The 144,179-nt window shown below is 39.5% G+C and overlaps 4 protein-coding genes across 5 annotated transcripts; 3 read left to right on the forward strand and 1 right to left on the reverse strand.

Moving 5' to 3' along the window:
- Positions 1 to 19,547: 19,547 nt before the first annotated feature.
- Positions 19,548 to 26,311, forward strand: Ccng1 (cyclin G1). Its single transcript, XM_051180935.1, has 6 exons — positions 19,548 to 19,795; positions 20,691 to 20,951; positions 22,404 to 22,657; positions 23,145 to 23,223; positions 23,304 to 23,402; positions 23,612 to 26,311. Exons 2-6 carry the CDS (start codon positions 20,691 to 20,693, stop codon positions 23,801 to 23,803), a joined length of 885 nt encoding a protein of 294 aa, XP_051036892.1. The 5' UTR covers positions 19,548 to 19,795; the 3' UTR covers positions 23,804 to 26,311.
- Positions 26,312 to 33,722: 7,411 nt separating this feature from the next.
- Positions 33,723 to 40,521, reverse strand: Nudcd2 (NudC domain containing 2). The gene is made up of 4 exons (XM_051180936.1): positions 40,168 to 40,521; positions 38,496 to 38,544; positions 38,114 to 38,265; positions 33,723 to 34,579 (listed from the first exon to the last, which is right to left on the reverse strand). The coding sequence occupies exons 1-4, from the start codon at positions 40,354 to 40,356 to the stop codon at positions 34,496 to 34,498; spliced, it is 474 nt and encodes a 157-aa protein (XP_051036893.1). The 5' UTR covers positions 40,357 to 40,521; the 3' UTR covers positions 33,723 to 34,495.
- Positions 40,522 to 40,919: 398 nt separating this feature from the next.
- On the forward strand, positions 40,920 to 69,633 carry Hmmr (hyaluronan mediated motility receptor). The gene is made up of 18 exons (XM_051180937.1): positions 40,920 to 41,007; positions 44,765 to 44,863; positions 45,437 to 45,516; positions 48,960 to 49,007; positions 50,434 to 50,622; positions 52,017 to 52,103; positions 52,194 to 52,294; positions 57,939 to 58,013; positions 58,446 to 58,621; positions 59,060 to 59,208; positions 60,669 to 60,883; positions 63,326 to 63,442; positions 64,819 to 64,965; positions 65,295 to 65,447; positions 65,539 to 65,638; positions 67,427 to 67,603; positions 68,666 to 68,828; positions 69,506 to 69,633. Exons 1-18 carry the CDS (start codon positions 40,962 to 40,964, stop codon positions 69,523 to 69,525), a joined length of 2,142 nt encoding a protein of 713 aa, XP_051036894.1. The 5' UTR covers positions 40,920 to 40,961; the 3' UTR covers positions 69,526 to 69,633.
- Positions 69,634 to 74,921: 5,288 nt separating this feature from the next.
- Positions 74,922 to 92,942, forward strand: Mat2b (methionine adenosyltransferase 2B). 2 transcript variants are annotated; one of them, XM_051180939.1, is made up of 7 exons: positions 74,922 to 75,012; positions 81,411 to 81,605; positions 83,635 to 83,749; positions 84,337 to 84,489; positions 86,713 to 86,906; positions 88,915 to 89,028; positions 92,036 to 92,942. In XM_051180939.1, the coding sequence occupies exons 1-7, from the start codon at positions 74,983 to 74,985 to the stop codon at positions 92,204 to 92,206; spliced, it is 972 nt and encodes a 323-aa protein (XP_051036896.1). In that variant the 5' UTR covers positions 74,922 to 74,982; the 3' UTR covers positions 92,207 to 92,942. The 2 variants fall into 2 exon arrangements, with proteins under 2 accessions (XP_051036896.1, XP_051036895.1); XM_051180938.1 differs by lacking the exon at positions 74,922 to 75,012 and adding an exon at positions 77,053 to 77,240.
- Positions 92,943 to 144,179: the final 51,237 nt, after the last annotated feature.

Consider the following 144,179-nt stretch of genomic DNA (forward strand, 5'->3'; position numbering starts at 1 on the left):
GGAAGAAAAGAATCTCTCTAATGAGCCATCTATTATAATGTCTATTTGAATAATTGAATAGCCCCACTTAAGCTGGGTGATTTGTCAGGGAAACTGATCCCCACGTGTGAAAATCTCCATTCCTTCCTGAAAGTTATAAACACAGTACCTCAGTCTTTTGGCACTACAGTATCTATCACTTGAGGAAGGGGAATTTATGGCTATTAAAATTGGATTTTCTTACAGTGTGTCAGCTGGGAGTTTCCAGACCAAGTCTCAGCAAGTGTGGCTGTCTGGTAAGGGTCAGAGTGGCTCTCTGCTCCCAAGGAGGAATTTTGTGACTGCTTCATCGCATGGTAGAAGGTGGGAAAGGCACAAGAGCCCAACTTGATTCAAGCCTTTCATGAAGACCTTAATCCCAGTCAGGAGGGAGAAGCCCTGGTAACCTAACCATTGCTTGATGGCCCCACATCTTTCCACCATAATGACCGTTAGGTTTTAACATCTGAATTTTGGAAAGGATGTGTTCAAGCCATAGCACAGGGAAGAATCAAAAGGCCCATCAGAATTCTGTGGGGATTCTTCTGTGCTCTGATTCTCTCTCTGTCTCTCTCTGTCTATCTCTGTGTGCACATGTATCTGGCTCTTTCTGTGTGTCTCTGTATCTGTCTGGCTGGCTCTGGCTCTCTCTCCCTCTCTTAGAGGCATCATTACCACATCACCTCACCAAACATGTATTGAGTCATGTGCCAGGCACTTCAAAGGATCTTTCAACAGATACATTGAAAAAAAAATAAGAGCTCCAGTCTTTTGAAAATTTTTTAGGCCAAACTGTGACATCCACTTACTGCATTCATTACCCACAGAGTCTCCTGATGCAGGTTCCATCATTTTTTCCATTTGTGAGTTGAGATAACTGAGCTTCAGGTAAGACAAGTAATTTAGTGATTTACCCAGCATCACAGCTATAATGACGGAACTGCTGCTACTCCTAATAGTTCACACCTATTAAGTATCTACTGTATACCTATGAACATGTGAAACACCTCATATAGTTTCCTATGAACTCTTATAATTCCTTATAATTCTCATTATGCAAAGAAGAAGAAGAAGAAGAAGAAGAAGAAGAAGAAGAAGAAGAAGAAGAAGAAGAAGAAGAAGAAGAAGAAGAAGACACCTTTAATCCAGCACTCTGGAAGCAGAAGTAGGCAGATATCAGTGAGTTTTAGGTCAGCCTCGTCTACATAGCAAGTTCCAGGACAGCCAGAACTAAATAGAGGTACCCTGGGTCCAAAGCAAAGAGGTTAACCACTAACTCTAACTGTGACAGTAGGATATTATGATGGTAACATGTTGATCTTCCTAGCCAGGAGGCACTAAATGAAAAGAATATTCCAGAGCCAGTTTTGATAACTTCTTTCAAACTTCTTTCATAACTTTTTATCCCAATATACAAAATGTACTCAGAGGTTCCAAAATCAGCTGAAAAGAAGCCTCCATTCAAGGGCAACTGTGTAGTTTGCCACCCCATGTTCAAGAAAGTGGCTACTAATGATGTATCACATAGTAATACCTCTCAGCTCTTATTTCATGAAACACTATGATCACAGAAATTGAAGCCATTTGCTCTTGTCTCAAATACTGAACTAGGGATGCCACACTGTGGCTAGCTAGTCACTTTTTATGGATAAAAGTTGAAAGGAAAATCTGTATAGTACAAGCACTTTGGAGTACATCAGAGGTTGGCAGAGAACAAACAATTGACGTACCTGTCCAGGTACAAATTTAGGGAGAATCGGAAAGCTTCCTTTGCCCCACTCTGGTTCTTCACAGCACTGTTAGGGATCATATATTTGCACGCAATCTGCTATTTTGCTCACCATGATGACTGCACTGCTTTTTTTCTTGATCTGACATCACATGCTCATACTTTTGCTTACCCTACCACCTGCTGGCGGTTAAGAGAAACTTCCCTGATGCTATTCCAGTTCTTCATGGGCATACAATATTTAATACATTCAATTGTCATAAGCAGTGACGAGGGTAACAGATGTGCAATCCCTGGCTCAGAAGCTGGAATTAACTGGTACTCAGTACATGAGGCTTCCATCCCCTGGTACAGGAGTGTCTCTGAAGTGTTTTCTTTACGTGGCTCAGCCTTTCACTCAACTGTTTCTATAATCTAAGAAGATCAAATGCTCTATATATTATCATTCAAACTGGATTTTTCTCCCAATGGGAAGCTGTGTCAGTATGATGCCAAGATGGTATCATACTATTCAGAAACATGCATAAGAAAGAGCAGCCAAATATTATTTTGCATGTGAGACTGACTTCACAATCCATGGCATATACCCTGTGGCTTCATTTACCAATTGGATACACACAGTCCAGACCCAACATAAATTCTTTTACTAGACTCATTGCATAAATCAGAATTCTGCCTTTCTGAGAAATAGCAGCCCAGTCAACAGGACATTTTGAATGTCAGAGGTTCCCATGTGACCTTATAGACTGCCCACCCACTTCTGCTCCCTTCAGCTGAGTTTTAGATTTGCTAAGAGAATACATATAATTATACAGTACAGTAAAATACTTACAATTAACAAAAGTGAATACAAGAGAAAGAGAATGCATTGTTTCTATAATAAATTAAATTATTTGGGTAAAACTCAATAAAAAAGCAATAGAAAACAAAAAATACAAGGCATAAACTGAAGGACAAATCCCATCATTCCAAATTTATGAGGGAATTGTTTTAATACAAAAATAGTATTTGTACAAAATAGAAAGTGATGCATGCTATAAGAAAATCATAACTAAATCATTGTGCAGTTTAGAGAAATAAAAATTTAATTCTAAGTCCTATTAGTCAATAATGATCAATACAAATCAATGGCATTAATACTAAACCTAAAAAAAAATTGATGGAATATATTATGTTGAAATGTACAGATGAGTTATTTTGAAGCCTTGCGTCGGATTCCTGTCTTTAAAACCTTGGATGTGAAGATGGCTGTAATTTACTGGGATGTTAATAAAACCAGTGCATATGAGGATTTAGTGTGTACAGTCTGTTGGCAAGTTAGGCAAACAGGAGCTCCAGACTCAAGTTTGCCATCCAGATGAGTGCTTGTGAACTCCTTTACTAAGCCTGGCACTTGATATCTCTCAGTGTAAAATGAGAAGTGTCGACAGCTGTATTAGAATGGGGTTGTAAGGACTAGACAGAAAAAGATTTATGTAAAGGCCTGTGCATGGTCAACTAGCTTCTCTGGCTTGAATCCATGCCCCTAAGGGTTTAATTACAGCTCTGGCTTTCTCAGTGAACAAAAAACTTTGAGAGTCAAAATTAACGGAGAACTCTCCTAAAACAAAATATTGTAAAAACGGATTAGCAATGAACTCCATAGAAAGGTAAGAGCTAGAATTTTTTCCAAAGCTTAGACCTTTTTTTTTATTATTTTTATTTAATTTTATATAACAAAGTCCAATTAAATGAAAACAAACATTTATACACAATATTTGGGAATTTGGGCGTCGTTCTTTCCAAACTACTTCCTGCTGGTAAGGGGCGCTGTCTTGGGGGATTCGAAGAAGATTCAGATATCCTAGCTATAGTCTGCAGGGCTGTTTTGTCCAGCTGTTTGGCCTAAATTCGGGTGATGCGAATTTCCCCTGGAAGTGGCGTTATGCTGCCATCTAGTGGTCATTTAGAACCTTCCAAAAGAGAGCCCTCATCTAGTAGCTGATAGAAACAGAAACAGACACCCACAACTAAACATTGAGCCGAACTGGAATCCAGATGCAGAGAGGGAGGACAAGACCAGGCTGCAGAAACACATAGAGACAGCTGTCCTGAACAAGGAGGAGCTAGTGGGTCCCCAGACTGATAGCTGGGAATCCAGCATGGGACTGACTCAGACCCCCTGATTACGGGTCTCAGCTAGAAGGCCTGAGCAGTCCAAGGGACCTCATGCAGTGGAACCAGGATGTATTCCTGGTGCACAAAAGGACTTTGCGGGCATATCCCCCGTGGAGAGATACTCCCTTAACCTAGAGACAGGAGAGAAGTCCTAGTCCATACTCCAAATGACCTGACAGATTTAGATGACTCCTACATCTACATATGGAGTTGGGGGGAATGGGAGAGTAGGGGGGAGGCATGAGAGGGTGAGAAAGAGAGAAAGAGGGAGGGAGAGGGAACTGGGATCGATATGTAAAATAAAAATAAATAAATGAATAAAAAAAAACATTTCAATTGGCAACAAAGTACCAACTTCCTCAGTCATAATGACAGAGCAAGTAGCTTCCTATACTCTGTCAAATACTGCTGTCAGCTAGCTATGGTGTTGAAAGTAGTCTGGCTAGTTCACAATGTTGTTTGGTGAAAAGCTATACTCCAAAGTCATTCCATGAGGATTTGCATGTTGGTGTGATTTCATTTAGATCCTATTTCAGTTTCATCCTGGTTGAGTCTGTCTTTAAAGTAATCTCTCTCAAACTTTTATGTACATCAAAATATTCTGGAAAGATTTCTAGGGCTTCCGACCCTGGGCTCTGTGGCTGTGCTTTTATGAAATGTAAGATTCTAATGGGTCCAGGGTGATAGGATGATTTCCAGTCCACATCCCAATTCTGAGTACCAGTGTTATCGCTTCACAGGCCTCAGGACCTAATTCAAAGATTTGTCATGATTTAGTCCTTCCTCACGTTCACTCCAACTCTGGGAAATCCTGCTCTTTGTATTCAGAGTGTTCTTGCTAGCACATTCGTTCTCAAGTCTGGTCTCTTTGCACTGAGACCAATACAGAAAACTACAACCAATCAAAATGAGGAGTTGCAGAATCCAGTATCAGTAGATACATCTACACAACACTAGGAAAGAGGGCGTGGGAAGATTGGCTGGAGTGGGGGGGGGATGTTTTTTTGTTTTTTATTTTTTCAAGACATAGTTTCTCTGTAGCTTTGCAGCCTGTCGTAGAACTCACTCTATAGACTAGACTGGCATGGAACTCACTGAGATCTGCCTGCTGCTGCCTACTAACTGCTGGTTTAAAGGCATGTACCACCACTGCCAGGCTTTAGTTTTGTTTTTTGTTTTTGTTTGTTTGTTTGGATTCTTTTTGAGACAAGGTCTCTCTATGGAATCCTGCCTGTCCTAGAACTTGCTATGTAGGCCAGACTGGCCTTGAACTCAGAAATCTGCCTACTTCTGTCTTCTGAGTGCAAGGTTTAAAGGTCTATGCCACCATGCCCAGAAAAATTTTAAGGGCTGTTGAACAGAGAGTTTACTATGAAATTGCTTCCCAATAATATCAGAAGCTACACCCTGAAAGACTCACCAACATAACTATCCAAATATGACCTGAACAAAGAAAACACCAATATACATGCCAAAGTGAACTAGGAAAGCAAAAGAAGTTTCAACCCTACAACAAACAACTGTAGGCAATTAAGAGATGCTAAGAGTGGGAAAAAGAGTCTTTACAAGGAAGAGCACACTGGTTATTGAATACCAAGTGGTCAAAACTGCAAGCATACATACGAGTAACACTATACAGACCGAGCAAGCCATATGCCATTAATGAAAAACGAGAGGATATGAATTTGAAAAGAAAGCATGGAGGAGTATACTGGAGGCCTTGAGGGAAGGGAGGGAAAGGGAAGAGAAGGGAAGGGAAGGGAGAGATTATGTAACTATAGTATAATCTTTAAAAAAAGAAAGCAATTTAAAAATAACAAAGCAGAGAATGATAAAGACATCTAAGATTAGCTTCTGGTTTCCATGTGTGAATACACAGGTGAGCATGCCTGCATACATGTGTACACACACACTCACACCACACAGAAAGAAACAAAAAAATAATAAAATCAGATAAAACATAAATGATAAGTAGATAGATACATACAGGTAGCTAGATACATAGACAGATGATAGGAAGATAGATAGATAGATAGATAGATAGATAGATAGATAGATAGATGATAGACAAACAGATTTGTTGTTCAGGAGAATAACGAAAGAGAGTTTGTGGAATGGCTGGTTAACTGACACTGTTAGGATTTTCTTGCCTTTAACATACAGCTCATGAAAGGACACAGGAGATAAAAACAGACAGTAATATTACAAAGAACAACACAAAGCACCACACCTAATTTCTAAAGCCAGAATAACAACTATCTCATAACCCAATATTCATATATTGGTCCTGTCCAGTCAGTTTCAGAGTTTTAGTGCCAGATTGGGGTTTGCATAAAAACACAAAATGTGTCCATTTCTAGAGCTCTAGGAATGATATTGAAAGCGTCTCTTTCTCCTTCTCCCACACCCACCCCAGTCCTGAAATGCTTTCTCAATAGGTGTGTATTTAATGAGGAAAATTCAAATGCCAATCACTCAGCCAAAGTCCAAACCCAGCATGAAAGCCACTGCCAATAGTCTTGGCACTCAACGGCAACAGAATCATTCTCTGTGGACTCATGTGTGACTTTTAAATCCATTTCTTTGGTCTTCCTTGACACGTTACTATTTTTAACATTCATCTTTTTCCTATTTTTAGTCACCATTTTTAGGAAGTCTTCAGAATAATGGGTTTCTTTGTCATTTTCTCACATGTATAGCATTATACTTTGTTCATATTTACCCCTGAATCACCTTCCCTTGTCCAATTTACTCTCCTGAAATGTCCTCTTCTCTACCCAAATATGTGTGTGTATGTGTATCACACATGAGTTATTCAAGGCTCTGAAACAACCTAATTATAATGTTAGTAAAGATGAGACAAAGATATCTGAAACATTCATCTCTCAAATTGTCTCATCTTTTTCTTTTTTTTCTCTCATACATATATCCCAATCCCAGTTTTTCCTTCCTCTGCTCTTCCCATCCACCTTGCCTCTGCCCAAGATCAACTCCTCCTCCATTTCCCTCCAAAAATAATAATAATATAAAAAGCTGCCCTCCCAGGGATATCAAACATGGCATAACAAGTTACAATAAAGCTAGGCACAAAGCTTTCATATCAAGGATGGACAAAGCAACACAGTAAGGGAGAAAGGGTCCCATGAGCAAGCCAAAGAGTTAGAAACACTCCCTAGTACACTCCCCATTAGCAGTCCCACAAGAACAAACTACACAATTATAAAATGTATGCAGAGGACCCAGCTCAGGTCCATACAGGATCTGTGATTGTGACTTTAGTCTCTTTGAGCCCCTATGAGTCCTACTTACTTGATACTGTGGGCCCATGTTCTCATGGTGTCCTACACCCTTCTGGATCCTACACTCATTTCTCCCCCTGGCTCTGTCTAGTGTTTGGCTGTGGGTCTCTGCCTCTTCTCCCATCAGCTGTTGAATGACGTCCCTATGATGACAATTGGGTTTAACTAACATTATAATTAGGTTGTTTCAGAACTTTTAAAGACTCCACATTGGGGCTGGAGAGATGGCTCAGAAGTTAAGAACACTGGCTGGTCTTCCAGAGGTCCTGAGTTCAATTCCCAGCAATCACATGTGACTCACAACCCTCTGTAATGAGATGTGATGCTCTCTTCTGGTCTGCAGGAGTACATGCAAACAGAACAAATAAATCTTAAAGAGAGAGAGAGTCCACACCGACGATACCATGGCCACTTGGAAATGTTTCTATACAAATTTAAGCAGCAATTGCAAAAAGTTATTAGAGCATCCCCTTCATATCTTGATGTTTGTGAATTTGAAAATACGCATGTATGTGTGTATGTTCATGTATACTTTGCAAAGTCCTGCATAGAAAACTTGTGTCAATGTTTTCATACAGAACTAGTCCGTGTGTGTTTGCCAGCCTCGCACTTGACCATTATTGAATGAGCTGTGTAAATAATTCTCCCACAGGTGCCTGGAATACCCACCACTTTGACATTCATTTCTTTGGAATTCACTGTGTCCTTTCTAAAAATCCATATATTACCATTGAGGTGTGTGGCAGATTGTGTGTTTTCTAATCCCTGCAGTATTCATGAGTCTCACATTCTATTCCAGAACCTTGTCACTCACTTCCAGGAGTGGGGCCACCTTCCCTTCCCCTTGAACTAGGCTGTGTCTCACTGACTCATGAGTAGAGAACACAGGACCATATGTTATGTTTAAGACTAGCTCATAGAACACTGTAGCTTCTGGCTGGTTCTATACAACCCTTGACATGTCAGTCTGAATGCTGGACCTTGTAAACCAGCCACTATGCTGTGAGGAAGCCACATAGCCACAGGGAAAGGTCACAGGTAACTAAGTACTCTGGGCCATGTGACAGTTCCACAGAATCGGTGGCACACAGTGAGTGGTTGAGTGAACTTTCCGAGGATTGTAACAATAATAATTAAAGAAGAGGTCATGAATTTTGAGTAGAGTGGGGCAGATATGGGAGGAATGGGATGGAGGGAGGAGAGCTGGAAATTTTGTAATACCTTACTCAAGTAGGAAATTCTCACAAATGTCTAATTTTAATTTTAAAAAAGAAGGGAGAACTACAATCAAAGCAAGAAGAGATTGGCATTTGTGTCAGTGGGATATGGAGTAAAGAAGATCTGCACTGCCAGGTCTAGTGGGCATCATTCTTTCTGTTGAGAGGCTAGATAGATAGAACAGAGTGGGAGGGAGAGAAGGAAGAACTAAAGGAAGGAGGGGAAGAAGAGGGAACAAGGAGGGAGGGAGAAGGAAAGCGCGGCTAAGGGGACTGGAGTGATGCTTTCAGAGTTAAGAGCATTTGCTGCTCTTTGAAAGAACCTGAGGTTCCCAGAACCCACAAACAGCTGCCTGTCAGTCCAGCCTCAGGAGATCCATCTTATGGACTCCACAGGCATCTGTACACACATACCTATATACATGATCCATGAAGTTGAAATAATCTCATGAACCAAGTCATGGAGGAAGAAATCCCAGTTGACATCATGTGATGAGAAGAAATAGGATTGTGAAAATTTTAAATGTTCATCCAAAGTTGTAATCCAAGAGCCAAGTGACCCTGAAGAAATCATTGCACATCTGTAGTCTTACTGTCTTCTCCCCACTGAATATGAATTTCAGTCTGTTATCATTAGAATTGTGGGCTTCAAAATTTGTGTGTTGAAGCCCTTATTCTCTAATGTGGAGGAAATCTTCCTCATAAATCAGTAGGGTGTTTTTCTAGCATGCATGTGTAATTCCAAGCCCACATAGACCATGCATCTGATGTGTACCTATAAAACAGATACATGTAATTTCAATTTTTTTAAAAAAAATTGAGAGGAAGAGGGAGAGAGGAAAGGTGTGAAAGGAAAGGAGGGTGGGTGGATTCTTTATGTATTCATAGGACATTGATCTCCTCTTGCCCTTAAATATAAAAGCTCCTTTTATTGACTGTGGAGTCCAGGCTTACACCATATAACCCTTGGTTCCCCAGTTCTCAGTATGATCATGGACAGAAGTGATACTTACGGTATTTATGGAAAGCACACTTGGGTGAGGGGAAGCAACGTCAGAAAGGCACACATGTCCAGAGTCATTCAATTCCTTTCAGTTTTGAACTTTTGAACTCATTCTCAAGAGAGTGGAAGACAGGCAACTCTGCACTGGGTAGGGGTGTTCTCTCTCTCTCTCTCTCTCCTTCCCTCCTTCCCTCCCTCTCCCTCTCTTTGTTGTTATTATTGATTTTAGGTTTTGATTTGGTATTTAAAGATGGATTGGTGCCCAGATTAGCGATGTAGTCCAGATTAAACTCATTCTTGCACTCCTTCTGCCTCAGCCTCCACAATGGCAGTGCAGTTTTGCACGACTCCTACTGGTTATATCTTTCTACATATTACCCTTTCTTGGGAGAAAGATGGCTAAAGTAATACAGATTATGTAAATGTCTTCTTTTTAAAAAAGATGTACTGTCAATCAGACTTCAGAGAAGGCTCAGTGGTAGAACACTTGCTGGTCTTGCAAAGAACCTGAGTTCAGTAGCCAGCACCCAGGACTCACAGACACCTGCAATTCCAGTTCCAGAGAATCTGACACCCTCTTCTAGTCTCCAGGGGCATCTGGACACACGTGCACATTCCCACACTTCTGCGCGCGTGCGCACACACACACACACACACACACACACACACACATACAATTAAGAACAAAATATTTTAAAACACTACAAAACGTACAGTGAATTAGAGAGAAGCTTGTACTAAACATCTTTTCATTTATTCAATGAATCAAGGTTAAGAGTGTAAGAAAAAGAGGGTAATTACTACCTGATTAGAAAAATATGTTCTGAGTTGAAACACTACCAAGTTCTGCCACTTGATACAATAAAAAGTGTTAATTGAGGGCAGAAGAATTTTTGTGTAGTCATACAGGCTTATATAAACTTCATTTTATTTATATAACTTACTATAGTCACCATGTTGTACATTACATTAGATTCCCAGAATAGTAGAGTGTGGTTGCCAGGGGCTAGAGTGTATGTGAAATGGGAGATGCTGTGGTCACAGACACAAACTTTCAATTATAAGGTGAAAACTCTGAAATGTCTATGCCTTGTGTAAGGCAGGAATTAATGTAGCCTGCACCTGCTGCACTGCATGGTAGTGAAAGGCAGATCCGAGACTCTGTGTTCCGATGAGAATTCTGGGCTTGTTTTGACACATACAAGATGTCCTTATGAATTTCCCCCATTCAAAAGGAAAATTCAGAACAGCAGCAATGATCTCACCCCAAAGGGGATCTTATCATACTCCTCAGCAGGAATCACACAATTAGGACTACTCCTGCTTTAAATGTTTTGTGTTAGGGAGCTGTGTGCTAAGGAATTCATGAACCAATTGGTCCTTAATATCTTACTGTGAAGTGGCCATCTAAAAACAGGGACAAGTCAGAGAGTGAGTTTAGTTGAACAGAAAAAAAAAAAAAATACATGACCAAGTCATGATTTTGAGGGTAGATTTCCTATGTGGATAAACAATGCTCTTTTGTCCATGAAGTTGAAATTATCTCATGAACCAAGTCATGGAGGAAGAAATCCCAGTTGTCATCATGTGATGAGAAGAAATAGGATTGTGAAATTTTAAATGTTCATCCAAAGTTGTAATCCAAGAGCCAAGTGACCCTGAAGAAATCATTGCACATCTGTAGTCTTACTGTCTTCTCCCCACTGAATATGAATTTCAGTCTGTTATCATTAGAATTGTGGGCTTCAAAATTTGTGTGTTGAAGCCCTTATTCTCTAATGTGGAGGAAATCTTCCTCATAAATCAGTAGGGTGTTTTTCTAGCATGCATGTGTAATTCCAAGCCCACATAGACCATGCATCTGATGTGTACCTATAAAACAGATCCAGTGGAGGTGGAAAGATCAGTAGCTAAAGGTCATCCTTGGCTATAGCTAGTTGAAGGCAATTCTGGACCATATGAAACCTTACCTCCAAAAGAAAGGGGGTGCTGAAGAGGTGAGTTTGTAGTTAAGAGCACAGTCTGCTCTTCCAAAGAACCTGAATTTGATTCCCAGCACTCGTGAGGAGGTTAACACAGACTGTAACTCTAGTTTCAGGGAACCTGACACTCTTCAGGCCTTTTCAGGGACTGTATGCAACTGGTACACAGTCATACATGCAAGGCAAAGCATGTACATAGTACACAGACATACATGTAAAGCAAGGTATGCACATGGTGTGCAGGCATACATGCAAGGCAAGTCAGCAATATACATAAATATAAATAAATAAATAATGTTAAAAGAAGGAGGAGGAAGAGGGTGCACAGAGATCATATGAAGACATGTATCAACTAAGAGGGACCTCGGAAGAATCATATTTACTGAACACTGTATCTCAACCCTTCAGCCTCAAGAAATAAACCTCTGTTTACAGTATCTGGTCTAAAGGATTTTAGGTTTGGTTATGACAGTCATAGCAAATGAACACACAATCTCAGCCCTAAAATTGCATCCAGTGTTCTAGAGATTTTGGATGGAAATACATATGTGGAAGGACTTTGCAAGCTTTAGATGTTACCAAAAATAGAAGACACACCCTTGGTGAGAGTCATCATACTTTCCTGTATATAAGGGCAGTCCTCCCCAACCCTTTCAAACCACCACACCACTGTCATGTTATGTAAGGTTAATGTTTTTAGAGTTCCCGTGTGAACAAGATAGCTAGTACTCATTTTTCTGTGCCTGGTTTATGTCACTTAGTATAATGACCTCCACTTCTACCCATGCTGTTACAAATCACAAGATTTAAACCTTTTGTGGATGGACTGTGTGTGTGTGTGTGTGTGTGTGTGTGTGTGTGTGTGTGTGTGTGTGTATTCACAGTGTTTCTTTATATACTCGTCCACCAGTGGACTGTTAGACTAGAGATTTCATTATTATACTGCAATTAACATGGACACACAGATGTGTCTTCAACATAGCATTTCACTTATTTTGGCTATAATATCATGCCATAGTTTAAAGTTCTCCATACTGCTCCCCAAAACTGATGTGCTAGTTTGCATCTCCTACTAAACATATGTAGGGTTTTTTCTTCAAATGAGATCCTCAGATTTATTTCCCTTTATATTTAGTTATGTGTACATGTATTGTGGGAGGTGGGTGCCGGTGGAGGGGAAGAGCAGATATGTGTACAAGTAAGTGCAGGTGCCCATAGTAGCCAGAAGGGGGCACTAGAGTAGAGTTATGACCTGACAGTGGTTTTAGAGGGAACTTGGATCCTCTAAGAATTTTAGAGGGAACTTGGATCCTCTAAGAATATGTAGAAGAATACATATTCTTAATGGATGGGGCTTCTCTTCAGACCCAAGTAAAACAATTTTAAATAAAAAAGCTACTTTGAATAATTTAAAATGGAATTTATAAATATAAAATAGTTACAGGAAACAACAATTAAAAAGCAATTAGTGGTATTTTTAGTGTCTATCTAAGTAAAATTATTTTGATTTTTACTTTATATGATGGAAGTTTTGCCTGCATGTACTCAGCAAGTCCCAGAGTTGTTGCCTTTCACTGCTTCAAGCTGTGATTGTGAGATCCAGACTTTCTGGAGCTGTCAGTTTCTGCTGCTGACTGGGACCAATGGGGTACCCTCTTCCTCAGAATACCAGTGGTTGGTAAGTGAGTGTAGAAGGGAAAATCCTAAGTTAGAGTAACATTCCCATTGCAATGTGTCTTCAAAATAAAACCAATCAGTGGGGCACAGTGACTGTGTCCTCCAACCTCGTACTAGGGAGACTAGGCAGGGGCTGTGAGTTTGAAGTCATCCTGGGTCATATAGGAGTCCAGTTTTGAAAAGAAAGCAGCAATAAGCAATGATGAAAGAACATACATGTCTGACTTTCTCAAAGAATAAGTAAATATATTTTTAAGCATCAAGGAAACAGACCATGTGGTAAATGCTATGTAGAGTTATGCATATTATGCTAAAGGGAAACGTGAGAAGCGGGGGGGGGGAGGAGGGGGAAGGGGGGACTCAGAAAGGAAACAGCTCGGGGGATGGGGGGGTCACTTCAAGGAGAAAATTAACACAGTATCTGATTCTGTAGTGAAAATAAAATATAGGAGCAAGACAGTAAAAGAAACCAATGAAAATATGAAGCATTCTGCAGGGAACTTGACTGTAAGGAATAAGGAAAAAGCCAGAGGGTGGACATGCAATGAGAGATAGTTTTCTTTTCAAAGATAAGCAAGACTTGTCTAGATAGTGTCAAGAAAGCCATTAGGAAAAAAGGAGGAGGAGGAGGAAGTAACTGCCACATCAATCAGAAGCTTCATCTAACACAAGGCAAAGGATGGATACAAGCTTACTTATGTTATTGTAAGCAGTAATGTGACAGAAGCTTCTAATCAAAACTCCCAAACTCAGGTAGAAGCAAGATGCTCAGAAGAACATCTTAGCGTATGTAAAACTTGGACGGTTGACCTGAAACAGAGTACCAGGTGATCCTACATTCAAAACAGCTGGACAAAGCAGCCTGACAGACTATAGCCAGAATTTCTGAATCTTCTTCGAATCCCCCATGACAATGCCCCTTACCAGCAGGAAGTAGTTTGGAAAGAACAACACCCAAATTCCCAAATAGTGTCTATAAATGTTTGTTTTCATTTAAATGGACTTGGATATATATATATCCAAGCAAACAAAACCAATTAGAGATTTCCCTATGGGTCAAGGTCAAGACAACATTTGGCATTCTGTCTTGGTTTCTTTTCCTTCCTTCCTTCCTTCCTTCCTTCCTTTCTTCTTGTTTCTTTTTTGCTGTTGTTCTTATTGTTGCTGTTATAAAATTACTCTGAAAAGGTAACTTAATGGAAACCAGGTTGGTTTTGGCTTACAAATAAAGGTTCAGCACAGAAGCAGCTGCTCACATGGCATCCACAAACAAGCAGCAGAGAGCAGTGCTCATCTGCTGAGGCTCAGCTCCCTCTCTCCACTTGCATAGTTCAGGGTCCCAGACAGGGAAAGGTACTACCTACAGTGTGTGTGACTTCACACTTCAGTCAACTCTATCAAGATAATAGCCCATAGGCAAGCCCAGAGATCCAACTTCCATGAAATTCTAGATTTTGGCAAGATGACAACTATCACTACCCATCACAGGAACCATCACTGTCAGACCTATTTGCTATAATTCCTGTTGTTCAAGGACATGTGTTCAGACTACAATAGACAATATGATTAAATCTTCCTGTTAGTGACTGGAGTCTTACACTGCATCACCATCATTTTTCTGACTTGCATTTAACTGTTCATTGAGAAACAACTAGGAGGCTGGGAATTAAATGTATCATTGGGGTGGGGGTGGTACATACCTTTAATGCCAGCATGGAGTGGGTGGGGGTGTTAAGAGGCAAGTAGATGTCTGTGAGTTTGAGGCCAGCTTGGTCTATATAACAGTTCTAGGACAGATGGAGATACATAATAGAGAGTAGAGAGCCTGTCTTGTGTGTGTGTGTGTGTGTGTGTGTGTGTGTGTGTGTATGCGCGCGTGCGCGCGGGCGTGTATGACTGAGACAAGTTAACATTCTAAAAGTCAGACATTTGAAAACTTCCTGATAAGAACTCATGATAAATATCCCAAACCCCATCCAGATGTTCTGCTAAGAACTGGGCCCACTCCTCCTGTTCCAAACCCTGCCCTCTCAGAAAGTCCACCATGAGTCAGCTCCTCCTCCAGAGCTACTCATGATTTCACCTCAGGGTATTTAAGACCCAGTCCCTAGACCCAAAACATTATTTCTCTCCTGCTTTCTTTTTCCCAAGTACCACCTGGGAGTTCCTTTGTTCAAATTAAACCTGTTCTTATCATTTTGGCTTGATTTGGCTTATTGTATCGTTGGAGAAACCCAGAGCTTGAGGTTCAAAATACTTATCAAATATAACATTCTTAAAAATAAAATTTTAATGACTGTCTTGTTTTCTTTCTTTTACAAGAGTAGATAATTGCTTGTTTTAAATTCTGCAGTTCTTTTTAAATTACTCAAATGAGGGTGTGATAGTTTCAATGTAATTGGCCCTCATAATCTCATAGGGAATGGTACTATTAGAGCTATGGCTTTGTTGAAGTGTGTCACTGTGGGTGCAAGCTTTGAGGTTTCCTATGCTCAGGATACTGCCCAGTGTCTCAGTCGACTTTCTGTTGCCTGAAAGATGTAGGATTCTCACCTGCTTAGCCAGTACAATGTCCTCCTGCACACCACCATGTTCTTCTCATGACGATAATGGAGTGGAGTGAAAGTGTAACCGAGCCACCCCAATGAAATGTTTTCCATATAAGAGTTGCCATGAGCCAGGCAGTGGTGGTGAATGCCTTTAATCCCAGTGTTTGCACAGCAGAGGCAGTCAGATCTATGTGAGTTTGAGGCCAGCATGGTCTACAGAGTGAGTTCCAGAAAAGGCTCCAAAGCTACACAGAAAAACCCTGGAGGGTGGAGGGGGAGTTGCCATGGTCATGGTGTCACTTCTCAGCAATAGAAACCTTGATTAAGACACAAGTTGGTACCAGGGACTGTGTCATTGCAGTGATAGGCCTGGCCATACTTTTGTTTGAAGTAATTTGGATTTGGGGAATTTGGGTCAGAAAAGCAGGGGAATGTATTAAATGCTGCTTACTGGGTCATACTAGTGGGTCAACACCACCATGGAAGACAGTGGTGTTGAGTGAGGTTTGATGAACTGTGGGGGGCTTGTTCAAGAGGTTACAGTGTGTTGCCTAGAGAACGTTCTTGGTGAAGTGGCTGCCTTTTGCCCTTGCCTGAAGAGTTTACCTGAAGCTAAAGTGAAGAACTTTGGATTAATTATGTTGGCAGAGGAAATCTCAAAACAGCCTAGTATAGAGTCTGTTGTGTGGTTATTAGTGTTAACTCTGGTGAAATTGTATAACGAAAAGGAGCAAACTGAGCAAGGAAAAATATTTGAGGAGAAAAAGAGCACAAGAGAGTGGAACGAAGTTAAATCCTATGTTCAAGTAAAGGGAGTGGTGACTTCAGGGAGAGATTCATCCAGCTAAATTTCCCACTTGTGGGAAGGAATTAAAGAAAAGCTTAGAGTAGTTTATGGTGATGCACACCTTTAGTCCTAGCACTCAGAAGGCAGAAGCTGTTGGATTTCAGAGTTTGAGGCCAGCCTGGTGTATAGAGCAAAAATCAAAGAATAGCCAAGGTTAGTTAGTGAAGAAAACTATGCAAAACAGAAAGCTGTCAAAGATTTAATTGAATGAGAGGGCCATGTTCAGCCCCAGCAAGCAGCAGAACCTGGCAGCTTCAGCCAAATTAAGGACAGAAGAAATGGGTTATAGAATCTGCTTCAGTGCCTAAAGAAAGTTGAGAGCATAGGCATGTGACAATGATGTCCCTGAATGGAGGCCTAGAGAGGCCATTTTGTAAAGCTGTGATATACTATATGTATATGAAATATTATATTTAAAAATTGCAACAGAGGGCTGGAAAGATGTGTCCAAAGTTAAGAGCACCCATGTTGGATAGCTCGACTCACCTGATCTCCACTTTCCCCACTGCACAAACCCACACATATATTCATAATTAAAAATGAAAACAGTGAGGTTTTTTAGTTGAAATAGAAAAAAATATGCAAAGAATGTCTATTAGATTTGATTTATATTTGTTTCTTCAATGCCAGTGAAATGTTTTTATGTAAACATTTGAATAAAGAGAAAAAACAGGATTCTTGAAGAAAATATTTTTTAACATATGATAACATATTGCCAAGAGTTCTCAATGGAAAATTTAAATGTAAGATGTAGAAAGTAGTAGATGAAGTTTAAAAATTTTTATTAGTGTTAACCAATTCTAGTAATCAGATCTCATTTCTAGGCTAGGCTGAAAAGGCTGACAGCAGAATAAACAGGACCAACTATTTACATACGGCATTTAAAAATAAACATAAGAAGAAAGGCTACCATTTACCACATGATTTCTATTATTTAATCCTCCTGGTTTTCTATGTTTAAGGTATTTTTTACTGTCTACTTCTGAAAACCCAAAATAAAGACTGGAGAGGTGGCTCATGGGTTAGAGCACTCATGGCCTTTGCAGATTTAAGTACCAGGAATTCAGGTGAATTAGGTTCTCAGCACCCATAGTGGGCAACTCCAGCTGCCTGAAACTTCAAATCCATTCCATACACACACACACACACACACACACACACACACACACACACAAGAGAGAGAGAGAGGGACAGAGAGAGAGACAGAGAGAGGTTTACAGAGAGATGCCCGAGTTTCTTTTCTGCCTGGTCCCACCGCCCTTCAGCCCCAAATAAACACATAAAAACTTATATTAATTAAAAACTGTTTGGCCAGTGGCTCAGCCTTCTTATTTGCTAGCGCTCTCTCCCTCTTTCTCTCTCTCTCTTCTCTCTCTCCTCTTTCTCTCTCTCTCATTAACCCATAACTATTAAACAATGTATTTCTACATGGTCTTATAGTCTTATTTTACTAGAGAATGCCCACATCCTACCTTCCTGTAACTAGTTTCCCAGGCTGCTTTTTTTTTTTTTTTTTTTTTTCTTGCTTCCCCTTCCCAGAATTCTCTTTGTCTGGTAGCCTGCCTATACTTTCTGCCTGGCTACTGGCCAGTCAGTGTTTTATTCATCAACCAATAAGAGAAACATATATACAGAAGACCATCCCTCACCAAGAAAGACATACTTTTTTTTTGTTTTGTTTTGTTTTTTTGTTTTTCAAGACAGGGTTTCTCTGTGGCTTTGGAGCCTGTCCTGGAACTAGCCCTTGTAGACCAGGCTGGTCTCGAACTCACAGATATCCTCTTGCCTCTGCCTCCTGAGTGCTGGGATTAAAGGAGCATGCCAGCAAAACCTGTGGAGAGGCATAATTTTTAAAAACAAAATAAAACTTTTTCTTTTTCTTTTTTCTTTTTTTTTTTTTTTTTTTTAAATGAAAGAAAAAGGTCCGGTGTGATTGTATACATCTTTAACCCCAGTACCACAGAAGCCTGGTCTACATATAAAGTTCCAGGACTGCCAGCACTATATAGAGGCCCTGTCTCAAAACAAAAACAAACCTACCTTGTATCTAGTTTATAATCTTTAGGGGTGGGCAGCTGGCTTGGCCTTGCCTTTTGTTATTTTCAGGAAAGCCACTGAAGTTCTGCACCCTGGGCTATCCCTAAGAGCTAACTGCCACACTTGCTCCTGAGGGCACGCCCTTCTAAACCAGGAAGAAAAAAGTGACAGTTATAATAATAAGTTATAAACAAGAGAGATAATTGTTTTCCCATTAACATGGCAGAGAAAAGGCTTGTTTATGGAGATTAAGTCCACAAGAACACAGAGAGTAATATTCCTTCACACCCTACTCTGGAGCCTGACAGCCCACTCCCTGCAGTTGAATTTTCCATGTACTGCTCTTGCTGTTGTCTGTGTTACACACTTTATTTTTGGCCTCTGGTGGTTGCATGAGGGCACTCTATCAAGTTTGTCATTTAAATTTGTTTTAAAAAACAAATCCTGGACCTTAGCAGAGGACCAAGAAACACTACATAGTCTAATCTCACTGTAATAGGTTTTACAAGAAGCAAAATAAGTAAAAAAAAAAAAAAAAAAAAAAAAAAATCAACTGATTTCCAAAACCCCAAAAGAACGCTCAGGAATGCAATAAACAGAGCAGTCTATCTACAGAGACGTCTATAGTCTCTTTTATCTGTAAAGACAATGAAAACAAGCCTTTTACTTCTTTTTAACTTGTCATTGTGTTTTTAGAAAGAAGGGGGCTGAACCACTACAGAACTGCTAAACTGCAGAGAACAAACAAACAAAAACCCTCCCATTAGATTCTGGAACGCTACCCAGGCCACTCTGGCTTCTAGCAGCCAGACCTGCCCGGGCAAGCCTTGGCACCTAGCGTTCAGTTCCGCAGCTCATGGCAGGACGGAAATGCTCCAATACGAACGAGAGACTGAGAGATCCGGGAGTGGCACCAAGGGGGCGGAGAATTGGAGTCTGGACAATGGCAAGTGTACGCTGATTGGCCGACCTTTCTCTGAAGCCATCCATCAAAAGGATCGCACCAATCAGCGGCTAAGATGCGCCCCCCGCGAGCCCCGGCCTGTCTCCCAGCTGCCGGGAGCAGCTCTTTCGCTGCGTGCTGACCCCCAGGAACGCCCGCTAACTCAGGGCGCTGCGGGACCCTCCACCCGGGACGCCCGCTCCTCCCCGGGCCTCTGCTCGCTTGCCCGCCCGTGAGTCCGTTCCCCTCGTCGGCCTCTCGGATCGGGGACGTAGGGCGAGCTGAGAGCAGGCCCGGGGAGGGTGGTGACCACCGCGGAGGAGCTGTGGCTGTCAAGGTGAGAGGGAACCTGGGTTGAAGCTCCTGGGGTGGGGTGGGGGTTTGCTGTGCAAGTCCGGGCTAGTCTGCCCCTGTAGAGGCGCAACCAGAGCGTTCGTCCTGGGATGTTCCTGTGTCATGCCTCCCAGTTCCAACTTGCACTCCTGAACTTAGTGGTTCCTCGCCAGGGCGACTCTCAGCTCTTCTGTCCTTAAATTAACAAGAGTCATCCTCTGTATCCAGGACTCAGCTTGTGACCAGGATGCAAGGGAAGTGCTTACACCAACCAGTGCGATTCTCAGCTTCTCCTAACTTTTTCTTTTGGTCTTTAAATGACGTTAAACTATTAAGCACCGCGCCACATTGAGTCATATTGTGTGTTATTCACATCCGTCCCAAGAAACAGATGTTGCTATCCTCATCTCACAGATGTAGAAATAACCTCATTATCCGTCATTAATTAAGCACCTATTTATGTGCTAAGCGGTTAGTATGACTCCATTTAACCCACACAATCAATGAGCTTAGGTAATGATCTTATTTCACAGATAAAGAACTAAGAACATCCACGTTGTTAATATATAATTCAGAGTATATATGTACTGTCATTTTGACTCTTTGGTTTGGGTGCCTTGAACGGCAGCATCTGTTTGTAGCGGCATTGAGTAAGTCTTTACTGAAGCTGGCAAAGTATTTCTTTTTTTTTTTTAAGCATAGTTCGTCCTGTTCAAATTCACAATTTAGAAATGTGATGAACTGGGAGAAGGTAAAAATTAACGCAGAGCCCTTTGCAATGTTTTAGACTTAGTGGAGGAGGGGAAATCATGCATTATAAAGCTCTTCTTGACACAATGCAAAGATGGACCGGCTGCAAGGGGCGCTCACAGTCTTTTCTGGGTTTGTTCTATATATAGATGATAGAGGTACTGACAACTGACTCTCAGAAACTGCTACACCAGCTGAACACCCTGTTGGAACAGGAGTCTAGATGTCAGCCAAAGGTCTGCGGCTTGAAACTAATTGAGTCTGCACATGACAATGGCCTCAGAATGACTGCAAGGCTCAGGGACTTTGAAGTAAAAGATCTACTTAGTCTAACTCAGTTCTTTGGCTTCGACACAGAGACGTTTTCCCTAGCTGTGAATTTACTGGACAGATTCTTGTCTAAAATGAAGGTATGTTCAAGCTATAATATCCCTTTTCAAATGTTGCTCAGCATGTGTTTAAGAGATCAAATTTTAGTGGGCTGGAGATGGCTCAGGATTAGAAGTGCTTGCTGGTCTTCCAGAGAACCCGAGTTCACTTCCAAGCACCCAGGTGGCAGTTGTGCTCTAATGCCTTCTGGCTTCCTCTAGCACCTGCCCAAATGTAGCAAACATCACACATATACACATGAATACACATTAAAATCAATACTAATAAAAAAAATAGCTGTCAAAAGAGCTGATATTCAAAAGCCATTTTCAAATGTGGCAATGCTTTCTCATAATCAAGAGTAGTAATACATCACTTACTAGCTGTATACAGAAGTAGAAAATTGTCTAACATCAAGCCATTAATTGTAGCACTCTAGTAGAAAATCTGGCTATACTTAGAAACCTTTCTTGAGCCAGCAAAATGGTTCACCAGGTACACATGCCTCAGATAATCACAGTGAAAAGTGGGAACTAACTCCCAAAAGGTTTTCTCTGACCATCACACATGTACCGTGGCACATACATGCCCTCACATCCTCTTCTCCTTACACACAGATGCGCACATGTGCACGCACACACACATACATGGTAATAATAAAATAATAAAAATTAAGGTCCTGACATAATGACTCGCACCTTTAGCCCTAGCACTTGGAAATCAGAGACAGGCAGATCTGTTAGTTTGAGGCCAGGGAGTTCTAAGCCAGCCAAAGCTACTCAATGAGACCGTTTCAAAAACTAAATTTATTTTTTAAAAAGTAGAAATATTTCTTAAAAAAAAAACTATATATATATATACACACATATATATATATGTATGTTTGCGTATGTACACTCATGGGTACATTCATGCTACATCCTATGTGGAGGTAAGGATCACTGCAGGAATTGGGTTCTGGGGACTGAACTCAAGTCATCAGACTTGGTGACTAGCATCCTTATCTACTGAGCCATCTCACTAGCCCTAATCAGAACCTTTCTTAATAGACTGTGTTTCCATTCATTTACACATGGTCATAGATGTAAAGATGTTTGTTAAAGTCAGAATGTTAGGTTGTGGTTAAGAATTAGGCTAATTCCTGTAGCCATTTGGCATTTCCAGCTTCAGTTTGCATGCTACAGAAAAGGAAATGTTTGTTGTCTGAAGGAAGATCATCTATAGTTATTCTCCGGTAACTGATAAACTACTTATATGGCTTTCAGAGTTTAACTGTTAAAACTGAAGCTGTCTTCCCTATCCACTAACTCACTGATTTCAAGTAGGATAAGTCAGACTGACAGGCATCTGTCCAAGTAGGGTAGATGTTATATCCATTGTAGCTATTTGTTGAAGATATACTTTCATAGTGGTGGCTCTGAGTCCTAGATTTCCCTTTCTGTTCTATTTATTGCCACATGGTAAAGACATACTCCTGTTGTTTGTGTTTGCAGGTACAGGCGAAGCATCTTGGGTGTGTTGGACTGAGCTGCTTTTATTTGGCTGTAAAATCAATAGAAGAGGAAAGGAATGTCCCATTGGCAACTGATTTGATCCGAATAAGCCAATATAGGTTTACAGTTTCGGACTTGATGAGAATGGAAAAGATTGTGTTGGAGAAAGTGTGTTGGAAAGTCAAAGCTACTACTGCCTTTCAATTTCTGCAAATTTATTACTCACTCATTCAAGAGAGCTTGCCATTTGAAAGGTATGTGAACTTTGGTTTGGAAATCAAAAGGATACTGTTTGGCTGTTGCATAAAGTTGGCATGTTCTTAGAATTCTTACCAAAATAAGAGTATGACACCTGTGATCCCTTGGACATTGTTGCTTAACAGACTTGAAAAGACAGTTGTCAACAGTTTACTGAAGGTTCCTTAAGATTAAAGGATATTTAAACTTTATAGAACCTAGGAACATCTAATGAAACTGTGAAAAGATGCAGAAATTTCAATTGAAATAAAATCTTATTTTTGGTATACTACTGTTCAGTTAATGATTTTTTTGTACCAGAATAATTTAAGACTCATGTTTTAAGAAGTTCCTATCACTGACAGAAGAAAAATTCCTTTTCTTCAAATAATTTCTGAGTGTATGAGTTTCATTTTTAAAACTGACTTTAATACACTTCTAAAACTGTCTGCCAACTAGATATAATACTGTCTACATAAACTCAATCCCATTTTCTTTTCAAAGGAGAAACTATCTTAATTTTGAAAGACTAGAAGCCCAACTTAAGGCATGCCACTGCAGGATCATATTTTCTAAGGCAAAGGTAAATATTTTATAAGATTAAGTGTAGTTACAGAGACCTATTTTTATGGTTGACGTTCACTTTATATTTCTCTTTTTCAGCCTTCTGTGTTGGCCTTGTCTATCATTGCTTTGGAGATCCAAGCATTAAAGTATGTAGAGTTAACAGAAGGAATCGAATGTATTCAAAAACATTCCAAGGTATGTCAAAGTTATAGCATCCATCCCCTTAGCTAGCTACAATAGAAATGTATCCACTGTACTCCTAAAGTAAAATAAGATACCATATATTGATTTGAAGCTTAAGTGGCTCTCCCCTGATTCTCTTTGGATGAGGAAACACATCAGTGGAATTATATTTATTACAATACATACAGTGGGGCTTTTAATAATTTTTTATTTATGTACAGATAAGTGGCAGAGATTTGACCTTCTGGCAAGAGCTGGTATCCAAGTGTTTAACTGAATATTCATCAAACAAGTGTTCCAAACCAAATGTTCAGAAGTTGAAATGGATTGTGTCTGGACGCACCGCACGGCAACTGAAGCATAGTTATTACAGAATAACTCACCTCCCAACAATTCCTGAAACGGTTTCCTAGTTGGTAAATCTAATTGTTATTCTCTGTGTACAGAAAATTTGCCAGTATGGTAATTTTCTCCTACAACTAAAGAATTGAAATACCATCTTCAATATAAATAGTATGGGATTGAAGTAGTAAAGGGAAAAGTGACTGTGTTGATCTAGTTAGTGAATACTGGACGATATTTCCTGTGGACAACGAACAGCAGTCTCCAGAGACAGGACTTAGCAAGTCTCTAAATATGTGTTAACACTTGCTTAGTCAAATTATTAGCTTAGGAAAGAGAATCCTCCAACCCGAAAACTTACAAGCAGTTAATGAGGCTGGACACTGGTGGCACATGTCTTTGATCCCAGCACTTGGGAGGCAGAGGCAGGCAGATCTCTGAGGTCAAGACCAACCTGATCTACAGAGCGTGTTCCAGGACAACTCGGACTGTTACACAGAGAAGCCCTGTCTCAAAAACAAAACAAAACAACAACAACAACAACAAAAAAAACCCAAAAAAACAAACAAAAAAGTAGTTGGTGAAATAGTATTTCTTTAAATTACATATTATATCACTGTAGCTTATTTAAAGTTACATAAACCCAAGCAGAAGAATGAAACAAAAAGTTTGACCCATATATGAACAAATTTAAATGTGCTGGTTGATTAAGAAAATGTAGTTTGCACATGGGTGATGTACTTTCAAAGTAATATAGGTGGAATGTAACAGGAAATTAATAAAAAAAAAAAAAACAAGAAAAAGAACAAAATAATATAGGACAAATAGTCCCCACGTTAGGTTTCTGGAAATTGTTTGGGTGTCTCAATTCTATATTTAGTACTTTATCTCTAAGCAGTTAGTCCATTACACAGTAATTATATACTTAAAATATATAAATGTGGTCCCTGATACATATGCACTTTGCCATCTAAATTTCTTAATCATAGAACTAAATGTTGCCAGGCGTTATGGTGCAGGTGGACCTCTATGAGTTCAAGGGCAGCCTGGTCTACACAGTGAGTTCCAGGACAGCCAGAGACCTACAATAGGGAAACCTTGCCTCAAAAACACCAAAATAAGAAAATAACTAACCTCTCCCACCCCCAAAAAAGTAAATTTTGCTGGGAAGATGGTTCAGCAGGTAAGGGTACTTGCCTCCAAGTCTTAACAACCTGACTTCTTTCCCTAGTACCCACATGATGGAAGGAGAAAGCCAACTCCCCCAAGTTCTTCTCTGACATGCATGTGCCTTACACCCTCCCTGTCCCTGCAAAAAATATATGATCATGCATCTTACATATCAGTGCACCTTTAGCAGCTTACAGTATGAAGGCAGATTTCTGTTAAACTGGGTCTGTTGTTTGCTTAGGCAGTAGGATTGCAGAAGCAACAAAAACTGTTCCTGAAGTCTTTCTCTGCCACTCTGACCGTTGAGTTTCCTGTGGTACAGGATTTAAGCTATGAAAACCTCAGCACATCACCACATTAGCAGAATGGTCTCAGTGTTGGGAAAACTGATTCCAGGCTTGGTAGAGCTACGCTTGATTTGAATTCCCCCATGAAACATTCAAATCAAGACTAAAGACATAAATGTGAAATAAAACTGTGAACCTTCATTGATCTAACTTCCTAGATTGGATCAATATATACTTAGGTGGTATTGAAAATGGTAAACTACTTAATTTAAATCTCAAAATTTAAATTACAAGGTTTACATCAAAACCAACACTTCACAAATGCACTTTTAAGGTATTATAAGGGGTAATTTAAGCAGTAAATGGTTTCTTGGCACCCATAACCAAGTAATTGCTAATTTAGAGATGGGATTTTTATTGCTATATGAGAATTCCACTTAAACTTGTGGGTGTTTTATATAAAGCAGACCTCACAAGTTTTGTAACTTTGTTACCTTTAATATTTCTTTTAGAGAATGGTTTTTATCCATAATAAAAAAAATTCTACAGAAGTGCTGCTTCAATCTAGTCCCATTTGAGAAAACATTAATAACTGGATGAATTATCACCCTGAAAACTTATTTATTGCATTAAACTTAGTTCAGGCTTGATAAAGCACTCCAGAAGTTTTTATAAAACTGTCACTGCTTCTAATGCATTTTGTTTTAAAAGAGAGTAATTTGCAGAACGTCTACTGTGTCTTAAGGGAAGTAAGGAGGCACCTGTATAAGACCACCAAGGTTGTGTTCAGATTCTCAGTGCTGACCTTGAATGTAAGATTTACACTGTTAAACTGTAGGCTGCTCCTTAGCGCAGTGTGCAGCCTGCATCCACCCAGAGTGGCTGTAACCATTTTGATAGGTAATGGATAATGACCAGTGAAAAATAAACCAAAGAACTAGAGTATTTTATCCTTAACCTTTGTAAACCATGTTTCATGAATAGCTTTTCAGTTCTTCCTAAAGGCTGATATGCTTCAATTTGGAAACCATGTTGATTTTGAGTGGACAGAAGTAATCTAATCAACTACCATTATGTTTTAAACTAAGGAATATACCTTTCAATAAAGTTATTGAAATGTAATCCTTCCCTGGGCATTTTTGTTTCTTTTGTAAGTATTTTGGCAATATCATTATAAAATAAGCTTTCTTTATATTGGATATTAATTTTACTAAAGTAAGATGCCCAGAAGCAGAGAGAAAACAGTGCAGATATTAAGCTGGGCATGGTAGCCCTGGGAAGGCTGAGACTGGTGGATCCTCCTCCTCCTTTCAAGACATGGTTTCTCTGTATAGCCTTGGAAGTCCTGGAACTCACTGTGTAGACCAGGTTGACCTTGAACTCAGAGATCCCCCTGCCTCTGCCTCCTGAGTGCTGGGATTAAAGATGTGTGCTGCCACTGCCTGACAAATCACTTTCTAATTTTTTATAAAACACCACAGGATAAATATGTTTGTTAAATGTACACTAAAAAGCTGTGTTTACCCATTATTGTTAATTGGGTTGTTGTTTATTTAGATACACCATTATGGGTATTATTCATCATAAAAATTTACTTTTCACACATCTGAGGTTTAGTACAAACCCTCTTACCTAATTAAATAAAACCAAGCAGTGTGGATGCCACGATGCTATTATGTTAACCTGATTGGATCAAGTGGTAATTATTGAAGAGATTCTATAATTTTGAACTCTGTATTTGAATTTTTTTTATTTTTGAGTTTCATACATGTATACAATAGTTTTTAATCACATTCCCATTACACTCTTTGCATCCCCTCTTCCTGGTAAAACCCCTCTTACTACTTCCTGTGTGTGTCACTGAGCTTAATTAGGTTTGCTCACCTGAGGATGTGTGAGAGGTTATTTATTGAACATGGGTAGCTTGTCAATGGATGCAACCCTGCATAGAACAACACTCTGTGCTGGCTAGTTTTCTGTCAGATTGATACTAGCTAGAGTCATTGTGAGGAAGTCTCTCCACTAGATTGCCCTGTGGGCAAGCCAAAGGTGCATTTTCTTGACTGATGCATAAGAGTTCGACACCCAGAAAGCTCTGAGCAAACCCTGAGGAGCAGGCCAGTAAGCAGCACTCCTCCTTGATCTTTGTGCCTGATCCTGCCTTGATGGACTGTGATGTGGAAGTGTAAGCCTTTTGCTTTTACAATTCTGCATATTCTGTCCCTAAATGTTGCAATCCACGTGAAATTGTATAATCCCCACAATTCAAACCATATTCTATGTACTATCATGGCAGAATAATATAGGACTTCCCCTCTTTTTTAATAACAAAGTAATTTTTCTCAAATGTGCCATTACAAAACAACCTAATGAACATACAAATGTGTCATGTCTTACACAGCGTTAACTGTGAAGCTTACAATTTTCCTACTCCAAAACCAAATGAAATATTTACATCACTTCAACACTTAGGAACAGTCAAAACTGGTAAAGACTCAATAAATATATCACTGCTTAAATAAACATGCAGCAATGAAATGAGAAATCCTCAACAAATGTAAAGCTAGACATTATTCTTGGAAATCCATGGTATTACTAGAAAAATTAGTGACGATATAAAGCTGAGTAGCACTGCATCCTAAAACAGCATGCAAATTTCCTCAGGTGAGTAAGGAACTTTCATCAAGACATACTACATCTTAGGTCCTAAGATTAAAAAAAAAAGAAAAAAAAAACAAAAACACTTAAAACACACAAAGTATGTTTGCAGTAGAAGCACGTAACAGGCAAAATTCTAAGAACTGAAAAATGAAACTGCAGACTTCCAAACAATTTGTGGTTCTAAGAATAAGCCTCAAAGTAGAAAGTATTTTAAACTGAGTGTGAATGAAGGAGCACTGTGTGTGGAATGTGCTAAATTAGTGCTCAGAAAGCACATTATAGTCACTGCACTATTGACTATGCTGGTCTGAAGAGCCAGTAACTTCTACTTTAAGAAACTGGGGTGCCGGGCAGAGGTGGCATATGCCTTTAATCCTAGCACTCGGGAGGCGAGGCAGGTCAATCCCTGAGTTTAAGACCAGCATGCTCTACAGAGCGAGTTTCAGGACAGCCTCCAAAGCCACAGAGAAACCCAGTCTTGAACTCCCCCCCCCCCCCAAAAAAGAAACTGGGATGGGAGGCTAAGTGAAATCTACGTGAGCAGAAAGAAGCAAGTTATGAAAAAGATGGGGTGTTAAAATTCAAAACAAATTAACACAGAGGAAAAATCAATACCAGAAACTGGTTCTTTAGAGCAATAGCTGATACTCTAGATTAACTCAGGTATTAGAAGAAAAGATACTGCTACAGACCCTGCAAGACATTAAAAGGTACCAAGTGATATGGCTCAGAGAGTAAAGGCACTTGCTGACAAGCATGGTGACCTGAGTTTGCTCCTCAGACCTTACATGGGTGGAAAAGAGAACACACTTCCCAAGTTGTTTTCTGACATCTACAAGTACTGAGAAACATGTCTGAATGCACACTCAAATGATTTTAAAAAAGGGGGCATAAAGAAGATACTCTCCATACACAGATTAAATTTGTTGTGGAATATTTGATCACACTGTGTGAAGATGTCTCCGTTTTCACTCACCTGCCTAAGGCACCTTCTGATTGTTTAATAAATAGCTGAAAGGCCAATAGCTACGCTGGAGAGGATAAGCATAACTTCAGGGAGGAAGAATCTGAGAGAAGGGGGATTCACTATCAAGATGCACAGAAAGTCGGACATTATGGTATAAAGAGGTAACAAGCCACGTGACAGAACATGGATTAATATAAATGGGTTAGCTTAAAGGTTTTGTTTTTTCAAGACAGGGTTTCTCTGTGTAGCTTTGGAGCCTATCCTCAACTAGCTCTTGTAGACCAGGCTGGTCTTGAACACACAGAGATTCATGTGCTTTTGCCTGCCAAGTGCTGAAATTAAAGACATGTGCTACCACTGCCTGGCATTAGTTTAAGTTTTTAAGAGATAGTTGGGAAACAAACAAGCCTAAGCTAAGGCCAAGCTTTCACACTTAATAAGAAGTCTCTGTGTCATTATTCGGGAGTTGGCAGTCCAAAGAAAGTCTGGCCACAGTCAGTTCTTGAAAGACAAAAACTACTTTAAGGGGCCCCAAAGACATGGCTCAGTGGGTGGTGGGTGGTTAAGAAAAAAATGCTCTTGCAGAAGATGTGGGTTCAGTTTCCAGCACCTACATGAAAGCTCACAACTATCTACAACTCGAGTTCCAGGGGATCCAACAATGGCCTCTGTGAACACTGCATACAAACATTCAGACAAAATACTCTATAAAAAAAAAAAAAAAAAAAAACTGCCAAAATTTAACTAAAATGAATTACATAATCTGAATAATTTGATAATTTAAAAACTGAATTTTTAAAACTTTAATGGAAAACTCATTAAGATTTTAAAAAGTTCACTTCAATAAAAGCTCTCTTCTAGACATAACTGTTTCACAGTTCACAGTTTTGTAAAGCCAGAATTAGCTATCAAGTCCAGACAAAGATCATGTATCAGAAGAAGAAAATTATCAGTATCACAATACACAGAAATCTGAATGAATGTAAATATATAAACTGACAGAGTTTGGGTGAAGGATTGTGACAAGCTCTTCAAAATTTGAAAATTAGTACAATTCATCACATTAATAAGCTAGAAAAGAAAATGATCAAATCAACCATTACAGAAACATATGGAAATAACCAACATACATTTTGTTTTGTTTTTCAAGACAGGGTTTCTCTGTGTACTGGCTGTCCTAGAACTCGATCTGATCCACCTGCCTCTGCCTCCCAAGTACTGGGATTAAAGATGTGCAGCACCATTCTAGAATTCAATACCTTTTCTTGAAGTTCAGCTAACTACAAATTAATAGTTGGGGACTTCAGCCTGATAAAAAAGAAAGGGTGGAAACCTTATGGATAGCATTCCATATTGAGATTAAAAGCAGCTGAGTTCATTATCCTAAGGCATAGCTAATATGGGGCTGGCCAATCTCTTCATTGTTTAGCCAGGATAATCAGGAAAGATGAAGGTGTTAATAGGTCTAATCTCAGCACTTGGATGGAGAGACAATAATCAGAAACTCAAGGACGTCTCAGCTACTAGTGAGTTCAGGATCAGCATGGAGTACATGAAAATTCTCTCTCCAAAGCAAACAGACCCCCCCCCCAAAAAAAAGTGTAAAATGAACTAATCTATACAGAAAACTCAAGGAATCAAAAACAAACAAACAAACAAAAAAAAAACCCATAGAAAAAACAAAATTAACATGGCCAAAGAATACAGAGTCAACCCAGATTATTTATTACTTAACAATAAGATAACCCTATTTTCAAATGGGCAAAAGATTTGAATAATTTCTTTTTGGAGCTTGCTCAGTATACCAGGCTGGCCTCAAACTCAGTGATCCACCTGTCCCTGCCTCCCGTGTGCTGGGATTAAAGGTGTGTGCCACCATTGCCCAACAAATAAACATTTCTTTAAGAATGACACACAAATGCTCAATAAACACAGAATGCTAGCTGTAACTTGCCTTCACAGAAATGTAAACCATAAAGATGATTCAGTGGTTAAAAGAACTTGTCACCAAGACTGGTGATCTAAATTTAATCTGAGGCCTACATGTCGAAAACAGGTAACTGACCTCCTTGTACTGTGTGTGACATGCAAGCCCTAAGCCCTCACTCACCCAACCCCACACACAATGAATGTATTTACAACATAAGTACCTACATAAAAATGTACACATAGCCACAGATACCAGTTACTATCACTAGAATGACTAGACTCAAACAGCCAGTTAAGACATGTAAACAACAATGTGGAGAAACTGGAATCCTAAACACCACAGGTAAATGTGCAGCTGCGTTGGGAAATAGCCTCAAAGTTCCTCAAATGAGTAAATGAAAGGATGTGTGGAGGACTGAAAGAAAATGCCCCCACAGGGAATGGTACCATTAGGAGGTGTGGCCTTGTTGGAGTAGATGCCATCTTACTGGAGGAAATATGTCGCTGTGGAGGTGGGCTTTGAAGTCTCACATATGCTTAAGCCACACTCAGTGTATCAGACCACTTCCTGTTGCCTATGGGTCAGGATAGAGCTCCTTCTCCAGCAGCATGTCCACCTACATGCAGCCATGTCCCATCATGATGAAAGTGAACAGAACCTCTGAACTGTAAGCCAGCCAATTAAATGTTCCCTTTCTAAGAGTTGCCATGGCTGTGGTGTCTCTTCACAGCAATAGAAACCTTAACACATAAGACAGCACATAACATAAACATTAGGATTACACTGCTGTGACGACAGAACATGACCAAAAGCAAGCGCTGATGCTGATGCAAGCTTACTGGCTTGCTCTTTATGGCTTGCTCAACCTGCTTTCTAATGACCCTAGGGCTGGGTCCTCCCCATTAATCAATGATTAAGAAAAAGCCCTAAAGACTTGCTGATAGCCAGTTCTTAAGAAGCCTTTTTCTCAATTAGTTTTCCCTCTTCTAAAATGACTTTAGCTCAAGTTAAAATCAAAGTGATCAGAACAGTAAGAAAAGACCTTTCACACATAAAAACCAGCTGCACAAACACTAATAGCAGCATTACTCAGCAGAGCCCAAATAGGAAAATACCTAAACATACATCTAATAAATGGACTAACAGTATGATAAGGCCATATAGGGGAAATAGTATGCCAACTCAAGAATACAAGGCTTTTATTTGGGACGTTGAAAATCCACTAAGCTGATGGTGGTGTACTCTGGGCATACTCAATTATATACTTAGTAAGGGTGAGCCTAGAGTATTTAAATTGTTTCAGCAAACACTTTTAAAAACTTGCATATGGTTTTGCTTATTTATTCTAGAAGAAATAAACCATAGAAAAGAGCTAAAAGCAGAGACAGTGGTTTCTAGAGTTGAAAGCTGATACTGTAACTACAAAAAAAAAAGAAAAAAAAATTTAGTACTCGGGTGACTGCATTATTTTAGGATAAATAGGACAGTGTTTTCAAATCTACACGAGTTAAAATTCACCAAATTATACACTGAAAAATGGTATTTTTACCTGTAAGTTTATTCAAAATATTATTTAAAATTATTACACCAAAGAGAACCAATTAAAGAAAACATCTTCGTCCCAAGATTTCATTCCTAAAGGTATTAAGGAACGTAAGTAAGCAAAAGGCAGACATCATAGGGTAGGCCAGCGACTAGAGGTCAGTGCTGGAGCTTGGGCACTGAAGAACACTTCTGCTCAGCATGGCCTCACACATGAAGGTTTGTGTGTAGAGATGACCTCCAGCAGGTCATTACATTAAAAGTGACGAGAACCGAGCTACTGAAGTAAATTCTAAATATGCCAAGAAAGAACTAAAATAAATCTCATGGGATATTTTAAACTCGTGGTTTCCAATATGCAGGCATAGGTTTAATGTATGCATGCTAAACATACATTAACAGTATCACACACCAGCATGCACACCTTGTTTAAAAACATTTATCCACTAAAGGGAACTGGATTCTTTGATTTTTGGACTGGAGCAAGTAGTGCCTAAGTCTGGTGAATAAGAAATTGCTCACATGACGATCGAAACATGTCAAAGGACACAGAAGCCACCAAGACTGCTTTACACTAGACAAATTATACAATTTTTAAACATCAAAGAAGTGAGAATACTTTTTACCCACTGCATAAAATAGTAAATAAATTCAAAGCCTTGTTAGAACATGAAAGGTATTTTAAAACTACTCTCCCACAAAACACCTAAAAATAAGTATTACAGTGAAGAAATCCAGCAGATACTACCTTACTCGATAACCTAAGATTCATCATCGGCAATAGGGTGAAATTCTTAATTCATGACAAGAGACAGTATTCAGGAATAATCCAAACAATGAACTCCATTCTGAAGAATTAACAGACAAAATTGTAGTGCAGAATTTAAGCCAGGCACAGGCACATACCCATAATCACAGTACCTGGGGGCTAAGGCTAAAGTGTCACCATGAGTTGGAGGTCAGGTTACCCAGAAAGATTCTATCACTGAAAAATGTCAAAGCAGTAAAAGCCAAACAAAAACAGGAATTTGTTCCAGACTGAAATGAACTGGACACCTCAGGTAGAGTAGCAAATCCTACTGCAGGGCTTCCATCCTTCCTTCCTTTTTTGTTGTTTTGTTTTTTTGAGACAGGGTTACTCTGTGTAGCTTTGGAATCTACCCTGGAACTCACTTGCTCTGTAGACCAGGCTGGCCTCAAACTCACAGAGATTCGCCTGCCTCTGCCTCCCCAGTCCTGGGATTAAAGATGTGCACCAACACCAACCGATATTGTTGGAATCAGTTCAATATAAACAGCATTAAGGTCCGAGGACTAAGCAGCAGTACCATGTCCACATTGATTTCCTACTTTAATAACTGCACTGTCAAGGAAAAAGACAAGCAAAACAAATAAACCATCATTACCACCACCAAAACAGTAAAAGACTGAGGTGACAGCATCATGTCAGTTTATTAAAAAATAACACAAGATTTTAAAACTGTTAATACTTCACACTTATAAGCTTCCTACACATTTCAGACTATGTTTTAAAGAATTAAAAGACATAAATAGGAGAAAAGCAATTTGCTCTAGGCAATCCTCTTTCTGACCGAATCATTAAACTTAAATGAAGCCACTGGTTTATACTCAGGAACCTAAATTTGCTTTCAGACACAAACAGGTTCACTGGTAGTGTTTTTCAATTTCTTGACATAATCACTTAGGCAGCAGAATCACATCAGTTACAGTTTTTCACTAATTCAAATTATCCAAAGATCATCTGAATACCCTTTTCCTTTCTTAGTTTGTCCAGCACTGTGCTTTCCTTGAATGGATAAAGGGGTGCATAATTCTTACTCAGAAGTTTACTGAACATTATTCTGTATCTTACCCCCCCAAAAAAAGAAATCCCTGAAGGCACTTTTTCATTTCATATGATTTGTACTCCAATGCTTTTGTAATAAAAATACAATTAAATATGAAATTAGTAAAGTAGCACATAAACTTAATGCAGAGAATAAAAGTTACCATCCATTCGTAGGATAGCTGCTGTACTTCCTATGTAAATCATATCTGAATGTAATCTTTTAGAACCATCTTGAAATACATTTGCAATATGTTAATTGTAGACATCCATATGTTTTCATCCTTCATATCGTTTGCTGCATTAAGTTGCCAGCACCTGCTGGGATCCACAAAACAGAACAAAACTAAAGAATAGCAGTCATTTCTCAAGGTTTGAGAAGTCTGGTCCACCCTTTGTGTAGTTCCCTGAGATTTCTGCTCCACTGAAGTCAAAACCAGGATTCTGAAAGACATAAAATAATAAAATTTAGAAGAAGCTGTTCACAATAGAAAAAAAAAAAAAAAGGTCAAAATAAGAACAGAAGAACAGGAAGAAAAGATACTAAACTTCACTGTAAATACCTAAGGGAAATGATAACTACGAGGCACCTTTCAACTTTCAGATCTGGAAATATTTACAAGAGTGTTATGTATATGACAATGCTAGTGACTAGACAGTGAAGCACATATTTCAATTCTGCTATTTGCATAAAAGATTTTAAAAGCTTTATTTCTGTGGGGCAGGGGGTATTATAGATTGAACACAGGGCTTCCTTCAAGCTATGCAATACTAAACACTAAACTATACCAATTTTAAATTTACATTTCTTCTTCTGAAACATGGTATTGCTATGTTACCCAGGCTGGCCTTGAACTTGTAGTTCTCTTGCCTCATCCTCCTAAGAAGCTGGAATTAAAGGTGAATGTCATCAAGCACAACTAATAGCCATCATTCATTCATTCATTCTTTCTATTTATCCATCTATTAATTATATTTCATCCATCCATTACATTACAATCCCAGTTCCCTCTCTCTCCTCTCCTTCCACTCCTCCAATCTCACATTCATTTCTCAAAGGCTTCCTTTGGAAGTCAACTAAGGCTGTTCCTTCACTTTGTTGAGGTAGGACCAAGACCCCCAATTTGGCCTAGGCTAAGCAAGGTATCTCTTCATAGAGAATGGGCTCCACAAAATCAGTTTATGTACTAGAGTTAGATCTTGGTCCTACTTCCAGTGACTTCATATACTGCCCAAGCCACACCATTGTCACCTGCATTTAGGGGGCCTAGTTCCATCCTAAACAGGTTACCCAGTTGTCAGTCTGGAGTCAATCATTTCTCACTAGCTCAGGTTAGCTGATTCTGTGCATTTCCCATCATGGTCTTGACTCCTTTGCTCATATTATCACTCCTCCCTCACTTCAATTGTACTCCAGTGGCTCAGCTAGTTGTAGATCTCTGCATCTGCTTCCATCTGTTTCTGAAAAAAGGTTCTAGCTTCTCTGGGTTGTGGATTGTAGTCTGGATATCTTTTGCTTTATGTCTGGTATCCACTTATGAGTGAGGACATACTATATATTTGTCTTTCTGAGACTGGATTACCTTACTCAGGACTGTATGTTTTTTTTTTTTTTTTTTTTAAGTTCTGTCCATTTGAAGCTTACTATAAGCCATGCAGAGTTCTAATAGCTATATGTATGTTAGGATAAAGATATACACTAAGTATTATGAAGTACTGCTTTAGACTTTTCTGGGGATTAAGTATTATGAAATACTGCTTTAGACTTTTCTGGGGAAAATTTCATTTGTTTAATGTACATTTATTGAGCACCCTACTACTTGGAACAAACCATTAAATTCACGTGGATTTCAAATATAAAGACCTCTATTGTAGACGTGCTTATACTGTAGCAGGAAAACACCAATAATAAATCATAAATACTGAACACACAACTCAGCAAGCTTGGTGTATGCAGAGACAGGCAGTAATCACTTTAGACTATACAAACTACATGATTTCTGTCATAAACACTTCACTATAAGAAACTGCTATACATGACATACTAATAAATGAACAAAGGTATGTCTCTGTAAAACTTTACCTGCATACCTGGGGCTGAATTTGCCCAGGCCATATTTTGCCAATCCCTGGCTTAGTATGTTAAAGCTTACAAATGTGACAAAAAAAGATAAACAGGAAGTATGGCAGGAGAAATAATTAAGAGAGAAAATTATAGACTTAAATGGGATAGTTAAAATGTGATGAGCTTAAAGCGACAGGACAATGAACATTCTAGTCAGAATCAGCAGAGGGCCGGCCATGCTGGTACACACTTTTAATCCGAATACCTAGGAGGCAGATCTCTGTTCAAGGCCAGACCTAGAAAGTGAAATATTGTCTCAAGAAAACAAATCTACAAGGAAGAAACAAAAACAAAACAAAAAGAGAGAGAGAGAGGTCTGTAAGAAGTAACTGATAAATTACCCCATGAAGAAAAGGAAGATCTTGAGAATATTCTGAAAAGAAAAACACATTGATCTGACTCCCACAATCAAAAGACATCTTCAATGGCTACTCCCAGATAACTGCTTGGGAAAGAGTCAAGAAGTAGTTAGCAATTTACTGAAGTAATCCAGACCAAGTACTAGCAGATCTGGCAGAGCAAAGCCGTAAAATTCTAGATTTAAGTGGAAGACAATGCTAATAGGACTTCCTAAGAGTTGTCAATAACCTGGTAGGGAGGAAGGCATGTGTGTGTGCACCTGTGTATTTGTGTAGGACTAAAGTTGGCATCGGGTATTTTCTTCAATTGTTCTCCAAATTCTAGGTAGTCTAGACAGACAGCTTGCTCCAGGGATGCTTTGTATCTGCCTCAGGAGTGCTGGATCAAAGACGGCCATCACACCTGCCCAGCTTTTGCATGGATTCTGGGGATCATCCAGAATGCTTGCATCTCAAGTGCCATATCTACTGTGCAATTCTGTGCAATTCAATACTGTGCAATTCAACAACTAATTTCTATTAATTAATAACAAAAAGAATAAATTTGGGAGTGAAATTAATTTGTTCACTTTGGACATGTACTTGACAGCTAAATGGAGCTGATCAATAAATAACTGGAAATGCAGGTTGAAAGTTTACAAGGAGAAGCTTAGGTTACAAACATACTTGGAAATAAGCATGATACAGATGGAAATTATCCCCTCAACTTTTAAAAGTCCAATGGTTAAGTAATTAAAAGTCCAGTGGTTAAGTAATCCCTCTCCCAAATATCTAATCTTGGAACATTGAAGCAGTTTCAGATATATATATATATATATATATATATATATATATATATATATATATATATGTGTATGTATGTATGTATGTATGTATATGTATATTTAATATACAAAAAAACAAGGATATTAAAAACAAAATCAAAGGAAAAGAGCTAAATAAATAGTTGTTATACATGCAAATGAGAGAAATAAAGCAGTTAAAAGGGATGAATTTTAGCCGTGTATATATACACAAGATTAGGGGAAGCGGCCGAAGATACACTATTAAAGGAAAAAACACCATAAAAATAAGCAAGGTATACAACGCCACCTTTGTTAAAAATTAAACAGGTGCCAGGTGTTGTTGGCGTATGCCTTTAATCCCAGCACTCAGGAGGCAGAGGCAGGTGGATCTCTGTGAGTTAGAGCTGAGGCCAGCCTGGTCTACAGAACTAGTTCCAGGACAGACTTTAAAACAATACACAGAAATCCTGTCTCAAAACGCAAAGACAAATAAACAAATAAATAAACAAACAGACAAAGAGGGTAATATACAAGAGTGAGGCAGAGGTTAGGGGGTGGGGGAATAACAATGAAGGGATTGCTCACCTTTTTACACTATGTACACTATAGTGGTCCAGTTTTTTAAGTGTATTATTCATGAATTATTGATGTATGTTCAGCAATCTGAAGTCTCACAGCATACTCATACTCATGCCAGCATCTGACTTACCTCTTTCTGGAATCGCTCTAATGTAAGTTTTCTCTGCATTTGGTCTTGCACCCAGGGATCAGCTGCATATTCAGATTCTAGAAGGGAAGTCCAACAGTTTGCAGCATCTCTCTTGGTCTTTGTCAGGACAATGCGGACCATTTTTCTATCCTCTAAGATAAAAATAAGAAATAAGTTACCAAAAAAAAAAAAAAAAAAAAAAAAAAAATTAGTTAATCCCTGTATTTTCTAAAGACTGTTAAAGTGTAATTCTGATATACAATTGTATCCAAGACATTTCTCCATTTTTCACAGCTATAAGGACAAGAAGATTTAAAACAAAGAAGAAACGATACCACAGTCTATAATTTTTAAAAGTTTCTGAGTCACAGATTATTCTTACCTAAAGTCCATGTTCCTTCATCAGCAATTGTAGAATCAAACAACTTTCCCTGGAAAATAAATAAAGGGTACTAATTTTATACATTTCCCATAATTAAGATTTGGCTCATTTCAAGCAAAGCCATATCTTAGACTAGTTCAGACAAATTGTAGGTGCTCAACCTTGAACTTCCTCCTATTGAGTGAAAGGGACTCAAGTTTACAACATTTGACATCTTTAGCATGCAGAACATAGGAACCTCTAAACACAACAAATGAAGACATACTACTCATTGCTGACAGAATGTGGAATTAATGTATAAAATGCTTTACCAATCAAAATGCACAAGACAGGGACTCCTGCTGAATGAAACTAGAAGAAATGTTCTATTTGATTTTTTTTTCTTGAGGCAGGGTCTCTACGTCATGAGTACTCAACTTGGGAGTCTCCCAGCCCCTTTACATTATGATTCATAACAGTAGCCAAACAAACGAAAACCCTGTATTTTATGAAGTAGCAACAAAAATAATTTTATGGTTGAGGGTCACCCCAACATGAGGGTTGTAGCCTTTGGGAAGAACCATTATACTATGCAGTCCTGGAACTCACCATGTAGACTTGACTGGCCTGACTTGAAGAAATACACCTGCCTCTAGCTCTCAAATGCTGGAATCCAAGGCACATACCACAATGCTTGCCTTAAAAATGCTATTTTTTTTTTTTTAAAGAAAATGTTATTAAAAGCCAGTTCAATCTTTTTTGAAAACCTGACACAAGAAAAAGCCAATTTCTTAAGTAGATATAATCACATATTAAGATCTGATGTCAAATTAGCTTTGACTAATTTTTCATTTCCTCCTGCCCAAGGTTAGAAAGCATGTTACCATGTCTCTCTTCACCAGTACAGAAGGCCATCCAACAAGCTATGCATCTAATCGAGGGGCATAAAATCTCAGATTGTTACGCAAAAAATTATTTTTTTCCAAAACAAGGTTTCCCTATGAAACTGCCAACCCTGGCTCTCCTGGAAATTACTTTGCAGACCAGATTGGCCTCGAACTCACAGAAATGTGGCTGCCTCTGCCTCTTGAGTGCTGAGATTAAAGGTATGCACTTTTGGAAATTCTTAAGAACAAAAAGTTATAGCCAGATTAAAAATATATTTGTGGAATCAAATATGAGAGGCACTATTTTCTTCACACACCTCTTCATTATATTAATGACCATCAACATGCAAGAAAATTGTAATCTTGAAAGCCAATCTGACATCATCTTCATCCATTACCCTATCCTTGTTTGCTATTTCCTGTATTTGCCTAAATATTATTAAGAATTCAGGAACCTTTTGTCTACAGTCTTTGGGACTCAGATCAGTGCTTCTGATCTAGTTAGCCTTCTGTCAGCAAAGGAACTCCAGGGGAATTACAAGAAACACGGATCCGTTTAGAAAAAGAAGGAAACGAAATCTTTACAGTACCATCCACGCTAGGTCTGCTCTGGGCGTGGGTGCTGCGATGAGAACCCCTTGCCAGGTCAAGTCACTGCTTTTTTTTTTTTTTTTCCTGCCAGCCAGGAACTGACCTTTCCACCCAGCAGTCATCCCTCTGAAACCATGAATTTTTAGCACTAGGGAGTACGAGGAAGCCAGAAGAAGGAACTCAGAAGGAACTCGGGACAAGCCCTGGCTTGCTACCTTGAGGATCTCGCGGCCACCCACGGACAGAGCCACATGCCGGCTCTGCAGGCCGCACTGGATGTCCTGCGCGCGCGTGCCCGGGGGCACCTGGACTTCAATGAACACCTCCTCCAGGGTCTGGTACCACTGGCCCCACGGCGTCCCGCACGGAACTACCCCGCTGCGTTCCTCGAACGGGGCGGACATTCTCCAGATGCCACGCACGGACAACGCTCGGGGCGAGCACTTCACACGCGAGATGCGACTCGAGTGTGTGCTCTCAGCGCCTTGGGGTCACTGCACATGCGCAAAAGTCCAAGCTGGCGTGTCCGAGCGTGCAAACGTTTCCCTTCCAGGGACCATTTAGGACACTCGCGAGACCTGGGGTGAAAGAACCGAAGCCCAGGAATGCTGACCACACAAGAACGATGACGAGCGGACAAAGCAGACAAGCGCTCGAGACCTCTTAACCAGTATGACGCCAGAATACGCACGCTCCTACGGGCTGCCTGTGAGGTGCGCTTGCGCGAGCTGGGAGTAAACCTGAGTAACTGCAGACGGGACTGGCTAGAGGCGGAGCGGCGGCGAACAGGAACTGTCTCTCATTGGCTATCAGCTTAAACTTACAGACCTTCCGATTGGACGTGGCACAAACCCAGTGCGCATGCTCCTCGGCCCACTCAGGATTCGTCAGCTCGGTTTAGGATTTCTGATTGGCTGACGCGGGAAGGTTGAGGTAAATTTGAATTCAGGCAAGCAGACAGTTGCTGAGGCGTTTGGTGGCCTTCGTGGATCCAGGTGTCTCTCACATAATGTCTTTTCCTAAGGCGCCCCTGAAAAGATTCAATGACCCTTCGGGTGCGTACGGGTACGGGAATGCGGTGGGGAGGGGACGCGCCCTCGACCCCTCCTTCCTCCGTCCGCGGGATACCGGATTAGGGTTGGGATGGTGTTTGTTTTCATTTCCTTTTGTTGTTTTGCAAAATGCATGCAGTAAACACTTGACAAGTGTTATAGGATGGTAGGGATGTGGCTCCTAGTAAAATCTACCCACACAGCGAGTTTTCTAGCGGGAAATTCTACCAATAAGCTATCAACGACATGCTGAAACTAATAGCTGGTTGAAGGGGGTTAGAACTGGCTAGTGTTAAGTACTTTCAAAAGAAAAATATTACTTTCGTTAGCATTTTTCTTTCTTGTTTTGACATTGCTTTCGGATATAAAAACACGGAGCTGGAGAAATCGGTTAAGTAATAACAGCTGCTCCAGAATTTCTTTTCCATTCTCTATAAACAATCTTGAAGTAATAATTCAATGTTTTAGTGACTAAACACTGGGACTTGGTGTGTCGATGACACAGTAAGTTGGGTATAGATGGCGGCAGTGTCCAAAAAGTTAAGATAAAGGAAATTTTTTTAATGTTTTTCACCATTAAGAAATAGGTGTTTCCAGGCCCTGTGGCCTGAGCTACATAGAAAGATTGGCAGTGATCCACCCATTCTAACAAATAAATAGACAGTTTTAAAGAAAAGAAAAAAGGCACTGAAATTTTTTTCAGTGTTATAAAACTAAATTGACAAAACTGGGGTGTGAACCAGGCTTCCCTTGATATACCCTGTGCCCTTAACCACTGTGGTGTATACCCACAATAACTAAGGAGTTTTAGATATGATTTGATCGATGCTAACTGTACAACTGTACCTATTGTTCTAGGGTCTGGAACTTATTCCCTTTAGCAGCCAAAAGAGCAAAGTACCAAAGTTGTACTCTTTACAAGTGAGAAAATTGAGGAAGTTTCTGACTGTAGTGAGCACCAAAGGCCATACTATATCCTCTGTAACATGCTATTTAAGTGTCACTACTACATCTGTGATTTCTATGAACACCACTCTATTCACAAGGTCAAGTGATTGATATTAATCCAGCTCAAGAGCCATACTATTTCCAAGGTATTAAAACAATTCAGGTTCTGCAGAGCAGGGCTGATTTTTCTGTTTTTGTTTTGAGACAGGTTTTCATGTAGTACAGGCTGGCCTTAAACTCCTGCTACCATCTCCCAAGTACTTGAAACGTACAGACCTGTACTACCCCACATGGCTTAGCTGCTGTTTGGTTTTAAGGAGTAGTTATTAAGGCTTATACTTTCAAGAATAACATTTATGAGATATGTAATACTTGTAAATTAGTGGCAGTTTCTTCAAACCCAAGTAATCTTCAAAACTAGGGGTTTTTTTTGCCCCCCACTTCAAGGAAACTTGAAGCATCCTGGGGAAAAGGAGGGAGTGTAACATTTTTATTCACTGTGCTCTCTATGTGTACTAAATGTTTGGCACAGAGTTTTCTGTAGCTTGTCAGACAAAGCTGGGTTGGAATCCTCATCTGGCCAATTAAAAAGTGTAGTCCATTCCTACACCCCAAACAAGTTTGTTTTCCGTACCTGTTAACACAGCCATTAGCTAAATATAGAACAGTAGACATGATGGATCTGCTTCCTGATTGCAAGCAGTTTTGTCTGCTGTGGAGATGGAATAAATAAATCCTTATGAAAGCATGGGAAGTTCTTTGGTAGGAAAGGTAGAAGATGCTATGAGGATTTTCTAGTCTGATTTTGAGACTCTGCAAAAGCTTGAATTGAGATTCAGAGAGTAAATGAGATTTGGCTGGAAAAAATTAGAGGTGGCCTTTGACTAACTAAATAACTAGAAAATGCAGAAGTTGAGAAGCTTGAAGGCTTTATTTAATGCAATTAAAAAAAACATACAGAAACCCATTATTTCATTAGCTGATTTGATTGTTTTAAGTTAGAAGATACCAACATGGGTAAGAAAAACATGAAAGAAAAATAATAATCGAACCAGCAATTGGAGCCACTTTGTGTTTACAAATGAATCGTACCCATAACAGCAGAAAAGGTTAACTTCATGGAAATCATATCATCTGTTGTCATTTTACTTTTCTTTCTTTCTTTCTTTCTTTCTTTTTTTTTTTTTTTTTTTTTTTTTTTTTTGTTTTGTTTTGTTTTGTTTTGTTTGTTTTTTTTTTCAAGACAGGCTTTCTCTTGCAACAGCTCTGGCTGTCCTGGAACTCACTCTGTAGACCAAGCTGGCCTTGAACTCACAGAAATTCACTTGCCTCTGCCTCCCAAGTGCTGGGCATTAAAGGCTTGCTTCACTAATGCCTGGCATCTCTGACTTTTGTAGTAATGGTCTCATAGTCCTCTAACTTTTCAGAAGGTACACATGTAGAATTTTAAATAGAATGGTAGCAGATGAGAGTTCCAAAAAAAATTTGAGACTCACAAGGAATTAGTGGTCTGCCTCACAAGAAAAGATGATGGAGTAATAGACAGTATGAAGGAGAAAAAGTCAGAGATAATGAGATAATTATCTCTAAATACTTGAAGTTCATAACTGATAAAAAGGAATTGTTTGAAATTCCTGAGAGTTAGAGAGAAACATGTCTATTAATTACAAGCAGGCACATTACAAGAGTAAATATTTCCTGCTATAATAGGCCTGCTTGGAGCTGAACAGATTTTTATGTTAAGAGATGCAGACACATGTGAGACCAAAATAAATGTGGACACCAAAGAGATGAAATGGATACACTCAAAAGTCCCTTCCGACACAGTCGTCTACATTAGCTGCAGCTGTGTTGTAACTTGGCATGGGCTCTATTCCTATAAAGCCTTCAGTTTCTTGTATTTATAAAATGATAAAGTTATGAAGTCCAAAATTATTTCCCCCATTTGGTTTTTTACTTGTGGCTAACACAAAATGGAAGAAAGTGTTTTTCTCTCACAAAGCTTGGCTTTACTGCACTGACAGGCTCTTATGGTTACTACTGGTTTCCAGTCAAACAGAAAATAGAGCTGTTCCTTGCTCTCTGCTTCTAAGAGATGCTTCTGTGGAAAAGCTCGATTCATATACTGCTTTTGATTTGGCAAGCAGCCAGGTCTACCACCTGGCCCATACTTTGAAAGAGGACAAACTGCTAGCTAAAGGAAGGTACACTGAAGATGGGCATCATGCCACATGTGATCTAAGCACCCTGGAAGCTAGAGTAAGAAACTCATGGATTCAAGATTGCCTGGAGTGTTTAGTGAGTTCTGGGTGAGCCTGAGTTCCATAGAGGAATGCTTTGGACAGAGATCAAGACTAGGGAAGAAAGACTATTAAGCAAAAGCATAAGAGTATATTGGTGTATCTTGGGAAGTATAAATTTTCTGGAATAATTTATACTAATTCATCGACAATGACTGAAAACAAACTCATCCAGTCAGTATTGCATGTGTGGGGAACAGAGTGGGAGGGGTTTAATTTTTCCAGGTTACAGTCTATCCTTAAAGCAAACCAAGGCCAGAAGTGAAGCACAATTGGAGGCATTCTTCTTACTGGTTTGCTTTCCATGGCGCGCTTTGTTACACAGTCCAGGACCACTTGGCCAGGGGTGGGATACCCACAGGAACTTCTGATGAAATTAGTTCCTCCATTGAGATTCCCTCTTCCTGTGTGTTTAACTTAAGATCCTAGATACTTACAGGTATTTCTAATATTTCAATAGTAGTAATAAAATAACATTTAAGTAACACATTGCTATTTTGTGTTTTCTGTAGGTTGTGCTCCATCTCCAGGTGCTTATGATGTTAAAACTTCAGAAGTCTCTAAAGGACCAGTGTCTTTTCAGAAATCACAAAGATTTAAAAACCAAAAAGGTAATGGGTCCTTAAACAAACAATGGTTATACAGGCTATAGCCTGACATAAGCAATAGTATTGAAATTTTAAGATGCCTTTGCTCTTCTAGATTTTCAAGGCCAGAAGTATAATTAAATATCATTATTTGGCATACTTATGAAAGAATCGAGTACACGATTTTTTTCATAGTTATACTATATGTAATAAGGGAAATTTTGTAAAATATTTGTAGATAGGTAGATTCCCTTTTGATAATTGCTTTTCCTTTCTGGCAGAATATTAGAACTGTCAAGAAGAGTTAGAGAATTAGCTCAGTGGTTCAAAACACATACTGCTCTTATAGAGGACCTCAGTTGGCTTACAAGTACACATACATCCACACAGACATGAAAAAAATTGTTTTTTTTTTTTTAAATCTTTTTTTAAGTGAAGAAAATCAGGAAGGTTTTAGGTCTATAACAAATAATTGTGCAAGTAATTATTTGAAATTTACAACTGAAAGGAAAAGCTTATCTTGCTTCAAGTACTATCTGCAATGAGAAGTTTGAAAAATGTATGTTGTTAAAACATGCAAACATTTATTTCTTCCAGAATCGCAACAAAGTTTTAATGTTGACAAGGATACTACCTTGCTTGCTTCATCTAAAACAGCAAAGAATTTGGTGTCAAAGGTAAGAAACATTTATAAGACTATTGATATATTCCTTATGTCATTGACTACATACCTCCAAGGTACTGTATTTGATTAAAATGGCTAAGTGTATAAGCCAAATTTATGTAAGTTGGGGCAAGAGAGTTAGTTCAATAAGAACACATACTGTTCTTTAGAGGAACAGAGTTTAGGTCCCCACCCCTGGATTTGGTGGGGATAACTTCTCCAGCCTTGTAGGGCACTCACAGTCACATGGCATACACACATAGACATATACATATTAAGAGTAAATCTTTTTTTTTTTTCTTTTTCTTTTTAAATCTGTCAATAAGTTGAAGTATCATCAGAAGTCTAGCAGGTTTTACACTCTGCCTGATTTATTAGTAAGTCACTTTGAATGGGCTCTTAACTCAAAATTACAAAGCCATTTCTGTATAGAGATAAATCTGGTAATTACCTTGTAAGCCTTTACAAATGTGTCATGCTTTGATTTGTTAACCATCATCTGAGTTGCTTTATGTATTTGTTGTTTATCATTTGCCTTTTTGTGGAAAGGATAAGTATTGGTAAAGAAAAGAGAAAAAAAAATTTCAATGACCAAAAGGGGGTGTTATTCAAATTGTTGAACAGTAGATTAAATTCTTCCTAATGGAGCTGGCTATGTAGCCTACACCTTTGATACTAGCACTTGAGTAGCAGAGTTAGGAGAATTAGGAGTTCAAGACTTCAAGCCCAACCTTGGCTACACAGAGTTCAGGGCTAGCCTGGGTTACCTGAGACCCTGTTTTCGAAAGCTCAAAAATCAAACCCCTAAATAAACTCCTAAGAGCTTTATAATAGTGGTTAGGCAGAACCCTGCTGCTTTTCATTAGCTCCTAAGAATGTCACTTTGTTTAGGAGTTATGCAAATCACTGATAACACTGTTATCTAGCAGTTACTAAGGTCTCTTATTCTGTCAAATAGAGCTATGCTATCCATTATAGGAGTGTGAGTAACATATGGCTACTGAGTACTTGAAATGTGACATGACAAGTGCTAATGAAAAAGCTGTTTTGTTTTTAAACTGGGGGGGGGGAGGGGATGACACTTCTCAAACCCCCAGCTGACTAGTTTTTGTGCATCTTAGTACAAGATGTATCTAGAGTTATATGAGAGGAGACGATCTCCATAAGATTGGTCTTTAGGAAGCCTGTAGAGCATTCTCTTAATTAGTGATTGATGTGAGAGGGCTCAACCCATTGTGGATGGTACCATCTCTGACCTGATGGTCCTGGGTTCTATAAGAAAGTCTTAGTAAGCCCTGAGGAGCAAGCCAGTAAGCAGCACTTCTCCACAGCCTCTGCAGTGGTTCCTGCCTCCAGAGTTCCTACCCTGCTTTCCTTCAATGATGGACTGTAATGTGGAAGTGTAACCAGAATAAATCCTTTTCTCGCCAAATTGCTTTTGGTCATGGTATCTTATCACAGCCATAGTAGCCATAAGACAGTGTGTGTGAGCATGTGTATATGTATGTGGGTACCCATGGAGTTCAGAAGACAGTGTCCAGTCTAACAGAGTAACAGCCACCCAACATAGATGCTAAGAGACAAACTGGGATCCTATAGAAGAGCAGCAAGTACTTTTTACCTGCTGAGCATCTTTCTATGCCCAGGAACTAAGTTTTGTTTGTTTGTTGTTGTTTTTTTGGGTTTTTTGTTTTGTTTTTCAAGGCAGGGTTTCTCTGTATTGCTTTGGAGCCTGTCCTGGAACTTTCTCTGAAACCAGGCTGCCCTTGAACTCACAGAGATCTGCCTGCCTTTGCCTCTAGAGTGCTGGGATTAAAGCCATACACCAACAACACCTGGCTAGGAACTAAGTTTTTAATTCCTCGTGTGTGTGTGTGTGTGTGTGTGTGTGTGTGTGTGTGTGTGTGTGGTGTGTGTGTATGTGTTACTGGGAATCAAGCCCAGAGCTAACATGTAGTAGGCAACTGATTGATCACTAAAAGCAACCTTGTTATTAGAAAATTACAATTTTTTTAGAAAAATGGGTATAAATATGTCTGATAAAATTTTTGCATTTAATCTGATATAGCTGTGAATATGGGTACAACATATGGAGGCAACTCAATTGAATTTTTATACTTTTCTCATAGATAATAACAAACATGAAAATTTTAAAGTACATATTTGGCTTACATTATATTTTTATTGGGTAGTGAACATGTAAATGCTCTGTAGGAATGGATATGAATGACATTACTTGAATTTCTTGGTAAAATTTTAAATTTTTAAATTAATTATAGAACTCACAAATTCCCATAGACACTATAATACATGAGTATTCATAGACTCCCCAAATGATAGAACTTTTCTATTAGGAAATGCCACCAGTTTTGAAATGAATAGAGTTGTTAGGCCTTTCTGTCAACTTAGGAACACAAAATAAACCTGTTATTAATGATGTATAACATCAGTAGAGATGTTTATTATATTCAATTGTGTCAGAAAGGCTGATATGTACAAGATTATGTCTTATGTAAATAAATGCCATGAAGAAAACCATAATCACAAGTTTTAGTCATAGATCTCTATTTTTCTTTTAATTTATTTATTGTGAATATAACATTCTGCCTCCATGCCTGCATGCCAGAAGAGGGCACCAGATCTCATTATAGATGTTATGAGCCACCATGTGTGGTTGTGGGAATTGTATTCAGGACTTCTAGAAGAGCAGCCACTGCTCTTAACATCTCTCCAGTCCTCACAGACCTCTGTTTGTAAAGATCTTTTTTATTGTAAAGGAAACAGAAAGCTATTTTTCTGCTTTGCAATATAAAAAAAAAACTGAAATCTTTTCATGTTTTGAGAACATTTTATCCAGGTGGTGGTGGCATACTCATTTAATCCTAGCACTTAATAGGCAGAGACAGGTGGGTCTCTGAGTTCAAGGCCAACCTGGTCTAAGAGTGAGTTCCACAGAGATCCTCTATCTTGAAAAAATGAGGGCAGGGGAGAACATTTTATATATCAAAAAATTGCCTATAAAATATTTCATAACTCTCTACAGTGTTTAAAATTACACATGAAGATGAGTGTGTTAGTACGTGGTTTCAATCCCAGCATGTGAAAGTCAGATTGTAATTCAAGGCCAAGGTATATTGACTCAAAAGACTAAAAATTATGAGATAGAGAAATGGTACAGTAGCTGCTCTTTCAGGAGACCTTGGTTCAATTTCTAGTACCCACCTGGCTGGCTATTCACAACAGTTTATGTAACTCCAGTTTCAGAGGATTTAGTATCCCCTCTGGCCTCTGCAGTTACCAGGCATGTATGTACATGGTCTGAACACATATATGCAGGCAAAATACCCACACACATGTAATAATTCTTTATTAATTTGGGAAATAAATAATTAAACATCAGACTGGATTGATATTTGTGGCATGTAAGTTCATAATTGTTTTTTGACTTTTAAACAGAAGGAGCCTCAGAAGAATGATAAAGATTTGAAGAGATTAGAAAAAGAGGTAAGCCATACTTTGAGCTTACTGGGGAATAAATGCTACATAGTGAAAAGAGAATTGCATAGATTTGCAAACCAAGATTCTGTAGCAATTTGAGTAGTTCTGCAGGAGCTAAACATGGCATTCGTGTAGCTTAGTCACTGATCTCTCTCACTTAATTTGATATTGACTGTCTTTATTGAGAATCCATGGCAATGAGGATGTTGTGGTTGATACACAAGTAATAACAGAGTTCGTGACATTGTTAATGAATGAGAGGCACTGCCAAGAGTAGGACTGATTATTTGCATCAGATTTAGGGTTGGCAATTTTTTACCCATACTTTTTTTGGGGGGGCATGGGTGTGTGGTATATATATTTATATGTATGTATGTTCATGTGCGCATAGATGGGGAAGCCAGTGTCTTCTTATGTTACTCTCAACCTTCAGTATTGATGAAGTTTCACAGAACCTGAGCTTGCATTTCAGCTAGTTTGCTCAGCTGGCTTACTCCAGATACCTGTTTCTATCTGAAATACTGGACCACAGCACCTTACTGGTATCTGTGTGGATCCTGTGCTCCAACAACCACTATGCTTGAGTGGCAAGCCCTTTACCTACTGAGTCATTTCCCTAACCCTCCCCAAACATTTCAAGGTGTTGTTTCTGTTTACTATTGAAAAATACTAGCTTCTTTGTTTTGCTGATTGTTGTTTAACTAGTATAGAAAGCAAAACATATGGCTCACTGTTTCCTGTTAAGTTCTTCTGAGGACTCTGCTTTCTGGAATAAGAAATATATAGCACTTCAAACTATAATTTAATTTTGTGTAATTAACACCAGAGAAAATAAGAATTCTTACATTTTTAAGTGACTAAATAGCTAGCTAGCTTTGTTGTTGTTTTTTTGTTATTGTTTTGGGTTTTTTTCTTTTTGGGGAGGGTTGGTTTTTTGAGATAGGGTTTCTCTGTGTAGCTTTGGAGCCTTTTCGGGAACTCGCTCTGTAGACCAGGTTGGCCTTGAACTCACAGAGAGATCTGCCTGCCTCTGCCTCCCAAATGCTGGGATTAAAGGCATGTACCACCACTGCCCAGCAGTAGCCAGCCATCTTACACTTGTAAGTTTGTGGCAATTAAAAATCATTGTATTTGGTTGGTGGACTTGTTATGTGTGTGTTTGAGATAGGATCTCAGTATGTTGCTCTGGAACTCACTATGTAGACCAGCCTGACCTGAAAATCACTGAAATCTACCTGCTTCTGCCTCTCCAGTACTGATCATTCTGTATTTATAATGCATATCTTTAAGGTGTATCATAAGGTAAATATAATTATTCAAATAACAAATGAGAATGTCTGGACATCATATCAAATTGTAAGTTTTCTAGAAGGTTTGAGGATCTTGGTACCAGTAGGATCAATTATGTATTTATCCTCTCACTTTCTTCCAGATTCGTGTCCTTTTACAGGAGCGAGGTGCTCAGGACAAACGGATCCAAGATATGGAATCCGAGTTGGAGAAGACAGAAGCAAAGCTAAATGTAACAGTCAGAGAGAAAACATCTCTTTCTGCAAATAATGCTTCACTGGAAAAAAGGCTTATTGAACTAACCAGAGCCAACGAGCTACTAAAATCTAAGGTAGCTGAACTTTGGATAACATCAACATTGAATGGTGTCCTTCACATTGAAGTTTACAAGTTACAAGTGGAGTTGAGGCTGTTTATTCACTTACACCACAGGTGTAGGCATTCTTGCCTTCACTGGTCCTAATCACACAAACTAGAGTGATGATGGTTTGACATGTTAAGTACTGGTCTATTTCAAAAAGGCAAGTAAAGTTTTGAATAGAATGTAGTAGACATCGGCAAACCATCATTCCTCCTGGGACTATTAAATTAAATACTTTAAACATTAACCTACTTCTGTAGGATTGTTTTTACCTATTTTCTTTATTATAAGGCTTAGAAATAATTAGTGGAATGAATGTACTCAATAAATAAATTGTGTTTGTAAGTAAATAATGTACTAATAGATCCTAAGGAATATAGTATGGTTCCATTAACCACTGGCAGAAATAGAGGTAAGTGGCAAGTCATTGTTCAGTTGAATTCATCATTTATTCATTGCCTGTGACAGACTCTCACAGTGTATTAGAGGCCAAGTAAGATTCTGACCTGGAAGGCCTGGACTAGACCTCACATCCTGTATATCAGGTGTCCAAGGCAGCTGAGACAGTTTAGCAAACATAGTTCCACAAGTTTTTCTAGGGTTTGTCTTAAACCTTGCAAGTGGTCTTTCTAGCGTGTAATCGTAAGTGACCACTTTGACCAGCAGTTCTCAACCTGTGGGTTGCAACTTCCTTGACAATCCTCTATTTCCAAAATAGTTACATTATGATTTATAATAGCAAAATTACAGTTATGAAGTAGCAGTGAAAATAATTTTTAAAACTTTATTTTATGTTAATGTGGAGGTGTTAAATCCCCTGGAACCTGAGTTACACACCATTGTGAACTGCCATATGGATGCTGAGAATCAAACCTCAGTTCTCTGGAAGAGTAGCCAGTGCTCTTAACCACTGAGCCATCTCTCCAGCCCCAAATAATTTTGTGGTTGGGGCTTACCACAACATAAGGAAGGGTCGTAGCATTAGGAAGGTTGAGAACCATCAACTTAAGACTGTTTCAGAAATAAATCAGAAAATCAAGGGGAAAATAATGCAGGCATACAGTCAGTACTTGTTGTGGTCAAAGCTGTTTTCTTTGCCAAAGTACATTGCACACAAATAATAGCTCCCTTGACATTGACAGGCATATTAATCAGTATTACTTATAAGTAATTTTTTTTTTTTTTTTTTTTTTTTTTTTTTTTTGAGACAAGGTCTTGTGAAGCCCAAGCTGGCCTTGTACTTGATCATCTTGCCTCTGTCTCTCAAGTGCTGAGATTAAAGGCATCTGATACCCTACCCAGATTTAAGTAATTATGCATATGACTTGGCAGAAAATATTTCTGAATTTTTATGTTTGTTGTAGTTTTCTGAAGATGGTCATCAAAAGAGCATGAGAACTCTAAGCCTGGAGTTGATGAAACTTAGAAACAAAAGAGAAGCAAAAATGAGGGTGAGTGCTGCCTTTGGTGTGTATACTGTCTCTTGACTCTGGGGACCTAAGAACTTCTCATTTCCTAAAGTAGTTATCTCTGTTGCACAGAGTATGATGGCTAAACATGAAGGCATGGAGCTGAAGCTGCAGGCCACTCAGAGGGACCTTGTAGCCTCACAGGGGAAAATAGTTCAACTGGAGGGAAAACTGTAAGTGGCAAAAAGGAAAAAGATTGTTCAGTGTGATGATTCCTTGACTTCTTTCCTTCACTTAACTGTTCTATCAAGCAATATATATTAATGGGGTTCTGTAATGTTTTAATGTAAATACACATTGTTTAACGAGGAAATCAAATTAAATATAAGAATCTCATTTCCTTATAGTAAATACCCAGCTTAATCTGTAATCATCTTAACTATAGCATACCAACTTCTCTCTTCTCTCTTATTAGAACTCACTGACCAAAAGTTATTCTTGACCAAACATTGCCATGCTGTGGCCTTCCCCTGTTTTTTCCAAGTTTCAGTAACTGTGTTCTATCCTCAGCTTCTGTGATAATCAATTCTTAAGTCCACTATTTTGGGAAATGTGTGGTATTTGTCTCTGTGTCTTGATTGTTTCACTTTACATAATGCACTCCAGTTCCTTCCATTCATGATGATGTTACAAACGAAAGGATTTTGCTTTCTTTAAGTACTATTCTATGGTATGTCTTTGGACCCATTCATCTCTTGAATCGGCCGTGGCTTCTCTGTCATGGCTGTGTGAGCACTGCTGAGACTACCGTGAGAGTGTAGCCATTATTTGTACATGGTGATATTGTTTCCAATAGGATTGTTGATCTTATGATAGTTTATTTTTGGTTTTGTTTTCTTTTATGAAAAAAACCTATATTCTGTTTTCCATAATAATTATGCCACCTACTTTCCTGTCACCGGAGTACAAGGGTTCCTTTTCCTCAATATCCTTATCAGCAATTATTAACATCAAAAGTTTATTTATCTTTGTCTGTATGGGTATTATGCCTGTATGTATGTATTTACACTCTATGCATGTCCGGTCAAGAGAGGACATTGAATGCTGGGAATCAAGCCTAGATCTAGATCCTCTTTAAGAGCAACAAGATCTCTTTTTTTTATTTTTATTTATTATGTATAGTGTTTTGTCTGTGTGTGTCTCTGCAGGCCAGAAGAGGACACCAAATCTCATTATAGATGGTTTTGAGTCATCATGTAGTTGCTGGGAATTGAAGTTAGGACCTTTGGAAGAACAGCCAGTTGTATTAACTACTGAGCCATTTCTCCAGCCTCCAAAAATCAGTCTTTCTCTCTCTCTCTCTCTCTCTCTAGCCCCTCCCAGGTACTCTTCTTCCAACTCTTACTATGCACGCCCCACTTTTAAGTTGATAGCACCTTTTTCTTTATTATTGTTACCTGTTTGTGTATATATGTACAAATTTAAATACAACCTGCTGAGTCTGTTTTATTCTTTAATGGCCATTCTTTCTGTGGTGGATTAATACTTCATTTTGGTTTCTATTTAATTTTCCTAGTGATTATAATGATATTAAGCATTTCCATATACAAGTTGGCCATTTGTATAGTTTTGGGAAATGTTTACTTATATCTGTTGCCCACTTTTTAATTGGATTGAGTTTTTTACTGTTAAAATTTGAAAGTTCCTTATATAATCTAAATATTAAAACTTTATTATAGATATAGTTTGTATATATTTTCTCCAATTCTGTAGGTGGGCTCATCATACAGTTATTTGCTGTCCAGAATGTTTTAAGTTTGATGTAGTTCCATTTATCTATTTTTACTTTTGCTTTCTCTATTTTGAAGTTTTTCCATATACACTTGCAAGCCAGTTGCCCAGTCCACTTTCAGGGCCCTGAAGCATTTCCCTAAGGTGTGTGGTAGTGGTATTATTATTTTGGATGTTAAGTACTTAGTCCATTTGGAAGCTGATGGATGATAGTTGCTACTCCCATTTTTTTACATAGGGATACACAGTGATCCCAGCACCACTTATGAGGATTCTCCTATTGTCAATATTTGAGCTATTACCCTCTTGGCTCTAGGCTTTTGATTTATCCAATTGTCTTATTTTTACGCTATCACAGTGTTTTCATTAAAGTAGCTTTGTAGGATATATAATCATGTATCAATTCCCAGCATCCAGTATCCTCTTTTGACCCATACACCAGGCATGCATAGAGTGCAAATACATACATACAAGCAGAATACTCATACAGACGAAGATAAATAAACTTTTGAAGTTAATAATTGCTGATAAGGATATTGAGGAAAAGGAACCCTTGTACTCCGGTGACAGGAAAGTAGGTGGCATAATTATTATGGAAAACAGAATATAGGTTTTTTTTCATAAAAGAAAACAAAACTGAAAATGTTTTTAATATATTTATTTATATTTATTATGTATGCAGTGTTCTGGCATGTATTTCTACTTATCAGAATAGAATACCAAACCTCATTGTAAATGGTTGTGAGCCACCATGTGGTTTCTGGGAATTGAACTCGGAACCTCTGGAAGAGCAGCCAGTGCTCTTAACTTCTGAGCCATCTCTCTAGCCCCATGTAATCACTCTTGCATTGCTATTTTTGCTCAAGGTGTCTTTTGGTTACATGATTTTCATTTTTATACAAATTGTAGGTTTATTTCTTGATTTTCAAAGAATGTCTTTGATATCTTTTTAGAGGTTGCACTGAATCTGTGGGTTATTTTGAGGAGTATGAACATTATAACAATATTGATTCTTCTCATCTGTAAATATGAAGAATTATATCCTTTAAATTTTTATATCAGTATTTTTTCATTTTTATCACATAAAATGATCACCCCTGTTGTGGTTTGAATGGCATATGTCCCACACAATCTCATATTTTGAACTGGATCCCAGTTAGTCATGCTATTGGGAGGCTGTGGGACCCTGGGGAGGTTGGATAGAGCTAGAGAAAGTAGGCCTGTGGGGATCGGTCCTTGAAAAGTTTAAAACAAAACAAAAAATCAGAAGGGGTCAGTGAAAAGAGCAGCATTTTTGAGGTGGAGGCTGGAGCATCAGAAGGTCAAAGTCAAACTTGCATACAGAGTAAGCTTCAGCTCCATTTTGTTTATTTCTGCTCTGACTTTTATTGTTTCCTTAATTTAAGGCTGAAGTAGGTTGTGAAACTTTTTTTTTTTTCCTTTCTCTGAAAGTTGTATTTGCTATAGCTGTTTCCTTAATACTTTCTTTGTTCCTTTCCTTAAACTCTTTTGGGAGATGGTGATGGTGTTGAGACAGGGTTTCTCTGTGTAGATTGGCTCTCCTGGAACTCATTTAGACCAGGCTGGAACTCACAGAGTTCTCTGCCTCTTGAGTGCTGGGATTAAAGGCATTCACTACCACCTCCTGGCTCTTCTTTAACTGCCCTGGCCAGCAGGGCAGCAACTGGGGCCTGAACCTCAAAGGACCTGAAATGGGGGACAGGAGACTTGAGAAATGGGCAGCAAGACAGGCTTTCTGATCAAGCTGCAAAATTTTATTTTTCTCAAACATGTTATATAGTTAGTGGTTAGGGTGGGAAGCTAGGTAAGGCAGGAATTCAGAAGTGGGGAAGTCGTGCCTGGTAACAGCGCAGCAGGATGTTCTTAGTCACAGGTCACTAAAGGCTAAGGGGAAATGCAGGTAGAGATAAGCAGATTGTTAGCTGGGTTAAAGGGTTGCAGGAGTTGCTAAATACCTGAATGCCTAAGGGTTACTAAGTAACCTACCTGCATTCCTGTAAGCCCTAATTTCTACTTATAAGGAAGTTGGGGAGGGATAGAAGGTAAGTTGGCACTGAAGGTAGCAATCATCTAACTCAGTAAAAAAAAAAAAAAAAAAAAAAAAAAAAAAACACTGGGAATATCTAAGGCTTATGACATGATTGCTCCAGGCAGTTAACCTCTTAAGTGACAGTTAAATCATAATCATTCTCCAACATTGTGAATTTTGTTCCCTTCAATTGCTTTTGTGCATCTTCTATTTTGATAAACAGGAAGATCTTGGAATCTTCCTTCCAGCATCATTAGGTTGAGGTAGTTGTCTAACCCAAACTGAAAAACAGGTATAGGAAGATAGGATTAAAGTCCCATTATAGCTTTAAAAAAAAAAAAAAAATCACTAAGCTATAACTACCACATAATATAATACAACACAGAGATCATAATTTTTCATTTTGATGACCTCACAGCCATATACGCTTGTGGAAATATTAACCAAACTGAAAATATTTCCACCCCTCAGGATGCTATCTCTATAATTTTGTAATGTTCCCCCTACATTGTTTTCTGTCTTTTATAAACTGGTGTCTAGATGTTTATCACTATTCAGAGTAGCTTTGTTCATCATAATTTATATTACTGTCATGTGTATTCTTTTTTCATTTTCATTGCTTAGTTTAATTTTACTACATGACTTTTTCAATTTATTACTGTTCTTGAATACTTGAGCTGTTTTTAAGTTTTTGACTACTGGATAAGACATCTATGACGAACATGCTGTATGTCTTCATGAATGTGTTTCTCCTTAGTAAGCATATAGGAGTGGGAATCTCAGACCAGAAAAATGCATATTACACATCTTTTCAAGCTCAAGAGTTAAGGGCTAGGAGATGATAGCTCAGTGAACAAAGTGCCTGCTGCACAAACAGGAGGACCTGAATACCCACAGAATCCCTAGTGCACAAGTAAAATGTTGGGCCTGGGGCTGGTATCTATAATTTCAACTCTGGTGAGTAGAGACAGGCAGGTGCTGACTGCTTGCTAGTCAGCCAGTCTAGCCAAAACCATGAGCTCCACATGGAGAGACCCTATCTCTGAAAATGAGCCAAGTGTAACAGAGGAGGCTACCTGATGTTAACTTGCAGCCTCCACAAGCACTCACATCATTGTGTGTACCTGCATACAAAAATATATTTCACAAAAAAAAAATATATATATATATATATTTCACACACGTCACATACACAGACTCACATGCACACACAAGGGTGTTTGTTCACACATTCCCCACATACAAAAATACGTCAACACACATACTACATGCACACAGAGTTTTGTTACTTTATAACTCTGTAGCCAAGTGTGGTGCTTGGAGTTGTTCTGTATTCATAGTGTTGGATATTGCCTTTCTTTCTGTTTGCTTGTTTTGGTTTTGGTTTAGTTGGTTTTTCAAGACAGGGTTTCCGTGTGTAGCTTCGGAGCCTGTCTTGGGACTAGCTCTTGTAGACCATGCTGGTCTTGAACTCACAGAGATCTGCGTGCCTCTGCCTCCTGAGTACTGGGATTAAAGATATGCACCACCACCACCTGGCCTATTTCACCCTTTCTAATGGTGCCAAATGCTATTTTGTCTTTGTTGTTCCTATTTGAAACAAGGTCCTGTGTCTCATGTAGCCCAGGAAGTCTTCAGAGTCCAGGTCCTTCTGCCTCAGGATTTACAGGCATGCACCATATGCCCTGGCAGTCACATAAGTGATGTTCTGTACAGCTGGGGATGGAAGCCTTTTAGCACACAGGATGTGATTTAAGTTGCTACGAAAACTAGGAAAGCTGCAAACAAAGACCATTTCTGTATAGTTCTCACTGTAGCTTTCATGAGACATGTTTGGAAAGCTTTTTCATGTACATAGAAATTTAGTCACCTGTGTTAATCTAAGTTGTTAACCTGAAAAATCACATGAAATTATAGGTAAGAATTTGATCTCTAGAGTTACCTTACCTGACCTAACAGTATTTAGTATGTAGTATGCATGCTTATTAAGTAAATGAACCATATGTATTCTTTTTTTTTTTCTTTATGTTTTTCAGTGTTTCCATGGAGAAAGAACAGATTGATGAAAAATCTGAAACAGAAAAACTCTTAGAATACATTGAAGAAATTAGGTAATATAAATAGTAGCTTTACACTTAACTTCCAGGCTAAAGAGGTTGTTCAGTGGTTGCTTAGCATCAATGACCACTCTTCCAGAAGATCCAGGTTCAATTCCCAGCACTCACATGGTGGTTCACAACCATATGTAACCCCCACCTCCATGGGAATCTTAGCTGATGGCCTCTGTTGGAATTGCACACCATGAGGTACATAGACATTCAGACACATGTTGAACAAATAAATAATTGAAATGAAAAGTAAATAAAATGGACCTTACTGGCTGGGGATATAACTTTGTTGTTAAAGCACTTGCCTGGCATTTGGGAAGCCCTGGATTCAGCATCAGAATTGTTTGCTCATACAAAACAAGAGCACCATATTTTGTTGAATGTATTTTTCCAATACCTAAAGAGGTATCCTCTTCAAAATACTTTTTAATGCAGTTGTGCATCTGATCAAGTAGAAAAATATAAAGTTGATATTGCCCAGTTAGAAGAAGATTTGAAAGAGAAGGATCGTGAAATTTCAAGTCTTCAGCAGTCTCTTGAGGAAACCGTCACATTTTCTAAGCAAATAGAAGACCTGACTGTTAAATGTCAGCTGCTTGAAAGGGAAAAAGGTACTGTACTGTTTATTTTACTTCAATAAGACTTAGGTTCTATCTGTAAAAGATGCACGGCTATATAGCAATAGCATTTCCATTATATGAATACCAAAAAGTGCTTTTTGGGAAGTTTTTTAATTCTATAATGTTTGTTTTTAATTCAACACATTATATTCTTTGAAAATAAAAGGCGTTATATATTAGCTGATGACTTCTACCCTGGGTACTGTTAGTGCAAACATCTACCCTGGGCTCACATTAGTTTGTAATTTGTGCAAACTCAAAACTAACATACTGTGTACTATATATAATAAGGAAATGACTATAATCTTCCCCATCTTTGGAAATGCTTGTTCTGTACAGTGTGCTAAAGCAGTGGGGTGAAATATTAGGTGAACGAGCCCCTTAACATTAGTATTTAGTTTTGGAATGTCTCATGCTTTCCTTTTATAGATGATCTTGTCAACAAGGACAGAGAAAGGGCTGAAAGTCTTAGTGCTGAGATACAGATGGTCACAGAAAAGCTTGTTCTAGAAAAAGAAGAATATGAAAAGCTGCAACAAAAAGAATTGCAAATTGAGTCACTTCTGCAACAAGAGAAGGTAGTTAACTACATTTATTTTTGTTGGCTTTTTAAGTCATTTATGTCATAAAACCTCTGTGTGTATATTTTGAGCAATTAGCCACAGATACTGGTATACATTTGTATCAAGTAGACAAGAGATCCCCCCCCCCCTTTGGTTTTTCAAGACAGGGTTTCTCTGTATTGTTTTGGAGCCTGTCATGGAACTTTCTCTGTAGACCAGGCTGGCCTTGAACTCACAGAGATCCGCCTGTCTTTGCCTCCCAAGTGCTGGGATTAAATGTGTACACCACCAATGCCCAGCCAAGAGAGATATTTATAATTATCTTACAAAGAATGTGTAACAATAGGAAAAGGTAAAACAATTTGGAAATGCAAGTTACATAAAGCACATTTTATATAACAGTAAGGGGAAAAGCCCACTAAAAATATAAACAAACAACATTGTCATGGGATAGAAGTAGATAACTTTAACACAACATCCTGATTACTTGTAAACATGAACAGAGGATCTCCCGGTAGTAATCAGTGGAATAGAGATGTTTATTAAAAAGGTATCTAGAAACTAAACCATTTCACTGTGAGACTTTCGTGAAGGCTGAATCAATTGGAATGGGCACGTACTAATGTGATAAATATTTTGGGGCAATAGACAATGAAAGGCGTTCATGGAACTAGCTCTGTAGACCAGGCTGGTCTCAAACTCATAGAGATTCACCTGCTTCTGCCTCCCAAATGCTGGGATTAAAGGCATGTGTCACCACTGCCAAGCAATTTTAAAATATTTTTAAGTACACAAAATATATAGCATAACTTCCCCAAATGTATGCACATATATAAATATGTGGGCAATATGTACTCTTAACCAAAAGTTATCTGTGGAATGGAAAAACAGATTGAAGGGGGACTAGTAAAAACTAATACACACTTAAAACTCTCGATAATGTTTTATAAAACTTTGAAATGTGGCCAGGTGTTGGTGGCACATGCCTTTAGTTCCAGCACTTGGGAGGCAGAGGCAGTTGGATCTCTGTGAGTTCAAGGCCAGCCTGGTCTACAAGAGCTAGTTCCAGGACAGCTTTCAAAGCCACAAATAAACCCTGTCTCAAAAAACCAAAAAAAGAAAAAATAAAAACCAAAAAACTTTGAAATGTGTATCCTATAACTTAAACATTTTATGTAACAGTGAGATCTTTTTTAAATCATATCTAAATAGAATAAAGTATATATAAGCTAATTATAAAGCCAGATAGATATAAAGTAGAGTGATGGTTTAACACTAAAAACTTCTAAAAATTTCATTTTCTATATTGTTAAATTATATAACATGGGGAAAGTGAATATGTTATGTATATTTTTGTGTTTCCTTTAAACTTTCTAATTTAGTTGTTATACTTCATTGTCTGTATTGCCTTTGTTGCTCCAAGAAAGGTCATGAGGCCACATCCAATTATCTTATGCTTGCCTGTCTGAATACAGGAATTGTCTGCCAGTCTTCAGCAGCAGCTCTCCTCTTTTCAAGAGGAAATGACCTCAGAGAAGAATGTCTTTAGAGAAGAGCTAAAGCTTGCCCTAGAGGAGCTGGATGCAGTACAACGGAAAGAGGAACAGAGTGAAAAGCTGGTTAAACAGCTGGAAGAAGAGACAAAGTCAACTGCTGAACAACTGAAGCGCCTAGACGAGCTGCTTAGAGAGTTCGTATTAACAGGGTCTTGTTGATGTGGGGCTTGAAATAGAAATTGTTTTCTAGCGTATTTTCTTAGAATTCTCATGTCACCTATATGCATGGAGGTTAGAATTATCTTTCAAGGTAAGGAAGAGGTGAAGAGAAAGACATGGTAAGAGTACATGTGCTCACACACATGTAAGCAGGCATAGCAGTCAAAGTAAGACTTGCCGGGTGCATGTTTACTCCCAGAACCCAAGAGGATTAGACAGAATGATGGTGAGTTTGAGTTTGGTCTAAACTGTACATTGAGTTCAAGGTATTGGACTATAATAGTGAAACTTTGTCTAAAAAATAAAAACAAACAAAAGGAAGCCCTTTTTCTATAGCCAAGAACTTAGTTTGTGTGCATCTTTGCCACTACATTTTCTAAAACTCTTTGGACATCAGCATTAAAACAATTTATAATATATTTGAAAACATCTAAGCCTTTTAATTTTTAAAATATCTATTTTGAGAGACTACAAAACTTCATGGACTAGTGTGTGTGTGTGTGTACACATACAAGGACAAGTACACATCACTGCATGTATGTGGAGGTCAGAGGATAAATTTTAGGAGTTGCTTCTTTTCCCATCATGTGGGGTCCTCAGGATGTATCTCAGATCATCAAATAACTTTTCACCCTCAGCCAATCTTGCCTGATGTAGCAATCAAAAAACAAAAGGTGCCAAGTTATATTGGCTCATGCATGTAATCAAAGCACTTCAGAGCTTGAGGCAAGAAGACTGCAGTGAGCTTGAGGCCAGCCTATGTTGTAGAATGAAATATTTTCTCAAAGAAAATAAAACAACTAGAATTGGCTGGTAAGCATTTAAAAGCAAAATTCCTTTTAAAAAGAAAACTAATGTCTCACAGTTTTATATCAATATCATATTACTTCAATACTAAACTTTATTTTTGACCATTTTATTCTTTTATTTTTAATTTTTACTATTTACTTTAAAAATATGTTTTAAATGTATTATTATTGGTGGCGGGTATATGAGACATGTGTAGAGATCAGAGGACAAATTTCAGGAGTCAGACACAGGTCACAAGGATGCACATCACATTCTTTTATCTGGACCTGGCAATTTGATTCATGAATTTAAACTACAAATAAGTCTTATCATTTAAGTTCCTGAAATCTGTGGGTGGGATATGAACCTGTGGTATTGTGTTTCACACCTGACAATGTTGAGTAAGTAATAATCTCTTCTGGGGTTTTTATAACTCACGAGGAAGAGGTACACCTCAGGGCTTTCTGTACCCCACTTTGGAGGAGCAGTATAAAAGTATTATGGGGGTTGTTCTAAATTGCAACTGGTTTTGGAGAACAGGAACCTGGAAAAGTTGAATAAATAATCCATTTCCTGAAGGAGCAGAGACAGTCATTCACTCTAGCTTAGAGTTCTGGTTTCTCAAGAACTTTACTAGCTTAGCTAGTTAGCTGTGTGATTCCGAGAGAAGTGGTTTTGATGCCTTCATATTCTGCTTCATTAAGTGCTGTGTGAAATGCGGTCTCAGGTCCTTTGTAGACTAGACATTTTAGTTTAGGCTTAATGTTAAAAACACTTCTTCTACGGGACATGGAACATACTATTAAGAGCCACCTCGTAGTATTTGATTGTTTTTGCTGTGGCCCTCCTTCCTCACTGTGCAGATGTGAGAGTTCCACTGTGCAGATGTGAGTTGTACAGTGCTCATTTTTACTTCATGTTCTTTTAGAGACCCTTTACAAACAAGCTCATATTCCCATCCACACATATTATATGTGCTGTACTTGAAAAAGATATTTGAAATTTGTAGTATACATTTAGAAATATTACTTAAAACCTATTTTGTTACTATACAAAACTGTTCAGGATCTTGTTAGTGTTAGGCATCTGTAGTCCTTTCATTTGAGCTGAGAGGAAGATCGTGAATTCAAGGCCAGCTTGTGCTAAATACAGCAAGATCTAATCTCAAATAAGATTGAGTAATAACAGCATATATGGATTAATCATATAATCAAAAATGCACATAGTGCTATAACTACTTTTCAAAAAAGTTTTTAATGTGAAGTGTCTTTAACTTTGTGTGGTATTTATTGCCTCAGTACAGGGAATTAAACTCAATAAATCTAGGTGCTTTTAGCTGGCATTGCATTCAGTCTTTAGACCTGACTATTCTGTAACATTGGCTTTACAGGTTGTTGTATGTATTTTTGTTGTTCGTTTCCCTAAATTACCTACATAGTGCAGGAGACATGAAGAGAAATCCAGTAGAAAGTATATTTAGAAGAAGCCATTAAATAAGTTAGTAAAAACTGTCATACTATGAAATTGTAATAAATAAGTACTTTTAAATTATACAGCAGCTTTTGTGAAAGATCATATGAGATATATGATACAGTTTCTAGTCATTTGTAATTTTTCTTTGTTCTTAGGAAAGAACTTGAGCTGGAGAAAAGTAATGCTGCTCATATCCATGCCACCTTGACTTTACAGGAGAGGTATAATGATACAGTGCAAGATCTTAGAGACATTACTGCTCAATTGGAAAGGTATTTTTCTTTGTAGTACTCACTATGGAATATATGAGTGAGGAGAAGTGTTTACCTACAGAAACCTGTGAACAAAGCAATCCATAGAGGATGACTGCCATTATCTTAAATTCCATAATGACTGGCCATACATGTCCACTTAGTGTCATCTAGTGATCTTTGTATTCTTATATCAGTGTTCCTTTTCTCTGCTATCCAGTTCAAATCCATGCTTGTCTTTAGCACCACTACCTCACTTTCCTAATAGCATCATTTTAAAAATAAGATCTAAAGCTTTTATACCTTCATCTAACTTAGGCACACTGACATTTATCTTATCTCACTGACTATTCAGTAATTCCTTAGTCTTATGTTTCTTTGTTGCTTTTCTTTCCCTCTCCCCCAACCCCTCTTCCTTAGATGCTCTTGCTATAATAGCATGGGTTAGCCTGGTACCACCTTTATATCCCACACTGGTCTCAGAAGGCTGGTGTTATAGGCATGCTACACTGTGTGTGGAAGCTAATATTTTAGTCTTTTAAACTTCAGTGACCATATTGTTATCATTTCTTTCTTGGCTATGGTTGGTGGCTCACTCCTGCACTCCTTTGCTTGTGAATTCTAAAGCAGATTTACAGTAAATTTGAGGCCAGACCAAACTATACAGTGATTTCTACTTCAATAAAGTGTCACCCTATATTAGAAAGCAAAAGAGAAAGTTAGAAATGTTTTCAGTCAATATGATTACATTTTGATGTTCATCCCAGCACCTTCTTAGCACAAAATTCTGTTCCACTCACAGTCCATCTTCGGATAACAGTAGTTTTCATATTGTTATTCCATATTGTACTCTTTCCCCTCAACTTCTACCCCATGTACTCCCTGTTTTCCTTTTTGGGGGTGAGGTGGAAGGGATACAGAGTCTCTTTTTGTAACTCTGGCTGTCTTCCAATTCTCTTATGAAGACCAAACTGGCCTTTGACTCAGAGATCCATCTACCTGCTTCTGCCTCCCAAGTGCTGGGATTAAATATATGTGCCACCACACCCCGCCCCTATTTTCTGTTTTTTAAAAAGGTCAAGGGCACTTAGTTCTCTTCCAAAGGACCCATCAGATGGTGTCTCAGCCATCTCTAACTCTAGTTCCAGGATATCAGATGCCATATTCTGGAACTTTGAACACTGCACATACATGGCTCATAAGACATACTTGCAGGCAAGAGACTCCCTATCAGAAATGTTATGTAAACTCATTAGTACTTACATCAAAAAAATTCTTACCTGTGTGAGTGCATGAAAATATTAAGGTTTATGTGCTTCGTTGAAGCATATAAAAATCTAAACTTTGTCATGTATACAGTAGTAAAAAAATAGTGTTAACTTTTTCTTTCTGATAAGCTATAAAACATCAACACTTAAAGAAATAGAAGATCTTAAGCTGGAGAACTTGACTCTACAAGAAAAAGTAACCACGGCTGAAAAGAATGTAGAAGATGTCAAACACCAGATACTGACAGCTGAGAACACAAATCAAGAATATGCAAGGTGTGTAGCACAAACATGTCAGTTAAAGTATAAAGTTACAATTTTTTGTTTGTTTTGTTTTGAAACAGGATCTCACTGTATAGTCTTGGCTGGTACCTACTGTGTAGAGCTGGGTGACCTCAAATGGAGAACCTGCCTGACTCTGCCTCCAAAGTGATACAATTAAAGGCAAATCCTGCCACATTCTGTTAAAATTGTAATTTTGAAGAATTTCATGTATTATACTGCTTTGTACTCCAACCCCTCTCACCCCCCCCCCAAGAAAGAGATAAAAATTGAAATGTCTGTCAGATATTTAGTGGACTCTTCTTTCTCAAATCCAATCTAAGGATGCTTCTAGATCTGCAAAACAGATCAACATTGAAAGAAGCAGAAATTAAAGAAATCACATCTTCGTCTCTTAAGAAAATAGCTGATTTGCAAAATCAACTCAGACAACAAGATGAGGACTTTAAGAAGCAACTCGAAGAGGAAGAAGCAAGGTAATTTGGGCTCAGACCTTGGGTGCCATGAAATGCATTGGTTTTTTTCTAATAAATTGAAAATTTTTTAAAATTTAATTTTCCCATACAGAAAGGCAGAGAAAGAAGATGCAGTGGCAGAGTTAACTTTGGAAAGTAATAAATGGCGTCTCCTTTATGAAGAACTATATAACAAGACTAAACCTTTTCAGGTTTGTTGCTTATAATAAACTTTTTTTGGCTGGAAAGATGGCTCAGTGGTTAAGAGTACTACCTGTTCTTCCAGAGGAACCATGTTCAATTCCTAGCACCCACATGGTGGCTCCCAACTGATTGTAACTTTAGTTCTAGAGGATCCAGCACCTCCTTGAGGCTGCATGAGCCTGGTAGTACATAGATGTACATGCAGGCAAAATACCATACACATAAAGTAAAAACAAACTTTCTTGGATCTATTTTAAGAACGTATTTCTATCTTGTTAATCTTGGCTATGAATTGGTTCTTTTGCAGTCATGGTTACAATTTAACCACATATTAACAGTTTTCAGATTTTATCTGGTACCCAGCACTTGGGAGGCAGAGGCAGGCAGATCTCTGAGTTAGAGGACAGCCAAGGTTACACAGAGAAATTCTGTCTTGAAATTCAAAAAAAAAAAAAAAAATGTTTTGTTTGTTTGTTTGTTTTTGTTTTTTAAATCTGGGGATGTGCTCAGTGGTAGAGTGTGACACATACAAGGCTTGGGGTTCAATTCCCAGCACTACATTAAAATAATAAAACTAAAAGTAAAGGACTAAAAATTATAATTTATAATTTCTCCAGTTCTATTGAAATACAATTGAAAATTTTGGTAGTCGTAAAATTTTAAAGTAGTGATGAGACGTGCTTTCTAATAAACAACTTGAAATTAGTAGTCCTTAAGGCTCTCCTGATTGATCCCTTACCTGTTAATTTATGATGTTTGGATGTTTGCTTGTTTTTTTGTTTTTGTTTTGTTTTGTTGTTTTTTTTGAGACAGGATTTCTCTGTAGCTTTGGAGCCTGTCCTGGAACTAGCTCTGTAGACTAGGCAGGCCTTGAACTCACAGAGATCTGCCATCCTCTGCCTCTCGAGTCCTGAGATTAAAGGCATGTGCCACCAACGCCCGGCCTATGATGTGTATTTTTATATGACCTATTTCAATATTTCTCAAGTTTCTCTACCGATCTTTGTGTACTATATAGTTTGTCCTATGGTGTTTAGATGAAGTCTTGCTCTATAACCCAGGCTAGCCTGGTACTCGCCTGTGCCAAGCAGCCTGGCCTGGCTCCTCCTCCTCCTGCTTCCCAAGTTCTAACCTTATAAATATCAGCCTTTGTTCTTGAAACCCTAGGCTGTCCTGGAACATTCTGTATAGCTGGTGATGGCCTTGAATTTCTGATCCTCCTGCTTCTGCCTTCTGACCACCATTCATGTTAATACTCTGATCTTTTTATAAGGAAAAGGTTGCAGGCATGGTGTCACATGGCTTTAATCCCAGCACACTGGAGGCAAAGACAAGTAGATAAAGTTCAAGGCCAGCCTGATAATGTATTCCAGGAGAGACAGGGCTACATAGTGAAACATAACAAAAAAGCCTACAAACAAAGAAAAAATGGTCTGAATTGGAATGGAAGCAGGTATTGGTTATAAAGTTGATATTTTGCTAATAAGTTAAGAAAGCTGGCCAGTTCTTTATTGCTTTTCTGTTTTGATGATACTTAAGATGAAAAATGCAAAGCTTAAAAGATTTTCTTAGAGAATTTAAAGAGCCATCAAGAAAAGTTGGACTACTGCTTATATTATTTTTTATTTTCTTTATATTTGTGCTTTATATGAACTTAGTAAGATTTAACAGTTTTAGGCCAGACCTAATCATAAATGCTTTTAATTACTGGTGTTGGCAGAAGCAGAAGGACACACAAGTTCAACAAGTTTAATTCTTAGTTCCATTAAAAACATAAACATATATATCTTTTCCAGCAACAACTGGATGCATTTGAAGCAGAGAAACAGGCATTGCTAAATGAACGTGGTGCAACTCAGGAACAGCTAAATAAAATCAGAGATTCGTATGCAGAGCTACTGGGTCACCAGAATCTAAAGCAAAAAATCAAGCATGTTGTGAAATTGAAAGATGAAAATAGCCAACTCAAATCGGTTTGTAAAATAACACTTGTATTCAGATATACCAAAAACTTTTTAAAAAGTGAACAATTTATAGGGTAGAATTCATCTGAGACTTGATGGACTTATTCAGTGTTGACCAGATGGATATTCAGTTTTACTCAGGCACTCCTATTTCTAAATACCATGAAGAGAAACTGTATTCAAAACATTAATTTGTTTTCCTTCTAGAAGGTTAATTTATATTTTACTTATGGAATACATTAAGAAAATAATGTGCATAGTATATAATTTCCATATGTAATATAATATGCTTTGATCACATTCTCCCCCCATTAGCCTCCTATGTTCTTTTCTACTCTATTCTTTCTCTGCATAGCTTTGGAGCCTGTCCTAGAACTTGCTTTGTAAACCAGAGATCTCACAGAGATCCATCTGCCTCTACCTCCCTGTTGCTGGGGATTAAAGGTATGTGCCACCATCGCCCAGCTTCCCCAAGCTCTTTGATCTTCCTCTTTTCTTTCTTGATTGGTTTGGTCTGTTCTGTTTGGTTTGGTTTGGTTTTTGCTTTTTTCAAGATGGTTTCTCTGTGGAACCCTTACTGTCCTGTAACTCAATCTATGGCTGGCTTCAAATTCAGAGATCCACCTGTCTGCAACACCTTTAATCTTAGCACTTGGGAGGCAGAAGCAGCAGCCTCTGTGATTTTTGAGGCTAGCCTAGTCTACAGAGTGAGTTTCTAGAACAGACTCCAAAGCTATAGAGAAACCCTGTCTTGAAGACAAACAAAAAAAATAGTTGATTTGGTGGCATTTTTTTTTTCACTCCACTTTTGATCAGAAAAATATACTCATAACTCTAGAAGGACAAGAAAATTTAAAATGCTTTGTTTATTTTGTGTATTATGTTCCAAATTCACTATGTAATTAAGTCTTATTGAATGTTTAATAGTCATTTTTACCACTAGCTATGATACATAAGGAACTATTTGGAATATCTGCAACAATAATACCATATTTTACTGGAATATCTGCAACAATAATAACACATTTTGCTACTGTGTATTTTAGTGAGTATTTAATTTTTCTTACTTAGGAGGTGTCAAAACTCCGATCTCAGCTTGTTAAAAGGAAACAAAATGAGCTCAGACTTCAGAGAGAATTAGATAAAGCTCTGGGCATTAAACACTTTGACCCTTCCAAGGCTTTTCATCATGAATCTAAAGAGAATTTTGCCCTCAAGACCCCATTAAAAGAAGGTAAAAAAATAATAATAATAAAATAAAGCAGTGTATTTATGTACCTGTCTTCATTCTCTCCTCTCTCTTTCACAGCAGTTAGGGATTTGATTTTTTTAATAAACTATGAGACTTTGTTGATATCTTCTAATATAGAAGAAGTTCTTTCTGAGATTGATATATCAACGCCACTTTCCTCCTTCACTCTGCCTCTGTATATCTAGATCCCCTATCCCCATTGAGACTAGATCTTCCTTAGTCTTTTATTGCTCCTACTAGCATCCCTCTTTCTTTATAGATCGCCTCGGTACAGTATGTACATTGCCATACAATGTAACCTAAGTGTGTCTTATATCCATAATAATTTTTTACATTTCAATTTTAGAAAAATAATTTATTCTTGACAGAATCTTTATATGTTTCACAGTAAAGTCCTAACTGCTTGTGTGTGTGTGTTAATATAATACATATATGTGTATTATAATATAGTAGAGAATATAAACATTGCTTCTTCTGTCTTTAAGAACATAGGTCTGGTTTTAGTTTATAATGACTTAGGGGTTTGCTTTGGTTTTCAAGGATTTGAATGTAGGCCTTTGAAAATGCTGGGCAAGTATTGCTACACCCATAGCAGCCTGGATCATGGCTTAGTAGTTTTAATATAAAGTATTTATAGGTCTTTTTGATATTCTTTTCAGGCAACACAAACTGCTGCTGAATTCTGATGGAACATTACGAATCATGGAAGTACACGTCTGAAATGCCATTGAAGATTATTATTCCTGATATTATGTTCATAGTATATATATTATATATTTAATTTCTATTGCCTACTCTTAGATATGTGAAAGACATTCAGCATTTGTTATGAAAATGTCTTTTGACATTTTGTTTTCTATTATGTATCTCTTTAATCTTTACCTTTATCATTTCATTCTGAACCATCTCTTGCTTTGCAGCTTACATTGCACTATGATCAAATCAATGTTTTTTTTTTTTTTTAAGATCAGTATTAAAGTTTTTCCCCTATTCCATATCCCCCGATGGTTTTAGCTTGATTTGAGAGTTCTTTCTCTTCTGATAGAGTAGAAAGGCTAAAGCACTTTGGCTTGCTCTTGCATCTGCTTTTATTTACTCATCATGCTCACTCTGATCTCCCTGTCATCAGTTTCCTTTTCACTTCAAATAGAAATAAGGGCACCCTTAACTCCATAGTAACCTTGTTATGTGTGCTCTTTTTAATCAAAGTCACTGGGTTATTTAATCATGTCCAGATTCCTTGGCTCTACCCCAGTTCTAAACTAAGACACGTAGCTTGACCTATAAACCTACATTTTTAAAAATTAGCCTGTTACTTTTTAGATATATTAGAAATCTGATTGTTTTTTTCCTTTTGGTCTGAGACTATTTCTTTGTGTAGCTTTGGCTGTCTTAGGAACTCCCCCTGTGTAGACTAGGCTGGCCCGCAACTTAGATCCATCTGCTTCTGCCTCCCAGTTGTTAGAATTAAAGGCAAGCACTACCGTGCCCAAGCTAAGGAAATCTGAAAGACAGCGTATATTAGATTTTTAGAGAATTTGTCACTTGTATATTCTCTGAATGTGTATATAATATAAAATTATATAGAACCTCATATAGCCCGGTGATTCAGTTTTCATTTAATGAAGTTACAGTATTTTCTGTTTAAGATGTATTTAATTGCATCTACCACCCCTCCTAATTTGTCCCCAGAATCATGATACCTTTTACTTATTTCTTTTAAAGGTTTATTTATGCCAGGTTTGGTGACACACACCTTTAATCCTCTTTAATCTTAGCACTACGGTGGCAGAAACAGACGATGAGTTCAGGGCTAGCCTGGTCTACATAGCTAGTCCCAGGCCAGCCAAGGCTACTTATTTATTTTTATTTAGTTGTATAAACATTGAAAATTTATGTTAGTCATTCTTTCCTTCTAGTACCCTGTAGATGCTTATAGCCTTTAATCATAATAAATAAATATATAGAAGGAAAGCACAATAATCAGGTCTGTTGTGGACTACTACTTTGTATGACACTGTCTACAATTATCATTAATGGGGCTGAGATAGGGCTCAGGGATTATGAGTGCTTATAGCACAGTCATGAGGACCAGAGTTTGAGTGTTAGTACAAATGTAATAAGCCTGACACCCCAGGCCTGAGACACGTGGACACAGAATACTAGGACTCACTGTCTCCTTCCTGGCTTAGTCACGAAGATAGCAAGTCCCATGTTGAGAGAGAGAGGGAGAGAGAGACAGGGAGAGAGAGAAAGAGAAAGATTGAGAGGTTGAGAGAGAAAGAGAGAGATTGATTTTGAGAGTGCACTAATTCTTAGGGCATATTTAGGTTGGGCACATGTGGCTTTATGATGCAGTCATACTATTTTGATTGTCTTTTGCTCTGCTATCCTTTGTGAAAACCAGGCCTTGCCTTTGGTAGTTTGTTTAACCCTGTGCTCTGAATTATTACTCCCATTGCATTTAAATTTCCAGGTTCAGTGGCTATAACTCTCAGTGTAAGGTCTGGCCTCCAGAGAAGATTTGGAACTCTGAAAAGGATTCTGGGATACTGTTATGATTTGTATCTTAAAGTGTCAGGTCTCTCAGACCCTGTAAGGAAGTTTGTGGTGTGGATAGTGGTCCCTTTGAAGCTGTCCTTCTGGAAAGAAATGAGGGCCCTGGGGCATACTGTTTGTGGTGGTTTGAATGAGCCCTGTGCCTATCTGAATGTTTGGTCACCAGTTGCTGGGACTGTTATGGAAAGATTAAGAGGTGTAACACTGGAGGATCTTTGTCACTGGGAGTGGTCTTTAAGATTTTGAAAGCCCATGCAATTCTCAGAATTCCAAGAGTCTCCTGGCTGGCCCATGAAGTAAAGCTGAGTAGCATGCTTACACATAGCCAGAAGAAGGGGAATTCATGCCAACCAAGGCACAGTTTCTCGTGCACTGTTGTAATTGATTGCCACATGTTTTGAGGCTTAAAACCCAGTTAAAGGCTTCTCTTGAGTGGCACTTCCTAAAAACACTAATAGAATGGATTGAGCTAGTGATAGAAAAAGAAGATGACAAAGGCAGTGACAATAGCATCAGGACAGCAGCAAAGGAATCAGAGAGGACAGATAGAAAGGACAGATCAGAAGTGATAAAAGCTGAGGGAGCTGAGAAGAGATGCCTTGTTGAGAAGACTTGGGTTCTCTTCTAGATGACTAGGCTGTTCTTCTAAGGAATGGGTTCAATTCCCTGCCATCTGCATGGCAACTAACAACAGTCTAGCTCAGTTCCAGGGGATTCCATGACCCCTTCTCAATTCATAGGCACTGCACACTTATGGTACACAAAGATTCAGGCAAAACATCATATAAAATTAAAACAGAATTGAGCAGACACAATGGTTTCATCACTTGTATTCTCACTACAAATTTTTTGTTTGTTTGTTTCTCTAGTTTTGGAGCCTGTCCTGGAATTCACTCAGTAGACCAGGCTGGAGTTGAACTCAGAAATCCTTGTGCCTCTGCCTCCTTAGTACCCCTAGTAATGGGATTAAAGGTGTGCCACCACAGCCCAGGCTGGAAATGCTTACAAGTGAAGGATTTAATGAGTCCATTAACATATTTACTATTTTGAGTTAAAGACACTTCCACTGGCAGTGGGACCAGGATCTGTGCCTAGCTCATGAACTGACTTTGGAGCCCATTCCCTATGTTGTGATACCTTGTTCAACCTTGAAGTAAGGGGGTGGAGCCTGGTCCTGCCTCAACTAGATATGCCAGACTTTGTTGACTCCCCATGGGAGTGGGTGGAAGGGGAAGGAGGGGGAACTGTGGTTGGTATGTAGAATGAAGAAACAACTTATAAATAAATTTTAAAAATTAAAAAAAAAAACAGGTACAAAAAGATGACTCTGATCTTTGTTTCCCGAAGATAAGAGATGAAGTTGCTATGGATGCACTGCCTTTGCTAGAAGCAATGCTGTCCTCTTATTACCATGAATGGGGAACCCAAGAGAGTTATTCAAACCTTATTAAAGTTACCCCCAACTGTCAATCTCACCATGTAATTTGTTTTTTGTTTGTTTATTTGTTTGTTTGTTTGTTTTTTTGCTGCTCACAACTTAATTTTTTTTTTATTGTCTAATTCAATGTATAATTGTTGAACTCTTGGCTCCTTTTATTGTTTGGGTCTTTAGGACAATTTAATTCTCAGATCTAGCTGAAAAACATTCAGGAGTCATGTATACATTGCTTTTTAGCATTTAAAATTTGTTAAATCTGTTCAACTTCAGCCAGTCAAATCAATGTAGGTGTTCAATAATATCTCAATGTGCTTTTAATTTACATATCCCCATTCTCAATGAGTTATGTGCTTATTGTCCATTCCTGTGTTTTCCTTTGACATGTAATGTTTTGCCATTTAAAAAAAATTATGGCTGGGAGACATAGCTCAGGGGCTAATAGCACTAACTGCTCTTAGAGGATCAGGGTTCAATTCCCAGCATTCACATGACAGCTAACAGCTGTCTGTAACTTCAAGATCTGAAACCCTCACACAGACACATGCAGACAAAACATCAATGCACATAAAAATAAATTACTAAAAAATTGCTTTGTCAAATTATTGAGTTACAGTTTTTAAATATTTTTAATATATCCTTTTCAGGTATATGTATTGAAATTATTTTTACCAGTATGTAGGTTTTGTTTGAATTTATTAATGCTCTTTTTATTGTTGTTTTGTGTTTTGGTTTTGTGAGACAGGATTTCTTTGTGTAGCCCTAGCTGTCCAGTAACTAGCTCTTGTGTAGACCAGGCTGGCCTCAAACTTAGAGATCCACCTGCCTCTGCCTTCGGAGTGCTGGGATTAAAAGCCTGCCCAATTTAATACTCCCTTATACTAAGCAGGTGTGTTTTACCTTGAGGAATTTCAGCTTATCAATTAAAATAAATTGGATGGTTTTAATTTCACTGTTGTATCTGAGATACTCTAAGATATCACCCTATATTTTATTTCTTGATATTGTAGCTTTTGCATTATGACAGGACTAATCTTTAAGATATATATTTAAATACAACACCTCCCACTCCTCCAACCCTCTCTGATTTCTTGACCATTTGTGGATCCTCTGAATGCCTCCTACAGTTTGCCATGTGCCATATACCCTCTGGGTAGACTGTAAAGCTGAGTGATATTTTAAAGCTCAATTTCAATACCAGCTTCTGTTAATTTTAAAGTTAAAATAGTACAATGCCATAAACTCATGGCATCTCAAAGCTGAAGCAAGCTTAAATTGCCCTTGAAACTTAAAAATAGCTACCTGTGTTTCACTCCTAGAAAATGGTTCTACACAGTTGATTGTCCTTGTTAGGGACAGGTCTGGGAAGCACTGATCACCAGTATTTAATGCTTGGCTAAATATAAACAACACAGTCAATGGAAATGACCAGATTCACTCTACATTTGTGTGTTGCTACCACTGGGGGTTTTAACTTGCCCTTTGAAATCTTTAAATTAAAAAAAGAAAATACTTGGATGGGCCAGGAGAGATTGCTCAGTAGTTAAGAGCATTTGTTTTTCTTTCCTAGGATCTGGGTTCAAATTCCCAGCACCCACATAATGGCTCACAGCCATCCATAACACCAGATCCAGGGGCACACAAACAAAATATTCATACACACAAAATTTTTTAAAGCACTGAGGAATTTTACTGAAGGTTCTGTTACTGTTAACTGAAGCGTGGAATATTTCACAACAGGGCTCAATTGCACAGTGTGCTTCCCAACCGTTGGTTCATTCTCTGTACAAGAGATGTCAAGAAGTTCTACCAGGGAAATTGCAGAATTTTGTCGTTTGTTTTAATAGTTTTGCCACACGGATTTTGATAATGGATCCTCTCTTGAATTGCAATTTAGCATGAAACTTCTCATTGGGTAGTTTCAAAACTAGCAGGAGGAATCAGCTGCCAGTTTACTGCACTGTGGAAAGCTGCACGGGATTCCATGATTGGAATAGAAATGCTAATTTAAAAGGTCAAGCTGAGCGGCGCCTCACGTTTTTTGGCGTCTGTGTGCTCCAAACGGGCGGAGCAAACAAAGACCCGGGCAAAGAAGCCAGAAGATACCTCTCGCTGCTCTTTCCCCAAAATAGTTCTGGAATCATGCCTGAAATGCCGGAGGACATGGAACAGGTAAGAGACACAGTCTCCACTCAGCGTTGCCTTAAAAGCGATTCAGAAAGACTGGTAAGAGCAGGATGGCTGTAGAGAAAATATTAGCTGGTGCCATTTATTTCGTTAAGAAACATAAGGTTAAAACACAGAATAAATTGTCTTGGGTTTCCGACCCGGGAAATCAAAGTCGGTTTGACAGAAAATATGAAGCAGAACAACTGTTTCATTCTCCGCTTTAAGTGCAATGGTGGGGAAGGTTCTGTACAGTATAAGATTTAACCTGTGGTGCATGTCCGGCTTTTGTCTTGGAGGGCTTGAATCTGCTAATTGGACTTTCAGTTCCAGTTTGCACTCTTTTAAGACGTGACCCCCATCGAAAGTCGGATCATTGACTGTGATCATAGAATCTTTTCTTATTAAGCAAACTGACTAAAATTTGCACTTAAATATGTGCCCCTAGAGCTATGCTCAACTTTTACCGGACAAGTGTCAAGTCGTATTCTTAAATGCAGGCAAGGAAACATTTACTCACTCACAAGGTTGTTCTGAGAACCAAACTACTACTTGCACAAATCCTTGAGTCCTCCTCCTGATTACATTTTATAATAGGAAGTGACTCCATACATTTCAACTAGCAACTTGAAACGTTCTCACTTTTAAGGACGATGAGGAATGTTGGATCTTCTCCCTCGGACTTTTTCTTACTGATTATTCTTGTAATTTAGTGCTTGTAATAACCTTAAGGCCTGGATTTAAAAAATGGGGGGGGGGGGTGTCGGTCCTCAGGCTGCCTTTGTTTTGTCTTACGAAGAATTGCACGAAGAGTAAGTTCTTTATTTTATAGGGGAGAGGGAAAATCACCTGGCTCTAACGAAAACTTTTCCTAAAGGGCAGCTTATTCGTCATTTTAAAAATACACCAAAAGGTTTGTGAAAAGGCGGCCTTTGGGGGAAATCCAGGCAGCGGTCACGTTTTGGGTCGAGTTTTGAAATCCCTTGTCGTGGGTGTCTAGGTAGAAAGTGGGCCGTTTCAGTGTAAGCTTGGAGCGCTGTTTGGAGTTTTTAACCTGCAGGTAATTCAGTTGAGTGCTGAGTCAGACAGTAGGGATTTTTTTTTTTTTTTTTTTTTGATTAACTTAAACAGCCACACAAGTTTGGAAGAGTGCCCAACATTGCGCCTGCGCTCTTCCTTGGCTCTGTCATCTTAAGTCTGCGGAGCCTACAAGGCTTGGCTGTAGCAGCCCCTGGCAGCGTCCCGGAACTGATTGTCCAAAGGGCAGTCAGGACACCTGTTAAATCTACTTAAAAGTAGACTGGGCTTGTTAGCACAGTTGTTTCTCATTCTCCGGTTCTGAAAAAGAACGAAGAATCTGCCTTTTTAAAAGTACCCAAGTAATTTTCTCTTCCACTCCTTTTTATTTTTAATTAGCTAAAAATAATTAAACATTTTAAAACTTCCCAGGGTTTTTTTTTTTTGTTTGTTTGTTTGTTTTGTTTTGGTTCCAGTGATGTTAACTGAGGACAGAACCTATTTTGTTATGAGGCTTTCTCATTGCCTTAAAAAAAACGACCAATCACACCTTGTCTAGGTCTCTTGGCCACTCCTGTGTTCACAGCTCTCTTGGAAAGTTCCGGAAGCTGAAGGATCCGAAGTTCAAAATCATTCCGACAGCCTGAACTTGAGACTGCCTAAAACCAATCAAAACCAGACAGCCTAGTGCTCATGTAACTACTCTTAGCTCTTGCTTCCCCTACGGTTAAAGATTTAATCTACTTTGTATAATACATACGCAGTTGACTCTTAGGCATTTCTCAGTCTGGCCACCCGATTCCTTACACCCTTCACTAGGAAGGAAGAAGTAGACGGAGAGATTAAAAAACACCATTCCCTTAAACCCAAGGAAACCCGCAGTCATTGCTTGGCCTCGGTACCTGTTTTTCCTCTATCTCTTTAAGAACTGGCACGTGGGCTGAGAGCGTCCCTTGGGGTCCCGCCCCTTTTTGAATGCGTGGCGGGAGGCATCCAATCAACTGCCGCGACCATGGCGGCGGAAGCCGGAAGCGGCGGCCCAGGTCCGCCAGGGCCTAGGGGAGAAGGGCCAAGGGCGCGGGCGCTGTGGCCCCCGGCTGTGCTGCGCAGGAGGAGGCTGCGGTCGCGACTGCGGCGGCGCTAAGACGGCTGGCATGGTGGGCCGGGAGAAAGAGCTCTCTATCCACTTCGTTCCCGGCAGCTGCCGGCTGGTAGAGGTGAGATGCGGGGCGTGGACCCCTGGGAGGCGCCTGAGTTTGTTTACTTCGCTCCCTGCAGGGTTCCCCTTCGCGGCTGCAGCCAGGAAGTGGGGAGGTGGAGGCCCCCGCTGCCCGAGGGCTTGTTTCCATTTGAGTTCTCTGGTCCTCACCTAGGTTTTTTTGTTTTGTTTTGTTTTTTATCCTGGATCTTTTAGAAGGCAGGGTGGCTTTTCATAAATGACGGCGTTGGGGGTGTCAACTTGATGAATTCATAGTTTGCATAGGGCACATTGCTTCCGGCACTTACATGGATGGATGTCAGTATTTCCCCAGTGTGCGACCCTGTTAACGCTCAGTCTCCCGAGTCAGAAAACAGGTAAAAAAGGGGTCAGGCTTTGCCTCGACTTTATTCAGTAAGGTTTAAGCAGGAATTCCAATACAGATGTGTTTGGCTCTTGACCTCCTAAGGTTTCAAGTCTTGCTTGGTGGAATGGAACCCTGCTGAGGTTTGGGAGATAAATGTCTAGTGGTAAACTTCCCCTCCTTCCAAATCCTATCGATCACCATTAGCATCTAGCACAGTTGATAAGACTCTTGGTTTCCAAACCAGTGTGTCTTGCAGGTATAAAAAAAATAATAGGGCTAGGCGGTGGTGGTGCACGCCTTTAATCCCATCAGACGAAGGCAGAACTCTGAGTTTAAGACCAGCCTGGTCTACAGAGTGAGTTCCCAGACAGCCAAGGCTACACAAAAACCCTGTCTTGAAAAACTAAAAAAGAAAGTATAGGAGATGCCAAAAACTTTATTTGTTGAGATGGGGTCTCTGCTGGCTAGTTTTATGTCAGTTTGATACAAACTAGAGTCACTGGAGAGGAGGGGACTTCAATTGAAAAAAAAAAAAAATGCCTCCAGAAGTTTGGGCTGTAGGCAAGCCTGTAGGGCATTTTCTTAATTAGTGATTGAGGCGTGAGGGACCAGCCTCAGGCAGGTGCTCCTGAGTCGTACTGGAACGCAGGTTGGTCAAGGGAGCCAATAATCAACTTGTTTTGGTCATGTTTTTTCACAGTTGCAGATACCCTAACTAGAACAGGTTCTCTCTATAACCTTTACTGCCCTGAAACTCAACTATGTAGACCAGGCTGACCTTGGGCTCAACAGATTCCCTTGCCTGTACAGAGTGCTGGGTGGGGTTAAAGGCAGGGGCCTCCACATCCAGCTGTTAATGTAAATATATGTGTGTGTGTGATATACATTCAGTATTGTCTCCAAATGACTGGGCGTTAGCTAAAGTTCAAATTTATTTGCAGTTCCAGACTGCTGGCAGCATGTGACATGTAGGTATGCATGCATAAATGTATGTAGGTAGGTAAGGTAAATGTGTTAAAAGAAAACTACAAAGTGGAAATTGATAAGCTGGGTGTAACTAAACTCCAATGCCTATATATAACCTCAGCACTCAAGAAATTAGTAGTGATGGTTAGATATATGTGATTGCTTTTCAGTGTGTTGGGATATATTTTCATGTTTTTCTTTGTTTTTTTGAAACAGAGTCTCACTCTGTATTCATGACTGGCCTCAAATCCATAGAGATCTGCCTGCCTGTGCCTTTTCCCTCTATCTCTGGTGGGCTGGGATTAATTGTGCCACCACACCCAGCAATATTTTTTCATTAAAAAAATAAATAAAAAGGTATAGTAGCTGGGTATGGTGGCTTATGCTTTAAGCCCAGCACTCTACAAACTGTAGGATTTCCAGGCAAGCCAAAGCTACATAGTGAGACCCTTTCTCAAAGCAAAACAGCAACAAAAAGATACAGTCTGCTGTGGTTTGCATACACTTGTTTCTCTCTCAAACTGTGCAATTGAAACTTACTCCTGTAATGCTGAAGATTTAGCACAGTTAATGTTAGAGAGGCCTTGCCAGTTGCTGTAAAGAATACTGCCTGTGGGTAAAATGGGGAGACAGAGAGTTGGGATATTCCCATCTGAACTCCTTTCCTACTTAAGCAGTCTGGATGTCTTTTCTTAAATCTCAACGGTGTTCGGGATGTTACAGACGTGGAAAGTGAGTGTGAAAAAGTTTCCAGTTTTCTGGCTTTTTTTTTTTCTTTTGGAGACCAGTCTTTATACCAGGGCTGGTCTTGAACTCAGGATCTTCCTGCCTGAGATGACCAGAGCTAGTGTTAGAATTATAGGAACACACCAGGAACACACACATGTGGACTTCCCAGTTTCTTTTTAAACATTTTATGTGTGTGTGCTGTGTGACCAATGTGTCCAGTACCCACTGAGACCATAAGAGGGTATCCATTCCACCAGAGCTGGAGTTAACAGGGAATTGTGGGCTGCCCCGTGTGAATGCTAAGAACGCAATTCGGATCCTCTACAAGAGCAACATTTTTTTGAAATTTGTTTTTATTTTATGTGTATGTGTGTTTTGCCTGCAAATATGTTTGCAATACTCTTGGATGTCCAAAGAGGGTGTGGGTGCCCCAGGAACTAGAGATGGTTGTTAGCCGCCGTGTGAAATCAAACCAGGGTCCCCCAGAAGAGCAACCAGTGCTCTTAACTTCTGAGCCTCCTCTTGTATGGTGTTTCCCCAGGCATCTTCATGGTATCTATAACATGTATTTTCTGAGTCTATACTAGACTTGGCATGTTTAGACCCCTTTCATTTCAGCTTTGTGTATGTGTGTACAAGTCAGGGTCTTGCTATATGGTCCTGGATGGCCTGGAATTCCCTCTGTAGACCAGGCTATTCCCAGTTGGTTGATCCCTGCTGCTTCTGTCCCCAGGGTGCTGGGATTAGAGGCTATCACCACACCTGTTAAGCCTTTGTAGAGTTTTCTTCCCAGAGTTTAAAGAAAATATTTTGCCTGCTTGAATTTTCATTTTCATTAATTTCCTGCCTTAGAGCCAAGTGGTGTCACAGCTGCCACATGAAATTTCTTTAAAAAAAATTTTTTTTAAATCAGTTGAATTAAAATGCTTGATATTGTTTTGTATTTGCATTCCCCCACCCTCCGTCATCCCCTTTGATTTCAGCTTTTGTGTATGTTAGAAACACCTGATTTGGGGGTCCTGAAATTAAAGTAAATTTACTGAATCATTTACCTTACATGAAGTTAGGGCTCAATGTCTTTTGCTGTTGCTAATGTAAAAGATTTCTTGCCACATGAGAATTAGGTGACTTTAACAGAAATAGGGCCTCACCATAAACTTTAAGGAAAGTTCCAGCTGTGAAACTCATACTGGACTAAAGGTGTGTGACACTTGCCAGCTTAAAACACTATAAAAAAAGGAAAAGTGGCATTACTTGAGAATTTGGCAGGAAAATATGGCTTGATTTTGGAACCTTGCCCTGAATGTACAGAATTTAAATTATTCCTTAAGCTTTTTAAAATTTCTGTGAACACGAATATTTTTCTCAATAGCAACACAAAACAATTTAAAATGGTCTTTACTGTCTGTGTCAGTCATAATTATTCTGTGTAAGTAAATTTAGTGCTGACTGGGGAGGTACATTAGTTTGTTCAGAATATGTTTTTAAGGATCAAATCAATTTTATCTCGAATAAACTTCTTTGAAATGTTGACACACTCTGTGTCTCTCTTTCACTGTCTCTGTGTGTGTGTGTCTGTCTACTTGTGTGAATGTATGTGTGAATGCAGTTGGCGGTCAGAGACCAGATATGCAGCTTGAGTTACAGGTAGTTGTAAACCACTCAATGCCTGTCTTCTGCAAAAGCAGTGTGTGTTCTTAACCACTGAGCCAACCCCTCTAGTCTCCATGAGACTGATTATTAAAACTTACCAACTGGGGGCTGGAAAGATGGCTCTGTGGTTAAGAGTACTTTGTTGATTTACAAAATACCCAGGCCCAGTCCCTTACTTGCCTATTATGTTAGCCCGCTGTCTAGGAGATTTTATACCCTTTTCTGATCTCTCCAGGCAACACAGGTGGTGCACACACATGCATGCAGGCAAAACACTCATACACATAAAATAATTGAACAAACTCATTAAGTCCTGCGGTTGTTTTGATTAATCTGGCTTTAAAACTGACTTTTTAGGTATGTGACATTAGTAAAAATATATACTTAGGTTTCAGGTATTTGTACACAATAATGGCAGCTCATTTATTTAGGATATTTGTTTTCACACTAACTTTTCCCCATTTCCACTTCTAGGAGGAAGTAAACATTCCTAGCCGGCGGGTTCTAGTTACGGGTGCCACAGGGCTGCTTGGCAGAGCGGTTTACAAAGAATTTCAGCAGAGTAACTGGCACGCAGTTGGCTGCGGCTTTCGAAGAGCAAGACCAAAATTTGAGCAGGTGAACCTGTTGGATTCTGAAGCAGTTCATCACCTCATTCATGATTTTCAGGTGTGGGTTTGTATACTTGAAGTTGTATTATGGATTCTATTAAGAGTTCTCTGAATTAAGCAGAAAGTGTACATGCTGACTGGAAGTTGTGCTTGAAAACTGTAGCCTGTAGAGCAGCAACAGTACAGAGCGCACCTTACATGCGGTGGGGCCAGAGTCCAAAGGGTGCCTGGCAGGTGCTCTGCCCCAGAGCTAGATTTTCCTGCCTGTCCTGCGAAGCCTTGTAGAGAGGCACAGCTTGCATTCATGCAGTTCTTTCCTAATAACATTCGCCATACAGAAGTTTGGTTGTTATCTGGGAAGGGGGGGGGGGATGGACACACACATTATTCTTACTTTAGAGCCAAGAAAGTACAGTCAGAGGGATTAAAGTTGCCTGTTTGTCAAGATCTAAAGGCGTGAGTGAGCCCTGGAAATACCAGGGAAACCTGATTTCAGACTGTGTGCCCAAAGAGTGGAATGTACTAAACCTGTGATGGGCCCAGGGTGCTGCATTTGAAGCATCCCAGATTCTGCACATTCAAGTTTAAAAACAATTCTTAGATTATGCCTCCTTGTGCAACTGTTGAGGAAATTCTCACTCTCTTTTAAGATTATTTTTTTTTCCATGTCCCAGCAGTGGCTCCCAAATAACCACACAGAGACTTATTATTAATTATAAATGTTCAGCTGATGGCTCAGGCTTGTTACTAGCTAACTCTTACATTTTAAATTAACCCGTATTTCTTATCTATGTTCTGCTGTGTGGCTTGGTACCTTTTTCAGTACAAGTCCATTGCCTTCTCACAATTTTGAGACTCCTCCCCTTGTTCGTGTTCTTTTTGTCTGCAAGTCCTGCCTAACCTGTATCTGTGCAGCTATTGGCCAGTCAGCTTCTTTATTTTAACCCAGTCACAGTGGCATGTGTTCACACTGGGTAAAGAAATGTCCCACATATGAGTATTTTACCTGCATGTATGTCTGTCCAGTGTGTGTGTGTGTTTGTGTGTATTACAGAAGGCAGAAAAGGCAGTCTGACCCTTTGAAACTGGAGTTACAAATGGTTGTTAGCCATCATGTAGGTTCCAGCCCTCAGCACACTGACTCTTAACACCAGTCTTAGTTTTCGCTCTGTTCCTCTTACATTAAAGAAAGCCTTCTCTCTGTAGATCTCTTGTACCCCTCTGTTTTGATGCTTATCCGGCTCTTTAAATCTGTTTTACTCAAGTGTGAAGACCTGTTCTTCTCATAGTACTTACTGTGTCCTGGTTAGTTGTCAGTTTGACAGGAGCTACATTTTTTTTTTTTTTTTTTTATTAATAGGACTAATGTGGGTGGGCCTGAGTTGTATTAAGAGAGCAGGATGAATGTGCCAATGGGATCAAGCCAGTAAGCAGAGTGCACCCATGGCCTCTAGACCACTTCCTGCCTTCAGTGATGTACTTTGGTGTGAAAGTGAAATAAACCCTTTTCTCCCCAAGTTGCTTTTGATTGTCCATAATAGTAGGAAAATAAGTAGGACATGATGGCTTACTGCATTTATGATTAAATGACTGGTCAAAAGACTTGAATTTATACATTTAACATGTAACTGATACTATTTGCCTTTTGTCATTAATTCAGTAAATGCTAGGGCTAGCGTGGCAGGACACTTTCTATGTATGAGGCCTGGGGTCTGATGAGTACATAAAATCATAGTCGTATCCATGGTAACCCTTTTCCACCACATTGGGAGAGCAGTCTTATTTTGATTATAGATAATAGTTACTAATAGTTTTTACTGCATTTGTGTCTAGGGATTACTAAGTTTGTGTTTAGTTCAGCTTGGGATGTAGCTCAGGGTTACATACCTGCCTAGTGTATGATGTCCAAAGTATGCAAAGATCTGAGATCCTTAGCACTTCCCAAAATAAATCAAAAAAACCATTCTTTTCTTTGTAGGCTGTGTTGTTTGTGGTTTTCTTTATCTGAAGTTACTATAAGGAAGCCATAGTTATTTGTTGCTTTCCATTTTGAGATTTTGAGTTAAAACTCAGTGTTTAACTTTCAGCCTCACGTCATAGTACATTGTGCAGCAGAGAGAAGACCAGATGTTGTTGAGAGTCAACCAGATGCTGCTTCCCAGCTGAATGTCGATGCCTCTGGGAATTTAGCAAAGGAAGCAGGTAATGCTGTATGGTCACTGGATTTTTTTTTTTTTTTTTTTTTTGTCTATGAATTTTTTTGCCTGATGTATGTCTGTGCCCTGTATGTGTGCCTGGTATCCTTGGAGGTCAGAAGTGGACTTCAGACCCCTGGAACTGGAGTTATAGGTGGTTGTGAGCATCCATGTGGGTGCTAGGAACCAAACCCAGGTTTTCTAGAAGAACATCCAGCATTCTTAGCTGCTGAGCCATCTCCCCAGCCTCCTTCACTGTATGTTTGTTTTTTGTTTGTTTTGTTTTGTTTTTCAAGACAGAGTTGCTCTGTGTTACCCTGGCTATTCTGGAACTCACTTTTGTAGACCAGGCTGGACTCAAACCCTGGGAAATCTGCCTCTGGAGCTTTGGGATTAAAGGTGTGCACCACCACTGCCTGGCTTCACTGGTTTTTTTTTTTTTTTTTGTTTGTTTGTTTTTTTTCTTTTTTTTTTTTAAGTTGAAAATTTTATGGCTCTCTCACGTGTTTTTGTTCAAGAAAAAAAAAACAAGATTACAAAATGAAAACAGTACAAGCAAAAGTAATAAAGTAGGCTTATCTTTTCTTTTTGTAGCTTTGGTTGGAGCATTTCTCATCTACATTAGCTCAGATTATGTGTTTGACGGCACAAATCCCCCTTACACAGAAGAAGATATACCAAGTCCCCTGAACCTTTATGGCAAAACAAAACTAGATGGAGAAAAGGCAGTCCTGGAGAATAATTTAGGTAAGGTATAGCATCTTTAGCTATGGATCCTTTTTGAAGACTATGTTGTGTTATTTATGAAGAGACATGTTACTTTATGTACATTGTTGGTGTTTACGCTCTCCCCCTGCGTGTATATCTGTGAGAGTGTTGTCCAGTTCCCTGGAACTGGAGTTGCAGTGGGTGCTGGGAATTGAACCCTGGTCCTCTGGAAGAGCAGACAGTACTCTTAACCACTGAGCTATCTCTCCAGCCCTCAGACATATTCTTAATTTATAAAATATCCAGGATTAGGGTGTGTGTGTGTGTTACATGTTTGAACTTTGAATTCCCAGCACTCGGAAACTGGGTTGATGAGGTTTGGTCCTTCCGTCTTCTAATATAAAAAAAAAAAAGAAAGAAAGAAAAGGGAAAATAAGGACTATAAATGAATGAAAATTAGAGATGATGGGCTGATAAAATAGCTTAGGTAATGGTGCTTGCTACCAGCTGATGAGTTCAGTTTCTGAGACCTATGTTGTGGATGGAGAGAACCAGCTCTCATAAGTTGTTCCCTGCCCTTCACACATGTGCCCCACCCACCCACATATACACATAAATAGATGTAATAAAATTTTTGAGGCATCTCATACCATGTTCTTTTTTTACCATGTGCATTTATGTGTACACGTGTACATACATAAAAATAACTCTTTGAAAAGAAATTAAAAGGAAATTTAAAGCTGGGAGCATGAAATCTCCTGTGTGCTGATCCCTCAGGAAGACAAACACAAAATGTGGTTTTAAATGTTTGTGTTTTGATCCATAATCTCACTTTCTTCACATCCCACGTCTTTGCATCTCATTATATGTAATGCCAGTTCTGATGTGACTTCTTCCTGTCTGTAGGGGTACCATGCTCAACTTGATTTCTGTCTGTGACAGCACCATGCTCAATATATGATCCCTGTGGAAACTGATGCCTTAGGTCATCGTGTACCCCTGAAAAATGGCCACCAGCTTAATGGTGCCCTTACTTATGGACATTTAATTTGTCAGCTTTTTGTGTATTATTTTAAATATAAAGTTATTCTGTCTCAGTGGTGTTTGCTTAGCATACATAATGCTCACTGTTAAATTTTCAGTGAAACAAGATAAAGTAAATACACGAATGACCCATAAGTCCTGCAGAAGTCTCCCTACCATCAGTCTCCCTACCATCAATCTCTTCCCGCTTTATCTGCTTCATGTTGCTGTTGCAATGCACAGAATGAGTCACTTGTAAAGAACAGGTTGGAACTTTATTTCTCACAGTTCTAGAGCCAGTGTGTGGTAAAGGCATCTTCTGTTTGTCCTCAAACAAACTGCACAGTTCCCCCACTAAGCTCTTTCATAATGGTGTCTTCATGACCTAACCATCTACCCAAAGCACCTCTCCATAACCACATACACACACACTCACTCACTCACTCACTCACTCACTCACTCACTCACTGACTGTTGGGCTGGGAATTAAATTTCAACATATAATTGTGGAGTGGGTACAACATTCAAACCACAGCAAGACCTATCTTTACTTGCTCAGTAATTATAAAAGAAATACATGTCTACTTTGTTAAAGTGCTAACAATCTAAAGGCTATCAAACCCTTCACCAAGTACCAGTATAAAGTCTAAGATTGAACATTTCAACCCTGATTGTGTAACCACTTAACCCTACCCCCATAATTGATCAGTTTTTTTATTGCTGCTTTTGTTTTGTGTGTATATACTTGGTCAAATCTAGCAATGATCAGTTCAGGCCCCAAACACTTGGTTGTGCATCTTGTAGGAACAAGAGTGTTGTTGACATAATCACGTGGTATTTAATAGTCAGGAAGAAACGTTACACTGATGAATTCCTGCTATCAAATTCATAGCCGGTGTAGATGGTTTCCCACTTGGCCCAAAACTATTCTTCAGTGCTGTTGTCTTTCACTTGACCTCTAGACAGGAGTATTCATTTTATTTGGTTGTCCAAATAGGCTCTATTTTTGATGGCCTAATGACCAATTGGTTGAGAACTCTATATGTGATAATAGATAAAATATTCATGATTTTTAACAACAAACCTTTTTAGTTTGTTTCGTTATGAGCTACATCCTATCCTGGTATATTTTTATTAAAAGTCAGGGTTTCCTTTTGCTATTTAAATCCACACAATTTCTCTTTACATCCAAACTTAGGAAAGAGCCACCAAAAATATATCTATGTGTATTGTCCCTAGGGGCTGCTGTTTTGAGAATTCCGGTTCTGTACGGGGAAGTTGAAAAGCTTGAAGAAAGTGCTGTGACTGTCATGTTTGACAAGGTGCAGTTCAGTAACAAGTCAGCGAACATGGACCACTGGCAGCAGAGGTTCCCCACACATGTGAAGGATGTAGCCAGTGTGTGCCGGCAGCTGGCAGAGAAGAGGATGCTGGTGAGGCTGGGGGTGGATAGGGTCTTAGTGAAAGTTCTACTGTTCTGTGTTTGAACTTCTTCATGGATTATCACAGACTGTGCTTTGTAAAAGTAAGAAACAAAACAAAAGCAGTTTCTTCAGAGTAGAGGCTGTACCCAAGAGTCTGTAATGTGTAAGAGATCCTGTCCCTGACTTCCTAGTTCTGGGGGGGGGGGGTGGGTAAAAGGCCTAGTGGTTAACCACACCCAGTGAGAGGTAATTATTTTTATTTTGTGTGTGTGTGAAAGAGAGAGAATGAGATTTTTTTTGAGGCAGGGTTTCTCTTTCTCTGTATTGCTTTGGAGGCTGTCCTGGAACTGGCTCTGTAGACCAAGCTGGCCTTGAACTCACAGAGATCCACCTGCTTCTGCCTCCCGAGTGCTGGGATTAAAGGCATGCGCCACCAACACCCGGCTAAGAGGTAATTATTTTAAAAAATTTATTACACATGTATCTTCATGAATTTATGTAGGCCACATGCATGAAAGTATCCAAGGAAGCCAGAGGCCATTGGATCCCCTGGGAACTGAGTCCAGGTCCTTTTAAAGAAGCATAAGTACTCTTAAGCACTGAGCCATCTTTCCAGCCCAGAATGGGACTTATTTTAAGCATTTGGGGGAAATCAGAATTAAAAAGAATATCCATAAGAAGAGTGAGTATAAATAATGCTGGCCATAGCATGACTTCATTCATTCATTCATTCATTTATTTATTTTGCACTATATGGAAATTTTACTGGTATAAGCACACTTTTCTTTCTTGCCTGTCAGTTCCCAGCATTGAAGACTTAATATTAATTATCAGTGTTTAGCCACTAGCCTAGGCTTGTTTTTTTAGCTAGCTCTTACAACTTAAATTAACCCATTTCTATTACTGTGTGTGCTTCCCCGAGGCTCATTTACCTCATGTACAAGCTTCCCATCCTACTCATTCTGCCCTTCTTCCTCCCAGTATTCTCTCTGCCCTGAAAATCCTGCCTAGCCATTGACCACTCGGCTCTGTATTAACCGATGAGAGTGATATATAGTAGAGTATACAAAAAGACTATTGCACAGCATACTGGTATGCTGTGAGAAAATAAACCCTTCAGATAGGTAGAAGGCAAGTACCAACACCAGAGGTTATCCTTTGACCTGAGTTTCACACACATACAGTTGATTCTACTATATAAGGAACTTTTGGAAATCTGTTAGGGGAGGAAGCCTCAACAAGACTGAAGATTAATATAGCATGGCATTGTTAAGAGTATTTAACTAGTTCATTGTCTCTTGATGGCTTCACACCCAGAGTGGCCTTGAATCCCTGTGTGGCTCATACTGCCCTTGTATTCGAAGCTGTTTCTGCCTCAACTTCCCCAAATGCTAGGATTACTGGTCTGTGTCACTGTGCTTATCAGGTGCATTTTAAAATGGTTTTATAATGGATCTTGGTGGTGTACACTTGTAATACCAGCATTTGAGATAATACAAGTAAAAAGCAGCAGGGTCAAATGTATACAATATCTGAATACTAAGCCAAGGCTACCTAGTAGCAAAACTGCTTAAAACAAGCAAACAGAGTGAGGCTGAGGCTGTGGTTCAGACCATTGAATGCTTGCCTGTAATCCCTGAGCCTGGGATACTCAAAAACTGGAGGTGAGCTTTGGCTGTATACTGTCTTGGAGGACAGCCTAAGCTGTATGAGATCATATCTCAAAATTATTTTATTTTAATTTATAATAATTTAAAATGGTAATTAGAATTAGTCACTACCTCTAAATTGGAGTTAGTGTATTTTTATTTCAAAAAGTTATTTCTATAAATAGCTTTTTGTGTTAGAATATTTGTGAACATTTGATTTTGGGTATTTTGAAGAGAATATTCCAAAAAAGGTAGGTTTGTATTTTGATTCTTGGACCTTTAAAATTAAGTTTCTTGTCAAACCTTACCATTGATTTTCTTTTCTTTCATTCCCACCCCCACCCCACCCCCTTTGTCTTTGTTGCTAGGATCCATCCATTAAGGGGACCTTTCACTGGTCTGGCAATGAGCAGATGACCAAGTACGAAATGGCATGTGCGATTGCAGATGCCTTCAACCTGCCGAGCAGTCACTTAAGACCTGTAAGTCTGCTGATTGACACCTCCCTCCTGACATCCTAAGGCTGCTGTATGTTACTGATAACATTTTTCTGTTTTGGATAACTGATCAAAGTGAACTTGGTTTGGATCTTGACAGTATCTGCAGTAAATTATCCCTAAAGTAGTCAGTATTGATGAAGTTTATAGAGAAATATGATGGGGGTTCCCTGCTTGAAGCCCAACAACCTGAGTCCATCCATATGGACGCCCATTGCCTGTCTTCTGACAGCCACATGAGCATATACTGTCATGTGCATGCACACCCATACACATACACACTGATAGGGTTTTACTGTATAGCCCTGGTTGTCTTAGAACTCATTCTGTACTGTAAACCAGGCTGATCTTGAACTCACAGAGACCCATCTACTGCTTCCTGTGTGCTGGGATTAAAGGTGTGTTGTAACGAGTACGGGTTTTTCCTCACGCCGCCACGCCGCCAGCCCCAAACAATACGCAGAGACTCTGTATTTGATACAATACTGTTGGCCTGGTTACTTGTTTCTTATCGGCTAGCTCTGCCTTAATTATTAACCCATTTCTGCTGATCTATGTATTTCTCTTACCAGGGAGCCGGCGGCATACTGCTTTCTCCAGACTCTCCATCTTGACTCCTCCTTACTACTTCCTATTTCCTCCTTGTCTCCTAGTCCCTCCTATCTTCCTTTCCTATTGGCCAACAGTGCTTTATTATTAGCCAGTATGAGAAACATACAGAATGACCTCTCCCATCATCTCCTCTTTTCTGTCTAAATAAAAAGAAGGGTTTTAACCTTAACATAGCAAAATATATTATACAACATTTATCAAGTAAGAATCACAGTTAACAATATTTAGTCCATTAACATATAGCAAGATTTGAAGAAAATATTTCATCATCTATTCTATCTTTGTGTGTCTAAAGTCTAAGTAACTTATCTTTAATCCTAACTAATGAAAACTATAACCATTACTATCTGTCTTCAACTCCTTCAAAGACCACAGAAGGATAGTATATAAACTCTAGAAATGACAGAGACAACTCACTGCCTGGTCACCCGAAGTTCTTTTTTAATCTTTCATCTTCAGCCCATAGGCCATAGTGTGTCTAGCAGACTCTTCAGCAACGCAGGAAACTTTAAACTGTCTTCTTGTATTGGCAGTTTATCAGTCACTTTTCTCTGTGTCCTGCATACTTTCTCACAGACTCTTCCATGAAGCAGGATCTCTGTAGCAATGTCCATCTTGAATCAGCAGTCACTTTTCGTTGGGTCCTGCATGTCCAGTTTATACAGCATAAAGTCAAACAGTCCAGACAAGAGCAGTATCTTGTCCAAATGGCTAGTCTTGCCATATTGGAAGTAAACTCCATAATGAGTTTCTTCAATGTCCATCTTCATCTTCCTTTCTGACGCAGGTGGTGTTGCCAGGAACAATTATGTCTCATTGTCAAGAAAAACCCTAAACCATTTTAAATGCCATATTCTGTAGGTCTTTGAAAGATTTGAAGAATATCTATCTCAAATACATCTCTGTGTATCTTGAAAAACCTAACTAACTTAACTCTAAGCTTTGACTATCATAGGTAATTATCTATAATCTGTACTCCATTATACATTACATTTCTAACTAAGCTCAATAAACACAATACCTAAACAAGAGGAGAAATATACATATCACCTTATTGACCTTAAATTGTATCAATAAATGAAAATCTGTTCCAAAACAAAGTATTCATATCTATATCATAATTCCCTTTTTACCTTTAAAAAGATATTGGTTGTGATCATTAACCATTTATAACCAAGTCCATTTAAATGAAAACCAACATTTATAAACAATATTTGGGAATTTGGGTGTCGTTCTTTCCAAACTACTTCCTGCTGATAGGGGGCGCTGTCATGGGGATCCTAAGAAGTTGCAGAAATCTTGGCTGTAGTCTTCGAGGCTGCCTTGCCCAAGCTGTTTTGAATGTTGGATCATCAGCGACTGTTTCAGGGGGCCTGGCTTGATCAAACCACATTAGTCTGGAAGGAATCCACAGCTTTTCATTTTCTGTGGAAACAAAAATAGAAATTCTTTTGCCCAGTAACTTGTCCTTAGACTTAAATTTTTGAGTCAAAGCATTTTTAAAATATATAAATTGAATTAATAAAGGCGTGTGCTACAACACCCTGCTGTTCTCTCTGTCTTTTTAAAACCATGTTTTTTTTTCAAGCCTATGTATTTTTTTTTTTAAACACACTGTAAACTTTTAGCACCTTTTCTTAATGTGAATCTGTCTTTACTGTAAATCTTTATCTTTTTCTGGCCATGAGTCTTTATCTGTTAAACAACAACATTGTTAAAATGAAAGTCTTTGTTTCTGCTGCGATTATCAAAGATGGTGGCAGGTACTTTTACCGCCAGCAATTAAAGCTGTGGTCACTGCCCTGGTCAACGCTGCCATACAGCAGGCATGCTTTAAGTGGAAGTTCTTACTAGCCACGTTGGGTGCCATTTGTAACGAGTACGGGTTTTTCCTCCCGCCGCCACGCCGCCAGCCCCAAACAATACGCAGAGACTCTGTATTTGATACAATACTGTTGGCCTGGTTACTTGTTTCTTATCGGCTAGCTCTGCCTTAATTATTAACCCATTTCTGCTGATCTATGTATTTCTCTTACCAGGGAGCCGGCGGCATACTGCTTTCTCCAGACTCTCCATCTTGACTCCTCCTTACTACTTCCTATTTCCTCCTTGTCTCCTAGTCCCTCCTATCTTCCTTTCCTATTGGCCAACAGTGCTTTATTATTAGCCAGTATGAGAAACATACAGAATGACCTCTCCCATCAGTGTGTGCTATCACCATCTGGCTGAAAAAAATTTTTTTTAAATCTTGATAGTGGCATGTTTATTTTTCTAATAAGATCGGGTTTTTATTTTTTTGCACTAAGGGAAAGCTGAAGTATAGTTAAGTCTTAAGATGTTATTTCCTTTACTCATGATTTGTTTTTGTTTTTCTTTAAAGATTACTGACAGCCCTGTCATAGGAGCACAACGCCCCAAAAATGCTCAGCTTGACTGCTCCAAATTGGAGACTCTGGGCATTGGCCAGCGGACACCATTTCGGATTGGAATTAAAGAATCCCTCTGGCCTTTTCTCATTGACAAGAGATGGAGACAGACCGTCTTTCATTAGTTTATGTGTTGTGTATTTTTTTAAATGAAAAGTATAGTATGTGGCACTTTTTCAAGAATAAAGGAATAGTTTTGTATGAGTACTCCTTAATTGTGACTCCATGACCCTTCAGGTAAATGATGCTGTTGCACTAGGGGAGCGTGGGACAGACTGAGGGCAGCCATGCCTTGTTTGCAGTCTTGACTTTCTGTTGATGGTTTTGTTCTGGCTTACCTTCCTGTCCAAGTAATGTAAATTATGATTCTTAATGTCTGAGAGTTGGGATGAAATAGACTGTTAGACCTTGGATGAAATGCATTGTTCATTCCTATAGCTTCCTTTTTTGTTATTGTTTGTGTGTTGACTTTTGTATATTGATAGAGCTTCAGCGTGTGTAGAATGCTATAAAAATCATTGGTGTTCATTACTTGCTTTGCTTGAGCCCAGATAAAAATGCTTGAAGAAAAGGAAACTTTATTTTTGCAACTTTGAGTATGATTTTTACGCTCGATTCTTTAATGTGTTATGTATATCAGAATTTGTGTAGCCTGACACCTCACATTCATAGCACCATTTGACACACACTTGATAGAGTGTGTGTTGTGTGTGTGTGTGTGTGTATGTGTATTTTTTTAATATAAATACATATCTGTCTCTTTCACTCTGTCACCAGGTGATATTTCATACATGTGGTTATAATGATCCTTGTATGTCTTTTGATCACTTATGAATAACAATAAATACTGCTGGCATGTAACACTTTGGTTTCTCTTTTCATTTAAAAGTATACATTTTTAATTCTTTGAGAGTTTTAGACTGTAGTTTGATCATATGCACCCCACCCGCTTCATTCCCCACTTTCTCAATGTCTTTTTTTTTTTTTTTTTTTTAAAGAGCACTGAGTCCAGAAGAGGCTATTGAGTGCCTTAGAGCTGGAGAAATGGTCTCTCTCTTTTTTTGTTTTTGTCTTACTTTGTTTTTGTTTTAAAATTTTTTTATTGAAATTTTATCTTATTCTACAGTTATTTTCTTTTTTATATATTTATTATTTTTTCTTATTTTACATATCCATCCCAGCTCCTCTCCCTCCCTCTTTTCCTCTCTCCCAACCTCCCATGCCCTCCCACCTTCCCCTCCCATCCTCCCCCCTTTCTACATGTAGGGTGATCCACTCCAAGAGGGGTCACCTAAATCTGTCAAGTCATTTGGAGTAAGGACTAGGACTTCTCTCCTGCCTCTAGGTTAAAGGAGTATCCCTCCATGGGGAATGTGCTTCCAAAGTCCTTTGGTTCCACTGTCTGAGGTCCCTCAGACTACCCAGGCCTAACAGACCCATGTTCAGGGGGTCCGAGTTGGTATAATGCTGGTTTCCCAGTCAGCTGACCTGAACAAGGGGGAGCTAATGGACCCCCAGACTGAAACAGGCTCTTAAGTCACCAGAAGTAGTTAGTCACTGAGAACTGAAGTTCGAGAGAGCAGTATACTCACTCAGCCACGCATCCCTTCCCTCCAGCCCCTATTCTGTGGTTTTGAAGTCTACAACAAGCACATGTTTACCATTTTATTTATTTCCTAGTAGGTAGTAGTAGCTTTCCCTGGTTTCCTTCAGCCTGTGACCTAATGAGTAAAGGTATAACTGCCTATGTTCTGGTGGGGGGGGGGGTAAGAAAACAGCTTCAGACCTGCAGTGTGAGGCCTTTTCAGTGGAAGCAATAAACGGAAAGTTCATCATGGGAAGTGAAGCTGGAAGAAGGCTAAGGCTGAGCACATCACTGCCTTGAAGTCTTGCCTTTATACCACCCAAAAAGGTGACTACCAGAGGGTCGATCAGCCTGGGGGGTAGGTGGCGGTTGCTTCTATCAAGCCATCCTCTTCCTGTTCCTCTGACCACATCTTAGATATTCCATAATTAGTAATGTGAGGAGTCATTGCTTGGACCACCCTCAGTTTTTAGAAAATATTATTCTGTATTTCTTAAGAGTCTGCAGTCAATCTATTGGAGGCCTAGCCTCAGGATGCAGGACAACCAATTTTGGTTTTCTTGCTGGAATACATTGACATTCACACACAGTTTGAAGACACTGCTGTTAACATGCTGCCTTGCTGTGTGCAGTTCATTTTCCTAGTTTCATTGTGGTCCCTCTATCCTCAGCCTGTCCATCTATAGGTTGTCAGTGTAGAACTCATCTGTGTTAGTCTGTCATAGAAGAAAGTCTGATTGGCTGGAAGCACTGGAGAGAATATTAATTTGCTTCCTCTTTTACACCATCATTCCCTGTATCCAAGATTCAGATCTAGGTGTTGAAGCGTTTTCAGATTCAACTGGTTTATTTCTCAGCTTTCACACTGCTGTCTAAAATTCAGCTATTTCAGGGGCAGGGAGTGGGCGGATGTGGGAGAGTAGGCTAAGTTCTTAAGCATTAGTCTCTTTGCTTTCTATTATCGAAATTTTTTTTTGTGACCTGAACGTGGGTGTCAGTTGGTGAGGGAAATGGGAGGACAGGAGGGAGAGGGAATTGGGATTGGTATGTAAAATAAGATTGTTTTTAATTTAAATAAAAAATAATAAAAAAAGAAAACAGCTGCTGACAAAAAAAAATTGTTGTGGTTCTTTCTCTTTTCCTGTTTTCTGTCCTTTTTGTTTGTTTTTGTTTTTTTCGAGACTGGAACAAGTTCTTGTAGACCAGGCTGGCCTCGAACTCAGAGAGTTCTCTCTGCCTACCTCTGCCTCCCAAGTGCTGGGACTAAAGGTGTGCGCCACCAACACCTGGCTCTGTCATTATTATATTCTATGCCTTATTTTTTTTTTCAAGGAGAATTTCTTTAAAGTAACGTTTGATCCATGTTTCCAGTCTGCTTCTTAACATGGAACAGTTGTATACCAGTATTGATTTGTGTGGACTTGCATGCTGTGTGCCTCTGACCCACCTTATGAGATTAAAGGCTTTACTGAGCTCAGGACCTTACAGAAGAGTTTGTGAACCCCAGTCTCACTTGAATTCCATTCCTTTGCCAATATGTCTTTGGGAAAGTTAATTATTCTGGGTGTTAGAAAAGGCCATCCTTTAACTCAGATGAAGTACTAAGCTAATCATTTTTTGTTTTGTTCATTAATATTGGCTGCCTTCACCTAGAAAGTGGATGCTAATTTTAGTTATGATTTTAATATTTCTGAAGTATCTTTAGTTGCAAAGACATGAATATTTTTGAACTTTGGTGGATTTCTTATTATAGAGTATCAAGGTTAAGCTTCAAACTAGAAAACAACTAATTCTCTGATTCCTTCCAAGAGCAATTCTTGGAAGATGATTAAGCATGAGCTTCCATATTAGCATTCTTGATTTGAAAGTTATTAATTTCTATCATTTACCCAGTGCTCCAGTAAGTTTCTTAATAATTGCCACTTCCTTAAATGAGCCTAGACCATCTTTTCCATTTATAAATTGTGTTTTTATTTGATTTTAGTAAGTAGTATTTGTATTCTATATAGGATGGAGCTGTCTAAATGCTAAATGTATTAAAATTAATATAATAGCTTCTATATTTGGGCACTTCCAGGATAATCACAGTATGAAGACAGGATGTTATCAAATGATTTGTAGCTTTTTTTAATGTAGCTTGTTTTACATGTCAATCCCAGTTCCCTCACCCTCCCCTCCTCCCCTGCCCCCACCCCCAATCCCCATCCTATCCCCTTTCTGCTCCCCAGGGAGGGTGAGGCCTTCCATGGGGAGTCTTCAAAGTCTGTCATATCATTTGGAGCAGGGCCTAGGCCTTCCCCTGTGTCTAGGTTGAGAAAGTATCCCTCTTTGTACAATGGGCTCCCAAAGTCCACTTGTATACTAGGTATAAATACTGATTCACTACCAGAGAACCTATAGACTTCCAGTCCTCCTAACTAACACCGATATTCAGGGGGTCTGGACCAGTCCTATGCTGGTTTCCCAGCTATCAGACTGAGGTTCATGAGCTCCCCCTTGTTAAGGCCAGCTGTTTCTGTGTGTTTCTCCAGGCTGGTCTTGACCCCTTTGTCCATCAATCCTCCCTCTGCAACTGGATTCCAGGTGTTCAGCTCAGTGTTTTGCTGTGGGTGTCTACTTCTGTTTCCATCTGCCATTGGATGAAGGCTTTAGGATGGTACAAAAGGTAGTCATCAATCTCATTATAGAGGAAGGGCATTTAAGGTAAACTCTACTATTGCTTAGATGATTTGTAGCCTTTTTAAAAATGTGACTTCAAAGGATTGACAGGAATGTAGTTGCTTGAACAATTCTGATATATTACCTTACAAGTTTGGTACATTGAAGTTCAGTATAGGTTTCTCTGGGATAAAATCAAGGTGTCTGTGTGTGTGTGTGTGTGTGTGTGTGTGTGTGTGTGTGTGTGTGAGGAGAGGATAAGATTCTCACTCAGGCAGGTAGTCAGGTAGATGAGAGTTGTTTTCAATTTTATCTGGGTTCAGGGTAGCCTTCAGTTCCTTGCATCTGTGGGAGTGATATCCTGTGTTATTGCTAGTTTTACACAGATAGCCAATGTCAACTTTTAGAAGCCACTAGATTCCTTGGTTTGTGACTCTCTGCCTTCATTAACAGGCTGAGTCTTGATGTCAACTCTCTCCAACAGCACTGCCCTACCTCCCTTGACTGCAGTCTGGAAAGTGTTATTTCAAGGATGTATGTGGTTCAATTGGGAACTTGTAAGAATACAGCATAATCTTCCCATCTCAAGGTGAGTAAACTAAATTACACCTATAAAACCTATTTTGCCATGTTAGACTATGGGAGTAAAGGTGTGAATACAGCTTGATCCATAACTTTAAAATAAATAAATAAAATTGGCATCTTTAAAACTCAAGATAGAGGGCTAGAGAGATGGCTCAGTGGTTAAGAGTACTGGCTGATCTTCCAGCAGTCTTGAGTTAAATTCCCAGCAACTACATGGTGGTTCACAACTATCTGTAGTGAGATCTGGCGCCTTCTTCTGGCATGCAGACATACATGCCGGCAGAATGCTGTATACATAATAAATCTTAAAAACACGAGAAGCTCAGAGTAAAATTTTCCCCTAAAGTGAATGAATGCACTGTTGTTTGCTTCAATATGGTCAATGAAGATTGTATAAACACAATCAACATTAAGTATATAATTATTTTAATTGATACATACTGGTTATGGAGCATAGTGTGTGTACCAATATGTCAGAAGCAGTTCCTAATATTTTCCCTTTTCTTCCCCAATTTGACCATTTTACTTTCAGTTTAATCTCTGGTTAACATTCTGCAGAATAATGAAGATAATACTTACAAACAAACAAAAAACAACAACACTAGGCATGCTGACACACACCTTTAATTCTAGCACTTGGGAGGTAGAAGCAGGTATCTCTGAGTTCAAGACCAGCACGGTCTACAAAGCAAGTTCTACACTCTGAATTAAATTTTCTTTTAATGTATTGACAATATGTATCCTGAAAGTAATAGTCATTTTTGTACAGCAGGCAAAAAATAAATGGGGCAACTTCGTATTTTGCTATTTTTGACAAAGCTGTTTAGATTGAAAGGAGATTAAAATAGAGGCATTACATAGTACAAGAGGCAAACATCACTGTCTTTTGCTATCTCTTACCCACAAAACTTTAGCGCATGATCCTGAGACAGGCTGGCAATATCGTTTACTGTCTTTTATCATGCTCCAAAAAGCAGTGATTATCTTGGAAGAGTTTCAAAAGCAATTAAGAAAATCCCTTATGTCAAGTTGCATTTCAGACAGGACAAATTAGATGTATGGGGAAATGTCCTGATAAAGTGTTCAAGAAATAATGAATCTGTACACAATTTGTAATTGCTCCTGCAAAAAAACCCTCACAACATAAAAGGGCCTGTTAACCTTCGACTGGAAATTCAGGCATGGATCTTTTTCTCTTTCATTACAAATGCAAATGTCTTATGAAATGGAGCCCAGAGCATTTCTTAAATGTCCAAAATGTAATTCAACATTGTTTATTACATTTCTGTCTGGGTTCGTCATGGCCTCACAAAGCTGCCTTGTAAATAGTAAAATGTTCAGCCAGCAGGTCTACAGTGAAAAATGGCTGATTTGGCTGGTGAAGGCAGAGCATGTTCTGAAGGGCTGCTCCAGACCAGAATGCAGGGTCAGGGTTAACACAAATGCCACAAAAAAGATGGCAATGAATGGCAGTTCAAGAGGCATTTTAGTACTCAGGTGTCCCTGAGATGGCTGTATTGGCTCCTTTATGCATTAAAGATGGACATGTGCTCTTCAGTCTGCATAACCCTATTTTGGTAACTACAGAGCAATGCTGGCTCCACGGATTGTGGATAATGAGCCCATGGGGGCAGGAATTGGAGTGGGTATTGGAGGCTGGGGTTGCTTCTGAAGAGCTGTCATCTCTGAAGAGTGCTTTGATCACAATGCTGGGACATTTAAATGTGATACCCTTCCCTTATAGGCGCTATTTTCTCTCTGAGTAAAATGCTAATTACAACCCTTCCAGACAACTTAGATTTTAAAGTTGATTTTCTAACTTTTGAAACATGGGTATACCTATGGCTAATTTTCACCTCCATGATGAGCATTAGCAAGTAGGGAGTTACTACAGGATTATTTATAGATTGCTTTTTATTTGTGGTGTTTGAAGGTCTCTTAAATGCGAACTGCTTCCAAATAACCTTGGGTTCATTTTTCATCTTGATCCAAATCCCATGGAAACAAACCAATCATGAAGCTCTCTGAAAAGTCACTGGGAGCCCCAGGCTCAGAGCCCAGCTGTGCAGCTCGAACTATTAGGCCCCGTGCTGCTGGAAGCTTTGAGTAACTGAGCCATGGGGACTGATGCTCATTTAGGAATCAAAGTCAGGGTTTTGCTTCGTGAAAGCCTTTGCCTGAGCTGAGCAAGTGGAATAAATTCCACTCTGGAGTTCAGATTGTGTAGGCTTTATTGTTTACACAATTCCCTTTGAAATGATTTGACAAAGCAATGTCTTTCTTCTTTAAGGACTAGGAAACAGCCACAGCAGAGCCAATAGGGATGTACTTCCTGAGAGTTATTTTTACAGAACAATATCTACGTTTGTCTTCATTACGGTTCTACTCCACATTCATTGGTCCATATTCTTTCATGACAAGCTTTGCATCACCCTATTCCCTTAGGTATATATACTGACACCACAAACCTCCTCCTATTTCTCTTTGATCCGAGATGCCTTTTGACTCAGTACTCTTGCTTAAAAATACCTTTCTAAGTATTTTACTTGCATAATTCAAATTTTGTTTAATGTAGCCTGTGAGGTACTTACTATCATTGTGCCTATTATATGGGTTGAGGAACCTGGGAGACAAGGAACCTTAGTGCTGGTCAAGGCCTACAGCTGAAAAGTGGGGAAATAAGAGTTCAACCCCACGTGACCCCACTGCATCACACCTACTGCTAGTGCTAGCTTTGGAGTGAGGAGAACACCAGTTTTTGTTTTTTAAATTTAATTGAATTGGGGCTGTAGAGCTGTCTCAGCACTTAAGAGCACTGGTTGATCTTCTAAAGGTCCTGAGTTCAATTTCCAGCAGCACACAGTGGCTCACAACCATCTATAATGAGAACTGGTGCCCTCTCCTGGCCTGCAGGTGTAAATGCAGACAGAACACTACTTAATAAATCTTTACACATTTTTAATTGAATGGCTTGTGTGTGTGTGTGTGTGTGTGTGTGTGTGTGTGTGTGTGTGTGTGTGGATGTATGAGTGCATGAATGCGCATTGAGGGCGCCACAGTGCTCATGAGCAGGTCAGAAGACAACTTGTGGGAGTTGGATCTCCCCTTCCATTGTGTGGAAATGAGATCTCAAACTCAGGTCATCAGGGTTGGTAGCAAGTGCCTTTTATCCACTGAGCCATCTGACTGGCTGGAATACTAGTTTTGGGGTTTGGGAGACTTGGTTTTGGATGCAGATGCTGAGACATAAGCAGCAAGAACATCTGATCTTAGGTAAGATGAGCAACTTCTCAGTGATTTCCTCAGTTATGAAACAGTGAGACATCTTCGAAGGAAAAAAAAAAAGAGGGCCATAAACATTGCTGTTGTTTAGATATTCAATGTCCTTTAAACACTGGATGTCAAAGGTTTGCTTCCCAGCCTGTGGTATGAGCCTTTAAGAGAGGAGGCTTAGAAATAAAGACACAGGGGTGTGGTGGTCCATTTGGATTACAAACTTCACACTGTTTACAACCATTTAAGAAACAAACCTTTGGGCAAGTCTGTTGGGTGATTCCAGGGGAGGTCAACTAGCGGGGAAGACCCACCCTTAGTGTGGAGCATCATTTGTTATAGTAACAGAAAATCAACTATCATGGTCTATAGCAGATTTTTGATGAAGTTCAAGGTGCTCATCTTCAGTGTTCTCACCTAACTCTGTAATTTGTAGTGAAATCAGATGGTTAAAAGTGGTTTGCTATGTTGTCTCGTCCAGAACTCATGTCAGGAATCTTGGCTTTTAGGGATGGTGGATTTCCCAGTTCTCCAAGCCACTCAGGATGTATCTTTTCCAAAACTTCACAAAAACACACCTTCTTTGGCTATACACACTTCTAACCAGAGTTCCCCTCTTTCACATTCAGGAGCTCATTAATGTGAGCTGCCTCAGAAATGTTTTTAATAAAGAAGTATAGCAGCAACCACTTGTTGTGTGTTCCTGTCACCCCAGGAAGAGTAGGTGGGCTGGGTTGGTGCTCCAAGATGGACAATGCCACACAACGAATGGACACCCAACAAATGCATCTGAAACAGTCAGACTCTGTCCCTGCCCACTGGACCAGCTGTTGACAACTGCCTACCTTATGGTGGGAAACTCCCTTCCCCAGCTGGTTCTTTTCTGGGTCCCACACAGTCTATTCATTTTCCAGTGGCAAATATAACAGCAGATGGCACCGTGAAGGACTGGGTTACAGGGTAGACATGATGCCTTACATATTTCTAGAGGTGGAAGGGACAGTATGATCTTTCCTGTTATACTTAGCACAGTAGCAATTAGAATGGCAAGCTCTCATCAGGTTTCAACTGAGCGTGTCTGATTGTGATGAGAAGGATGTAAAGTTTGTCAGGTTGGACACTCACATTATGTTCATGACCAGTTTAGATGAATCTTTCTCTATACCCATGTTCCTTCAATGTTTCTTAATCTGGGGATGTTGAGTCACAGACATCTAATGATTATTTACTATATGCAATTTTCTTTGGGCATAGGAATATCAAGGAAAACAAAATGTGTCCCTTGTCTTCAGGATCTTGAATCTAATACAAGGTAAATATAGAACATGTACAAATGATATATATATATATATATGTATATATATGTTATATATATTCATATATATGTATAATTTATTTAAACAATAAGCTACTATTTGGAAAACTTCCAGAGATTGTTTGTATACAAATTAAATATTGATGCATAGCTTTTTTAAACATGGTGGAAATGATATGCACATATTTTGTGTTCTTTGATGTATTTCTTTGGACACTGTGATTTTTATTTCATTTGTTCTGATATTTTTAGTAGGTTTCTGGTATCTTATTAAACAGAAACTAGTTATCTTCTTTTTTTTATTGCCTTATTGCTGTTTTTTGAGACAGGGTCTTCCATAGCTCAGCCTTGAAGTCGATATGTGGGCAAAGGTGACCAACCAAACTACTCCTTCTGCCACCTCCTGAGTGTTGGGATTGCAGATGAAAGCCTCCACTCCTTGATTTGCCTTATTGTTTTAGCTCTAACCTAGCACATCGAACTTGTTTACCTCACCAGCCTAGAATTTCAATTAATTTTAATTGATCAAACACTGCTCTTGAGCCAGGTGGTGGTGGTGCCTTTAATTACATGCCTTTAATCCCAGCACTCAGGGAGGCAGAGGCTGGTAGATCTATATGAGTTTGAGGCCAGCTTGGTCTACAGATCGAGTTCCAGGACAGGCTCCAAAGCTACACAGAGAAACACTACCTCGACAAAAACCAATAAACAAACAAACAAACAAATAAATAAATACACCCCCCCCCCAAAAAAAACCTGCTCTTGAATCTGGTGGTGGTGGCACACACTTTTAATACCAGCACTAGGGAGGCGAGGCTGGCTGATTTCTGTGAGTTTGAGACCAGTCTGGTCTACAGGGCTCATTCATGGAGGTGGGAGGCAGAGACAGGAGACCTCCATAGATGCAAACCAGCCAGACTTCCAACAATAATTGGGGGAAGTAGACACAAAGTCCTACCTCTAACCACGAAGTTATTAGTAACTGAAACTTGATGGCAAAGGGAAAATCAGCTTTCTCCAATGAAGTGTCACTGGGTATGTCCACGCTCTAGGGCATGCCCTGTGCCTAGGAGCAATTGGCCTACATATGAGCTCCACAATTTTCTTCCTGGGGCTTTTTGTTTAGTTTTGGTGTTCTTTTTGTCTTATCGTTTTTTTGTTTGTTTTGTTTTTAAGTTTGTTTGTTTGGTTTTTTTTGACAGTTTCTCTGTGTAGCTTTAGCTGTCCAAGAACTCACTCTGTAGACCAAGCTGGTCTTGAACTCATAGAGATCCGCCTGCCTCTGCTTCCCGAGTGTTGAGATTAAAGGTGTACATCATCACCACCCAGCATCACTCCCTCTTTCTATGAAGAAAGGTAATGAATTTTCATGAGCAAGCCTATCTGAACTCCTGTGATAGTAGCCATTTGGCCTGGAGAGACAGTTCTGTACATCAAGGTCTTCTTAGATTTACTAACCATATGCAGTTATCCAGTAGTTTATGTTTGGAGCATTTGGGTCTGGGTACATCTCAGTAAGATGTACCCATTTGGTATTTTTTTCTTTTTTTTGAAACCTAAAATTATTTTAAATAAAAATATTTTTCCCTGATGTTATTGTAAACTATTTGAAACTGAGTTTCTTTCATCTGAAACTCAAAAGTGTCTTCATTAAGGAAATGTACTTCTCCAGAAGTTTTTTTCAAGATTCTGCAGAAATTTTAACCACTGTATGAGGCTTATTATCCTCAATTACTGATCTAGAAATTAAGTCTTAGGATGTTTAAATAACTTAAGTAAGATCATCTAATAAATCATAGAGTCGGGATTTGATTCCATGCCTGACTGCCTTCAAAATATTATTAATAAGATAAAAAAATCAGGCAACTTGATAAGTAATCCCTCTTACTTTGTGTGTATTTATGTATATGTGTGTATGTATATACATGTATATATGTGTGTGTGTGTGTATGTCACAACACACTTGTGAGGTTAGACAAGCTGTAGGAATTGGTGTCTTCTCTTACCACATGAGTCTTGGTAGCAAAGTTCCTTTACCTTTAAAACTTTTATTTTTTTTCCCTTCATATATGTCTATTCACCATGTGGGTGGTTGATATCTGAGAAGGCCAGAAGAGGGCATTGGTCCCCTTGGGACTGGAGTTACAGATGGCTGTGAAGGCCAGAAGAGGGCATTGGTCCCTTTGGGACTGGAGTTACAGATGGCTGTGAATACAGATCCTCTGGATTCACAGTCTTGCCGCTGAGCCTTCTTTCCAGCACCTTAATCATATTTTTCAAAACCCTCCCTGAATTCATAAAGGACTAGAAGCAGAACACTCAAAAGTGAGCTTTAGGTAAGGTGAAATGATGGTGAAGCATTAGAAACCATTTCAGTGTTTACGTCTCATAAGCATACAGAAGAACTCTATAATTATACAATGCAGAAGGCTATGCCAATTAGCCTCCATTTGGACTTTTAGAAATAATTAACACTTGACAGACAGTGTGATCAAATAAACTAGATAACAGGCATTTTTCCAATGGGATATACACTAGGCTTAAGCCTTTGATGAACTGTTTTTCCATAGTGAAATGGTTTAAGGGAAAGCAAACAGTAGGTCATGTTAAAATATCCATTAACTAAACATCCTGAAAGGGTGTAAAATGCCTCCAGCTGCCAAGAAACAATTAGGCTGCAAATATGCCTTTGGTTACCTAGCCACACATTCCCTAAACATTTAGTTCTAATTAATTTTCTTCATTACACAACAATGCCTCTCCTAATTACACTAGAGAAATTCTATAAACCTACTAGCTATTCAAAGTCTTTATTGCACAAATTATTCTGGAAGGTCCCGATTATGAACAAATCCTCACTCTCTAATTTATACATACCTCCTCTCAGTGGATACAAACTACTTAGTAAACCCTGACAGCCAGGCAAACTACTCTGTTATGTGACCATATTTCAAATTAATGATTTTGGTGAGATGGAACATCAAGGATGAATAATTTAAAACACATCAAGGTAAAGGTGGAAAGTACAACTTAGGAAGCATGTAGCATCTAAATTCCTACATGTGTCACCAAGGCTTGTGATTCTCGAGTCAGCCACAGAAGTTGACTCAGTGAAGCAGAGCTCTGGAGCCTTCACCAACTCATGAATGCAGAGGGCAGAAGAGGCTATCTTCAGGCACCAGATACAACATCAAATGTGTGATCACACCGAGGTCTGAGCAGAATGGAGGACCATGCATTATCAGAGCCCCAGTGAAGGGATGCGATGTGAGGTGGTCACAGTCAACACTGCAGTTGGCAGCGTTGGGAGAAATAAGACTCCCCGAGTCTCAGACAAGAGTTGTGCATGGAACATACTGTCTATCTACAGACAGATGTGGTCACTTTATCAGACTTCATTAGCTGAGTCTGTTTCTTTGTGCTGGGCAAAAAGAAAAAGTTTGATCCCCTGTTGAGCCATGTCTGGTTTCCTTCCCCAGGCACATACTAGTTTCTGATCTTAGATACCAGGGATTTGGCAAAGCAAACACACCCATAATTTTTTTTTTAAAAAACAAATTCTTATTGTTGATTCTTTGGGAGTTTCTCCCTCATTTCCCAGTACCTCTATATGTGCCCTTTACTCTTGTAGCACTCACCCAAAGGAAAATTTAAAAAAGGAATAATAGAAATAAAATATAAAGTAAGTAAAATACTTATAAACATATTAGTTAAAAGCAAACAAATGAAAAAAGAAAACAAAAACAAATGAGCAAGCAACAACAACAAAATACAATTTGCTCCTCTGTCCTCCCCACCTCTCCGTGGCCTCTTCATTAGTCTTAGTGGCATTGGGAGTTGCTGTGGATCACGCACGCAGTGTACCCTTTTGTCCTAACAGCTTCACTTGAAAATGTTCATTGTGTAATGTGTTGTTGGTCAGGCTCAAGGCCTCTGCTATATCATCAATGAGGAACCGTCACTGAAACTCCTGGACATCCTGCTGTTGCCTGAGCCATGGGGATCCTACAACTGTCCCTTCAGGAGCTCTAGCAGGTCACAGATGGGATAGATGGTGGGGAGTCCTGAATCAAAGCCCTGGACGTGTGCCTGGTTGGGAACTGAGTTGGTCTGACCAGCTGCTGGGGACTGCCCCCTTAAGATGAGGGTTGGAGACAGATCTCCCAAGTTCTAGGGTGTTGGTGTGTGTGTGTGTGTGTGTGTGTGTGTGTGTGTGTGTGTGTGTGAGAGAGAGTAGTACTAGTAGTAGTAGTAGTAGTGAGCTCTCTTCTGAGGGGTGGGACCATCTCTCCTGTGCCAGGATCATTGGGGTCAGTTATCTTAGAGCAGTAAGGACTGGGGTCAGCTCTCTAGTGGGGAGAGGGCATGGGGAGTGGCTTTCCCTGGGCCAGTCAGGGGCGGGTCCAGCTAGGCATGGCCTTGTACTTCAACACATGGTTCAGTATGTGGTTCACACGGGCACCTGTGGTAACATGAGCAATAGACACCCCAGTTGCAACAGGACCACAGACCCAGGCCTTAGCTTGGGCCTGGATGTCACCACAGCCCAGGGTGGCAGTATAGGCCACCCCAATCTGAATGGCCTCAGCAGCAGTATGACCCTTGGGGAAAAACGTGGCCTCAGGAGTTGGCCTAGACCCTAGACATTTGCTCAGACTTCAGTAGTAACAGGAGCCATGGACATCAATGTGTGTCCTGGTACTGTAAGGCAGTGAATCCAGACATGGAACTTGTCAGCAACTTGGGCCCAGATAAAACCATGGCCCCGGAGTGACAGCACAGACCGCTCAGATGAGCATGGCCTCAGCAGTGGCATGTCTCTTGGACTCCAACATGGCCACAGGTGGTAGCCCAGAACCCTCCTTGTGGCCTTTGGTGGTAATACGTGCCATGGACATCAACACAGACCCCAGCTGCAGTAGGACCATAAACCCAGATATGGTCCTGGGCAGGAGCCAGGCCCCCACATAATTAATTCCTAAAATTAGAAGCCAACTGATGGAAGCTGGGGAAATAGGACAGTCAGTAAAAGGCTTGTTTTGCAAGCAGGAGAACTGGAGTTCAGATACCCATGTTAAAATCTGAGTGTGGTAGCCAGGATGGGTAATACCAGGCCTGGGGAGATAGAGATAGGATTCCTGGGGGCTTGCTGGTTACACAGTCTAGCCAATTAGCAAGCTCTAGGTTTAATGAGCAACTCTGCTTCAAAGAATAAAAGGGGGAGGAGTGATTGAAAAAGACATGTGCAAGTGTCAACCTCTAGATTTTTTACACAAACTTTCACACAAACACACCACCCTCTACCTGGTGGTTGGAATATTAGCAGCCTCACTTTCTATGTCTATATCCTATAACCAAGCATTTTGGCCTAAGTTAGTTATTTTTCGCATAGCTCTGAACATATACTTGACAAAAAGGTTTATTTTGGCTTAGCTTGAGAAGATAAAGTTCACCATGATATAGTTCAGCATGGTAGTAGGAGCAGGAGGCAGCTGGTCACATGACACCTGCATCCAGAGAGTGATGGATGCTCATGCTCAAATGCCTTTACCCCTTTTATTCACTATGGAATCTCAGTCCCTTGAATGTTGCTGCTCACATGCAGGGTGTGATGAAGGAGTCCTCTTCTTACCCTTTTTTATTTTAATTATTATTTTTAGAACTTCATACTTGAGTACTGTATTTGCATTATGTTTACCCTACTTCCTCCTCCATCTTCCCCTACTCCTCCTGTACTCTCCACGATGCCATCTCAAATTCACCACCTCTTTTTCTTTAATTATTGTTATATTCATCCCCCTCCTCAATTCTTTTTGTTCTTTGTGGTTATGTGTGTGTGTGTGTGTGTGTGTGTGTGTGTGTATGTGTTGGAGGCAGGTGTGAATGTACAAGTCAGCAGAGGATGTAAGGAGTAGTCCTCTATTATTATTCAAATTAGTTTTTGAGACAGGGTCCATCACTGATCTTAGGTTGAGCTCCTTGGATCTGCTTGTTTCTGCCCACCAATTCAAAGTTACAGGCACATAAAACCATCCTCAGCTTTTCATTTGAATGCTAAGGATTTGAACTCAGATCTTGCTTTCGTTGCTCTCATTTGTGAGTATGAGATTTTTTTTTTGGCCAGTGATGTTAGGAAAAAAAGAAACAATGCAGGGATTGACTACTCACAGCGTGGTCTACAAATTAGCAGCATCAATATGACATGGGGTACTACAGTTCCTAAATTTACAATTTACAGTTTTTCAAGCTCCTCACAAAATTCAAATTCTCACTGAAGTTGAGCAGCATGAGTCTGGAGCAGTGGTCCTTGAGTTTCAGGGTGCATCTCACTACTGAGGAAAAGCACCTACCTCTGGAGTCTCTGTGGGAGGCCGAGAATTTGCATTGCATAGAAGTATTTCAGGGCCTTCAGAGACAAAACCTCTTGACTTCTGACATCAACTCTAGGATTTTGGAGTTTTGGAGATTTGATTGATGATAGCCAAAGATGTTATGAGAGTTGTTTCAGAAAGTTCAGGCTCATGCAGTTTTTAAAAAGGTGATATCAGAAATCCAACATATTAAAGGATAGCAAGTCAATTCAATTTTCAAGAAAGGCTGCTAGATACTGCAGAGTCCTGGCCCTACCACAACTACCAGGAGAATGCCAGCATATACGAAATCAGTGGTTTCTGGAAGAGATTAAGCGATCTGAATTTTTAATAAACACCCAGATGTTTCTCAGACAGGCGACTGATGGATGGATCCTGAGCAACATCGCTTTAAATGAACATTCTAGAGAAAGAGCAGGGTGTGCACCCTGTCAGCAAGGCAATGTCAGTGCTCTGCCCATGAAGCAGTAGCAAATGCAGCTCACAATTTAGCAACTGAAGCACTTTTTAGAAAATTGGTCAGCTGGGTCCTTCTCTTACTGATGCCCCAGCAGACCCTATAAGCCTCCCCTCCCCCACTTTCTTAATTATGTCTGTCCAGCAGTGCGCTCTCCAGCCACTGCACTCTTTAATCTATTTATGTATCTTGCAACTTCAATTAACCAGGTGCAGCCATCCATCTGGATATTATGAGGACAAGCTGCTCATTTGTGAGTGAAGCAAGGGGTCCCTGGACACTAAACACACTAGCAAGGAGCTCTTGTGAGGTAACACTGACCCCGATCTTTGGAAACCTGAGTGAGAACAGAGGGACTGACCTGTTTTCATAAAAGAATGCAATGCTCTTTGGTGGTGGGGAGAGAACATGGACTGAAGGCAACTCCTTGGTACTCATGTGACTTCCCAAGCCAGCTCTCAGCTCAGTATCTCCAGCTTAAAAACAAAAATGGCTTTCTTCCTCTCCATCCAAGGGAACTTAGAAGACCCTGTGAGATGAATGACACAAAGCACTTTAGAAACTGCTGAGAAATGTTTTTTATTAATTTTGGGTAGCTTTTCTTTGGTTTATATAAATATATGAGGGAATGTGTTCACATTTAATGCATGCCTGATATTTTGCAATTAGTATTTTTTTCTTTTAGTAAGAATAATATACACATTGATTAATGATGGCTTTAATATTTTTAAAAGGTTTATTTATTTTATGTGTATGAGTGTTTTGCCTGCATATATGTATGTGAATGCCTCATACCCTCAGAATTCAGAAGAGGGCATAAAACATTCTGGAACTGGAGTTACAGATGGTTGTGAGCCATCAATGTGCATGCTGGGAATTGAACTTTGTCCTCTGCAAGCACAATAATTGCTTTTAACCACTGAGCACAAGGTTTTATTGCAGATGGTTGTGAGCCACCATGTGGTTGCTGGGACTTGAACTCAGGACTTCTGGAAGAACAGCCAGTGTTCTTAATCTCTGAGCCATCTCTCTAGTCCCTAAACTGTATCCTTAAAAGAAGAAAAAAGTTAGTATCTTCTGATTCAAATTCTTACTAGTGGCGACAATTTAGGGAGTTGCTCTCCAGATTATAGCGTATGAGTTAGCAGGAAACATACACCCATGACCTTGAATGCAAATCTGTATCCAACTGTGCTGGCTACTTTTATATCAACTTGACACACAAACGAGAGGTATCTGAAAGGAGGGAAACTTAATTGAGAAAATGCCTTCCTAAAATCCACCTATGAGGCACTTTCATAATTAGTGATTGATGGGGGAGGGTCCAGCCCTTGTGGGTGCTTCTATCCCTGGCCTGGTGGTCCTGGGTTCTATAAGAAAGCAGATTGAGCAAGCCATGGGGAGCAAGTCAGTAAGCAGCTCTGGATCATAACCTCCACATCACCTCCTGCCTCAGGTTCTGCCCTGTTTGAGTGTTTGTCCTGGCTTCCTTCAATGATAAACAGCAATATGGAAGTGCAAGCCAAATAAACCCTTTCCTCCCCAAACTTGGTCACGGTGTTTCTTCACAGCAATAGAAGACTTAACTAAGCCACCAGCACTGTGCTGAGCAAAATCTCTCTCCTCCAGGTTCTTTTAACTTTCAAAAGCTTTCTAACTACCTCGGGAGTTTAAGATCAAGCTGAGGAGACCAAATAGACCCTATAAGGCACTTCGTGAATAATTACTGAGCAAAACAAACTGTAAATGTAAAATTGCACCATCTGAAGTTCCCAGGTACTCATGTGACTCTCCCAGGTGAGATTGAAGTCGACTCCCTAAAAGGGGAAATTGGGATTTAAATCCCAAATGCTGAGAAAAAACTGCTTTATCACTTCAACTCTTTCACAACCAGCTGGAGCCTAACCTCCTTACTTGAGTTCAAGCACAGATGGAGAAAAACATAGACCTCCCTGTCGTCACTGTGTAGTTACATAAACCGAGACCTTGCCAATGGCTTTGTGTAATTACATAAATTTTGAAAGTACTGTCTCAGAGTGGGAGCAGTGCAGCATTCGTGGAAGAATTACCTTCGAAGCCTGTACAATGCACATGCTAATAATGACCTTACTTTTTCTGAGTGCAGGGGAAGCATGCCAACATGCTGTAGCTGCCTTGACTTGCCCAGGCAGCAAAGCTGTCCCAGAACACAAAGGAAGTGGGGGATGACTCACCAAAATGTGTGTTGGGTGTGTGTGTGTGTGAAGTATGTATCAATGCACACATGTGTACATGCTCCACCCCTCGCCCAATGTTGAGTATCTTTCTCTATCTCTCTCTGCCTTATTTTTTGAGGTAGAATCTCTCACTGAACCTGGGGTTCATTGAGTATTTATACTGGCTGGCCACTGAGTCCCAGGGATCTACCTATTTACATTCCTCAACCACTGGTGTGTGCCACCACACCCAACTTCTAATATGGGTGTTGGGGATCTGAATTGAGGTACCAGTGCCTACATAGCTTTACCCAATGAGCCATCTACCTAACCTCTGATAAAACAATACTTTATAAGTGTATATCATTATATGTAGTACTGGGTTATATAAGAACTTTTCACGCAAGCATACAATGTACAGTTTCCCACTGTGTTGATGTTATAGCTCACAAATAAAGTCACTGGTGACATACGGTCCTTAAAGATTTCCAATAAGATTTCTGAATGGCTTTTCCTGGTTCTTGCCTAATAACTGAGAAATGGCATTCCCAGTATAGAACTTGTCCTATTTCCCTTTCTTTGGGCCACTCCTGTCTCCATTTCATAGGATAGATGAAAGCAATGGCAATGATCTTAACCCTTGCAATTCATTAATTATTAATATATCTGTATATATTAAGATGAAGGTGGTGATTGAGTCCCAAGTACTGTTTTCCATGGCATTTACCCTGTAGAAACTCTTGGAGAATACATAGGTAGAAAGAAATAAGCATATAATAGTAAAGATGAGAATCACTTACATAGGTCTAGACTTAAACTCAGTGTGAAGGACAACTGTCATTTAAAAACATAAGGCAGCTAGCTGAGGTCACACAAGGTAGTTCAAGGAACCCTGCACTTCAACATGTTACCTAGTGTTTAGTCACTAATGAGATTGTCACCTAGAGAGACTGATTATAGTCTGATGCATGACAATTTTTACATTCATCAGTGAACACTGTGCCTATTTTTCTGAAGCCCATCATTTTCTGGCTTTGATTCAATGCCTATTGTTTCCACATTACCTCTTCTTCCCTTTGTTTTTAAATCAATGAAGAGTTCATATTGGTATAGGCAGTGTTCAGTGTCTAGTTTCTCTTTTCAAGCTGAACAGAGAGCTATTTACTGTGTGCTCCTGGGGTCAAACAAATCAATAAAAGAGGCCAACACAAGCCCGCCCTTGAGCAGGCTCAGGTTCACTGTGTGCATATTGTGACGGGAGCTCTTGACCTTAGCATCTCAAGGGAAAGAGACAGACCCCAATAATATCTGCTCTTTGGATAACAGGTAAAGAGAAACTGGACTAAAAAGTAACTGTAGGTCCTTACTAGGCTTTCCCATGCCAGTTCACAGATGAGCATCAAATTAACCAGAAATCTGACTCAGGTTAGGTCAGAGAAACTCTGATGTTTTCACAGAAGTAAATTTTAGAGTGACTTTGGGTCATTTTAGAGAACACTGAAGCATCTTTACTTCCTAATGGAAATTCTTTTTCTGTGATTGTTAGAGACAAAAATCTTCATGGTCCCATTACTTGTCTCCAAGTATCATGAATAAACACTGTAGGGAATTTTTTCATCATTTTTTTTTTCTGATTGAAACTAATGCAAGCATAAGGGGGATAAGAGTGATATTTAGGATTGACTGATTCATGTGTATTTTGGATATTTGCTTTTAATATATTTTTTTTTATTTTTAACAATGTCATACACATACAAAATGTATCTTGACCATATCCACTGCCAATTCTACTTTCTCATGCCCTACAGTGCTTACAGAATAATGTCCCTCTCACCTTCAGGACCTCTTCTTTTTCTTTCGAAATAGCCCAGAGTCCAATCAATGTTGTCTGCATGACCTTAGGCAATGTACCAGCAGCTACACTCCCAAAGAAATATGACTCCCCCCAGAAGTCATCAAGTAGCCAGATGTGGAACCCCATGGGCCCCTCCCATCCATTGCAGGATTATTGACTGCTTTGATTTTGCTGAGGTCTTGTGCAGGTAACCAGAGCCTCAGTGAGATCAGCAGTGCAGCAGCCATGCCTTGTCAAGAAGACAGCATTTCACAGCACTCCTCCCATCCTCTAGCACTTATGGATTTTTCTTTTGTTTTGCTTTTTTGAGACAGGGTTCCTCTGTGAAACAGTTCTGGCTGTTCTGGAACTCACTTTGTAGAGCAGACAGGCCTTGGATGTACAGGGATCCACTTCTTACATTCTTTTTACCCCCTAGTCTGCAGTGTTCCCTGTGCCTGGTGGAGTTCATATGGATATGCTTTTGCATATTTTTATTACACTATCCACCTTTAATTGGTTAATCAAAAGAAATGATTTCTTAATTTAATTACACGTCAATTTCCTACTTGCATGAAAGTTACTATGATCATATTCCCCATCCCACCACTCTTGTGAGAGGCCAGGCAACAGCAGGCAAGAATAACGTCATTTTAGTCATTTTAAGCTAGAGACCATCTTGAGAAGCTGCTGACAGGACGCTGAACCCAGTTCTTGGGAAAAGAACACAAACAGCTAAAAGTCACTCCAGGACTCCCACATCCTGCTGAATTAGCCTGACACTGAGGAAACAGACATCTTATCATGGTCACCAGATATCCCAATAGGACACCAGATGCTCTCAGGGAAATTTCCAAACGCTTACTTTACCCCAGTGCTAATGGATCCAGGAAGCATCCCCGCCCTCCCCCCCGACCAATCAGAAGATGTCAAGGCTTGTATTACCCTAAGCTTCTGTTTTCCCTTTATAAGACCACTCCCCTGCTCATTCAGGCCACTCCACCCTCCTCTCACCTGCTGCTGCCTGGGTGGTACTTTGCGTCCCTCCTCCTGGGCATAACACCTGTTGACTCCTTATTCCCTACAAGGTCCCCTTCTACTTTCAAGTCTTTACACCTTTTTTCAAGCGTGTTGTGGTGATATCTTTCTTGCACAAATAAAACCTGTCCAGAGGTCAGAGAATGGAGCTTGCCACTAGCTAGCCATAGAGGTCTGGAGGTCTGTATAGATAGACAGGAGGTGACGTAGCTGGGCAGAAACAGGAAATCCCACTCTCCTCTGCGGAGACACTGAGGAGGTAAGGTGTGCCATGGCTTGCTCCTTCTCTCTGGTCTCTCAGCATGTCCCTCCATATCTGACTCCAGCTTTTTATTATCTAGATCAATTAAGAACTCCATTTACAGTGTGTGCAAGTTGTGTGCAAGCCGTCACAGCTGTTGCTTGTTGGTGATGGCAATGGCTGTGTCATATTCAGAAGACTTCATTTTGCAGAGTTCCTCCCTGTGCTGGAGCTCTTGGGTCCTTTCTGCTGCCTCTAATGACATGTCACTTTGGCATCAGAGTGGGGCACATAGGTGACTCGTTTGGGGCGGGGCACTCAGCAGTCAGTTATTCTAGGCACTTTGGTGACTGACGTTTCTGTTTGCTTTGATGTCACCCATTGCCCAAAGAGGCTGGGACAGTTATTCAGATTGCTATATAACCATCTCTCAGGCAGGGTAAAGTCAGAATAAGGTGAGAACTATTAGGATACTCCCAGCTTGAGAACAGTATCTTTTCAGCCCTACCCATGGCACAGGTGCAAGGATGTACCAGGCCCAAACTTGGCTATGTGGACCATTCTGCTCCACAAAAACTGCTGGAAATTTACTGGAAGAAATTGAAGCCCCCCCCCAAAAAATTCTAGTCTCTATCCTTTCAACATGCAGAGAGGGCATTTACAGGCAGAAACAGACCTTCCAGAAGCTGGCCTTTCAGACCTGCTGGCACAGAACACACAGCCCTGGTTAGGTGCTTTTTCAGTTTAGAAGGTGAGGTGGACAGATTTGAGCCTGAGGGATTCCATAACCAGTGTGATCCATCCCGAAGGATCCCAAAATCTTTCTTCGGCACTTAAGGTACAAAACATATGTTTAAACAACCATGCCTCTTCCTTTTGTTCTTATTTCCATCTGAAGTAAACATTATGTTTCTGAACCCAGGATTTAGTGCATAGATTCTGAGTGACTTCTGCAAGTTTTCAAGCTGTTTTTCTTATGGTCTTTTAGTAATTTTAGCACATATATGTGTGTATACAATTATATGTAAATATACAAATGTACATGCACAAGCATATGTCTCTTGCAGTCTGTTTACATCTTTCTTTCCTCCTTTTAAACTTTACTTGTGTTCTTGTAGCCTGGGCTGGCCTTGAACTGCCTCTCCTGGGCTAGTTGAGAAGGCTTATCAGATAATGGCATGCACTCCTCTTCTGCAACTTCTGATCCTTCTGTCTCCACTTTCCAAGTGCAGGACTACAGGCATTGCCACTGTGCCTGATTCATTACGCTTTCTATTTGGTGGGCCTTTTCACCTTGAAAGGTTTATTTATTTTATTCTATATTTATTTATTTAAAAGGCTTTCTCTCTATAGTCCTGACTGTCCTGGAACTTGCTCTGTAGATCAGGCTGGCCTCAAACTCACAACTCAAACTGCTTGCCTTTGCCTCCCAAATGGTGGGATTAAAGGCATGTGTTACCACCACCCGGCTGAAAACTTTTTTTTATTCTTTGAAAATTTTATATGCTCTTATAGTGTATATTGATCATTTTCATCCATTGCCACCTCCTTAAACTTCCTAGTGCCCTCCACCCCAGCTCCTCCCAGATTTATGTCCAGTTAGTGTTGCCTATATGAGGGTGGGGTTTCAGATGACTAATACCAGTTATGTGATGTTCAGAACTCAGCATTTCACAACCCTCCCCCACATCCAATGGCTCTAATATTCTTTCTTCTCCCTCTTTCATAGATTTCCCTGTGCTCTGAATAGTCAGGATTGGTATAGATGACCCATCCACCCAATTATTTAGAGTTGGTATTTTGACCAGTCTCCATGTTAACCATTACTCTGTGCAAAAAGAGGCTCTTCTGAGAACAGCTTAAATATATGGCTATAAACATAAATATATACCAATAGTTTGTTGGTATGACCATTTAGAAAAACAACATTAGAGTCTACCCTTGGGGCCTATGGGTCTTTAACCAGGTTTTTAGTACTAGATATCAATTCCCTTCTATGGAGCAGGCCTTATATCCAACCAGAAAATCATTGGTTATTCCCACAATTTTCATGCCACCATGTAACATGAATTATCAAGCATCAGTTAAGACCACTGAGTCTTTCCTCCCCAGCAGCCTGCACTGAACCTTCTAGCACAATGTATGCTAGCCTGCAGGGAGAGTTTAAGGTTTATTTTTCTGTCCTGTAACCAAACTAAATTAATAGCTATTACCTTAGCTATAGCTATTACCTTAAGCAATAGGAAATTACCATCTACTCATAGGAGGCAACTAAACTGACATAGTCTGTGTTGTTTTGGGTACCTCTGGGATCTTCCTGACCAATACCTTGTAGGTAATTTGTGCCTAGCATTGATATTTTCATTTAATAACCCATGTATCCTGGGGCAGCATTATCTACCATGTGTGGTGCCTTAAAGTTTTTCATGTATCTTTAGCTTTGGCTAACTCACCCTCTGCCCACCCCTTTTCCGAAGTCACCATTCCTACTTAATCTCTCTTTTCATGTCACCTGTATTCTTTTGTGTCATTACTAAATTTCTGGATTCATCGAAAAGAATGAGTTTTAATCCTCCTCCTCAACCTGGTTAATATGGAAATAATGTAATTAATAAATCACTTTGCTATTAGTGACTGCATAACCAAGCATGTACCTCATTTTTCAAATATTGTTTTTTTTTTTTTTTTTTTGAGGTACTTTTCAATATCTTCTGTAAAAAAGATACCTTGGAAGTTACAATGATCTTGTGCTTGGTAATTTTGATGGTCGCAACCCCTGTAACCAGGATTTCCCTCTTGCCTGTTCATTTTCACTCTGCCCTAAAGGAATCACTTGAACTTGGCACCACATGTTTTCATCTTCTGTAGAGTGGGTGCTGTTAAGGAGGAGTCTCGAACCTGTTTCTTTTCCTCTTCTTCTTGTCTTCCTTCCTTTTTTTTTTTTTTTTTTTTTTGCTTTTCCCTTTTTGCCACAAGGGTTACTGCCAGCACCATGACAACAACAGAGGCAGAAAAACAATAGCAGCAGCAACACCACCACGAAACCCAAACTCACCTGGGTTCTCTTGTCCAATCTGACTGATTTTTTTTTCCCTTGGGATGGAAGATTATAGGTTTCCAAATAGCTTTGTCATACATACACACTTCATTGTAGTTAAGCCTTCTGCCAGTACCTGATTCCCGGTTCCCTTCCCCTTCTGGGTTTGAGCTGTGCTGCTTCTACCATCCCCTGTCTCTACTTTCCTTTCACCTGTGTTTTATGGCCTCCCTTAAGTTACCTGCCCCAATTGAGCCTTGTCCAGTTCCCCAGCTTTCACATGTACCCTATCACTTAGAAACTTATAGCCTTTTGTTTTGAAGAATAACTCAAAAACAAATTTTGTTTTCTTTTGGAAGAGCCTTCTAATTTTCATATTTGCACATGGTTTTACATTTCTCTGCCCCCTCTCTGCTTATTTTAAAATGTTTTCTTAGTTTTAAGAGTTAGGAATGTCATATATAAATACTGTATGTCATGTCCATCCTGACCTTTCCCTGTATTTTATCTTCAAATTCAGGTATTGAGTTTTTTTTTTTTTATTTCTGCCACCACATTTTAAACTAGCTCCATGTGTGCACCTTAAATTAAAATAATACTGTTTTTGTTTCATGCATGATAAGTTATTAGCTTGCTGGAGACAGGAAGGAAAACACTTGATCTGAAACATGTGGCTTCCTTTACTCTTTCTGTGTGGTGTACAGTGAGTCTGTGAGCATGTGGGCAGATTTTGTTTGTTTGCTTGTTTTCCTCTTCTATAGAAAAGCTTCTTTGTCTGATCATTGTTAATTGCTCATTTGAAAAACTAGATACTTTTTCTTTAGGACAGTTTTAAGTCTGAACATAGAGTACAGAGATTACCTAATCCCCTTTACTTTGGTACACACCTCTGATGTTTATAATCCCAGCTCATAAGCTGACATGGTCTTATCATTGCCACTGAAAGGCCACAGTTCATACTAGGATTCACTTGGAACTTTTGACAAATGAACAATGGTGTAAACTCACCAGCACAACATCATAAAAAATGTATTTGTTGCTCCAAAAGTCCTATGTGCCCTGATTATCCCTCCTTCCATCCAAAGCTCCAGTGGCCATTTATTTACTCTCTTCATGGTTTTGCCTTTTCTAGAATCATATAATTGGAAATGTGTACTTATTTTCATTTTTTCCCCTACACATAGTATCCTTTCCTTAAATATGTTTTTGAGACAAGGTCTCTGAATCAGATGTGCTGAAGCCTCCTTATACTACTAAGGATTACCTTGAACACTCTTGCTTCTCCTTCTTGAGTATTGGGGTTATAGGAATGTGGCATCATGTCTGGTCAAGTCTTTCCAATAAGAAAAGATTTATTGGGACTGGAGAGATGGCTCTGAGGTTAAGAACACTGGCTGCTCTAGCAGAGGTCCTAAGTTCAATTCCCAGCAACCACATGGTGACTCACAACTATTTGTAATGAGATCTGGTGCCCTCTTCTGACCTTTGGGAATACACTGTATACATAATAAATAAATCTTAAGAACACTGTAAACATAATAAGTAAATTAAAAAAGAATATTTATTAATGTGTGAGAGCCTGCATGAGTATAAATGTCCTACATTCAGAGAGGACCCCGTGGAAGTCAGAAAAGGGCAGCAGATACTATGAAACTTCTTTTAGTTAGGGTTTGTATTGTTCTGACCATGTATTGTTGTTGTGACCATGGCAACTCTTATAAAGGAAAACATTTAATTTGGTTGCTTACCATTTTGGAGGTTTATTCTATTATCATCATGGTGGGATATGGTAGCATACAGGCAGATGTAGTGCTGGAAAGGGAGCTGAGGGTGGAGAAGGTGCTATGTCTTGATTTTGTTGGCATCAGGAAGTAGTCCGAGATGCTGGGTGTGGCTTAACCGTATATAAAACCTCAAAGCTCACCCCAACAATGACTTACTTCCTCCAAGAAGGCCATACCTACTCCAACAAAATCACACCTCCTAATAGTGTCACTCCCTATAAGCTTATGGGGGCCAGTTACATCCAAACCACCACAGAACTGCAGTTATAAGTAGTTGTGAGCCACCAGATAGGTGCTGTGATCCAAACTTGGGTCCTCTGAAACAGCAGCAAGTGATGAGCCATGTCTCCTGCCCCAGGTCATTTCAATTTTAAGAACACAGCACAAAAAAATCTTAATACACATAGAGAATGGAAATTGTCAACTGTATTATTCAAGGTGACTTTATTGATTGTCTCATTCATCTACCCCAAATATTAGTACTTTTTCTTTGATTAGCCAGAGTCTCTAGGAAAGTCTTTGGCCATGTTCTTCTCAGAAGACATTATTTGGGTTCTCCTATTTTTGATAGAGAATTCCTGTTTCAGATACTGTATTGTTCTCAGTGGCCCTCTGTGTGGAGAGAATGAGGCTGAGCATCTAAGTGATTATGAAACGGATTCTGACAATTTCATTTTTGTTTCTTTCTTACTCTGTGCTACTTACTTATTCATTGCTATAGATTGTATGATTTTGGGCTCTGATATATCAATAGTTGCTTCCTGGATGTTTCTATTGCATCTTTAGGATTTTTGTTTTCTCAGGTTTGCTAGATAACTAGTATTGAAATTTTCTGTTCATTTGTTTTTAATTTTTAAATTAAATTTATTCATTTTACATTTTATGTGTGAGTGTTTTGCCTGATGTACACTTGTGTGCCCCATTTATGCTTGGTGTCCATGAAAGTCAGAAGAGGGTGCTGGATCCTCAGCAACTAGGTGATTATGAATCACCATGTGGATACCAGCAATCAAAGACAGATCTATTATAAAAGCAATAACTGTTTTTAACACTGAGCAATCTCTTTAGTGTCTGGGGTGTTTATTTGTTTTGATTTTTGACAGGGTCTTAGGTAGCTCCTGTTGGCCTCAAGTTCCGTTTGAAGCTAAAGATGACTTCAAATCTTTGATTTTTCTGCACCTACCTCCTAGTTGCCAAGGGTATAGTTATTTTATTTTGTTTTGGTATTTGTTTTTGCTGCTATACTTGGTTTATGCAGTATTGGGGATCGAACCCAGGGCTTCATGCATGCTAGGCAAGTACTCTGCTAACTTAGTTATATCCCCAGATCTCAATCACTAGTTAATTGGTTTTCTAGATCCTAAAATTTCATCATCTTTTTTTCCCCAAAATTTCTTTACTCTTGAGAAATTAGGTTTTCCTAGGAAGAGGGACATGTGTACTCTGACAAAGTTCCTTGAGATATTGTCTTATTCTGTGATAAGAATTTCCTCTGCCTCCACTTTCCATCTATATTTCTGCATGATTCTTGCAAGTTTAAAAGAAAGATAGAGTTGCATTCCAGCAGTGATCTGTGCCCCCCTGCCCCATCACCATAGTCTCTCCAGTCTACACTTTCTTTACCTGTGAAATGGGGTTTTGAAGAAGTACCAGTTTGACATGAATGTTTCAGGATTGGCTGAGATGTTGGTATTATTGGTTATGTGTGGTATTGACCACATACTAGGTGGTCAGAAAAAGGCTGCTTTTCATGTTCTTCATGTTTCTAAATGAAGATGACTCCAATGGTCAACAGGGCTATCACACTGTAGGAATTAAGACTGTTTGGGAGCTGTGGTTTTCTACAAAAAGGAATATTTAGTTCTCATCTCAATGTGGTCATTTTGCATCCAGAGCAGGATGAGGATCTACAGGTGAGAGGAACTGCAGGTATTATTCCTTCCTTCCTTCATTTAATGAAGAATACTGTCCTAGTTGTCATTATATTGCTATGAAGAGACACTATGACAAAGGTGACATAATACAAGCATTTAATTGGGGGATTGCTTACAGTCTCAGAGTGTGAGTCTTTGATTACCATGGTGGAAAGCATGGCATGGTGCTGGAGCAGTAGCTAAGAGCTTACATGATCTGCAAACTTCAGACAGAAAGGCAGACAGATACACACACACACACACACACACACACACACACACACACACACACGGGGGAGGAAGAGAGAGGGAGAGAAGGGAAGAGAGAGAGAGAGAGCACACCAGATTTGGGTTTTCAAAGTCCACCTCCAGTACCACAACTTCTCCCACAAGGCAACACCTACTAATCCTTCCTTCCTAAATAGTCCACCAACTGGGAACCAAACATTCATATATGTGCGTCTATAAGGGCCGTTTCCATTGAAACCACCACAAATGCCTACTGTAGGAAGCATTTAAAAAAAAACTAATAATACATGTCCTATCAACACAAAACAAATTGCTTGAGAATATCCTATGAATATTCAAATTGCTTTGATTATAATTTGTTAAATATAAACAATGGTCTTGATTTCTAAATTTTGTCCCATTATTTTTTTAATAAAAGTTACTTTATTATAATGAAATCACAAAACAAGATCAATGTAGCAACTTAAACACTTGCTTAGTCCCAAATTCTATGGATCTATGTGAACTTAGATACAGTCACAATGATGATTCAGAAGCTATGAAGCTTGGCTTACATTTTCCACTATAAATTATGTTCTTAGGGACTTATCCATCAAAAAAGAAAATGAAGAAAAGAAAAAAAAAAGGAAGAAAGAAAAATACCATACCAGAATTGTAATCAGAGAAACAATTAGTTTTATCCACTCCTTCCTTTAGCTTGCATTCTATGCTTCCCTATCACCTAATATTATCTTCTCTTGGCCTTTCTAATCATTATACTATGCCCCACATTTAGAGTTATTTGCATATATACTTAAAGACCAAAATCTGCAGGTAACGGAGAACATGTAGCTTTTTCTTTCTGAGTTTCGGTCAAACTCATAATATAATATTATATATTTTAAGTCCATCCTTTTTCCTGCAAATTTCATCATGTTGTTTTTCTTTAAAGCTGGATATTATTCCATTTTATATATATACCACATTTTTGCTATTCTTCTGTTAATAGGTATCTATGTTGGTTTTATTGCTTTGCTATGGTAAAAAAGAAAAGAGCAGCAATAAACATGGATATAGAATTCTTTGGGTGTCAACCCTGGAATGGAATGCCTGGGGCATATAGTAATCATAGTTTTATTTATTTTTTTTTTTTTGAGGAAACTCCAAATTGATGTCCATAATGGCTGTATTAATTTGCATTCCTACCAGCAATGGATAAGGGCTCCTCTCTCCTCACATCTTTTCCAACCTTTGATGTCAGATTTTTTTTTTTTAACTTTTTCTTTTGCTTGGTTTGTTTTGCAAGGCAGAGTTTCTCCATGTAGTCCTGGTTGTTCTGGAACTTGCTCTGTAGATCAGGCTGGACTCAAACTCAGAAATCTGCCTGTCTCTGCCTCCCAAGTGCTGGAATTAAAAGCATGTACCATCACCTCCGGGTTTTAAAGAACTTTTTAAATTATATTTATGTATAGAAAACTTAGCAGTGTACATTTAACCCATTTAGTGGGGAGTTTGGCCTTTGCCTTTTCCATCTTGGCAATGTGAGACACAGATTTAAGAACCAGGATATTGCCTCCCCAGTGTGGCAATTCTCATTGTATTTCTCTTTGAAACTGATTTTAGTAGCTTCCACCAGCTTAACCAGAGTACCCTTGTCTTCCCTGTGTGAAGGCAAGAGTGGTGCATGTCTTCCTGTGGACCAACTGTCCCAGCCTGGCTTTTCCCTTGATGATGCAGCTGAGGACCTCCATCTTGTGACACAGGGCAGTCAGGAAGACCACCAGCTCAGTGGAGGTCTATATTGTGGGCAATCATCACCAGCTGAGCCTTCTTGTTCTCCACCAAAGAGGTGACTGTATTGACCCCTGCTTGAAGAACAGGTGGTATCTTAGTTGGGAAGTCCTCTTTGCCAGAAGCTTCCTTCTCAGCTTTTACTCGTTCTGTTTTTTTTTTTTTTTTTTTTCTTTCTGGCCTGTCCTTGTAGACAAGCTTAAGTAGCTGGGAAGTTGCTTCTGGTCCAGGGCCAAGGTAACTGGCTAATCTCAGGTAGTGCTTTGAGCAGCTTATGGAGGGTGGCCCTTTGCCACTGCAGTCTAATGTCTCGGGGATATTTGATGACGATGTGTGTGAGATCTCTTTTGGCTTTGATGTCCTGCCCAATGCCTAAGTTTTTTTCCTCAAAGGATTCAACACCTTTTTGGCCCCCTATTTCTTCACAATGGCAGGTGTGGTGGGGTGTGGTGAGAGGGGCAGAACAACCTTCTTTCCCTTGGCCTTCTTCCTTTTGGGCATCTTCCTCAGCTGGAGGAGATAGAGCTTATGGCAGATTTTTGATGATAATGAACTGTGTGAGGTGGCATCTCAGAGTAGTTTTGATTTGCATTTCATTGATGGCTAGGGATGCTGAATATGTTTTAAAATGTTACCGGATATTTGTGTTTCTTCTTTTGAGAACTGCCTGTTCATTTCTTTAGCCTATTGGTTGATGGGCAGTTTAATGTCCTTGGCATTTATTTAATTCCCACTGTTCTTTGTAAATTCTGGATATTAGCTGCCTGTCTAAAGTACAGCTTGTGAAAATTTTCTCCCACTCTTTGGCCTGTCTGCTCTTCTAGTAGTTCTCTCTCTCTCATTATTTTCTGTATAGTAACTTTTTATTTTCATGTTGTCCTGTCTGTTGCTCCTTGGGGCTAGTTCCTGTTCAGGAAGTTGAATGTACTGAGTAGGTTTAGTGGTGCATCCTGTAATAGTAGCACTTGGGCAGCCAATGCAGGAAGGATGTTGATTTCAGAGCCAATACAGGGCTGCATAGTGAGTTACTGTTAACTGCAACTGTATTAGTTAATTTTCTGTTGCTGTGATAAAACATCATGACCAAAGCAACTTATGGAAGGAAGAGTTTATTTAGACACACGAGATTCCAGAGGGTAAGAGTTCATTATGTCAGGGAAGCATGGCAGCTGGAGGAATAAGCTGAGAGTTCACATCTTGAATTGTAAGCAGGAAGCAAAGAGAGTGAGCCGGAAATAGGGTGAGGCCTTAAGCAAGGCTGCTCTTTTTTTTTTTTTTTTTTTCTGATGCCAGCAAGAACTTTTTTAAAATTTATTTTATATAACAAAGTCAATTTAAATGAAAACAAATACTTATAGACAATATTTGGGAATTTGGCGTTGTTCTTTCCAAACTACTTCCTGTTGGTAAGGGGCGCTGTCATAGGGGATTCGAAGAAGATTCAGAAATCCTGGCTATAGTCTGTAAAGCTGCTTTGTCCAGCTGTTTTGAATGTAGGATCACCTCGTACTCTGTTTCAGGTGGTCTGGCATGATCAAACCACATTAGTCTGGAAGGAATCCACATCTTTTCATTTTCTGTGGAAACAAAAATAGAAATCCTTTTCCCCAGTAACTTGTCCTTCAACTCTGGCCAATAGCTGGCAGAAGAGGACAAGGGCTGAGCTGGAACTTGGGAAGGTTTTGCAGGATAGTAGCATCTCACTGGAAACTGGAACTCTCCAGCTGAGGCCTCTTTCTTTGGCAGAGGCCCGGATTTGGGGGGTCCAGGATCTTGCCTGCAGGAACTCACAGTGGACCCGCAGAGATAAGTGGATCTCTGGGAGGGGCCTGGGACTCCAGCAGAGGACTGGAGGCGGGGTCAGAGACCAAGCAGGTGGAAATTACGGGTGGTCCTGCGTGGATAGTCAGGTCTCCTTTGTTCAGAGTTGCTCCGAGAAGTCTCAGAAGTAGGGTGGACTCGCAAGGCTGCTCTTTCTAAACCTCCCCAAACAGTGCCATCAAATGGGAGCCAAGCATTCAAGTGCCTGAGCCTGGAATGTGGGGCATTCTTACATCACTGCAATGAGAAACCAAAACAATCAGAAGTGTCTATCAAAAGTTCCACGTTTGGGATTCCCTATGGTACAAGCTAACCTGTCTGTTATGTATAAGTCGAAATATATCACTAAAGACACTTTGGACTCCATGCCAGTACATTATTTATTTGTTTTTGAAGATTATGCTTTACTCGTGGCTTGTAGTTTCCATAGGTAATTTATCCTGATTTATTGGGATTTAGATATGATAATCTTATCCTTTCATTATAAAATATTCCACCAAAAAACCTGTTAGCATTTTTTTTAAAAAAATAATCTACTAATGAATGCTTTGAGTTGAATTTTGCCCTTCCAAAAATATATGTACAGATTCCAAATCTTGATATCTATGTATACAATCTTACCTGGAAGTAAGGTCTTAATCCATATGGTGACGTACAAGTGAGGTCAGTCAGGTGGACCTAAATGCAGTATGGCTTCATCTGTACAACAGAAGATGTCATGTGAATCTAGAGATACCAGCTGAGAGGGGCAAATGTTGGAATGACACAGCAGAAATACCAATCATGGATAGATGGTCCATCCAGAAGGGAGAAGGAGGCAAAGAAGGATTCCACTGAGAGTTGCAGAAGAAACAGCCCTGTGGTCACCTTGACTCTAGGACACTTCTCTGTTTTTCTTAAGCAATCCAAGTTTGAGGTAATTTGTGATACCGGTGCCAGGAAACTAAAAGACCATTGCCTGCGTTAGTTATCTCTTTGAAGGCTCGGACTTAATGGTTTCTGAATTATATTTATTTTTCTACAGTTACCAGCTGGAATTCTTTGAACAGAAGAACTTTTTTCTTCACTAAGGCTATTTGCCTTGCACTGAGATTTATTTACCCAGAAAGTTATAATACATGCTGACCTTCCTCCCCCTTCTTTTTCATTATCAAATTTCAGAGTAATGAGTTGGTGCTCTTCAGTGATGACCAATGAGTTTATTTAATTCCCAACTTCCCTTTTCCCCCCTTTTGAATATATTATGGGCTTATGAAGAGAACTTATTTAAAGAAAATGTCCTTAATAAATTGTTCTGGGCCTCTGGGCTTCTCCCATTTGTAAATGAAATGTAGGATTGGTATCTCACCCTTGAGTAAAATGTTCACCAAGAAAAATGACCTTGTTAGGATGTCTACAAAAATGTCTTTTGGAGCCCCAGTGGAAGTCTATTGATGTTGCAATAGAGTCAAAGTTGAAACTAGTTCACATAATTCTCTGAATACTAGTATAATATTGGGTATAATATTATTACTATTTGTTTTCTAGCTTGATAAATCTTTTTATCTCCTTAGAACTGTGACTATCCTACTTGGAAACAATTAAATTCAGATGTGCTCTCAGGATTTCTTCCTATCTCAAAATCATTATTGAACCACGATTAGAAACCCTGTCTTTCTGGTGCAGATAAGAGCAGGATAAAGAGTTGACTAAGAACAAGGATTGGGAGGTCTGTTTTTACTGTGACATTGACCTCAAAAAACAAAACCTTGAGCCCAAGACCTACAGCAGGAAAAGGTCAGGCTACTCGAAACTGGAAATGTCTATGAAAATTAAGTTACATAACCGTGCTTTGTTCTGTCTCTCTACTAAATTTCAGCTCTTTCAGTGCAAGGCCAAGGCTATTCTATTGCATTTCTCAAACATCCAGTATAATGTTTTTAGAGAATATGCACTCAATAAATAAATGACTTCAATTAGAATCCAGACAATTAAAGTTTCTCAGAAGACCAGTGTACTTTAGACAAATTTAGAGCAATGAACACCATTATGCAGGAAGATGGAATGGATCCAATTACCATAAAAAGGATATATTGGTTGTATACAAAATAATGTGATAAAGAGGCCCATAATATAAAAGAGTTTATGTTATGACATAATATGTCACTGTATTAAGAAAAATAGTGCATAATTTACCATATGAGTTATAGAATTTTAAGAGACTATAATGGATGTGATGGCTTTTATTAGAATGAAATTAAGGAAACAAACAAAATATTTCAATATAGGGAATTTAGCATGGGAATGTGCTTATACAGGTAGAACACAAGGAAAAGAAGGGGTCGCTGAGGTGTCAAAGGGACATTCATTGTGGAAAGTAGTGATCTTGCTTCAGAAAGAGAAGCATAGATTTGGTTAGAGTGTATCAGTGCCTCAGAGGAGGACAGGCCTTTGGGGAAGTAGTACTGGTTTTGCTGCCTTTTTCCAAAGGAGTGCTACAGGAATCTTAGGGAATGCTAAGAAGCTGGAGGCTGAGGGTAAAGCCAGCTGCAGACTTGGGGCCTAGGGCCATTGTTTCCTTGAAGATGACAAGAGCAGAAAGCAAGCAAGAGATAGAAAAAGATAGGAGGCAGAATATGCTTCCTGCCTTCCAGTCCTCCAGTGAGTTGTGAACTCCCATGAGGAGCACTGCAAAACAGACTTTGGGTGTAGGTTTAAAGTTAGGTTACAAGCAAGGGATGCACATACCATAACTTTTCACATGCTTCTGCATTGTTTCAATTGAGTCCCAGAGTTGAGATACTGGTCATATGCCTGGCTGAGCTCTCCTGCATTCAGTGCAGCCTATGGTTGCCTTGCAGAGTTGTGCAATGAACCTAACTATCTAACCCAGAATATTTTCCCCAGGTCCAGAAAAAAATCCTATACCCTTTAGCACCACCTTTAATCCCCTCACCTGCCATAGCTCCTGCTCCTGCCTCCCAAGTGCTGGGACTAAAGGTGTGTACCACCCGACATGTAGTCTATTTTTCTACATTTTGATGAATAGAAACTTTGCTACCCAACATTTTTAAGTCTTTGCATTTAATAATTTTCATGTACAAAGGCTAGCACAGTCTTTCTCTTGGGTTGATAGTCTTGGTCTTGAATAATCCAGTCCAGAAAGGTGTCTTAGTACAACTTAATGTAGCTTATTGTCTTTCAAGTAGTGACAGGGCCACTGCCACATTCATTTAGTTGTTTCTGGGTCAGACCATGGTTGTTTGATTAACTCCAAGAGAATATACTACAGCTACATAATTTTGATGAAGTCAAATTTATTTAATTTTTCATTTAAAGATATATTATCTATTTATGTGTATGGGCATTTTGTCTGCATGCATGTATGTACTCACACCAGTAGAGGGCATTGGATTCTATGGGACTATGGTTATAGACTGTTACGAGGTGCTATGTTGGTGCTGGGAATTGAACTTGGGGACTTCTGGAAAAACAGCCTGTGGTGTTAACTGATGAGCCATCTCTCTAGTCCCATATATTTCTTTTTTAGTTGCTTTTATATATTTGTGGACTATAGAGGCCAGGGCCTCATTGATGTTAGGCAACTGTTATGCCACTGGGTTTCATGATACATATGAATATGTGCGCGCGCGCACACTTATTTTGTGTTTGTGTGTTTTTTTTTCCTTTGAGTCACATCTTAGCATTCATTGCTTAATGCAGCGTGACAAAGATTTTCATGTTTTCTTCTAGGTGTTTTATAGCTTTATTTTTTTTCAGTTAGGTCTTTGGTTCAGATTGAGTTAATTTTTGTGTATAGATATCTGGTTGTCTCAGAATTATTTATTAAAAAGACTATTTCCATATTAATTTAGCTTGGTGCATTTATTAAAAAAGTAATTGACTTACAGACTCTGAATTCTTCTGCCACTGATATCTATCTGTCTGTCTGTCTGTCTGTCTGTCTGTCTGTCTATCTATCTATCTATCTCTGGGGTAAACCCCACACAAGTCTTCATTGATAGATCTATGTACTATGTTTTAAAATTGGAAAGTATTAGCCATACCCTACAACTTTACTCTTTTCAAAATTATTTTTGCTGTTTGTATGAATTCCAGGATAGCATCTTAATTTTTCCAATATACCAGCTGGGATTTTGATAAGTATTGCACTGCATACCATAATTCCTTGCCTTTAGGAAACATAAAGTCATTACTATTTTGACCACAAAGTCTATTCTTTTAAAATGCTGTGTCTTGGTAATAGACAAATATAAGCTATCTCAGATTAATATCAATATTCTTTCTCTCTGGACATTAAGATTTCTCTATTACTGTGTATATGTACACTCTGCACAAATGCCTATGTGCATGTGTGCATGTGTAAAAGGGCACATGTGTGTATGAGTGCATATGTTCATGGGTACATGGGTGAATGTGTGCATGTGTGCATGGGTATATATGAGCATGGGTGAATGTGTGCATGTGTTCATGGGTGCATGGGTATATATGTGCATGGGTGCATGTGTGCATGTGTGCATGTACACAGAAGAGGGTGGAAGGTAGAATATGGTACTGAGTGTTCTCTTCTACTTTCTGCCCATACCTCTGAAGCATGTCATACCCTGAACTTGAAGCCCAGACTTTCTCAGCTATGCCACAAGCTGGCAAGTCCTAGCAAATCCTCTGTTTCTGAGGGTCATTAACGTGCCACAGGAGGCCCAGCTTGCTATGAGGATGTGGAGTCCAATCTCTGCTCCTTGGAAATGAACAGCAAGCTATGTTAACTACCAAGTCATTGCTCCAGCTCCTGCCACCCCTTTTTAGATAGTATCATTCTCTGTGGTCTAGGCTAGTCTCAAACCCACAATCCTGCTGCCTATGGCTTTTGAGTATTGTGATTACAGGCAGGTATCAACATGCCCAGCTTACTTCTTTTTAATGGAACATACCACTTCGTTAATTCTAAATGTATTTGGATAAAATAAGTATCCATGCGACACAGTGAGGACAGTTACCATATTGATTCTTGTGGTGAGTGTGATGACAGTTCTTCAGGAAGGCAGATGACCTCTTGAAGAGCTGGGGAGTAAGTAAGGAAGGGAGAGTCATCTAGTGTGATGCCTAAGGTGCTAGACTAGATAAACACAACTCAGCTTGATGTGATACATGTGAACACAGTTATAAGTCTGTTTGCATGAAGTGCTCAAAATTCAGGAGCTGGAAATATGAAGTGCTCAAGAGGTGGATACTTTTTTTTAGGTTGGTAGAAATCTTTTAAAGTTAGACTGTGGTCCATTTGTAAACAGATATTTATTGCTGTTATTTATTGACCAAGTCCCTGTATAGTCCATGAAGATGGTTTATGTAGTTTCAGTTGTTATGTTTCCCTATTCTCAACAGGCTCCTTTAGCTGGAGAAGTTCTCCTTCCCATTCTTTGTCTAGGCTTCCAGTTCCTATTATTCCGCTGAAGGATGCTTATCCAGGAACACCCTCTGGTATTATCTTGCCATGCTTAAATGATGTAGCCAAAGGTGGTAATACAAGTGAATCGTGGAGAGCCTGTAAATGGAGTCAGGAAATGAAAGGATGCTTACCTGTCCCCTTGCATGATTCAGCAAGAAGGCAGTGAGGCGGGATGCAAGGTAAGGGTACTATGGCATAGTAGTGACTGATACCATCATTAGCTTCATGAGCTGTGCCTCCTTGCCATCCAGCTGCTTCTAATGGCATATTTATTTCCTCTTGATTTCCTTTCCCTTTCCTAAGAAAACTCGATGTAAGATGAAGCTCAGAGTCCAAGGTCTAATTTGAATAGATATTTTTATTATAAATAATATCCATGCTATTAAGATGGAAGTTTCTACACATAATGCTCTATTTTTAAATCATTTATATTTGTGAAAAGTATGGGTTTTTAGGTATAACCTTTAAAACCTCATTGGGAAACATGTGCATTATCTTCTTTAACCACAAGAGGGCAATTGTGTCACATGTAAAAAAATTTCCTGTCTACTACTTTCTGAACAGATGGCACATTTGTTAGACTTCATTGGATGTATTTTCCCTTTATTGAAGCACAGGGGAATTTCACATTTGCAGGTAGGATGGGCAAAGATAGTTAAAATTTTATACTGTATTTTTATCTCTTTGTCTATGCTGATAAAGGTAGCAAAGGCAGTTGATTTATTCTCCTTTTTTTGCTGTTTTGAGGGATTAGTGTTCGAACAAGCGTAGGTGAGAGTGTACTCCATCACTACGACCCCGCAGAAGATGTTCTGTTGATTTTACATTTAATTGGAAATGTCACAAAGATAATGCAAAACTCATCCTCAACCAAGCCCTCCAGTCCCTCTCAGATCCTGTGGTTCCCAGGATGTCCTTGTGTTATATCTGCACCTTTAAGTAGCTACAATCCAGCAAGCTTTCTCTGTGGATGGTGTTGTATGACCTTCCTTAACCCTAAGATCATAGAAACTCTGAAGTGTCCCTTTCACAGATGGGCGGAATCCTGCTGGGTACCTAATGTCCTTGCCCCCCTCTGGGTTCTGCAGCTCTTAACTCAAAGCTAATCAGCTCCCTCATCCCAAGGTGGGATGAAGCAGAGTCAAGTGTTGTAAAGGTAGACAGTTTTAGGATTCTTGCCTTGGGCATATGTGGTTTGTCATGTGGTATTGGCCCGTGCAGGCTTTTCAAATTAGCTGTCAACACTTAAATGCAAACGGTTCTCATTAAAGATCCAGATTTCTTGCATTTCTGGCAATATTGGACAGTGTAGAAGTGCTAGCCGGAACAGTTGCCTTGTGACTACCCTCTTTGTGGCAGTAGAGAATCACTACCCACATAACCTCCCCAACCCCCTTTGTTTTGGAAACAAAGAGAAATGCCTTGGTAATCACATTTGAAGGTTTTGTCAAACAAAGGAAAATGGTAATTTAATACCCACATCTGTTTTAAGCAGGAGAGACTGATGTCTCCAGAAAGTCAAGGCTAAGAGAAATAATATGACCTCTCCTGGTTGAGATTTCAGCATCTGGGAGAGCTCCGACTGTGGCTTGTTTCTAGATGAACCTTGGATGCAAAGTTTTTTCCTCTCACCAGTCCTAGGATGTATTCACATTGTTGTCCCTGTGCCTGGCTTAGTAGGATGCTGGGGTGGGGGTGGGTGGTAGGTGGCACTCACTTGGAGGTCGGCCACGCCCTAGTTTTTTTGTTGTTGGGTATGATGACCCACGGAACCCCTAACTAGCATGCTGGAGAGTCACTATCTGACTGGGCTGGGCTGGAAGGAAGGGCAGGTTAGAGAAGAGCAGCTGGAGAAGGGAGCTGAGGCTCCTGGGCTTCTGACATGGATGCCTCTCCACGCCAGCTCTCCAGCTTCGGCGGCTGAGCCAAGCACAGCCTGTGATGGCTACAGGGACAGACAGGAAATCCATTTCTGGTTGTGTGTGCACCGGCATAATGCCCAAAGCAAACTGCTCAGCAAGTTTGCTTTAGTGGAGACAAACTCACAACTTTGCTCCTTCCAAGCCGGCGTTTACAAGTCAAAGCCCAGGTTCACTGGGGTTTTCTAGGCACCTTCACTTCCACAGGCAGAGCCTCTGGCCCTTTGTTACTGGAGACACTCGCTCCAGCTGCTAGCTTCAGAACTTAGCCCCTGGGATGCAGAACAGATTCCACCCGCGGCAGGGCCAGGATGCTCACTCTTAGCTTCCATGCGGGGGGGGGGGGGGCAGGGGGAGGTTAAGGAATAGGAAAGGAAAAAACCCCACAAACACCCTAAGATCTGGTGAGTCCAGAATGTACTATAATATTTTATTGCAGAGTAAGAAGACCGAGACAGTGGGATTGTCATGGATTCAAGGTTAGTCTGAGCCACATAGTAAGACTGTTTTCAAAAAATAAACCTGAGAGAGAGGAGAGAGAGAGAGAGAGAGATTGAGTACACAAAGATGCTAAAAGCAGGCTTCTCAAAGAGTAGAAGCCATTTAAAATATGTATCTTCAAGAGATGCTACGGAATGTCACCTGCACAATGTCCAGTTTTATGCTTAACAGAGTGGTTTTGCTAGCTTAAAATGAAAGACCTATAATACTTGCTAGTATTTGGAATAAAAAAAATCATGTTGCTTAAAGGTGGAATTCGGTGAATTAAAAAAAATAACACAGATATTCTGTTGCTTTCTGTTCAGCAAACAAATTACTGTGAGACAAAAGAGATTTGTTTTTTTAAAATACAACAGAGAACCCATCCATGCCAGAGGGCACCATGGGGACTGGGCAAATGAAGAAGAACTTGAAGGCAAGAGGTCAGGACCCTCTCCTCTGGAGGAAGATCCGCCTGTTGTGGAGTCCTGGCTAGTATGCTTTCTCACAGTATAATGATAGGTGTGTTAGCTACTTCTTTAAAACTTAGTTTCTCTTCTTGCCAGAAATGGGATGGGGAGAGGGCCATATCCTTGCCTATAGTAACACAGGAAGAAAATGATATGGCTGACCTCAAATCAGACATGACTTGATGGAACAGATTTCAAAGCCCTGCCACTTTCTACCATATATGTTACCACCACTGTAAACACAGCCCACATCCCAACATCTGTTCTGGTGCAGGTTTGAGTTAGTAAACCACAGTGTTCCTACTTGGTTGCTTGGGATATGATTCTTTCTTCAGAAACTGTCCTCTATTCATTCAGTTTTTCCAGTTTTGTGATCTGGACCTAATTCTTTTAAACTGAATTGTCAGCTCTTCTGGACTATAATTCTACTAACCTTTGCTTTTCTTCAAGCCTTTTTGTTCTCAGGCTGTCTACATCTTCTGTAATTCTCTTCATTGTCCTCCCGAATGTAGCACAGTTCTCTCTCCCTCCATTCCTCTTAAACTGTACTTTCCCAGAATGTACCCTGTGGGGTTCAGCAGTCAAATAAACCTGGAAAATGATTGCTTGTTTAAATTGAGTTTATGCTAATGTACGCCCTAACTTTCTCAAAGGATATGACTTCATACCAGGTTTCTCCAGTGTTTGATCTCAGAAATTGCCCATGTGTGTGCATATGTACACGTGTGGGTGCACGTACCTGTGTGAGCATATATAGAGGCCAAAGGTTAACACTGGAATGTGTTTCTGTGATCAGTTTTTACCTTATTTTTGAGATAGGGTCTCTCTCTTTTTCTCTTTAAAATTTCCACTTGTAACTTTTAAAAATTAGAACGTAATTATATCATTTCCCTCTCCATTTCCTCTCTCCAGCCCTTCCAATGCCCCTCTTCCCTTACTTTCTCTCATATTTATGACCTCTTTTTCAGACCTTGTTTAGGTAGCCATATTGTTGAGTTTCCTGGAGGCAGGGTCTTTTACTGATCCTGAAGCTTGCTGTTTGGCTAGTCTGCATCAAGATCTGCCTGCCACTAACCTCTAGTACATAGTAATCATATGCTGTTTTCATGGATGCTACAGATCAAACTTAAGTCCTTACACGCTTACATAGCCATCATTACCCACAGAGACATCCTCCCTAGTCTGGATAAAAAAATCCTTCCCTCCTGTCTTTCCCTCCCTTATATCCTTCTTTCTTTTCAGTTTATTCCTCCCCACTTCTTGCCATTTTCCTTTATTTTACTTTTCTTTTAAATAAACTTTATTGTTTAAAAAAACCCTCAATAATAAAAAGATTACATGCCAAAATTAGCCAGACCCAACATCTATGCAGCTCAATGAACTTATATACATTTAGAATGCCCTTAAAAAAACACCTTTATTTCATGGGGCTTGAAAACCCTAGTGGATATTTTCTGGTGAATACAACTCTGACCATTACGGTTAAGGTTACTTAATTCCTAAGTAGGTTTCGCAGAAGGCCAGCCTCTGGGGCTAATTGTATTCCTCATCTGGCCGTGATGAGGGCAACAGTCAGCCCAGCCACTGCTCTGCAAAACTCGTATTTTGCATTTAGATTTGTGCGGTTGCTGTCTTGCCTCATCCCTTAAGAGCTTGCTTTAGGAGGCAGTTCAGTGAGTGCATCCCTGCTTTGTCCTCTTGTTCATTATCCTAATTTCTTTGACCGGATGTGTCATTGCAAGGTCTGGCACCCAACCCTGTTCTAAAACTCAACTTCATATTACTTGTCTTCCCCCCAAGGCATGACTTACACCTCACTGGGTCTTTTTCTCAATTTAGCCTTTCTTGATAGGCCTATCTGGGTGTTCCCGTCTTCATTTTTGCTTCTATGCTTTCCTGACCTAACTTAACCCTGTCAAATAATTTGGTATAGCTTAGTTATTAAATATTTCAGGCTTTGGGACCAGATAAACTGAATTTAAATTGTAATTTCACCATTTTATAAGAGTACACCTGGCCAGCACCTCTGCCCACTGAGCTATCTCACTGGGCCTCGACTGTTAACTCTAATAGTTGGTATGACATTGGCCCTGATTGTATGAATTACTCCCTATGTGTAAAGATTCATATAAAGAAGTGTGAACTCTATGTTTCTTGGAGGATGGGAGCATAGAAGCAACCCTCCATGTCCCCTCCAAGGAATGGTAGATGCCAATCCAGTACTTACATTTCACCGCTCTCTGGAGAACTTCATTTTTCCAGAGCTTGCCTGCTCTACTCCTCCCCCCCACCCCCGTTCTTCAGGAGATCGAACTGTTTTTAATCATTTTCTACCCCAGCATCTAATAGAGACTGTCACAGACTGTTTAGATGAACATCTCTCCATTTTATGTTATTAGAACTGCTTTTCAGTGTTAGATCTGAGTCTGCTTTTCAGAACTTTGAGGCATAAAACTAAAGACAGAAGCAGACAGATCTGAGAACTAAATGCCCCTCTTCCCTCCCTCTCAACTTGGTGATTGACATCTGGGGACACAGCATGTTACTTCTCTTAGGATGCCGAACAAAATAAACACTGTTTGTAGGAGGAAACACGATTCTACATTTATTTGTGAAGACTCAGAGGCTGTCTCAGGAAACAGATGTTTTTGTGCCACAATTCCTCTTGATGGCACTGGAACCTTAAATATCACTGCAAGTCCAGTTTTTCACATTCTAAATCCTATTATCTAGGTTAGCTCATCTGTATTCAAAAGATCAATGTTGCATTATTACAAAGATCCTTTCAAGTGTGAAAAGGATGGCACTTCATTACAGAAAGTAAAAGAAACTAATCAAACTTTCTTGGTGAAATCATTGACTTTTTTAAGTAAAGGGCAAATTTAAGATTTTTGAAAGTCCGAGATTCGAGAGAATTCAGTGGTTTGGGCTCATGCTGGCATGCACCTGGTTGTATCGTGTGGTCTTGGATAACCCAAAGAAGAAAGGGGCTTTCTTGAAAGAGTCTCAGTGCTCCCAGCTGTTCTCATTTCTTCTGTCACTGCTTGGTTTTGTAGCTTGGAAAAGAAATGAGATGCTGGTAGGGAAGTCAGAGGGAGAGAGAGAGAGAGAGAGAATCAATAAGGTGTGGCATACAGTATCATCTGCATTGCCCTGATTAATACAAATTACTATGCAAAAATGTTAAATATACATTTACTATTTTCTCTTTGGGGAAGGGAACTGAGACCCTCACTCCAGCTAGGTGCACCATTCAGCCCTACACACTGTCCTAACTCTTTTTTCAACAGGCAGTTGTTCTGTCATTAGGAGTGGTTGTAGTTATTAACATGCAGGGTGTTCAGTGGGGAGTGCACTTAGAATCAGTGCCAGTGATAAGAAGGGATGGAACAGGACTGTGAGAGAGAAGTTGAGTCAGCATGCATGCTGTCTTAGGGTTTCTATTGCTTAGATGAAACAAACACCATGGCCACAAGCAAGTTGTGCAGGAAAGGGTTTATTTAGCTTACACTTCCACATTGCCATTCTTCATCAAAGGAAGTCAAGAGAAGAACTCAAACAGGGAAGGATCCTGGAAAATGAGCTATTGCAGAGGCCATGGAGGAGTGCTGCCTACTGTCTTACTCTCATAGCTTGTTCAGTCTGATTTCTTATAGAACCTAGAACCAGCAGCCCAGGGATGGCACAACCCACCATTGGCTGGACCCTCCTGAATAAATCACTACTTAAGAAAATGTCCTACAGCTGGATCTCATGGAAGCATTTCCTCAATTGAGGTTCCTTCCTCTCTGATGACTCTAGCTTGTGTCAAGTTGACACATAAAACCAGCCAATACACATGCACCTGGGGATGAGGGGTAGGGACCTAAAGTGGCCTTTCCTGTGTGTGTGTGTATATGTGTGTGTGTGTGTGTGTGTGTGTGTGTGTGTGTAAGGCAGATTTTATAAGTATTGTATGAGATTTATTGATTTCTTTCCTCATTGCTGTAACAAAATACCTGACCAGAAGCAACTTAAGAGGGGAAGGTTTTATTTTGGTTTAGAGTTTGAGAAGGAACACACCATGGAGGGAAAGGCATGGAGGCTTGAGTCACATTATATTCACAGAGAGCTGAGAGGAACTGGAGCAGGGACAGCAAGCATGAAGTTCCATGTCTTAAAGGTTTTGCAGGTTTCCAAAACAATGCCACCAACTGTCAATCAGGTGTTCTAACACACAAACTGATGTGGGATCTTACATTCAAACCAAGAGAGTAAACTAAGGCTCTTGGAAGACTCTGATCATTATATATTTTTACATTTTTGATTCCCACCACGAATCTATATTGGGTACATTGTGATACATTCATACATGTAAATGATAAGGTGAGAGTAATTGGCATACCTGTCACTGTTTGTGCTAACAACTTTCAAAATTATCCCTTCTAGTCTTTGAAACGAAGTGTTCTTAACCATAATTTCCCCACTGTTATAGAATCCTGGCCATACCCCCATTAACTCATCCCTCCCTATCATCCTTCTCCATTCTCTTTCCAGGCTCTGGTAACCACTTTGAAACCAGTTCTTTGGCTTACACACTGAGTAGAAAACCGATGGTATTTGTCTTTCTGTGATTGACCTATCAAACTTAACATAATGTCCTCCAGATCCAAATGACAGGATTTCATTCATCTCTACAGATGAATAGAATTCTGTTGTATTATTGTGCCATCCATCCATCCATCCATCTATCCATCCGTCCATCCATCCATCCATCCATCCATCCATCAATCTATCTGTGGCTGGATACCTATTGATTCCATGCCTTGCCTTTTGGGATTAGTGCTGCAGTAAACCTACAGTTACAGATGCCTGTCCTGACTGATTTAATTGCCTTTGGATGTCTATGCACTAGTGGATTATTGGATCTTAGAGTAATTCTGTTTCTAGTTTTATGAGGAACCTCTATGATATTGAGCATCATAGTGGCACTAGTTTACATTATCAGGAACCGAAGACGTGAATCACCTTTTCTCCACATCTTCATTAGCACTATTTTTCTTTTGTCTTCTTAGTAATGTCCATTCTAATTGGGGCTAGATGGCATTTCAGTGTGGTTTTGACATAGATTTCCCCGATGAAGGCACAGCTAAAGGTCACCCCGATAGCTCATGATTCCTAAGGTCTATTGGTAGACAACATTCCCAGATGCCTTTTATTTCTAAAGTACCCTGAGCATCTTCAGATGAAGTCTTTATTGTTTCCTAGGCACTAGGATTATGAAAGGTGCGGGGCTTGCTGTGACCAGTGACAATGTTACTTTTAAGACATTTTGGTCAGCCTTTTCTTGTGAAGCCTTGTTGATATTAGGCTACACCGGGTGCCGTTTTAAGCACTTGCAATTTGCTAACTTATTTAAGTCACTAAGCCCTGAAAGATATCTGGAGGACTTACCCTTGCCTTTATGTCCAGATGGGGAAACTGAGGCATGTGGCAGTGAAGCTTTGGGAAGGTTCTTTAAATCCTGGGTCTTTTATGGTAAACTGTGTCTACGTATTGCCATTTCAGTGAATTAAAAATTCATTCCTCATATTAAAGAACCAAACCAAACCAAAACAAAAACCTCTTTTATGGCACAAGCTCTGAGATTTCAGCCTGATTTCAGATTCACTATGTAGCTGAGGATATCCTTGAACTTAACTGATGTTCCTGCTTCCACCTCCCCAAGTCTGGGATTATAAGTGTGTGCCATCAAGCTTGGTTATGCCGTATTGAAAAGCAAGCTCAGGACCTCATTTGTAATTTGCTAGCATTCCACTTACTGCACTACACCCCCAGCCCACCTCTCATATTCTTATAACTTGTATCTGGGTTAACTATAAGATTTCCTTACTGAAATGTACACAGTATGGCCATTACTTTAAAGTCTCACTGTCTGCTGATGGTAGCCAATAGCTACACAAATCCATTGAGCATTTGAAGTGGGGGAAGTGCAAATTGAATGCTGTTAAGGGTAAACAAGATATAAACCAGATTTCAAAGACTCCTATGGAAAAAAAATATAAAAATAAAAGTCTCATCAAAGTTTAATACTGGTTGCATGTTGAAATAACAATATTCTGGATCTATTGGATTAAAATTTAAAAATTGATTTTGTGAGCTTTTACACTTTTATGTGCCTGTTGGAATTATGTAAAATTACATATGTGGCTCCTATTATATTTTGTGGAACAACAGTGCTTTAGAATGCCCGAGATTCTCTCAGTTGGGGATGTAGTCTTCTCTTTTAAATGCAGAGAAAAACCTTATTTAGTTTGGTATGAGGATCAGGTTCTTTTGATATGCTTCATTTAATTTGTATTTATTAATAGGGATTCCATCCATCGGATAGCCATGACTTGCCACTTGTTTAGTGATTGTTGGAAACTAGTTAGAGGCAGCCAGAGTGAGATGAATCAAAGTTCTATTGTTGTAGGGGAACAAGGTCATCAACTTGAAATTAATCAAAGGATTTCAAATCACCAGGAAGGGATATTTTACCCTCAGCTTTACAGTTTCAGCATGTAAATTGCTGTTTAGAGGAGAGCCTGTAAAATCAATCCAGCCTTTCTCCCTTCAGAAATTAAAAGCAATTTATTTTTATTTTTGGCAAATCCTGGAAAGCGCTTGTACATCCAACTTCTTTTTGACACCACGTGTGTTGCATGTTTTTTAGACTTTTGAATAAAGAGGTGGAAAAATCAGTTGCGTTTGGGTCTCATAGGATTTGGAGGAGACTCCTCTGGTCCCTGTTAGGGAGCCCATCTGTCCCCACCTAATATATTTTTCCTTCAAATGAGTCAGAAACTCCAAAGCTAAACTTGGCCAAAGGAGCACGTATCATGTGGACTCCACCCAGAGTCTTATAAATCATCCCTGGTTCACACCAAACTTGGCCCCCAAACTGGGCACAGATTTTCCAATCTGGTCCTGGAGTTTGCCAGAAGGCAGGAGGACCACAGAGATGTGTGGGATGAGTCTGGCTCCTATCCCAACTTCTGTGGTTAGTCAAGCTCGTCTGGTCTGAGATTGAGTATACACACAGCCTTGTAGGTGAAAGACACTCGACCACCTCGAAGGGTCTTTTTCTTTCAAGAAAACAGAAAAAAAATGTTCGTAAATAGCTGTGTCCTCCAGAAGATCCAAAGATGGCTCGTCACCATAAGCTTATATGTCACAAGAGCCAATTGATTGCCCCGAGATTTCTTCACAATGGCAATACAGTTATGATAATAAATCCAAGCGGGGTCCTTAAATGAATGAACTTTCATTTATTCCCGATAGATATGTAGAAGCTTTTTGGTGAACTGATTCTGAAGTATAACAAGAGTGTCTTTTGTTTGATTCTAGGGCAGGTCTTTTAATATCTTTGTTGTTGTACCTGTAGTTCTTAATGGAAAGGAATAATAATGAATGGCAGTGTTTAGCACTTGTTATCTTTGGGTCAGTGCAATTTATTTTCTAGCTTTCATTGAGGTGCACTCTGCCATAGAGCATTTGTTTGATTTTGGTGGGGTGGGCACAACCAGGCAATGTTGTTTACAATATTGTACGCTCTACCTAGGACACCCACCCTCAATAAGCTGGCATCTCTGCATAAGGAGAGATCTTCTTTTCTGGCCTACTGTCTTTTTGCCTTCGTTAATACCATTGCTTCTCATCTGAAAATGAAATAAGAGGAAACAAAGGAACAAGCTTCCCAGAACTTCTTAAAGTCATGTCACTGCTTTTACTAATAAAGTTTTCTCCATTTGCCTAGGTGGCAGAGCAATGGGGTATGAGCTCTCTGTCTGCATATTTGAGCAGCTTATTCAACCTCTCTGTGCTTCAGTTTCTTCATCTATAAAATAGAAGCATAAAATAATGGGCCATAATGAAATATGAGACTTTAATCCTATAGAATTTAATGTTTTATAAATAAGAGAATACTCCAAACTCGATTAGATTAGCATCATCTTTGAACCACGGTGAGTTATCCATTAGAAGGAGGTGGGTAGTCAGGGTGGAGGTGGAGGTCATTTCTCTCTATCATAAAGTTTTCCTTTATTTTTTAATTAAAAAAATTTCTTATTCTCTTATTTTACACTCACCAACCCCAGCTCTTCCTCTCCCCCCACCTTCCACCTTTCCCATTTCATATCCACTCCTCAGAGGGGGACAGGCATTTCTTGGGGAGTCACCAAAGTCAAGCATACTAAAGTGAGACAGGACCCTGTATCAAGGCTGAGCAAGGTATCCCACCTAGGGAGTGGGCTCCAAAAAGCCAATTCATGCTCCTGGGATGGATCCTGGTGCCACTGCCAGTGTCCCCATCAACAGGTTAAGTCACATAGCTGTCACTCACATTTAGACAGTCTAGTTTGGTCCTAAAGCTTTTTCATAAAGTGGTTTCCATAAACATTGTAAAAAATTTGGTACATATGAGAGCCATTTCCTTAAACATCTTAAAAGTACAATGCAAATATGATTTCCAAGAAACTCTTCTTTAAATATACTATTAGTTGAAGTCAGTGTCATGAATTTGTTCTCAAGACTGCATATTATTTCTCTCTCTCCATCGTGTGTGTGTGTGTGTGTGTGTGTGTGTGTGTGTGTGTATGAATATTGATGATCTCTCACTAATGTGGACTTTGATGGTTGGCTAGGAGAATGGCTGTTGAGCCTTGGAATCTTTCCATTTCTGCCACCTCAGGGCTGAGATGATAGGTATCCTGTTGTATCAACCTTCTAATGTGAGTTCTGAGGATTTGAACTCAAGGCCTCCTGCTTGCATGGTATGTACTTTACTGACAGAACCATCTCCTTAGTCCACAAGCCAGGTTTTTTAACAAGTGGAAATTAAGCAAAGCTCTTGGGATCCCATTCCTCATAAGGTTGCCTTGCTCAGCCTTAATAAAGGGGGAGGAGTTAGTCCTACCTCCACTTGATATGCCATGGTTTGTTGACACCTATGGGAGGCCTGTCCCTCTTTGAACCAGAACAGAGGAGGAGTAGATTGGGGTGGAGGAGGGGGAGCAGGAAATGGTAGGAGAGGAAGGATGGGATATTATGGTCAGGATGTAAAATAAAAAGAGAAACTGAGCAAAATATTTTTAGTTTAGATCAGTATTAATGATCACAACTTCTAGTCTCTTCTGGTTCATTTTTAATACCCAAGTTGACCAGATGTCTCCTGTACACAATCAAACATGGCCCAAGAAAATGAAGGCACTATTGCCCTTTGGGAGAATATTATCATTTGACAGTGTTCTCTTTCCATTCCGATGCTGTCTACTTTACTCTCAACATGGACTTGGACCCAGCTCTGTCTTTTGGAAAATAAAACTCTTCATTATTTCACAGACAAGTGTTTTAAATATTTGAAGATGGTTATTCCTTTCTGGAATGTTTCCTTTTAGGCTGCACATATGCTGTTCTCTCAGCCTTTCCTTATGTGGCTGGTAGCAGGCTGTAAGCAGGAACTTCATGTTCTGATTTTCTATTGTGTAATAAACCTAATGGGCTGTGTTGGAGTCCAGTGGTAGGGCATTTGCTTTATATATACACAGGACTCTTAGTTTTGATCCCCAGCCTAAACAAACACAACCCTAACACACTTAAAATTTTTATTCATTTGTTCTTTGTTTATTTCTTTATTTGTGTGTGTGCCCATGCCGTGGTGTTCACCTGGAGAGCAGAGTACAATTGCAAGAATTGACTTCTATCATATAGACTCCGGGGATCAAACTTGTATTGGGAATGAACATTGGTGGCAAGCACCATTACCTGCTGATCCATCTAGCTTGCCCCTAGTAAATTATTATTAGATTTTAATTTTTTCAAGACAGGGTTTCTCTGTGTAGCCCTGGCTGTCTTAGAACTCACTCTGTAGACTATAGGCTGGCCTTGAACTCACAGAGAACTGCCTGCCTCTGCCTCCCAAGAGCTGGGATTAAATACATGCTTCACCATGTCCAGTTTTATAACTTATTATCACTATAATATATATGTATATATATGTATATATGTATATACATATATATATATTATACTGGAATGTTAATGCAGTAATTATGGCTTGCAAATCTGGAGGCTGACTGGATTCAGTTGGGTGGTTCTTATTTAGGTCTTTCTTGGGGTCACTGTCATATTGGCAGTGGGGCTGGCTTGGCTTGGACTTGCTTTCCACCAAGATGCTTTATCACTCAGTGTCTCTGGCCACTGGCCTGGCATGATTTGAATAGCCAGAGTTTGGAATAGCTTATGACCACATAGGGATCTGCCTTTCTACAGGGTTTCTTTATATGGCTTGGCTTCCTCTCAGCATAGTAATCTCAGGACTGGATCTTTTACATGGTAGGTAACTATGCTATAAGAGATGTGAGGTTGCCAGTACTTTCAGTTCTGGACCCAGAGGCTGTAAGAGAACCAGCTGCATTTTATTGATCAGCATTGTCATAGAGCCCACTCAGATGCAAGGGGAAGCAATATAGGCTTGGTTGCATAGGAGCAGGAAAAAAATTTATGGCCACCTGGCCCTTTGCTACAAGGCCTCCTGATGGTAATGTCTAAAGTCACCTCTTAAAATGTGGCTAAAGGGTCTAACATAGGAAATAGGACATTATAGCCTACCAGGCTATTGCACAGGCTGGGAGATTTTTTTCATTTTGTGGCTGTTATTGCAATTTATAATCTCCTAATAGCTTTTCTAATAGCTGTCACCCACTGTGGGTGCCCATCCACTGGTTGCCTTACATCTGTATTCCATAAATTCTTGTTAGGTTCCTGTTTCATATTTGTATCAATTCCTCTGTCAATCAAAAGAAAGAATTTGACTTATGTTAATAAAATATCCATCCTTTGGGTTAAGCTGGCTATTGTTTAGGCAGAAGCTGTCTTTAAGACACACCCACAAATTGAAAAGTGCAGTCATAGCTTTGACGGGGTTTTTGAAGCCTAGCTTTCTCTTGCCAATCCACTGCAGCTAGAATGAATCTCCACAACACAGATAGGTTTATGTATGTCAGATTTCTGTCACTGTGACAAAATATCTGATATAATATTATTTAAGTCAGGGCTTCAGAGGTTTCTCAGTCTGTGGTTGGTTGGCCTTATTGATTTTGGTCTTGTGGCAAGGCAGAAAACCCTGATGGGTGTATATTGTGGAGGAAGTCAGGAGAGTAGGGAAGCAGCCCAAGGGGGAAAAGGCAAACCCTCCATGGGCTAAAGACTTCTATTGGACCTGACTCTTCAAGGTTCTACCACTTCCAAATAGGGCCAAGCTGGTGACCAGGCTATATGGTCTATTAGGGGACATTCCATGACAAAAATAGCAGAGTATTGTACGCAGCAAAACACTGGAGTTTGGGGTGTGGTTTCCAGGAATCCAAGATTCCCTTCAGCTAGTAGCAGTCCCAGTGTCACTTTTATTTATTTATTTTTAAATATATATTTTAAATTTACATTTGAAACAAGCTTGTTTTACATATCAATCACAGTTCCCAGCACCCTCCTGTCCTCCTCTGTTTCCCCCACCAACCCCCATCCCATCCCCCTCTGCTCCCTGGGGAGGGTGAGGCCTTCCATGGGGGATCTTCAAAGTCTGTCATATCATTTGGAGCAGGGCCTAGGCCATCCCCTATGTGTCTAGGCTAAGAGAA

This window comes from Phodopus roborovskii, unplaced genomic scaffold (genome assembly GCF_943737965.1).
Source record: "Phodopus roborovskii unplaced genomic scaffold, PHOROB, whole genome shotgun sequence".
Lineage (NCBI taxonomy): Eukaryota > Metazoa > Chordata > Mammalia > Rodentia > Cricetidae > Phodopus > Phodopus roborovskii.

Bases quoted from the DNA above. Each gene is read 5' to 3' on its own strand.
- Nudcd2 (XM_051180936.1), bottom strand. From the start codon at position 40,356: ATGTCCGCCCCGTTCGAGGAACGCAGCGGGGTAGTTCCGTGCGGGACG. The intron at 38,545-40,167 runs GTAGCAAGCCAG...TTTATTTTCCAG, and splicing joins GTGGCCGCGAGATCCTCAAG to GGAAAGTTGTTTGATTCTAC. The intron at 34,580-38,113 runs GTAAGTCAGATG...TATGTCTTTCAG, and splicing joins TAGAGCGATTCCAGAAAGAG to AATCCTGGTTTTGACTTCAG.
- Hmmr (XM_051180937.1), top strand. From the start codon at position 40,962: ATGTCTTTTCCTAAGGCGCCCCTGAAAAGATTCAATGACCCTTCGG. The intron at 64,966-65,294 runs GTGTGTAGCACA...ATCCAATCTAAG, and splicing joins ACAAATCAAGAATATGCAAG to GATGCTTCTAGATCTGCAAA. The intron at 65,639-67,426 runs GTTTGTTGCTTA...TATCTTTTCCAG, and splicing joins ACAAGACTAAACCTTTTCAG to CAACAACTGGATGCATTTGA.
- Mat2b (XM_051180938.1), top strand. From the start codon at position 77,178: ATGGTGGGCCGGGAGAAAGAGCTCTCTATCCACTTCGTTCCCGGCAGC. The intron at 83,750-84,336 runs GTAATGCTGTAT...TTCTTTTTGTAG, and splicing joins GAATTTAGCAAAGGAAGCAG to CTTTGGTTGGAGCATTTCTC. The intron at 84,490-86,712 runs GTAAGGTATAGC...TATTGTCCCTAG, and splicing joins AGTCCTGGAGAATAATTTAG to GGGCTGCTGTTTTGAGAATT.
- Ccng1 (XM_051180935.1), top strand. From the start codon at position 20,691: ATGATAGAGGTACTGACAACTGACTCTCAGAAACTGCTACACCAGCTG. The intron at 23,224-23,303 runs GTAAATATTTTA...TCTCTTTTTCAG, and splicing joins TCATATTTTCTAAGGCAAAG to CCTTCTGTGTTGGCCTTGTC. The intron at 23,403-23,611 runs GTATGTCAAAGT...ATTTATGTACAG, and splicing joins GTATTCAAAAACATTCCAAG to ATAAGTGGCAGAGATTTGAC.